Below are 131,698 nucleotides of genomic sequence, written 5' to 3'. Positions count from 1 at the left end.
AGGGAGCTGAGCCCTGGCATCTCTTTCATGTCTACTGTGTTCAATCTCTATTGTTTCACCCTATGCAATCCTGACCATAACCCTGAATGGGCATTACCAGCCTTTTCTCTGGAGAGGAAACAGGAGCTCAGAGGAGTTCAAAGACATACTCAGGGTCACATGGTGAATGTTCTGCAAAGGGGAAATGGCCTCTGCCGGCTGCTGCCACACCCTGCCCACACACTCCAGCTCCCAGTCTCCAAGCCCCCTGCTTCCAGCTTCCAGTGCTGTATTTCTAGCTCTTTGTTTCATACTTAGCCCCTCATCCCACCTCCTCCCCTGACCACCCATGTGAGGGAAACCTTGGCATGGACAAGGCCAGCTGCTCCCCAAGTCCACCTCCCTAGGGGCAGGTGGTTACTTGAGCCCCTTCCCCACAGACTCACCTCCTCCAATCACAACTGTAGCAATCCTGGCTGGAAACCAGAAGAACATTCTGTGAGTAGATCCACACTGGCTTCCCCTCCACTTTCTAAGCCGATTGCCCATCTAAAGGGAGGCAGGGGGCTGCCCCAGGTTGGGAGCCACAAGAAGGGATGACTCCTGTCTACCGCTCTTTGCTTCATTTTGGGAAGTGGAAATTCTGGAGGAGGGTGAGGATCACTGGGGAGTTTGACCCCAGTGCTTATCCTGAATGAATTTACGTGGCCCTGACCTAGTTGATTGGTTGGTTGATCGGGGGAATCAGACGTTATCTTTTCTTTTCTGCCTCCTAAGGCAGGTTTAGTTCAAACAAAAAGCAGAATGAAAATGAACAAAACCTCATAGATGTGGCTAGGAAGGCATGCTACTGTGATGTCCATTCCCAGTAAATACAGGATACTTGGCAATGCAATCTAGGGCTTGGTGGTTTGACCGGGGCAGGGAGAAGTGAACAGGATGGGTGTCATGCTTTCTGAGCAGGGCTGTTAGCTCATCCGAAGCAGGGTCAGTGTTTATTAGTGAGGGAGACCATGACTTTCTCCTATAGTCCAGAAAAAGCTCTTCAGACACTAATAAGTCCTCATGGCAGAGAAAGATGTGCTTCCTTTTGCACTGTGCGCCTGAGTCACGGCAAGCACTATAGAATGCTTGAATGCCACATGAGAGCAATGCTTGAATGGAATGAATTGAAAGCTTCTGACTCTTCAAGGTCCATGCCATTGTTCCCTCCTCCAGGAAGCCTTCCCAGATTCTTCCAGGCAGAACTCATCCTTGCTCCTCCATGACTGGAGCCACTCACAGCACTGGATATACATGGTTTGCTCCCCCACACGGTGAGCCCCTGGGGAGCAGGCAGAGGTTATGTTCCCCAGCAGCCAGAGGGGCCAGAACTGCAATTTGGGACCAGGAGTTCTAAAGATAGCCAAATGTGCAGGAGTGAGCTCAGCCAGCTCCCAGGGAGAGGCCTTAGAGTGATGGTGGGAGGAAGTAAAGAGACGCAGGTATGAAGGCCCACCCCTGAGTGACCAGAAAGGCCACCTAGAAGGGTTATGAGCCCAGGGACTCAGGAATGTATAACCTCGTTAGAAGGTTCAGTTTTATTGGCAGGCAAGAGAGGTGATGTCAAGTTGGCTGGCAGCCCAGCAGACCTGCACCCTGACACACAAAAGCCCTCAGGAACTGGCTGCTGTGTGTCTGGAGGCCTGCCTGTTAAGCTCAGCTGATGGGCATTCATAGGGCAGAGTAGCCTGGCCATTATTTCGTGCCATTCAGAACCTGCCCTACCCTGAGACCTCCCTCCAACCTTTTCCTACTTCTATTAATATTTCTTTCTTTTTTTTTTTTTTTTTAAATTTTTTGAGACAGAATCTTGCTCTGTCACCCAGCCTGGAGTGCAGTGGCACAATCTCGGCTCACTGCAACCTCTGCCTCCTGGATTCAAGTGATTCTTCTGACTCAGCTTCCCAAGTAGCTGGGATTACAGGCATGCACCACCATGCCTAGCTAATATTTGTATTTTTGGTAGAGACAGGGTTTTACCATGGTGGCCAGGCTGGTCTCAAACTCCTGACCTCGAGTGATCCGCCCTTCTTGGCCTCCCAAAGTGCCGGGATTGCAGGTGTGAGCCACCGTGCCTGGCCTATTAATACTTTCTATCATTGTTCATTGTTCTACCTCCTGTTCCAAGCCTGGAAGCAGCACACCCACACCCTTCTGTCCTGCCCAGAGCACTTGGACAACAGTAAATTGTCCCGGTTGGTAAATAAGGGACGATATTGTCTTCTTATCTTCCTCTGGGGTTGTTATGAGAATTAAATTGACAAACCTCAAGTGCTAGGGTAAGTGACTAGAACATAAAAGCGCTTGCTTAAGTTGAGCTGTTATTATTTTAATTTTATGAATTGCTTGATCTTAAACTGAGAAGTCATCTGCATTTCTGACAAACAGAAAGGACTGTTGGGCGTGGCCCAGGCCCTCGCTTGCTCATCACACTTCTCTGTACTGAGTTGGGAGCCCAGAGTGGTGTGTGTTGCTAAGGGCCAATTACCTCCAAGTTGCAAAACAGGGTGCCAGTGAGGGACCCCAGCATGAAGGAGCTAGCCTCCAGTGCCCCCAGCAAGGGTCTGAGGAGAGAGATGTTGGGGCTCAGGGCAGCTGAGGATGACAGGGTCAGCAAAGGGTGCGTGCAGGCTCAAACAGAGGTTAGAGGTTGGGGCAGGGGTCAGAAGTCAGGGTCGGAGTCAGGGGCCCTGTGCCCCCATTCAAGCCTGTGCCATTTGTGCTGGCGGAGTTGGGGGAACCCCTGGATGTCTACCCACAGAGACAGAAAGGTAAAGGGCAGGGGATACACACAGAGGAGCACTTGTCAGCAGGTAGAAGCCAGGATTAGATGCTCATCGAATGACACTGATGGATCTCAAGAATATGGTTCTCAGTGTGGAAAAAAGCAATAGAATGGGGTCTACAGCACACCATCCTGCATGTCAGTTAAAATGCCCGCAAACAAAACACAATACCCATTCTGCAAAAATACATATGAAAAACAGACACACATTAAATATATTAGAAAGGTTGACTTTGAGGGAGGGGAATCAAGGGTGAAAAGGAAGAAAATGAGAATAAATAAAACCAGAAAGAGATCTCCCAGAAACTAATGAAAAAAGTGAGCTGAAGAATTTTGTTAAAATCGATACTCTGGATGTGAGATCCCACAGGACACGGGGCCCTATTGACAAGGTAAACTCCTAAAGGAGATGAATTCTGATGGTGAATCTGGGGGAAGGGAGAGCTGAAGAGAGTGGGACTCAGTGGTAGATAGACCCTTTCCGGCTAGGCAGGAGGAGGCCCGGGCCCAGAGGGGAGGGGACCTGTGGAACACCCAGGGCTGGGCATCTGGCCAGAGTCTGTCTGCCTGCCCCGGGCCCCCTCCCAGATGGAAAGTTAGGGTGGACGCCTGCTGTGAGAAGACAGGACAGGGCAGCAAGGCTGCGGGTGTCCCCCATTTTCTCTCCCACGGGTCCCTGGACAGGACCCCCGCCCTTCCCAGCCGCCTCCTCGCCCCCAGCACCAGCCCCTCCCAGGAACACTCACCCAGGGGCAAAACTACGGCAGAGCCAGAGGCCACCCTGACCACTTTGGCCACACTGGTCACTGCTGATGAGGTGAGAGCAGAGGCCTCCATGCCTGCTCGGGTTAATTCCGTGGCCTAGAGAGTAAGAGATCCTCAACTTCAGCCAGACCTGCCGAAGGGATGGAGCTCTGAGGACGGGATGGGCACACAACCTGACTTGCTTCCCACTGTCCTGAAAAATGTGACGGGCTCCAGGGGGCTAGGGAGGCTGCTCTGAGCTTGTGGGGCAGCAGGCCTTGAAAGGATCCTGGGGTGAGGGAGGGAGGGAGGGATGTTGGGGAGTTGGGGCTACCAAAGGACCTGTGTTAGGTCAGGGCCCTGAGGGACTTTATTTCCCCAGGGGGGCTGCTTTCTTTCTCCTGAAAGTGCCAGCGCCAATGTCTTAGACACTTCCGGGACTCCCTTATCTCTCCACGGAGCAATTGAAAAAGCACCAAAATTAAGAAATCAGAACCAATCGCATTTTTAAGGCATATACAGCAGGCGAGGTGCCTGCTCTTATGTAATCTCCTCACTAACGTGAAAAAGATGGGACCCTCCTCCTCCGCATGTTACAGATGAGGGAGCGCGATCTGGCTCAGTGATTTGCTCCAGGTCAGAAGCTTTCCATAGGGAAGCAACACCCCGCCCAGGCATGGACTTGCAATGGCTTCGACTTGGTTCCTCCTAACACTTGTCTCTTCCCCTTGCCCACTTTACCCCAAGCCGCCCTCAAGGCCTGAGGAAAACCTGGGCAAGGACAAAGCTAATTGTCCTTAAATTCCAGAGTCCAGGGACAGGTGGGGCTCGAGTCCCTTCCCATCCGAGGCTCCCTGATGAGAACCAAAACACCGGGCAGAGAGTGGATGCTCAAGGCCTCCCCTCCGCTCCCTGAGCCCACAGCCCACCCAAGGTCCGGGGCCACAGGAAGGGTAGCTCCTGCCCACCCTCCCAGTCTTACCCAGAGAAGGAGAGTTCCTGAGAATGTGAAGCTGACCGCACCGTCTTAAGCTTGGATGTGTTCCCAAAGGGTGTGATCCCAGGCCTTTTAAGCAGCTCCACCCCGACTGAAGCACTGCCCCTTGACACAGGCAACAAATGAGACAGGTTTCATTTTCCAGGAAACCGAAACTGCAGACCTCTTTCTCCCCTCATGCGCAGTCCAGAGGAAAATTCAGTTATTTACAAAAATAGGATTTGCCCATGGCATCAGTCATTGTCAGTTAATATAAAATGCTCTGTCATTTAATTCAAGGATGGGAGTGTGCTCTATGCAGAATGAAGTCACAAGAAGTAAGATCAAAGTTCTATAATAAAATGATAAATAGTACTTTCTAATGAAGAAGGTGATTTTCAGAATAATATTAGTCCTTGCGATAGGCAGATGTTCCGTTTTTCAAAAAAAGTCTCAACTGAAGGCCCACTGTGCTTGATACTGACTAGGCACTGGGACAGGACTGTAAACAAAACAGACCAAAATATCCATCCTCACAGAGTTTACCGCAATGGGGGCAAATTAAACATAATAAATAACTAAATGTATAGAATGTTATTTGATGAAGCGCTAAAGCAAAAGGAGGTGAGGCAGCGACCTAGGCAGAATTATGTGGGGGCAGTCATTCCAGGTGGAGGCCACAGCAGTGGCAGAGCCCGTGTGGCAGGAGCAGCAAGGGGGCCAGTGTGGCCTCAGCAGGTGGGCAGGGGAGAGAGGCAGGAGGTGAACTCAGAGTTTAACAGGGATCCAGGCCCTGTGAGGCCACAAAAGCACTGCAAGGACTTGATCTTGTGTCCTGAAGCCATTGCAGGGGATTATCATCTATACCTTTTTGGGGAAAGGGAGATGAAGCTGAGAAATGACACAGTCAGGCTCACTCTGCAGCTGCTCTGAGAACAGGCGGAAGAGAAAGCACCAGGTCCTGGAATGTACATTTAAATCTTCCACATGAGTAGTGTGCGAGTTGTAAGATTCAAAATGGAGTCACTTGGGTAAAACCTCAGCAGACAGAGCCAGCAAGGCTTTAATGGGAGGGCTCTCATGCAAGATGAGGCTCTCCCGTTTGCCTGCTAACAGGAACTATCACAAGAAATGTTTCCAAACTGCAGCTTATCACATGGGCCACACAAGGACAGCTAGAAGCACAGGGAGAGTGAGCCAGTTATGCAAAAACACTTGCCTGGCACAGTGTCTCACAAACCCAATCCAAAACTGCAGGAACCTGACCATAACTCCAAGATTCCCAGTCCTACCTAGCAACTACTGACACTTGCCAGTCAGAACTCGCCAGGTCTTGTAAGATGCTGCCACCACCAATAAACTTTTTTTCTTCCTTTCCTTTCCTTTCCCTTGCCCTTGCCTTTGCCCTTGCCCTTGCCCTTCCCTGCCCTTCTCTGCCCTTCCCTGCCCTTCCCTGCCCTTCCCTTCCTTCCCCTCCCCTCCCCTCCCTTTCCTTTCTTTTTTTTATGGAGTTTTGCTCTTGTTGCCCAGGCTGGAGGGCAATGGCGCAATCTCGGCTCACTGCAACCTCCACCTCCCGGTGGAGTGATTCAAGTGATTCTCCTGCCTCAGCCTCCCAAGTAGCTGGGATTAAAGGCAACTGCCACCATGCCCAGCTAATTTTTTGTATTTTTAGTAGAGATGGGGTTTCACCATTTTGGCCTGGCTGGTCTCAAACTCCTGATGTCAGGTGATCCTCCTGCCTCAGCCTCCCAAATTGCTGGGATTACAGGTGTGAGCTTTCGGCTGTGGGATCACAGCCATTAAACTTTCTTTCAAAACAACTTGCATAACTTTCATAAAACAAATTGCATTGAACTTTCCTTCAGAACAACTTGCATAACAGCCTCTTTCTCTAAAAATCCCCAGCTTTTTCCTTTGTTCTCCAAAACAAAAAGGCCACCCTGGTCCATATTTATGTTGTGGGATTGCAATCCTACTTCTTTTGTATTATTCCCAAGTAAAACTATTTTACTTAAAGATTTGTCTCCCTCTCTCTCTCTTTTTTTTTTATGTTGACACAAGTGTGACATCAATATGTTGGTTCAACTAGTTTAAGCCACACTGATGGCGATCTATACACCTATTCAGGGGTCCAGCAGGTGTCCACTCTGGCTTTCTCTCTGGGAAGAGCCCCCGGGGAGGCAGTATATTCAGAAATCCACACGCCCCTGTGCAGCTACTACATCAGTACCAGAGACTGTGCAAATTAGCACAATGAATGTATGAATGTATGTATGTGACATCATCAGGCTCCATGTCCTAACCAAAGGCTGGGTTGGGGTCACCCTAATGCTGAGGCTCAAATCACTTCTGGATGGAACAATACACGGCCAGCATATGGACACAGTTTTTGTCCAGCAGTTCTACACAATTTCAATAGTAAATAGTAATGCAAATCAAGACCACAATGAGATACCATCTCACGCCTGTTAGAATGGCTACTATAAAGACACGTGCACACGTATGTTTATTGCGGCACTATTCACAATAGCAAAGACTTGGAACCAACCCAAATGTCCATCAATAATAGACTGGATAAAGAAAATGTGGCACATATATACCATGGAATACTATGCAGCCATAAAAAAAGATGAGTTCATGTCCTTTGGAGGGACATGGATGAAGCTGGAAACCATCATTCTCAGCAAAATATCACAAGTACAGAAAATCAAACACCACATGTTCTTACTCATAAGTGGGAGTTGAACAATGAGAACACATGGACACAGGGAGGGGAACATCACACACTTGGCCTGTTGGGGGAAGGGGGCTGGGTGAGGGAGAGCATTAGGAGAAATACCTAATGTAAATGACGAGTTGATGGGTGCAGCAAACCAACGTAGCACATGTATATCTATGTAACAAACCTGCACGTTGTGCACATGTACCCTAGAACTTAAAAGTATAATTAAAAAAAAGAAATTCCTCCAAAGTAGGAAATGTTCCTTTAACAACCAGTGACACAAGTACCTTTAAAAGGGAAAAGACAAAATAAAATGTGGTGGATCATTACCGTAGAATACTAAGCAGCAATTAAAAATAATGAAAAAGACTTATAAAATGTAAAAAAAAGCCAGCATCAGAATAGTATGTATTAGGTTAAACAAAACCATAGCAATAAAAATGCATATAACAGAACTATATACAAATATTTTCTATGGAGATACCTATATATCTCTTCTATCATCTATCCACAGAAATAACTTTAAAAGGGCCTGGAGAACTAATTGCCCAAATGTGAGCCACAAAACTATGAAACTCCTAGAAGAAAACATAGGGGAAATTATTCATGACATCAAACTTGGCAATGAAGAGTAAACATTCAGAGTATACCAAAAAATGCTACAACTCAACAACAAAAAATCAAATAACCCAATTTTAAAATGAACAAAAGTGGGAGTGGTGGCTCACGCCTGTAATCCCACTACTTTGGGAAGCTGAGGCAGGCAGATCACCTGAGGTCAGGAGTTCAAGACCAGCCTGACCGACATGGTGAAACCCTGTCTCTATTAAAACTACAAAAGATTAGCAAGGCGTGGTGGTGTGTGCCTGTAATCCCAGCTACTTGGGAGGCTGAAGCAGGAGAAGGCAGAGGTTGAAGTGAACCGAGATTGTGCCATTGCACTCCAGCCTGGGCAACAGGAGTGAAACTCCATCTGAAATAATAATAATAATAAATAATATATAAATAAAATGGGCAAAAGACTTAAATGGACGTTTCACCAAAGATGATATATGCTATAGTTTAAATATTTGCCCCCTCCAAATCTCGTGCTAAAATGTAACCTCCAATGTTGGAGATGAGGCCTAGTCGGGGGTGTTTGGGTCATGGGGGTGCTTGGCACTGTCCTCACAGTAATGAGTTAGCTCTCACTCTATTAGTTCCTGCAAGATCTGACTGCAGAAAAGACCCTGGCACCTCCTGCCTTCCTCTTGCTCTTGCACCGCGTGATGTCAGTTCCTCTTGCCTTCCATTGTGAGTACAAGTTTCTTGAGGCCTCACCAGAAGCCGAGCAGATACCAGTGCCATGCTCCCTGCAGAACCATGAGCCAAATACACCTCTTTTCTTTATAAAGTACTCAGTCTCCAGTCTCAGGTATGCCTTTATAGCAGTGCAAGATGAACTAATATGATATACAAATGGCCAAAAAGCACACGAAAAGATGTTTAAGATCGCCAATCATTAGGGAAATGCAGATCAAAGCCACAATGAGATACTACCTCACAACCATTAGGATGGCTGCTATCAAAAAAACAGAAAATAAAAAGTGTTGGCCCTTATATAATTGGAACCATTGCACACTGTTGGTGGGATCGTAAGATGGAGTAGTTGCTATGGAAAACAGTATGGAAGTTCCTTAAAAAATTAAAAGAACTACTATATGATCCGGAAACCCCACCTCTGGGTATATATCCCAAAGAATTGAAAGCAGGGTGCTATGGTCTGAATGCCACGGCCCCGCCAAATTCGTTAAAATCATAACCCCAAAGGTGATGGTATTGGGAGATGGAACTTTTTGGGAGGTGACTAAATCAGGAGAGCAGAGCCCTAATGAATGGGATTAGTGCCTTTATAAAAGAGGCCCCCCAGAGAGCTGCCTTATCCCACTACCATGTGAGGACACAGAAAGCACTATTTACAAACCAGGAAAGGCACCCTGACCAGACACCAAGGGGGCTGACACCTCTTAATCTTGGACTTCCCAGCTTCTAGAACTGTGGGAAATAAATTTGTGTTTTTTAAGCTACCTAGTCTATGGTATTTTGTTACAGCAGTGCAAACGGCCTAAGACACCGGATCTTAAAGAGATATTTGCATACCCACGTACATAGCAGCACTATGCACAATAGCCGAGAGGTGGAAGCAGCCCAAGTGTCCACTGATGGGTGAACGGATCAACCAAATGTGATCTATACCTCCAGTGGAATGTCATTCAGCCTTATCGAGGAAGGAGATTCTGTCACATGCTGCATCATGGATGAGGACATTATACTAAATGAAATAAGCCAGTCACAAAAAGGCAAATACTATATAATTTTGGCCAGGCACGGCAGCTCACACCTGTAATCCCAGCACTCTGAGAGGCCAAGGTGGGTGGATCAGCTGAGCCCAGGAATTTGAGATCAGTTTGGGCAACATGGAGAAAAAAGCCCATCTCTACACACATATACACACACACATGACAAATACTATATAATTCTACCATTAAGTGGTACCTAGAGTAGTCAAATTCACAAAGACAGAAAGTAGAATGGTGGTTACCAGGGGCAGGGGGAGGGGCAGAGCGGAGCTGTTTAATGGGAACAGAGTTTCAGTTTTGCAAGATGAAAAAATTCTGGAGATGTTTCACAACAACATGAATATATACCTAACATTGCTGAACTGTACTTAAGAAATGGTCAAGATGGTAAATTTTATGAATTTTTATCACACTATAAAAGGGGGGTCCTTGGAAAGGAACGCATGAAATTGCAGCAGTGCTTTACTTCTGAGGGTGGGAGTAGGGGCTGTAATGAGGGGCAAGGATGCTTATCAGAGCCAAAGGGGCTTTAGACTTACCTATACGAATTTAGATTTTTAAGAGTAGAAGCTACTTCAAGATTTCTTAAGTAATTTAAATGCAATAAAATGTTGGTTTTCATTAGAAAATAATATAATCCCATACTGTAAAGTTAAAAACAAAAAGACAGTAACCTACTGTCCACTTACCTTCGGGTCCGGTGTGCTCTTCCTTAATGGCTGGAGCGGTGAGAATAACGAGACAGAGACAGAAGCAGCGAACCTGGCTGGGAGCCCACTTTGGTTTCCTCCAAGGATCTTCGAGGCGCAGTCTTCCCTAAGAACAACGCCCACGCTGTCTGTACAGGACGCTGTGTTTGGGCACTCACTGTCTCTTACCCCCCTCTCTTCTTTGAAACAGAAACCTTCTCTTTCAGGTATAGGAGCCCCTGCCTTGACCTGAGTGTATCAGAGGCATGGGCTCTCCTCGCACTTTCTAAAGGTGAGTCCAGGTGGACTTAAACCAGTCATCACATCCCACCCATCCTTTGGGCCTAATAAAGGGTTTTAGGAATGAGTAAATGACCCCATTTAAGATAGTAGCATGAACATTTACTAGAGGTATTTGGGAAAGATGTTTCTTTGCTTTTCAGGAGAAAGTACATGAAAAAATGTTCTTTCTGGGAGACATGAATAAAGAAGGTAGCTTCCAGAGCTTGCTAACAGCTGTCTTGTAACCACGAGAGCTGGCAGCCACAAGATGAAGCTGATGCCTCAGAAACAAAGAATAGAAAAGACAGGTCTTTGGCATCCCTGCTGTGTTGCTGAATCAAACCCTGTCCGAAGCATACTTTACCTTTGGAGCTTTCCATTTAGTAAAGCAATGAAGTCCGTTGAACTCTGAGCAAGTTGCGATCAAGTTTCTAGTACTTACAATTCCATAATCCTTAAGTAAAACAGCACTTACTCCAGGGAAGTCTTCCCAGGTTGCTGCAATTAGAATCTATCGCTTCCTTTTCTGTCCTACGAGCCATATAGCCTGATCCTCTTCAGTGATTTTACACATTGTCTTATGTTGTCAGTTACCCATGGCTGGATAAAAAGTGACCACACAATTTAGTGGCTTAAAAAAGTTATGTAGCTCATGATTCTGTGGGTCAGCAATCTAGGCAGGTGGTTCTTCTGGTCTCAGCTGGGCCCCTCATCCATCTGCAGTCAGCTGCAGGTCAGCTTTGCAGAACTTGGCTGGGCTAGCTGCCATGTCTGGGGTCTTGTCTGGAATGAATGGACTTTGTGTGCTTGCCCAGCCTGGCTTGTTCTCATGGCAGTGATGGGGTCCGGGAGATACAGCAGAAGGCTGCAAGGTTTCTTAGGGACTAGGCTCAAGATTAGCACGCCATCACTTCCACTGTGTTCTATCGGCCAGGCCAGAGCAACTCCCCAGGCCAGAGGAGATTCAAAGGGAGGGGAAAGAAATTCCTACCTCTTGATGGGAGGAGCTGTACAGCCATGCTGAAAGGGCGGAGAATATGGTCATTTCTGTAATTTACCCCAAGTCCCTTCACATCATTGGTTAAGGGCTGGCTTCCCCAACATTGTGCACCCTGGGCAGAGATGGACCTCTGTGATCCTCTGTAGCCAGGGCAATCCTGTGGGATGGAGCCTTGGGGCCCCTTTGGGAGCTGTGGGAGTCAGCTCAGCCAGCATCCCAGGGAGAGCCCTGCAGGAGTGCAGCTGTAAAGGAAAAATAAGTGTGAAGGTCAAGCAGCCCAGAGTGGGACTAACGTTGAGGTCAGAGGCCACATCTAAACAGGCCTTGCAGAAGTCAAGTGTGGTTTACTTATCCTCAAGGCCAGGCAGGTGCCGTGTGGCAGATGCCAGGTCAGTGTGCATAGGACAGCTGGCACCTGATCTGGGGCCAGGCACACAGGAGGTCTCTGGAAATGGGTATTCTGCATTGGCCTACTTCTCAGGAGCCCCAGCCCCTTGCCCATCCTCACAGGCTCTGCTCAGTCCACCTGGGGCCTGAGGAGCCTGGGCTCTGTGCTGAGAGGGACAGAGCTCCCTGGAGGAATGAAACTTCTCGACCTGTATGGAGAAGGCCCATAGGCCAGGCAAATGTAGTGTTGCTAAACTTCTAGAGTAATCAGTAGAGTAAACTTCTAGAGTAAACTTCTAGAGTAATCAGTCACACCCTGAGTCCTGGGTGGGAAAGGAAGGGATCAGTCACGCATGAGGACAAAGGGCTTCGTAATTGAGGGTCAATGGCTCAAGCAATGACCCAAGAGCCACGCCATCCTATAACGCTTACTCTGGCTGACTCTCCCATCTGAAGAGCAGCAAACTGAGGCTCAAAGGGCAGACATGACCTGCTCAGGACCACAGAATGAGTGGAAAGCCTGGGGCCAGACCTGGCTCCAGCCACAGACATCCCATGCTGCTTCCTCTTGAGTCCCTCCCTGTCCAGCAGTCCTGCAGTAGCGCTGTACCCTATCCTGACCACAAGAACAGAGAACCGACACTAGGAGAAGATAACCAGCATCTTTATTTTTCATGCTTCCTTAAATAGTTTTGGGAGTAGGAGACTTGTCCTTTGGAAGATTGTCATCCAGAGGCCCAGGAAAGTCATCTCCACCAAGAGAGCCAACTCCCTGCCTCAGTGTGGTGTTCAGCTGGAAGGGGGTGAACCCAGCCAGGCCCCAAGAGCTGTCCCAGCAAAGCCCAGGATAACTTTAGATGTCACAGAGAGTCCAGCTGCCCCTGGGGTAGAAGAGAGGGTGAGCACAGGGCACAGGGAGGGGTAGCAGCTCCTAACAGGGGGTTGAAGGCCAGAGACCCTGGGTCCCTCCAGAGACCTGAGGCCCAGGCAGTCCAACCCGGTTCCCCACCTCTGCTTCCTAAAACCCTAGGATTTCTGCTCTGGGAGGGGCTGCTGCAGGCCACTGCCCAAAGAGGAGGCAAGAACTCTGGTGAGGAATCCCAGCAACAGGGCAGACCCTCTGAGAAATGGCAGGTTCCTTATCTTCCAAAGGCCCAGAGAGGGGAGGAGACCTGCCTGGGTTTTGTAGGGTTCACCAGGAATGCAGATCTCTTAGGCTGCACCCCTGGTCCCACCTCCAACCAGAAGAGGGGACAGTGACAGAAAGACAAAGGGCCCAAGAGGCAGAGGCTCACGGACCTGCAGGGAGAGGAGAGGCCTCCCTGGTTCAGCCTCAGGGCTGGATCATCTCCTGGCTCTGGTCATCCTGTCCAGAACACTCACCCACTGACTGCAGAATAGCCACCAGACTGCCAGCAGCAACTCCCCCCCGTTGGCAATGGCTGCTGTAGACATCATCTTGGCTGCTATGGAGGATGCGGCGATTCCTACTGAGGTGAAGCCCATGGCACTGAGCGCCACGGGCACAGTCCCCACAGCCACAACTGCGGGAAGTGGAGATTTGGGGTTGGCCCCATGGGACGGAGTCCCCCAGACTTCCCTGACATCCTCCTGGGGCGATGAGGAGGAGGGGTCTGCTGTGCTCTCAGGAAAGACTGAGCAGGGATGGGATCCCAAAACAAGGGCAGTCAACGTGTAAAGCAGCCAGTGGACCGGCTCCCAGGATAATCTGAATCCCAGGCTTGTTTACGCCTGTTTCACAGACACCATTGAGGGCTCACTGGCCCTCCCTGGGCCTCTGTTCCCCTAATGTAAAATAAATACATTGAAGCAAACAGCAGTCTTCAAACTTTCCCTTTTGGCAAGGAAAACATGATCTCTCCATGCAAAAGGTTGACAGAAGACAATATCAGAGCTGCTTTTCTGGAGAGGTGAGGGGATGGAGGCCCTGAAGGCCCTGCAGCAGCATGCGGGGGTCCTCTGGGGCTCCCCAAAATCTCCAGAGCAGTGCAGTCAGAGAGCCATCTGCAATCACGGCCACATTTGTTTTCTGTACTGTCTACTAGGGTAGCCACGTTTAGCACTTGAAATGTGGTGCAGGTGACAGAGAAACATTATGATTTTCTTTAGTTTTGGCCACTGCATTGGAGGACACTGCTTTATAGCAGGTCAAAAGCTTCTGACTCAGTGGATGGGCTACCAGCATTTGTCAAATACTTTTGAGGAATGAGACACAGCTCAGCTGACATACTCCCTTCAAAAGTCCCCAAGGATACCATGGGCCCTGCTTTAGACAGGGAGGAATCCCGGGCTGTGACTGCTCCAATGACTCATCCGGGGTTGCATGGTTTGTACTTGGTGGAAGCTGAGAGTAGCCCCAGCTCTGGCTGCCTCCAAAGCCCTGTGCCTTTAATGGCTTTGCTTTGCTTCCTGCTGCTCTAAGGTCCCCATCACTCTGCCCACTCCACCGCTACCCAGCTATGTCTTGGAGAATCCTGGGTTTGGTCAAAGCCAGTTTCTCCCAGAGGCTCAGGGCTGGGGGGAGGCGGGGGATGGGGGCTTGAGTTCCTTCCCATAGAGACTCACCTCCTCCGACCACAGCTGCTACAGCAGCCCTGCCTGGAGACAAAAACAACAACAACAACAACAAACAAACAAACACAAACCTATGAGAGTGGGTACTCTCTGATACCCCCATCTCAAATTCAACTTTGCTATTCTTTCCCTCTTCTGAAGCCCCCTACTCATCCTAGGCCATAGGTCAGAGGTGAAGGCCCCATCCTCAGGGCTCTGCACATGGCACCTTCTGCAGGAAGCCTCCCCAGGTCCCCACATCAGAAGTCACCTGTCTCCTCTGCCCAGCCTTGTGGCTGGGCCCCCTGCAGCACTGGGCAGAGCATGCCTGGGCCTCCTGAGTTGTGTTGAGCTCTCAGGGCTGGCAGGAACATCTGACAATGGCTGCCACAGGGGCAGGGACTGGGGTGCTTAGGCAGCTGGGACCAAAGTTCTGGAGATTTCAGGGCCTGCTGGAAAGAGCTCAGCCACCTCCCCAGGAAGAGGCGCCTTGGTCTCAGCCAAGTAACAGAAGGGGCAAAAATCAGCCTCAATCCTCCCATCACTCCCTGCCATTTCTTGAAGCTTTTAGCTCATGGCTCAGGACCTCCCTTTCTCTCTGTCACGACTCCTGACCTGTATTGATGATATCAATCCCTACTCAGATGACATTTCCCAAAAACGTGTCTTTCAGTTCTTATTTCCTTGCTTCCAAAGATCTTGGACTCTATGCCCCATATTCCCTCAGTCAAACCCTAGGCCTGTGCTGCCCACTTGTAACCACTAGCTATGTGTGGCTATTTAAAGTTTAGTGAATTAAAAATGAAATAAAACTTAGAACTCAGTGCCTCAGTTGCACTAGTCACATCTCAAGAGCTCAAGAGCCATGTGTAGCCTGTGACTGTCACAATGGACAGCTCAGAGAACAGAAGGTTCTATTAGTTCTATTAGCATTCTGTCCTAGACCTTGTTAATAACAAAATGGTACCCTCCCTACAGCGAGCAGCCCCCTAGAGGCCCCTAACTCCTCCCTTTCCAGTTTTCTGACTCTAACACAAGCTTTGGGAGTTCTTCAGTCACCCTGGGATTTCTGAGCTCTGTCTTAGTTTCCTAGGCTGCTGTAACCAAGGACCCCAACCTGGGTGGCTTCAAACAACAGAAATCAATTCTCTCAGTTCTGGAGGCTGGAAGTCCACAATCCAGGAGTCAGCAAGGCCACGCTCTCTCTGAAGCCTCTCAGGGAGGGTCCTCCTGTGCCTCCTTCTAGCTTCTGGTGGCTGCCAACAATCCTTGGTGCTCCGGGCCTGTGGCTGCATCACTCCAATCTCTGTGTCTTTCTGTTCCTTTCACTCCCCGCTCTCTGAGATTATGCAAATTTCACAACTTCTCCCTGGATCTTCAAATCTGCACCACCTCCTCTCTTGCCTCTGTCAGGGTCCTAATTCACCAAGAAAATGAAGGCAACCAGAAGAGAGCGTCCCCCTGCTCTCACCAGCAAGTCTACCCCTGCCACTCACCACCCCTGCCCCCACATTCCCTTGCCCTCCCACTTCTGTGATGAGCAGTGCCTGCACCTGCCACCTGTGTGCCTCCCCACTTGTGCGCCTGCCGCCCTGTGCGCTGGGCCCACCTGCTATTCCTACTCCAAGTCATGCTCCAGCAGTGCCTCCCTCGCTTCTGCATCATCAAAGTCTCCCTCTCTCTGGGATTGTTCCCAATACCAGTAAAACAAGGACAGCCCCTCCCTTCACACCACATCTTCCTCCAGCTGCCACCTCACTTTGCTTTGCTCCTTAGAGCAAAGCTCCTTGTGGTAGTTCTGTCCATTTAGGGAAAGGCAGAATGGCACCGTGGTTAGGCACCCAGACTCAGAGCTGCATGACCTTGAGCAGTTACCTAGCTTTCCTGTCCCCTCTATAAAATATGTAAGATAATGAGAGCAGCCACCTCACAGGGTTAGTGGGAGGGTCTAATGCAAAGCATGAGAACATGAGTGAATCGTCAAGATGTGTGTATAGGCATGACACACCACCACTCCTCTCATGCACTCTCAAACCCATACCCATAAGCCTTCTCCCCAACCCAGTCCCCAAGAAACTGGACTTACAACGTCCCCACTGACCTCCTTGGTGCCCATCCAGAGCCCTCCCTCTCGGGCCTCAACGTTCCCAGCTCTCAGCAGTGTCTGACAGGGGTGATTACTCTCTCTTCCTCAAAACGTCTTTGTTGCGGGTTGAATTGCATCACCCAAAAAGATATGTTCGAGTCCTAACATCTGGTACTTGTGAATGTGACCTTAATTGGAAACAGGGTTTTTGCAAATGTAATGAAGATGTGGTCATACTGGAGTAGGGTGGGCCCTTAATCCAATATGACTGAGGTCCTTGTAAGGGAAAAAGAAGAGACACAGATACTTGGAGTCACACAGGGAGAAGCCCATGTGAAGACAGAGATGGAGATGGGAGTGATGCAGCCACAAGGCAAGGACGTCGAAGACTGACAGCAGCCACCAGAAACTAGGCAGTGGCATGGAACATTCTCCTGAAGGGCCTTCAGAGACAGCATGGCCCTGGGACACTCTGATTTCAGACTTCTAGCCTCCAGAACTGTGAGAAAGTAAATTTCTGTTGTTTTAAGCCATTCAATCCATGGACCTTTGTGACAGCAGCCCTAGAAGCCGACACATCTTCCTCACCTGGCCTCATCCTCCATGTTTCCCCCTGCCATACTAGCCTCTCCTTCTCAGTCTCATTCAGCCCCTCTCCCTGAACTCAGTGCAGTGTGGGTGTGTCCAGGGTCAGTCCTCAGACTCCCCTGCTTTAGCCCCACACCCGGGGGCACTTCACCCAGTCCCACTGTGTTAAGTACTCTGGTGACTTGCAGATTGATGTGCTCAGCCTAGACCTACTTAACATGTCCCTTGGGTATCTGAGAAGCACCTCAAACATAAAGTGACCCAAGTGCACTCCCACTTTCCAGCCTCTGTAAAGGGCAGCCCCGTTCTCTCAGTAGCTCAGGTTAAGTGGCCTGGAGTCCTCCTTGACTCCACATGGTTTCTCTCCTTCACAGCAATCTATCCGCGAATGCTTATTCACCTTCAGAAATATCCAGTCTGACCATTCCTCATACTTCTGCAGCTCCAGTCCTGGACCAAGCCACCCGCGTCTCTCAGTGGGATGACTGGAGGAGCTTCCTAACTTGTCTCCCTGCCTCTGCTCTGGCCCAAGTCACTGCTGAACCCGGAATCCATTCTCTCAGCAGCTCAGGCCAAAAGCCTTCCTGCTATGAAAGTTGTCAGAATTAAAATGGAGTCGCTTATGCCAAATCCTAACAAAATGGAGGCAGGCCACCAAGGAGGGGCTCTCAGGCACACATGCCTATGAAAAGAGCTATTACAAAGATGCTCTGAAAACCACAACCTTGCAGAAAGGCCACTGCAGCCTTCCATAAAGAATACTTCTGAATGGATGACTGCCCAGCAACTGCCCGTTCAATCTTGGGCTGATGCCACACTTGTAGCCAAGGATCATTGTTTCAAAACCACTTAGTAACTTTCCTTGTTTTGCTTTTAAAAACCTTTGTCTTCCTTTGCCTTCCTGGGTACATCTGTGGCCCCGCCATGGTCCACTATGGCATGTGTATTCTGGGATTTAAAAATCCCGTCATTCATTCCTGAATAATCTCTTTTCCATGGAGAGCCTCCCTCTCTGTTATTTGGGGTTGACATAATCTGGTGTCAGAAGAGTGGGACACAAAGCGCATTCACCTCGGAAGGACCAGCAGCCCTCAGAATCATGTGCAGTACCCACCTGAGTCCCATCCACTCTCCTTTCCCATGGTTGGCCCCTTCGCCTCGGTGAGCCTCCACTCGGATTCTTGGACTTCCACCTGTTGGTTGAGTTTTGACTTTATTCAGGATCTGGTTTGGATAAAGCTGCATTAATAAAGAACTCTGCATCCCTCCTGGGACTATAAAAACATTAAAAATAGAATTATCATATAAAACATATAATCCCGTAAACCCACTTTTGAGTAACTACCCTAAGTATTTAAAGCGTAGCCTTTTTTTTTTTTTTTTTTTCTGAGACAGAGTCTCGCTCTGTCACCCAGGCTGGAGTGCAGTGGCACAATCTCTGTTCACTGCAACCTCTGCCTCCCAGGTTCAAGCGATTCTCCTGCCTCAGCCTCCTGAGTAGCTGGGATTACAGGTGCGTGCGACCACGCCTGGCTAATTTTTGTATTTTTAGTAGAGACAGGGTTTCACCATGTTGGTCAGGCTGGTCTCGAATCCCTGACCTTGTGATCCGCCCACCTTGGCCTCCCAAAGTGCTGGGATTACAGATGTGAGCCACTGCACCCGGCTGAAAGCATAGTCTTGAATAGATATTTATACACCCATGTTCGTAGCAGCATTATTCACAATAGCTAAGAGATGGAAGCAACCCAAGCATCAGGGATATAAAACACTGAATGGGGACGTATCTACTGGCTGCTGTGGTACAGGGAAAAGTCGTGGTGTTTATCTATCCATCTGCCTAAAACCCCTCAACAGCCTTGTATGGCCCATGGGATAAGCAAGTCCTCCATGAACTGGCTTCTGCCTCGCCCTAAACTTATTGTTGCCAATATCCAGCTATGCTTCTGTCCTGGGGGACAAATAGAAATCATTCCCTGCTCTTTTAGGCCTCTGATCCTTTGCATGCTAGACTCAGGAAAATTTTCAGGACCTCATGATCTTACATATTCTCCAGGAAGACTTCCCTGGCCACACATTCCCAATCTCGCTTGAGCAACTATACCCCCACTTATGCTCTCAAACGTGAGTCCACTATATTCTTTCTGCCACAGAATTTCCCACAATGCAACGTTGTTCTCTATCTCCTCTGCTGGATTCAGAGCTCTTTAAAATCAAGGACTGCTATGGTTTGGATGTTTGTCCCCTCCAAATCTCATATTGAAATGTGATCTTCAATGTTGGTGGTGGAGCTTGGTGGGAGGTGCTCAGGTCATGGGGGAAAATCCCTCATGGTGGCTTGGTGCCCTCCCCATGGTAATGAACGAATTCGCACTCTGTTTGTTCATGCAAGAACTGGTTGTTTAAAGGAGGCTGGTACCTCCTCCTCTCACTCCTGCTCCCTCTCTTGCCATATGACACACCTGCTCCCCCTTCAACTTCTGCATTAGTAAAAGCTTCCTGAGGCCTCACCAGAAGCTGAGCAGACGTTGGTGCCATGCTTGTATAACCTACAGAACCATGCCAAATAAACCTCTTTTCTTTATAAATTACCCAGCTTCAGGTATTCCTTTATAGAAATGTAAAACTGACTAACACGAGTCAGGAGTCATTCATTGCTGCCTCCCTTAATGCTAGGCCCAGACCGGAGATCAAGTAGACATTGAGTATTTCATAAAAAGAAATATGGATAAAGAGTGTGCCTAAGGCTTGGAACGGTGGCTGGCACCTATAATCCCAGTTACTTGGGAGGCTAAGACAAGACGATCACTTGAGGCCAGGAGTTCCAGACCAGCCTGGGCAATATAGCAAGACCCTCATCTCTAAAAAAGTCTCTAAAAATTAGCCAAGTGCTGTCATGTATACCTGCAGTCCCAGCTACTTGTGAGGCTGAAACTGGAGAATTGCTTGTACCTAGGAAGTCGAGGCTGCAGTGAGCTGTGATCATGCCACTGCACTCCAGCCCGGGCAACACAGTGAGATCCTGTCTCTAAATTTTTTTTAAGTGTGCCTTTGTGCATCCTTGCCTTTTATTAAGAGGGGCCTTTAACTCACTCTATCTTAGGAGAGACTCTAATTCCCCTAAGTTGGACTTCTAACCCATTCTCATCCTTTACCCAGGTAAAATGTACCCCACCACTTACCCAAAGTCAGCCAATTGGTGTTGCGGTCTATTTCCTTTAGTTCAGGGGTCTCCTCAATATCGTCCTTTCATGGTTCACCAGGAGTATATTACTGGAAAGGGGTCCCAATCCAGACTCCAAGAGAGGGTGCTTGGACCTCACACAGGAAGACTTCAAGCCAAATCCAGAGTTAAGTGAGAGCAAAGCAGCAGCTTGGGCCGATCGACTGATAATACTTACAGTATTATATTGATTATATGCTAAACAAGGGATGGCTCATTCACGAGTTTTCTGGGAAAGGGGTGGACAATTCCTAGAGTGATGGAGGTCACTTCCGTCACCATCTAGGTTTTGGTGGATTTGGGCTGACTTCTTTACATCATGCTGCTTTATCAGCAAAGTCTTTTGCTGAATTATTTGGGAGTGTTGTTCCAAAACTAAACAGGACTGTGCAAGGAAACGGCAGGGTGGAGAAGGTGAAGAGCTCAGGGAGGCCAGAGAAAGACCCACCCGTTGCAGCAACACTGACTCAAAACTTCAGGCGGCCACTTGTCATCCTGAAGGGATCAGCTCTCAAGTTTCCGCCTTTAGAGAGAAAAAAGCTCCCAATGTCCCATGATCCTGTACATGCTCAATCCTGCCACCCACAGCCATCAGCAAAGAGTGCGAGGCAGATTAACCCAAAGAGAATAGCAGTTAATACCTCGTAGTGCCAAATCCATTTTTAACCAAGAGAGACTTTACTGAGAGGGACCTCTAACCCCCTGAATCTTTGGAAGGACTCTAACATTCCTAAATTGGGCCTCAAACCCAAGTTTGGTCAAGCATCCTTGCAGGACTGGGGTTGGGGTGCAGGGCTCATTTTCCCTCCTTTCCTTGTCTTGCAAAAGGGACACAGCCTCATTTCCAGGACATTAGAGGATATCCCAAGCAGAGGGCCTTTCCCACCCCGATTCTGTCACTTCTTTAATTTTCTGTATTCCTCTCTCCGCAGACTTCACACTGAGACTCTCACTTTCCTTTTTTTCTCTTCATTCATTCTTTCATTCAAAACATATTTACCAAGCTCCTGAGCACGGACTCAAGAGAAAAAGATAGACACATCCTTATTTCATGAAATTTATTCCAGTAGGGGAAAAGGACAGAAACAAGCAAATGCAAAAAACAATAGTACATATCTACTAACTCCCTATTTGTCACCAAACTAAGGCACATCAAGGTTAATTAACTTGCCTCAAGGCCACAGCTCTAAGGATTTCAACCAGGGCCCCTGGTCAGAGATCATGCTGTTAACCACCAATCCATGCTGACTTCCTGCTTATCACAAATATGGGAGTAGGGCTCCATGCCATTTGTCACCTAGTGTAGAATGTTTCATACTATAAATCTTCTATGTGGGATGGAGGGATGTTCTCCATACAAAATGAAGTTCATAAGAAATGCAGTCAGGGCCGGGCGTTGCGGCTCAAGCCTGTAATCCCAACAATTTGGAAGGCTGAGGCGGGCGGATCACGAGGTCAGGAGATCGAGACCATCCTGGCTAACACAGTGAAACCCCGTCTCTACTAAAAATAAAAAAAAAAATTAGCCAGGCGTGGTGGCGGGTGTCTGTAGTCCCAGCTACTCGGGAGGCTGAGGCAGGAGAATGGCGTGAACCCAGGAGGCAGAGCTTGCAATGAGCTGAGATGATGCCACTGCACTCCAGCCTGGGTGACAGAGCAAGACTCCATCTCAAAAAAAAAAAAAAAAGAAAAGAAATGCAGTCAAAAATTTTGATGAAAAGGAGGATTTTGAATTCCTCACATCTCCAAGAAGGGCATTTTGAGGGGAAAAGTAATGCTCCTGGTATTGGGATGTGTTGGAATTAGATTTTCCTGGCCAACATGGTGAAACCCCATCTCTACTAAAAATACAAAAGTTAGCTGGGCGTGGTGGTGTGCGCCTGTGGTCCCAGCTACTTGGGAGGCAGGGGCAGGAGAATCGCTTGAACCCAGGAGGGTGGCTGGCAAAGAGCAAATGAAAAGCGAAGCATAAAGGGAAACCCCTTATAAAATCATCAGATCTCATGAGACTTACTACCACGAGAACAGCATGGGGGAAATCATCCCGGTGATTCAATTATCTCCCACTGGGTCCCTTCCACAACACATCAGAATTATGGGAGCTACAATTCAAGATGAGATTTGGGTGGGGACACAGCTAAACCATATCAGATATTCTTCAGTTTTTCTGTAAATTGAACATTGGAATAAAAGCACAACAGAGTTTTTCTTAGAGCACTGATCTTCTCTTTAACAAGAATTTGTAAAGGGTTATAAAAGGTTTATGAGAATCTTGCCTCATAGACAAACTGATTAAGATTGATTTGTCTGTAAGGTTTTTTTTGTTTTGTTTTGTTTTGTTTTTGAGATGGAGTCTCTCTCTGTTGCCCAGACTGGAGTGCAGTGGTGCAATCTTGGCTCACTGCATCCTCCGCCTCCCGGGTTCAAGCAATTCTCCTGCCTCAGCCTCCTGAGTAGCTGGGATTACAAAAGCGCACCACCCAGCTGGCTAATTTTTGTATTTTTAGTAGATACAGGGTTTCACCATGTTGGTCAGGCTGGTCTCGAATCCCTGACCTTGTGATCCGCCCACCTCAGCCTCCCAAAGTGCTGGGATTGCAGACGTGAGCCAGAGCGCACGGCCAGGTTTTATTAAGAATTGAGTTTGATATCAATAGTACACTAACGCAAAGGGTGAAATCTGGCTCTCTCTTAAACAAGATTTTCTTTCTTTTTTTTATTTTTTTGAGACACAGTCTCACTCTGTCACCCAGGCTAGAGTGCAGTGGTGCAATCTCGGCTCACTGCCACCTCCACTGCCCAGGTTCAAGCGATTCTCCTGACTCAGCCTCCCGAGTAGCTGGGATTACAGGCACCCGCCACCATGCGTGGCTAATTTTTTTGTATTTTTAGTAGAGACAGGGTTTCACCATGTTGCTCAGGCTGGTCTCGAACTCCTAACCTCAGGTGATCCACCTGCCTTGGCCTCCCAAACTGCTGGGATTACAGGTGTGAGCCACCGCACCCAGCTGATTTTCATGTTATATTAAAAAAAAAAAAGATTTTTGTTTGCCTTTTGAATAAGCTATAGACAGAAGAAGGGAAAGGAAAGAGACAGATTGTTTGGAAAGCTAAATCTTCCCTCTATTAATGAGTAAAGGTTTTGCCTTTTAAAAAATTCTGAGTTATTGTTTCAGCTAAGTAAATGACTTATGGTGACCTGGGATTTGATTTTATAATATCAAGTGTTTAAAACCTCTGATGTTTGACAAAATTTCCAAAATCAAATTATAAATCATGTCTTCTTCTGACCTCCTAATTAATCTTTTAGATATTAGGTCTCCTCAAGTCTAAAAATGACATATTTGCCTTATTTGGTATAAAAATCATATAGGAAGCATGGTTAAATATGAAATGGTTGGGTGTTTGGCTTTCTTGGCTGTATTTGTATAACTAAGTTATTGGTATGTGTTCTAAAATTATGGGAAACTCCTATAATCATGATACGACTTAGTGTATGCTACTAATAGTTATAATTGTTATGTAAAATTGTTGTATGCCATAGAAGTAACCACAGTTTCTAGCCAACTGTGGCTATAATAGCGGCTGTCCTAAAACTTTTTGTCATCCACAGGCAACTGTTACCTTGTTTTGATCCTCTTTAAAAGGTGACCCTTAATCAGCTATAGGACTTTGACAGATGCTCTTGGATGCAGGTTTCTGATAACTTTGGACATTGTGATATTAGAAAAAATCTTTCAGGACTTTCATGGAGAGCTGAAATGTTCATGAGCATCAGACAGAACAGGAATTAAGTGCATGAACTAAACTAACAGAAGTCTGAACCAATCTTTTTGACTTTTTCCTGATCTTTTACAGAGCCAAAAAAATTTTTATTTTGAGCTATTTACAACTGTTGATAATTGAGTAAAGTATACTACTGTGAACAAAATTTGGAGTATATTTGCTTCTCTCTACCTGATTTCTCCAGAATTTGGAAACTGCATATTCTTAATTTATGGCAATATAGTTATCTGCATAAGTACAATAAGAATCCATTTCATTTTGCAATTGGATGCAATTGGAGACATCGGTTATTTTACCAAGGCTTTGACTGTAATGATGTGCTTTCCCTTAAGGAATCAAACTTGACTTATAGAGCCAATAAAAGCCCCTTGGGAAAACTAGCCTCATATCTTGCCTACACAGTCACTGTACAGGGTTCCTGACCAAAGAATGTCACTTTCTGACAGGCCCAAGAGCCCCAAGTTATCTTGAAACCTCTTAAGGAGAGGAATTTACCCAAACTCGTAGGTATCTGCTACCAACCCATGGCTGGCCTCAGCTTTAAAAATGTCTTATCTGAGATTCCTTTCACGGAACAAAGTTCCACCACAGTCAATTTAAAAAGCCTATGTGAAAAATAATCATTCTTGCTGCACTTTATACAAATAATCAGGCCAGGTATAATAAACCAAATCTGTCAAATTATGATTTGTTTTATACTAAAATGAGGACTGGAGAGAGAAAAATTAGGTTTCAAAAACTGTGGTACACCAGTTATTAAATTCTAGTCTCATCAGTTGTTTTTGAGTTTTTTTCTGCAATTTAGACTGACCCTGCTTGTTCCTGTGAACCAATCGGTGATCTCTGGCTGCAGCTCAGAAGAAACAAGAGGGATGGGTAATGTAAAAATCTGGATCAATATTCTAATTTGGGCACATATTGGAATCAGCTAGAGACCCCCATATCAGCTTGGTTCCAACAATTGCCCAGTTCCTGGAAAGCCTTCTTATTCAGTTTACTTGGGATAATTTTGCTTATTTTACTTTACTGTTGTGGAATATGTTGCTGTTGTACTCTTTGTATAGAAATGTAGGATGAGCTTACTCAATGTTTTCTTAAATTGAACACTTACTAATCTTCCAGATATCACCTTTTGTCGGAACTCAAGAGTTATGAATGGTCCTTGTCATACCGACACTTTCTGACTGAGCTCCACTCTACCCTGAATACAAGAGACCCTAATAGTTAGGCAGGAATATCATTGCCCCTATTCAGTCTGAAGAAGTTACAGAAGATGGATCTACATACTTCTACAACCCTTAGGCTTAAGGGTTTCCTTGTAAAAGGGAGGGGGTAAATATGTCAGAAGCATTTGAACCAGAGTGACTCCATCTTGAATAAGAGCTGGGTAAAATAAGGCTGAGACCTACTAGGCTGCATTCCCAGGAGGTTACGCATTCTTAGTCACAGGATGAGATAGGAGATAGGCACACGATACAGTTCACAAAGACCATGCTGATAAAATAGCATGCAGTAAAGAAGACAGCCCAAACCCACCAAAACCAAGACGGTGATGAGAGTGACCTCTGGTCATCCTCATTGCTCATTATATACTAATTATAATGCATTAGCATGCTACAAGACACTCCCAGCAGCACCATGACCATTTATAAACGCCATGGCAACATCAAGAAGTTACCCTATATGGTCTGAAAGGGGGAGGAACCCTCAGTTCCAGGAATTGCCCACCTCAAAAACTCATGAATAATCCACCACTTGTTTAGCATATAATCAAGAAATAACTATAAGTATTATCATTCAAGCAGCTCAAGCTGCTATTTTGACTATGGAATGGCCATTCTTTTATTCCCTTACTTTGTTAATAAACTTGCTCTCACTTTATGGATTCACCTGAAATTCTTTCTTGCATGATATCCAAGAACCTTCTCTTAGGATATGCATCGGGACCTCTATCCAGTAACAGCTGCAGTGAGCCATGACCCAACCACTGCACTCCAGCCTAGCCAACAGAGCAAAACACTCTAAAAATAAAAATAACAAAATAACAAAACAAACAAAAAAACACCATGAACAAAGTCCCTCGTGGTGAAAAATGGATTTATCATGAAGGTTAAGAGACAAGTGACATACTGAGGGGAAAACAAACCAAACAAAATAATACTTTTGCATGATTAGTATCCCCAACTCAAAGAGAGTTTTCCTTATGAATCAATTTTTAAAAGGAACTGCCTTTAACAAGGAACTCCGAAGACTAGGAGACAGCTCCCCAAGACAGAATTACGCATGACTAATAGACACTTAAAAAGATGGTCAATCTTACTAATAGTAAAAGATTTAAAGGAGGTAACATTTTGTATGTGTGTCACATGCATCTATTAGTCAGAGTTCAGCTGCAGATAACAGAAGTCACTCCAGCCAACTTAAGCAGAGTGGGTTTTGACACAGGGAATTAGGTGACTATAAGATTGTTCCAGGGGGTGGAGCTTGCAGTGAGCTGAGATCGTGTCACTACACTCCAACCTGGGCGACAGAGCAAGACTCTGTCTCCAAAAAAAAAAAAAAAAAAAAAAGATTGTTCCAGGATTGGAGGAGGAGGGTCTAAGCTGATGTTCCAGGAATGCCCCAACCCCAGAATGTGGCTCCACCCTAGAAGTGGGCCACCAAGAATGCTTCAGCCAGTGCCATGATCACGAAACTGGGATATCGGGAAGCCACTGCCACACCTGTTGGCTCTGGGGCATCTATGCCAGTAAAATGAAAACTTACCTTCTGCATCTCGCATAGTAACGTAAGAAATGGATCCTGGGACTCTGCTTCTGCTACTGCAAAAAAACAAGTCTCTACTACAATGCTTGGCAGTAGAAGCAGCCGAAGCACAGCCCCTGTGTCCCTTCCACCTTCACATCCTTGCACAGGGGAGTCAGCTTGGCACAATTCAGGTCATTTGCAGAACTGGCATATGGGGAAGCCAGGGGAATACAGTCATTAACTTTCCATCCTTGAGGGTTCACAGCAGAGCGTGAAACAGAGCTGAGTGACTACATCCTTATAATCTGCCTCAGGAAGCAAATAACTGGAACATGCAGTGTTTGCATGAGGAAAGGAATAGTGATCCTCATTCACTGCTGGGTATGGCGTGTTCTAACCCATACTTTATTTGACAGCATGTAGTGAAAGCTTATTTGGTTTAGAAATTTTACTTCTTGGAATTCATCACAAGAAAATAATCAGAGATGTGCACAAATATCTGCACATGAATGATGATCACAGTGTTTTTGATGACAACTATAAAAGCAGTCAGAGTCAAAATGGAGTTGCTTGTGTTAAAAAAAAAAAAAAACGACAATCGGCTGGGCGCGGTGGCTCATGCCTGTAATCCCAGCACTTTGGGAGGCCGAGGCGGGCAGATCACGAGGTCAGGAGATCGAGACCATCCTGGCTAACACGGTGAAACACCGTCTCTACTAAAAATAGAAAAAATTAGCTGGGTGTGGTGGTGAGTGCCTGTAATCCCAGCTACTCGGGAGGCTGAGGCAGGAGAATGGCGTGAAGCCTGGGAGGTGGAGCTTGCAGTGAGCCGAGATGCGCCACTGCACTCCAGCCTGCATGACAGAGTGAGACTCCGTCTCAAAACAAAACAAAAATAAAAATAAAAATAACAAAAAACACACCCAAACTCTGACAAATAGAGCTAGGGAAAACCCATGAAGAGAGGGTTTTCACGCTTTTGTATGCCTGAGAACAAAACTATCATCTGCAAAAATTGCAATCTTGCACAAAGGCCATCACAACCTTACACAAAAAACACTTCCGTGAGCACATCTGCCCAGAAACTACCTGCCCAACCTCAGACTGGTGTCACCCTTGCTGTTAATCCTTATAGCCAAACATGTTGTTATTATTATTATTTGTAAAAGTAAGTTATTCTAAGAGTAATTGATTAAGGCTGTTGTCTTTTAATTGCTTTCTAATCTGGCTTCAAAACAATTACGTAATTGTCTTCATTTTTCCTTTAAAAACCTTTGTCTTCCTTTACATCCTTGAATATGTACATAGTTTACTATGGCATGAATTTTCCCACTGCAATGCTGTATTCTCAAATGTCATTTTCTTTTAGAGGGCTTCTCTCTGTTTGTTATTTAGGTTGACACAGCAAAAGTGGGAAGTAACAAAAATTGAATAAATAAAATTTTATACTCCTATATAAATAATTATATGTAGCTACTGATGATAGAAGCAGAAATGGGTTTACCTCGAAGCAAAAGAAGCCTGAGTTCAGGGACCCTCACTTGCACTGGCTCCTTCCAAGACCCTAAGAGCAGCTCTAGCCATTGCTCACTTTGTTGTTGTTGTTGTTATTATTATTATTTGCAAAAGCTCTTCTAAGAGTAATTGATTAGGGCTGTTGTCTTGTAATTGCTTTCCAATCTGGCTTCCCTCTGCCATACTTCCCCTGGTTTGGGGTGACATTGTAGTGTTACTGGTATTTTGTATTATAACTCTCTTTTTTTAAGCTCTCTGCCCCACCAATTATGTAAGCTTCAGGTCCCTAAATAGACTGGATCCGTCCCTGGTTATAGATTAATATTTATTGGCAATGGGGAATGGTTCATTAGATATTGTTGAGTGAAAGAGGCAACTTACAAAACAGTGGTAAAGGAAGACCTCATTATATTAGGCAATTCTTGTATGGCTATAAAGAAATATCTGAGACTGGGTAATTTATTTAAAAAAGAGGTTTAACTGGCACACCGTTCCACAGGCTTTACAAGAAGCATGCTGCTGACATCTGCTCAGCTTCTAGGTAGGCCTCAGGAAGCTTACGATCATGGCAGAAGGTGGAAGGGGGGCAGGCACATGAGATGGTGAAAACAAGAGTCAGAGAGAATTGAGGGGAGGCACCACACACTTTTAAACTACCAGATCTCACATGAACTCAGAGTGAGACTCACTTATTATGAAGCAGATGGCCCAAGCCATTCATGAGGCATCTGCCCCCATGATCCAAACACCTCCCACCAGACCCCAACTCCAGCATTGGGGATTACAATTCAACTATGAGGTTTGGGTGGGGACAAATATCCAAACTATATCACCCATGTAGAATGCTTATACATACGTATGTTTTTTGGTGCTAGATGAATTACAATGCCTCAGGCATAAGTCACTTTTACAATAAATGAAAATACCAAAATGGTTCCCATTTAAGAAATAGTTGCCAATTAATTTTTAAATTAAAATATATTTGTGTTCTGGGTAGAGATAAAAACTAACTGGAAATGGGGATGAATGAATTTTCTGGGGTGGTGGAAATGTTCTTTATGTTGTTTTGTGCAATACTTATATGATGATATGGAAATGTTACAATTCATTGAACTGAAAAGCTGCACTCTGCATTTTATTGTACACTAATTATACCTCCATATAATATATATAATTAAAATAATCACATTAAAATTGAAATATTGAAAAGAAAAAATTACACTCAGTTCCATCACCTTAAAACAACTACTTAACACTGTGGGATGTTTCGCCGAAATGTGTTTTCCCCCAACTTATCACCTTTTCATATTTATACTATATGAAAGGTATGTGTATGCTTATAAAGAAATGTGTGATGACAAAAGGAATTGCTAAGGTCAATAGAGCTCACCATGTGCCAGGCACTGCAGCAAGAACTTTACATGCATTTATGTTTAATCTTCTCAACAATATTATTCTCATTTTACAGATGAGGAAACATGCAGGAAGAGTAAGTAATCTGCCAGAGTCACACAGCTAATGTTACAGAGCTCAGACCTGACTCCAGGCAATCTGATTCCCCCACCCTTCTACATGCCCTACCTGGCTAGATGAGCCATTTTCTTGCTGGGAAATTTATGAGCTCAACTGTTCCAACTTCTCCATATGCATTCTTGGTTCCCCTCAGCCCACATCTACCCTTCAGTCTTTTTGGAAAGTCAATTAACACATTCATAAGTACTCCCACTTCAGCCACTGGCAATGGAGGCTTCTGCATGGGTCCCTTGGAAACTGGGACACATTCCTTATAGGGTTTCTTGATCTTGATTACTTTTTTTTTTCCCCCACACAGGGTCTTGCTTTGTCACTCAGGCTGAGTATAGTGGCATTGGAACAGGAATTAAAAGAAATTAAAAACTGTGTAAGCAAAAACTCGGTTGTATGTAAAAAAACCCAATTTCCCTTGAGGAAGAGAAAGGGCTGGAGTCCTTTAAAATTAACTGCCTGTTTTTCTTTCTGAGGCTAGTGAGCCTTATGTCTCCCTTTCCCAGGCATTGTGAAGACTCTGTTTCTCTAGCTGTGCAGCTGCAAGGTCACTAGACAGATACTCTCAAGTCATAAAACATGTTGTTCCTTGAAAAGTAAGATATAATGTAATGCCATGTCTCAATTGAATAACTGTCTTTGTTTCTTGCTTCTGTAATATGCTTCCCACTGCACAAATCTCCCCCTGCCCCACGAAATGCTTAAAAGGTAGCTTGACTCTTTGTTCAGGGCTCAGTCCTTTGGATGTTAATCTGACTGGGTTTGTGCACCTAAATAATTAAATAATTCCTCCTCAACCCCTCGGTCTCTTTGGTTTCTTATTTATCCCACGGCAGCATGAACATGGCTCACTGCAGCCTTGACCTCTTGGGCTCAAGCAATCCTCCCACTTCAGCCCCCTAAGTAGCTGGGACTAAGGGCGCATGCCACCAAGCCTGGTTAATTTTTGTATTTTTTGTAGAGACGGGGTTTCACCATGTCGCCTGGGCTGATCTTGAACTCCTGAGCTCAAGCGATCCACCCGCCTGGGCCTCCCAAAGTGCTGGAATTACAGGTGTGAGCCACTGCACCCAGTTAAAGTCACAGATCTCCAAGTCAGGTCTGAGCTCTGTAACATTAGCTGTATGACTCTGGCAAATTAATCTTCCTGCATCTGTTTTTTCACCTTTGAAATAAGAATAACATTAAAATAGTTTATTCTTACTATTTTTTAAAATTAGAATATTGAGAAGAAGGAAAAAAAATACCTATGTTTCCACTACTATAATGGAAACTTTGCCATCATTTTGCTTTTGGTTGACATCTCCCCCTCCCCCATTTTTAAAAATTAAAATTGACTCTCTTTCTTTCCTTCTTTCTTTTTCTTTTTTTAAAGATGATGTCTTGCTATGTTGTCCATGCTGGACTCACACTCCAGAGCCCAAGCAATCCTCCCTCTTCAGCCTCCTGGATAGCTGGGACTACAGGGATGTGCCACCACACCTGGCTTAAGCCAATTTCTTTTTAATTCATAATTTTTAAATCAAAACAATTTACTCAACTCTTTATTTTGAAAAGTTTTAAACCTCAAAAAAGTTGAAAGAATAGTACAATGAACACTCACGTACCCTTACTCTAGCACCAATAATTCACCAATTATTAACATTTTGACTGTGTCCCCCTCTGCCATAATATACTTTTCTTTTTTTCTGAAACCAGCTGATTGATTAGGGTGGTGGTTGCTGAAAGGTGAGGTGCTGTGGCAATTTCTTAAAATAACACAACAATGAAGTTTGCTGCATGGATTGACTCTTCCTTTCATGAAAGATTTCTCAGTAGCATGTGATGCTAATTGGTAGCATTTTATCCACAGTAGAATGTTCAAAATTGTAGTCAATCCTCTCAAACCCTGCCACTGCTTTATCAACTAAGTTTACGAAATATTCTAAATCCTTTATTGTCATTTCAACAGTGTTCCCAGCATCTTCACCAGGAGTAGATTGTATCCCAAGAAACCACTTTCTTTGGTCATACATTAGAAGGAACTGTTCATCCATTCAAGTTTCTCATGAGATTGCCACAATTCAGTCATATCTTCAGGCTCCGCTTGTAATTTTAGTTTTCTTGCTATTTCCAACCACATCTGCAGTTACCTTCTTCACTGAAGTCTTGAACCTCTCAAAGTCATCAATGAGAACTGGAGTCAACTTCTTCCGAACTCTTGTTAATTTTGATATTTTGACCTCTTCCCATGAATCACAAATGTTCTTAATGATATCTAAAATAGTGAACCCTTTCCAGAAGGTTTTCAATATACTTTGCCCAGATCCATCAGAGGAATAACTCTCTATGGCAGCCATAGCCTTATGAAATGTATCTTAAGTAATAAAACTTGAAATGCAAAATTACTTCTTGATCCATGGGCTGAAGAATGGATCTTGTGTTCACAGACATGAAAACAACATTCATCTCCTTATACATCTCCATTAGAGCTCTCGTGTGACTATGCACATTTTCAATGAGCAATAATACTTTGAGAGAAATCCTTTTTTCTGAGCAGTAGGCCTCAACAGTGGGCTTAAAATATTCAGTAAACCATGCTATGAACAGATGTGCTGTCATCCAGGCTTTGTTGTTCCACTTACAGAGCACAGGCAGATTACATTTAGCGTAATTCTTAAGAGACCTAAGATTTTTATAATAGAATGGTAAACAAGCAGTGGGTTCAATTCAAAGTCACTAGCTGCATTAGCCTCTAACAAAAGAGTTAGCTTGGCCTTTGAAGCCAGACATTGACCTCTCTAGCTATGAAAGTCTTTGATGGCGTCGTCTTCCAATAGAAGGCTGTTTTGTCTACATTGACTACTTGTTGTTCAGTGGCCACCTTCATCAATGATCTTACCTAGATCTTGGGGATAACTTGCTGCAGCTTCTCCATCAGCATTTGCTGCCTCATCTTACACTTTTATGTTCTGGAGACGGCTTCTTTCCTTAAACCTCATGAAATAATCTCTTCTAGCTTCAAACTTCTATAGCTTCCTCACCTCTCTCAGTCATCATAGAATAGAAGAGAATCAGGGCCTTGCTTTGGATTCGGTTTTGGGTTTAGGGGATGCTGTAGCCGGTTTTATTTTCTATCCAAACCACTAAAATTTTCTCCAAATCGGCAATAAACTGTTCCGCTTTCATATCATTCATGTGTTCATTAGAGTAAAATGTTTAATTTCCTTCAGTAACTTTTCCTTTGCATTCACAAACTGGCTAACTTTTTGGTGCAAACTTTCAGCCTAGCTTTCAGCCTATCTTGCCTTTTGACATCCCTTCCTCACTAAGCTTAACCATTTCTAGCTTTTGAGTTAAAGTGAGAGATGTGCGACTCTTTCTTTCACTTGAACACTTAGAGGCCCATTGTAGGGTTATTAATTGACCTAATTTCAATACTGTTGTGTCTCAGGGAATAGAGACCCAAGGAAAGGGAGAGAGAAGGAAGAACGGCCTGTCAGTGGATTAGTCTGAACACACACAACATTTATCAATTACGTTTGTATCTTATATGGGCACAGTTCATGGCGCCCCAAAACAATTACAATACAAGGAACACTCATCACACGTCACCCTTGTAGCAGAGCACATCTCCCTATGATCTAGGTACGAGCATTGTACCTAGGATGGACGCGTTCGTCCTCTTACTTTCGGGAACGCCCTACTCTGTCTACGGAGTAAAGTACTTAATAAACTTGCTTTTGCTTTGCTATGAGGACTCACCCTGAATTCTTTCCTATGCAAGATCCAAGAACCTTCTCTTGGGGTCTGGATCGAGACCCCTTTCCGGTAACAAAACTACACTAAGAATACAAGAAAACTTACGTTACTGTGCGGGAGCTGACAAAGTCTCTCGCCGGAGGGAGCACACAGAATTTCACCTTCTCCGGCCTTTTCCCAAGCTGGCAGGAGTAAAGCTGTAAGAAGAGGCGCCAGCGCCCCAAGCCAGCTCTCCCGCCGGCACTGCTGCGGTCCGCGAGGCAGCCAATCAGGTAGCTGCGTTTGCCATAGGGGCGGGACTTCCTCCCCAGCGCGCACGAGTATGTGCGTGGAGGTCCCGCCCCGGAACTGCAGTTGCTGCTGCAGCTGAGGTACAGCGGCGGTTTCTGAGGTTCCTCACCGGCGACTGACGGAGCTGCGGTGGCGTCTCCACACGGTGAGTACCAAAACGAGCGGGGTTGGAGCCGACTCTGGAGAGGGGCTGAGGCCAGGAACCCGGGTTTCTATCGCGGGTCGCTCTGGGCCGGTGGGTTCCCGGGTCCAGAGAGGGCGGCCGCCGGCCCAAGCCGTCCAACCGAGCTGCGTGCCACGGTCCCCGCGCCTTGGGCTCCTTGTCCGGTCATCAGAGCCTGACGGCCTTGGCTTCTCGGCTTCTCGGTTTCTCGGTTTCGTGCGCGCGTTCGTCCCTGAGACAAAGCGAGAGCGCCGCGCGGGACCGGCGTCACGAGGAGACAGAGGCCCTTCTGCTCTGCCTGGCGCTGTCCGTGTCTTCGCCCGGTTCGCGTGGCACCCCTCGCCCTCTCCTTGTTGAACCCCGCGTGTTTTTGTTTTTGTTTTTGTTTTGTTTTGTTTTTGCCGTGGCGCAGCGGGTCCGGCGGGCGCTGTGTGCGAACGCGCTCTCCTCGCCGGGCGCCATGCTCAGCGGTTTTTTTGACGTGCGTCACTTTTTCGTAGTGGCGTATAAGGATTCTGTGGGACAGATGTCCTCGTTTTTCCCATTGTGCAGACTGGGAAATAAGAGACTCAGAGATTAATACGTCCACCGCAGAGCCACAGCTGACAAGTGGTGGATCTGGATTTGAACCAAAGTTTACCTTGGTCTTTTTCACGGAATCTGTTATCTTTCTTGGCCTTTCTGAAAAGGAAAAACCTGGATCGAATTCCACCCAAACGAGTTGGGCCTAAATGGCCATTAAGCCACTTAAAATATGATGAAAAAACTGGATGGGTTTTAAGACGCTTGGCAAAGGAAAGGATGGTGGAGCAGGCATTTGCTCTCTCAGGCAAGGCTTGAGAAGGAAGCAAACGCAGTACGCTTTTAATAAAGCTCACCCCTCCTGCCCCCACAAGAAAAACCCCTGAGATTCTTATCTGCCTTCAGAACGACTTAGGTGTGGCAGGTTTCATCCTCCGTGCTTTACATAATTTCCTTTATTTACATAAAATACACAACTTAGATATTGTTAGGTACCCTCCCCCCTTTTTATAGATGAGAGCACTGAAGTTCAGAGAGGAGTGGGTGGCACTATCCAAGGTCACACAGGCAGTAAGTGTTGGATTTGGAATTCAAACCAGGTCTAGCTCATATGTCTTTGTTCCATCACATGTGTACCCTGTGTTCCAGGCAAAGCTGTCTGTTCTGTGGTATTCTTTGTTCTTCTCTAGGTGGGAGCAACTGTGTGATAGCCATCTTTGTATCCTCAGTTCTTTGTAGGGCCTAGTTGCTTAGAAAATACTTGTTACATCAGAACCCTCTGCTTCTCAGACACCAACCTAATAGAACATGTATCTCCTTTTCAGCAGCCATGAAGTTGAAGGACACAAAATCAAGGCCAAAGCAGTCAAGCTGTGGCAAATTTCAGACAAAGGGAATCAAAGTTGTGGGAAAATGGAAGGAAGTGAAGATTGACCCAAATATGTTTGCAGATGGACAGATGGATGACTTGGTGTGCTTTGAGGAATTGACAGATTACCAGTTGGTCTCCCCTGCCAAGAATCCCTCCAGTCTCTTCTCAAAGGAAGCACCCAAGAGAAAGGCACAAGCTGTTTCAGAAGAAGAGGAGGAGGAGGAGGGAGAGTCTAGCTCACCAAAGAAAAAGATCAAGTTGAAGAAAAGTAAAAATGTAGCAACTGAAGGAACCAGTACCCAGAAAGAATTTGAAGTGAAAGATCCTGAGCTGGAGGCCCAGGGAGATGACATGGTTTGTGATGATCCGGAGGCTGGGGAGATGACATCAGAAAACCTGGTCCAAACTGCTCCAAAAAAGAAGAAAAATAAAGGGAAAAAAGGGTTGGAGCCTTCTCAGAGCACTGCTGCCAAGGTGCCCAAAAAAGCGAAGACATGGATTCCTGAAGTTCATGATCAGAAAGCAGATGTGTCAGCTTGGAAGGACCTGTTTGTTCCCAGGCCGGTTCTCCGAGCACTCAGCTTTCTAGGCTTCTCTGCACCCACACCAATCCAAGCCCTGACCTTGGTACCTGCCATCCGTGACAAACTGGACATCCTTGGGGCTGCTGAGACAGGTAAGGGCAACTCCGGCCAAAGCAGGATTGCTTCTGGATTGAGCCCATAGCTGCTAATAGGCCAGATAATTGGGAGAGAGAAGAATGTTGAGAACATAACCACAAAAGCAACGCTGAATAAAGGTGTTTAGAAGTCAGCCCCTCTGGTTTGAAATATGCTCTTCTTGAATGGTATCCTAGCCAGATCACTTTTATCTCTCTCAGCTCTGTAGACCCCATTATCAACCAAATGGAGATAACAGTTTCTACCTCTTGCATTGCTGTGAGGGTTAAATGCCCCAGTAAACTAAAGCTTACACTGTACATTGGAAGTGGTCTGCAAATCGTAGTTTCTGCTGTTCTTGAGCCTTTTCTAAATAGCTCAAAGGGGTAAGGCAAGGCTAAGATCAGCCCTCTGGAGAGGTAGATCTTCATGAGTATAGGGAAGAACTGTCTAATTCTCAGGAGTTGTGCAAAGGTGAAAAGGGTTGCTGCTTTGGGAGTTGATGAGTTTCTTGTCATTGGAAGGATTTGAGTGTGGTGGATAGTCATTGGGTGGATTTTGTAAACAGATTCAGCTATGAAGTGTTAGGACTATGCTGTGTTTGAGGTTCCTGCAAGACTTTTGGAAGCAATGACAGGTTGACTTTGCCGGATAGACTAGACTGCTGACTTGGGGGAGGAACTAGTACTGCCTGGAACTATTGGTCTGTTTAGACCAGCAGTGTCCATTAGAAATACATACAGTCATCTCTTGATATCCATGGAGGATTGGTTCCAGGACCTCCCTTGGATACCAAAATCCATGGATGCTCAAGTCTCTGATATAAAATGGTGTAGTGCTTACATATAACCTATATAGGCACATCCTCCTGTATATTTTAAATCATCGCTCGATTACTTATAATATACAGCGTAGGTCTTATGTAAATTGTTACACCGTATTGTTTAGGGAATAATGACAAGAAAAGTCTGTACAGTGTTTAGTACAGATACAGTTTTTTTTTTTACCCCCCCGAATATTGTCGATCCACAGATGCAGAACCCACGGTTACAGAAGGGTGACTGTATAATGTGAAACACATAAGTAATTTAAAATTTACTAGGAGCCTCATTTTTTAAAAGTTAAAAACTAGTGAGATATTTTACATTCTTTTTTTTTTTTTTACTAAATTTTCAAAATCTGGTGTGTTTTAAACTTGCAGCACATGTCATTTTAGAGTAACTACATTTTAAGTGTTCAGTAGACACGTGCTTTGGGTTTCTGGAACAGTGGTCAGGAAACTCAGGATGACGTTCTGTGGCAGTCATATAGATGGAAGAGTGAGGAACTACAGGAAAGGGGAATGGAGATAATAACTTAGAACATTTACTGAGCATTTAAGATGTGTCATGCACTGTGTTAAGTGCTTTATGTTGATGAAATCGGTTGTCACAACCACCCTGGGGTAAGTACCATTATTCCCATGTTACAGATGAGAAAACTCAGCCTCACAGAGCATAGACAGCTTCCCTAAAATTACACAACTGAAATGGTAGTGTATGGGTTCCAGGCTAGTTCTGTGTGTTGTTAAGCATTCTGCTACACTGCTTTGGTATGTGCAGCAGAGTCCTGGAAGTAAGTCCCTGGAAGGCAGAAACAAGGTTTATATGAGCCGTTGTGGCCAGAGATTGACATTTGGATGTATACCACAGTTCCTGTCAGGTTGTGAATCTACAAGTCCGGAATTCAAAACGACTTGGATAAGTCATCCATCTGGGGCTGTGAACAGATCACTGCCCATGCAAGAATACATAGACCCTTAATGTGGGGATTAGGGGCATTGGTCCCCTGTGCAGTCGAAAATCCATGTAAAATTTTGAACTCCCCCCAGACTTAAACGCTAATAGCCTATTATTGGCTGGATGCCTTACAGATAACATAAGCAGTCTATTAGCACATATTTTGTATTATATACTTTATTCTTACAGTAACATAAGCTAGAGAAAAAATGTTATTAAGAAAATTGTAAGGAACAGAAAATATATTTACTATTCATTAAATGGAAGTGGATCATCATAAATGTGTTTATCTTCACTTTCAGTAGGCTGAGTAGAAAGAGGAGGGGTTGGTCTTGCTGTCTCAGGGTGGCTGAGGTGGAAGAAATTCTGTGTATAAGTGGACCCCCACCTTCAAATTTGTGTTAAAGGGTCAACTGTATATCCATTACCCCCAAAAAGATACCCTGGGTTTTTTTGTTGTCCCTCCCTCCCTCCCTCAGTTCTTGTTCCTCCTCAGGCAACCACTGATAGGCTTTCTATCACTATAGATTAATTTGCATTTTCTTTTTTTCTTTTTTTTTTTGAGACGGAGTCTCGCTCTGTCACCCAGGCTGGAGTGCAGTGGCCCAATCTCGGCTCACTGCAACCTCCGCCTCCTGGGTTCAAGTGATTCTCCTGCCTCAGCTTCCCGAATAGCTGGGATTACAGGCACTTGCCACCACATCTGGCTAATTTTTGTATTTTTAGCAGAGACGGGGTTTCACTATGTTGGTCAGGCTGGTCGCAAACTCCTGCCCTCATGACCTGCCTGCTTCGGCCTCCCAAAGTGCTGGATTACAGGTGTGAGCCACTGTGCCCGGCCTAATTTGCGTTTTCTAGAATTTTATATAATGAAATCATATAATATGTACTGGAGGGGGTGGTATCTGAGTCTTTGACTCAGCATAATTTGAGATTAAGCCATGTTATTACAATTACTAGTAGTTCATTCCTTTTTAGTGATGAATAGTATTCCAATGTGTGGGTAGAGCAGTTTGTTCATCTATTGATGGACATTTGTGCTTTTTCTTGTTTTTGGCTATTACAAATATAGTTATTGTAAATACTGTTGTACCAGTCTTTGTATGGATATGTGCTTTAATTTCTATTGGGTAAATACCTAGGTGTGGAATGGCTAGGTCTTGTGGTAAATGTAACTTTTAAAGAGTTTTCCAAAGTGATTATACCATTTTACGTTGTCACTAAGTGGTATGAGTTCAAGTTGGTCCATATTCTTGTCAATAACTAGGTATGCTCAGTCTTTAATTTTATTTTAGACTTTTAAAATTTTACTATTATTTCCTTGTCATTTGAATTTGCATTTCCCTAGTGACTAGCAATGTTGAGCATTTTAGCATATGCTTATTTGTCTGTTTGATTATTTTGCCCATTTTTAAAATAGGGATGTTCTGTTGTAGAGTTTTGGGAGTTCATTGTGTATTCTAGATACATGTCCTTTATCAGATGTGAGATTTGCAAATTTTTCTCCCAGTTCGTGGCTTACCTTTTCATTCTCTTAACAGTGTTTTTCAAAGAGCAGAAAGTCTTTATTTTGATGAAATCCAAATTAGCCTTGTCTTTTATGAATTTATGCTTTTGGTGCCGTTGGTGTTTTATCTAAGAACCTTTTGCCTAATTCAAGATCACAAAGATTTCTCCTGTGTTTTGTTCTAGAAGTGTTAATAGTCTTAGGTTTTATGTTTTGGTCTCTGATCCTTATTGAGTTAACTTTTATTTAGAGTGAGAAGTATGGATCAAAGTTTGTGGGTTTTTCTGCATATGGCTAATTATTTCAGCACCATTTGTAGAAAAACTATTCTTTCTCCACTGAGTTGACTTTGCATCTTTGTTCAAAGTCTGTGACCATATAGGTGTGGGTCTTTCTCTAGAGTCTTTTTGTTTTCTGTTGATCTGTTTGTCTAGTCTTTATGTCAGTTTCTTATTCTCTTGGTTATAATAGCTTTATAATAAGTCTTAAAATCAGGTAGTATGAGTCCTCTAACTTTGTTCTTTTTAAAAGTTATTTTGACTGTTGTAGGCCTTTGCCCTTCCATATGGATTTTAGAATCCGTTATATCAGTTTCTACAAAAAAAGTAACCCGATATCTGGATTGGGATTCTGTTGATTACAGAGCAAATTGAGGATAGATGACGTCTTAACAATATTTAATTTTCCAGTCTATGAATATGGTATCTTTCCATTTCTTTAGATCTTTAACTTTTCTTAGCAATGTTTTAAAATTTTCAGTATATAGATTTTTCACATCTTATGTTAGATTTATCCTTAAGCATTTTATATTTTTGATTCTATTGTAAATGGTAATTTAAAATTTTTTATTTCCCATTGTTTGTCGCCAATAAGTAGAAATATGATGGATTTTTGTATACTGATCTTGTGTCCTGCAACTTAGTTCCACCAAGTAGTTTTCTGAGGATTCCATGGTATTTTCTGCAAAGATGATCATTATCCAGTCTTGGATGCCTTTTGTTTTTCTTGTTGTATTGCAGTGGCTAACACCTTTAGCAGAATTTTGAATTGTAGTGGTAAAGTGAGCATTATTGCTTTGTGTTTGATCTTCTGGGGAAAACATTTAGTCTTTCACCATTAAGTCTGATCTTAGCTGTAGGTTTTTTGTAGATGCTTTTTATCACGTTGTGGAAGTTCTCTTTGATTTCTCATTTGCTGAGAGGTTTTATCAGAGATGGATGTTGGATATTTTTCAAATGCTTTTTTACTGCATATATTGAAATAGGTGGTTTTTCATTTTTAATCTGCCAATGTGGTGAATGACATTGATTTTCAATTATGAAATTAGACTTACATTCCTGGGATAAACTGAACTTGGTCACAATATACTATTCTAATTATATTTTGTTGGATTTGATTTGCGAAAATTTTGTTGAGAATTTTTGAACTTATGTTCATGGGATATTTGTAGTTTTCTTGTAATGTTTTGGTGTTGGAATCAGTAATGTAGCTTCAGAATGATTTCTGAAGTATTCTGTTCAGTTTTCTGAAAGAATTTATACAGGATTGACATTTTATACCCAACTTAAATTTTTGGTAGAATTCATCTGAGCCTGTACTTGTCTTTGTAGGAAGATTTTTGACTACAAATTTACTTTGTTTAATAGATTAGAGATATTTGTGTTACTTATTTTTTTCTCTTTTTTTTTTTTGAGACGGAGTCTCGGTCTGTTGCCCAGGCTGGAGTGCAGTGGTGCGATCTCGGCTCACTGCAAGCTCTGCCTCCTGGGTTCACACAATTCTCCTGCCCCAGCGTCCCAGGTAGCTGGGACTACAGGTGCCCACCACCATGCCCGGCTAATTTTTTGTATTTTTAGTAGAGACAGCGTTTCACCGTGTTAACCAGGATGGTCTCAATTTCCTGACCTCGTGATCTGCTCGCCTCGGCCTCCCAAAGTTCTGGGATTACAAGCATGAGCCGCCACACCCGGCCACTTATTTTTTTCTTGAGTGACTGTTTTCTACTTGCAGTTCTATTAGTTTTTGTTTCATGTATTCTGACAATCAGTTTATGTGAATACATGTTTTATGGATTAAAACATTAGATTATTATTATATCCTCTAAATGAATTGGCTTGTTATCGTTATGAAATGGCCCCCTTTATCCTTAGTAATTTTTTTGTGTTCTAAAATGTCCTTTGGTATTGATGCAGCCAGTCCAGCTTTATTGATTAATGTTAGCATGGTGTGTGTTTTTCAATACTATTACTTTCCCTTATTTATATTTAATGTGAATTTCTTATAGGCAGCATATAAATGGGTCTTGCTGTTTAATCAGACAATTCGTGTCTTTGAGTTGAATTATTGAAGCCAGGCATGGTGGCTCACATCTGTAATCCCAGCACTTTGGGAGGCCAAGGCATGTGGATCACTTGAGGCCAGGAGTTCAAAACCAGCCTGGCCAACATGGTGAAACTGTCTCTACTAAAAATACAAAAAAATAGCCAGGCGTGGTGGCATGTGCCTGTAGTCCCAGCTGCTTGGGGGGCTGAGCCACAAGAATTGCTTGAACCCAGGGGGCGGAGGTTGCAGTGAGCTGAGATTGTGCCACTGCACTCCATCCTGGGTGACAGAGTGAGACTCTATCTCAAAAAAAAAAAAAAAAGAAAAAATTAATTGAGTTACTGAGATTATTTACGTTTAATGATTATTGATAATGGTTGGGTTTACTTATTTATTTTTTGACTGATAGCATACCTGATTTATTTATTTTTTTCACATTTCTGTTTTTTATTTTTAAATTTTTTTTCCTTTTCTATGTTTAGATGTTTATTTTTAATTTTTTAAAATTTTTCCATAAGTTATTGGTGTACAAGTGGTATTTGGTTACATGAGCAAGTGTTTTTGTTTGTTTGTTTTTTGAGACGGAGTCTTGCTCTGTCACCCTGGCTGGAGTGCAGTAGTGCTATCTCAGCTCACTGCAATCTCCACCTTCTGGGATCAAGCCATCCTCCTGCCTCAGCCTCCCAAGTAGCTGAACTACAGGCATGTGCCACCATGCCCGGCTACTTTTTGTATTTTTAGTAGAGACAGGGTTTCACCACATTGGCCAGGTTGGTCTTGAACTCCTGAACTCAAGTAATCTGCCCGCCTCGGCCTCCCAAAGTGTTGGGATTACAGGCATGAGCCACTGTGCCAGTTTAGTGGTGATTTGTGAGATTTTGGTGCACCTATCACCCGAGCAATATACGCTACACCATATTTGTAGTATTTCATCCCTCGCCCCTCTTTCATTCTTCCCCCCAAGTACCCGGAGTCCATTGTATCATTCTTATGCTTTGGCATCCTCATAACTTAGTCCTGCATATCAGTGATAACATACGATGTTTGGTTTTCCATTCCTGAGTTACCTCACTTAGAATAATAGTCTCCAGTCTCATCCAGATCACTGCAAATGCTGTTAATCCATTCCTTTTTATGGCTGCATAGTATTCCATCCTGTATATACCACAGTTTCTTTATCTACTCGTTGATTGATGGGCATTTGGGTTGGTTCCATGATTTTGCAATTGTGAATTGTGCTGCTATAAAATTATGTGTGAAAGTATCTTTTTTGTATAATGACTTCTTTTCCTCTGGGTAGATACCCAGTAGTGGGATTGCTGGATCAAATGGTAGTTCTACTTTTAGTTCTTTAAGGAATCTCCACGCTGTTTTCCATAGTGGCTATACTAGTTTGCTTTCCCACCAGGACGTAGAAGTGTTCCTTGTTCACCACATCCATGCCAGCATTGTTTTTTTTTTGAGATGGAGTTTCGCTCTTGTTGCCCAGGCTGGAGTGCAATGGCGCAATCTCGGCTCACTGCAACCTCTGCCTCCCGGGTTCAAGTGATTCTCCTGCCTCAGCCTCCCGAGTAGCTGGGATTACAGGCATGCGCCACCATACCCAACTAATTTTGTATTTTTAGTAGAGACGTGGTTTCTCCATGTTAGTCAGGCTGGTCTCAAACTCCCGACCTCAGGTGATCCGCCCATCTTGGCCTCCCAAAGTTCTGCGATTACAGGTGTGAGCCACTGTGCCCGGCTTTTTTTCTTTTTTTAAGTCAAAGGCTCACTCTGTTGCCCAGGCTGGAGTGCAGTGGCACAATCTTGGCTCACTGCAACCTCCGCTTCCCAGGTTCAAGTGATTCTCCTGCTTCAGCCTCCTTAAGTAGCTGGGATTACAGGTGCCTGCCACCATGCCCGACTAATTTTTGTATTTTTAGTAGACATGGGGTTTCACCATGTTGGCCAGGCTGGTCTCGAACTCCTGACCTCAGGTGATCTGCCCACCTCAACCTCCAGAAGTGCTGGGATTACAGGCATGAGCAACCGTGCCTGGCTGCCAACATCTACTGTGTTTTGATTTTTTGATTATGGCCATTCTTGCAGGAGTAAGGTGGTATCACATTGTGGTTTTGCTTTGCATTTCCCTGATCATTAGTGATGTTGAGCATTTTTTCATGTTTGTTGGCCATTTGTGTATCTTCTTTTGATAATTGTCTATTTATGTCCTTAACCCACTTTTTGATGGGATTTTTTTTTCTTACTGATTTGTTTGAGTTTGCTGTAGATTCTGGATATTAGTCCTTTGTCAGATGTATAGATTGTGAAGATTTTCTTCCACTGTGTGGGTTGTCTATTTAGTTTGCTGACTGTTCCTTTTGCTGTACAGAAGCTCTTTAGTTTAATTAGGTCCCAGGTATTTATCTTTGTTTTTATTGCATTTGCTTTTGGGTTCTTGGTCATGAAATCCTTGCCTAAGCCAATGTCCAGAAGGGTTTGTCCAATGTTAATTTTATGGAATTTATATAGTTTCAGGTCTTAGGTTTAAGTCCTTAATCCATCTTGAGCGGATTTTTGTATAAGGTGAGAGATGAGGATCCAGTTTCATTCTCCTACAGGTGGCTAGCCAGTTATCCCAGCACCATTTGTTGAAAACGATGTCCTTTCCCCACTTTATGTTTTTGTTTGCTTTGTTGAAGATCAGTTGGCTGTAAGTATTTGGGTTTATTTCTGGGTTCTCTATTCTGTTCCATTGGTCTTTGTGCCGATTTTTATACCAGTATCACTGTTTTGGTGACTATGGGCTTATAGTATAGTTTGAAATCAGGTAGTGTGATGCCTCCAGATTTGTTCTTTTTGCTTAGTCTTGTTTTGGCTATGCAGGCTCTTTTTTGGTTCCATATGAATTTTAGAATTGTTTTTTCTAATTCTGTGAAGAATGATGGTGGTATTTTGATGAGATTGCATTGAATTTGTAGATTGCTTTTGGCAACAGTCATTTTCACAATATTGATTTTACCCATCCATGAGCGTGGGATGTGATGTGTTTCCATTTGTTTCTGTTGTCTGTGATTTCTTTCAGCAGTGTTTTGTAGTTTTCCTTGTGGACGTCTTTTGACTCCTTTGTTAGGCATATTCCTAAGTATTTTTTTTTTTTTGCAACCATTTTAAAAGGGATCGAGTTCTTGATTTGATTCTCCACTTGGTCGCTGTTGGTGTATAAAAGAGCTACTGATTTGTGTACATTAATCTTGTATCCGGAAAGTTTGCTGAATTGTTTATCAGTTTTAGGAGCTTTCTGGAGGAGTCCTTAGGATTTTCAAGGTAAATGATCATATCATCAGCAAACAGTGCCAGTTTGACTTCCTCTTTACTGATTTGGATGCCCTTTATTTTTTTTCTCTTGTCTTATTGCTCTGGCTAGGACTTCCAGGACGATGTTGAAGAGGAGTGGTAAGAGTAGGTGGGCATCCTTGTCTTGTTCCAGTTCTCAGAGGGAATGCTTTCACCTTTTCCCCATTCAGTATTATGTTGACTGTGGGTTTGTCATAGAAGGCTTTTATTACATTAAGGTGTGTCCCTTGTATGCCAATTTTGCTGAGAATTTTAATTGTAAAGGGATGCTGGATTTTGTCTAATGCTTTTTCTCCATCTATTGAGATCATGTGATTTTGGTTTTTAACTCTGCTTATGTGGTATACCACATTTATTGACTTGCATATGTTAAACCATCCCTGCATCCCTGGCATGAAACCCACTTGATCATGGTGGGTTATCTTTTTGATATGTTGTTGGATTTGGTTAGCTAGTATTTTGTTAAGGATTTTAGGATCTATGTTCATCAGGGATATCAGTCTGTAGTTTTCTTTTTTGGTCGTGTCCTTTCCTGGTTTTGGTATTAGGGTGATGCTGGCTTCATAGAATGAATTAGGGAGGGTTCCTTCTTTCTCCGTCTCGTAGAATAGTGTCAAAAGGATTGGGACCGGTTCTTTGAATGTCTGGTAGAATTCTGTTGCAAATCCGTCTGGTTCTGGACTTTTTTTTGTTGGTAATTTTTTAATTACCATTTCAATCTTGCTGCTTGTTATTGGTCTGTTCAGGGTATCTCATTCTTCCTGACTTAAGCTAGGAGGGTTTTTTTTTCCAGGAATTTATCCATCTTTTCTAGGTTTTCTAGTTTATCTGTGTAAAGGTGTTCATAGTAGCCTTGAATGATCTTTCTTATTTCAGTGGTTTCAGTTGTAATATCTCCTGTTTTGTTTTATAGTGAGGTTATTTTGATTTTCTCTCTTCTTTTCTTGGTTAATCTTGCTAATGGTCTGTCAATTTTATTTATCTTTTCAAAGAACCAGCTTTTTGTTTTGTTTATCTTTTGTTTTTTTGTTTGTTTGTTTCAATTTCATTTAGTTCTGCTCTGATCTTGGTTATTTCCTTTCTTCTGCTGGGTTTGGGTTTGGTTTGTTCTTGTTTCTCTAGCTCCTTGAGATGTGACCTTAGATTGTCTGTTTGTGCTCTTTCAGACTTTTCGATGTAGCCATTTAGGGCTATGAACTTTCCTCTTAGTGCTGCCTTTGCTGTATCCTAGAGGTTTTGATATGTTGTGTCATTATTGTCATTCAGTTTGAAGAATTTTTAAATTTACAAACTGATTTTGTTTTTGACCCAATGCTCATTCAGGAGCAGGTTATTTAATTTTCATGTATTTGCATGGTTTTGAAGGCTCCTTTTAGAGTTGATTTCCAGTTTTACTCCACTGTGGTATGAGAGAGTGCTTGATATAATTTCAATTTTCTTAAATTTATTGAGGCTCATTTTATGGCCTATCATATGGTCTATCTTGGAGAAGGTTCCATGTGCTGTTGAATAGAAGTATATTCTGCAGTTGTTGGATGAAATGTTCTGTATATATCTGTTAAGTCCATTTGTTCCAAGGTATAGTTTAAATCGATTGTTTCCTTGTTGACTTTCTGTCTTGATGATCTGTCTAGTGCTGTCAGTGGAGTATTGAAGTCCCCCACTATTATTGTGTTGCTGTCTGTCTCATTTCTTAGGTCTGTTAGTAATTGTTTTGTAAATTGGTGAGCTCCAGTGTTAGGTGCATATATGTTTAGGATTTTGATATTTTCCTGTTGGACAAGGCCTTTTACCATTATATAATGTCCCTCTTTGTCTGTTTTAACCATTGTTGCTTTAAAGTTTGTTTTGTCTGATATAAGAATAGCTACCCCTGCTTGCTTTTGGTGTCCATTTGCATCAAATGCCTTTTTCCACCCCTTTACTTTAAGTTTATGTGAGTCCTTATGTCTTAGATGAGTCTCCTGAAGGCAGCAGATAGTTGGTTGATGAGTTCTGCATCCATTCTGCAGTTCTTTATCTTTTAAGTGGAGCATTTAGACCATTTCCATTCAATGTTAGTATTGAAATGTGAGGTACCCTTGCGTTCCTCATGCTCTTTGTTGCCTGTGTACTTTAGTTTTGTTTTTTTGTTTTTGCTTTTTAACTTGTATTTCTGCATCCTGTGTGATTTTTACTTTATACTTTAAAGAGGTTGTTCTGTTTTGATACGTCTCCAGGGTTTGTTTCAAGATTTAGAGCTCCTTTTAGCAGTTCTTGTAGTGGTGGCTTGGTAATGGCAAATTGTCTCTACATTTGTTTATCTGAAAACAATTGTATCTTTCCTTCATATATGATGCTTAGTTTTGCTGGATACAAAATTCTTGGCTGAAGATTGTTTTGTTTGAGGAGGTTGAAGATAGGGCCCCAGTCCCTTCTAGCTTGTAGGGTTTCTCCTGAGATGTCTGCTGTTAATCTGATAGGTTTTCCTTTATAGATTATCTGGTGCTTCTGTCTCACAGCTCTTAAAATTCTTTCCTTCGTCTTAACTTTGTATAACCTGATGACAGTGTGCCTAGGTGAAGATCTTTTTGCAGTGAATTTCCCAGGTGTTCTTTGTGCTGCTTGTATTTGGATATCTAGGTCTCTAGCAAGGCTGGAGAAGTTTTCCTCAATTATTCCTCCAAATATGTTTTCCAAGCTTTTAGCATTCTCTTCTTCCTCAGGTACACCAATTATTAGGTTTGGTCATTTAACATAATCCCAGACTTCTTAGAGCCTTTGTTCATTTTTTCTTATTCTTTTTTCTTTGTCTTTCTTGGATTGGGTTAATTTGAAGATCTTGTCTTTGAGCTCTGAATTTCTTTCTTCTGCTTGTTCAGTTCTATTGCTGAGACTTTCCACAGCATTTCACATTTCTAAAAGTATGTCTAGAGTTTCCTGAATTTTTTATTGTTTTCTCTTTATGTATTTCCTTTAATATTTCTCCCTCCACTTCTTGTATCATTTTTTGGATTTCCTTGCATTGAGGCTTTATCTTTCTCTGGTCCCTCCCTGATTAGCTTAATAACTAACCTCCTGAATTGTCTTTCAGGTAAATCAGGGATTTCTTCTTGGTTTGGATCCATTGCTGGTGAACTAGTATGATTTTTTGTTGGGGGCTTGTTTTGTCATATTACCAGGGTTGGTTTTCTGGTTCCTTCTCATTTGGGTAGGCTTTTTCAGAGGGAAGGTCTAGGGCTGAAGGCTGTTGTTCAGATTCTTTTGTCTCATGGGGTGTTCCCTTGATGTAGTACTCCCCCTTTTCCTATGGATGTGGCTTCCTGTGAGCCAAACTGCAGTGATTGTTGTCTGTCTTCTGGGTCTAGCCACCCAGCAAATCTACCCGACTCTGGGCTGGTACTGGGAGTTGTCTGCACAGAGTCCTGTGATGTTAACTGTCTATGGGGCTCTCAGCCATGGATACCAGCGCCTGTTCCGGTGGAGATGGCTGAGGGTGTGTTGGACTCTGTGAGGGTGCTTAGCTTTGGTAGTTTAATGCTCTGTTTTTGTGTTAGTTGGCCTCCTGCCAGGAGGTGGCACTTTCCAGAAAGCATCAGCTATAGTATGGAGAGGGACCAGCGGTGGGTAGGGCCCTAGAACTCCCAAGATTATATGCCCTTTGTCTTCTGCTACCAGGGTGGATAGGGAAGGACCATCATGTGGGGGCAGGTCTACGCCTGCTCTGACTCTTCTTGGGTGGGTCTTGCTGTGGCTGTTGTGGGGGATGGGGGTAAGATTCCCAGGTCACTGGAGTTGTGTACCTAGGAGGATTATGGCTGCCTCTGGTGAGTCATGCAGGTTGTCAGGGAAGTGGGGGAAAGCCAGCAGTCATGGGCCTCACCCAGCTCCCTCACAAACCGAAGGGCAGTCTTACTCCCACCGTGTCCTCCCCAACAGCCCCAGTCTGTTTCCAGGAGGAGGGCTTGAAAACTTGCCCAAGGTTATCTGCTTCCCAGCTCTGAAAGAAAAGGAGCTTTAGTTCTTCCCCTGCCTGTGAAGTCTGGATTCATGCCCTCCCCCGAGTTCTGGCCAGGAGGCTTCTGGTCCTGTTCAGATTGTTAAATCAAATTGTTACAGAATTTGGCTAGAGAATGCCTTCTTTCTGTGGAGTGTTGCCCCCCTGCTCCTCTGGCCACCCTCCCAGTGGATCCCTGTGGTGCCAGGCAGGAATGGGCTGCTTGGGGACCCAACGAGCTCCCAGGGCCTTTCTGCTGCTTCCTCTACCCCTGTATTTCGCTCAGCTCTCTAACTTGACTCAGCTCCAGGTAAAGTCAGAAACCTCCTGCAAACGGACCTTCACCTTCTCCAGTGGGGGTGTGTGTTTGGGAGAGGAGAGTCTCCCTCCTCTCCACAGTTGGGGCACTCACAGTATTTGGGGGTCTCCTGGGTCCTGCTGGAGCAGTCCACTTCCTTCAGAGGGTCTGTGGTTCCTCTCAGGATTACTGGTTTGTTCTTGCAGTCAATCTGGAGCTAAAACTCACAATGCAAGCCTCCCCTTGCTGCTCTTTCAGGAGTTGCAATCTAGTCCTGCCTCCCGTCTGCAGTGATCCCGGGAGCAGCATCAGTGGTTAGGTTTAAATCTGTTACTTTTCTATTAGTCCCAGCTCTTCTTTGTTTCCTTCTTTGGCACTGAATTTGTGTGTGGGTGTGTGTGTGTGGGTGTGTGTGTGTGTGTCAGAGAGAGAGATACTATTAAGATCTACCCATAGGCCGGGTGCAGTGACTCACACCTGTAATCCCAGCACTTTGGGAGGCCAGGGCAGGCAGATCACGAGGTGAAGAGATAGAGACCATCCTGGCCAACATGGTGAAACTCCATCTCTACTAAAAAAAAAAAATCAAAAGTTACTTGGGTGTGGTGGCAGATGCCTGTAGTCCCAGCTACTTGGGAGGCTGAGGCAGGAGAATCGCTTGAACCTGGAGGTGGAGGTTGCAGTGAGCTGAGATTGTGCCACTGTACTCCAGCCTGGCGACAGAGCAAGACTGTGTCTCAAAAAAAAAAAAAAAAAAAAAAAAAAAGATTTTCTACCCACAGAACACTCTTGGCATCAAATGTGTGGGTTTTTCCCACACTCACAACCAGCTCTGCAACTCTGTGGACACCAACTGGTTATCCTACAATTCTGTTCAATTCAGACACTATCTACCTGGAGCTAGTGTCATTCCTTGCAGGTTTAGGGCTCAGTCCCACAAGGTTGCCCCCATTAATGATGCTAATCACAAATAATGGTACTTCTGATCAGCTTGGCTACAAATTGGGTATTCCCACAACACCTTCCTCAGGTTCAGCACTTTGCTATGCCTGACAGAATTCAGGGAAACACTTTACTTGTATTTAACAATTTATTATAAAAGATGTAACTGAGAAACAGCCAGATGGATGAGATGACTAGGGCAAGGTATGGGGTGGGGTTGGAAGTCAGGAGAGGTAGGGCATGGAGTTTTCATGGTCCCTGGGTACACCACCCTGGAATCTATCCGAACTCCATCGTTTAGAGATTTTGTGGAGGTTCCATTGCATAGGCATGATTGATAATTGATTAAATCATTGGTTGTTAGTGACTGAGCTCAGTCTCCAGTCCCTCTTCCCTCCCTGGAGGTTGGTGGGGAGAGGCAGCTGAAAGTTCCATCCCCCATCCTGAAGCTGTCTAGGGACTCCAGCCACTAGTCATCTTATTAACATGCAAAAAGATGCTCTTACTACTACAAATATTTTTAAGGTATCACAAGGTTTTATATCAGCAACAGAGGACTAAGACCAAATATTTCAACAAAAGATGCCCCTATCACTGAGAAAGTTAAAAGGCTCTTAGAAGCTCTGTGTCAAGAATTAGGGACAGGGACTATAATACATATATATGCATAGATACCATTTTATCTTTTTTGTTGTCTTATTAGCTATAATTCTTAACGTCTTTTTAGTGATTGCTTTGGGGTTTATAGTATATATCTTTTATTATAGTTTACCCTCAAGTAATTTACTACTTCGCATACAATGTAAGAACCTTACAAGAGTATTTTCCATTTCTCCCCTCCTTTGTGCTTTTTGTTGTATACTTCATACGTGTTAGAGATTCTAGAATACATTTTTATTATCTTTGCTTTAAACAGTTATTTTTAAAGATGTTTAAATAAGAAAAATAAGGGGTTTTGTTTTTTTGTTTGTTTTTAGAGACAGTGTCTCCCTCTGTCACCCATGCTGGAGTGCAGTGGCACGATCATGGCTCACTGCAGCCTCAAACTCCCATGCTCAAGCAATCCTCCTGCCTCAGCCTCCCAAGTTTCGAAGACTACAGGAGTGTGCCACCATGCCTGGCAAATTTTTTTAAAGATGGGAGTCTCACTATGTTGCCCAGGCTGGTCTTGATCCTCCCGCCTAGACCTCCCCAAGTGTTGGGATTACAGGCATGAGCCACCATGCCTGGCCATAAAAAGAAGTTTTTAAATATTTACCTACGTAGTTACTGTTTCGGTTGCTCTTTATTTCTTTGGGTACATCCAGATTTTCATTTTATGTTATCTTTGCTATTGCATGAAAGACTAATATTTCTGATAGCTCACATTTGCTGCTGGTGAATTATTTCAGCTTTTATATGCCTAAAGTCTTTATTTCACATTTTGTTTTGAGAGAGAGTTTTGCTGGGTATAGGGTTTGTCAGGGTTTTATTTTTAGGCATTCAAATAAAAAATATTGCTACACTGTCTTCCGGCTTTTCATTGTTTCTGATAAGTCTGCTGTTCTTCTTATCGAAAGTTTCATGTGTCTGTTTTTGCTCTCTTTTTTCCTTATAGTATCTTATTTGTGTGTGTGTGGTTATTTTTTACTGAGAGCTGCTTATTTCCTTTGAAAATTGTGAAAATTTTTGGAGATGTATGATAATGGTTTCTCCCTCGAGAAAGCATTTATTGGCTTCTGCCTAGGGCATTATCACTTTGGAACTTCTTTAAATTCTCAGCCTGAGATGTTTTGTTTTGACCACCCAGATGATTTGGACTCTGTGTACATTCAAAGGCCAGTTTGAAAATGTTCAGGCATAGACAAAAGTTTTATATTTACATTTTCTGAAAACTTAAGAAAATTTTCTTTTACTCCTTTCTCACCAAAGAAAAGTCTTGGGAAAGTGTTGTATGGATTACTGTTTCCTGCTCCTCACAGAAACAACACATACACCCAAAACTTGCCCTTTCTCTCTTTATTGTTTCATTTCTTGGACATTTGTAATTCGTTACTGGTGACCTAAGACCTCAGTGCTAGCCTGCCATACTTTTCCTCGGGTTCTAATTTACATGTGCCTTCTGGTTCCTTCTGGGGAAATCTGTGTAGAGTGGAGGAGCTTTGGGTCGGTCAGGGTGGCACTTGGCTACCTTATTCTGTGCAAAAGAATGAATTCCAGACTAAAGTATGTTCATCTGTTGATTCACACTGTTTTTATTTTGTTTTGTTTTTTTACTTTTAAGGAAGTGGGAAAACTCTTGCCTTTGCCATCCCAATGATTCATGTGGTGTTGCAGTGGCAGAAGAGGAATGCTGCCCCTCCTCCAAGTAACACCGAAGCACCACCTGGAGAGACCAGAACTGAGGCCGGAGCTGAGACTAGATCACCAGGCAAGGCTGAAGCTGAGTCTGATGCATTGCCTGACGATACTGTAATTGAGAGTGAAGCACTGCCCAGTGATATTGCAGCCGAGGCCAGAGCCAAGACTGGAGGCACTGTCTCAGACCAGGCGTTGCTCTTTGGTGACGATGATGCTGGTGAAGGGCCTTCTTCCCTGATCAGGGAGAAACCTGTTCCCAAACAGAATGAGAGTGAGGAGGAAAATCTTGTTAAAGAGCAGACTGGAAATCTAAAACAAGAGTTGGATGACAAAAGCGCCACCTGTAAGGCATATCCAAAGCGTCCTCTGCTTGGACTGGTTCTGACTCCCACTCGAGAGCTGGCTGTCCAGGTCAAACAGCACATTGATGCTGTGGCCAGGTTTACAGGTGAGGTTTAGTTCCATTTAATAAATATTTTCTAGGCAAATCCCAAATGCTCGTTGGTAAAGATGAATGAGCTGTGGCTCCTGCCCTCTAGGGTAAGCCACTCTCATCTATAAGCCAGACAATTAAGCCCTACAGAAAATTGATTGAGTGACATTTTTTCAGTTCCCTCAAGGATAATACATAGTTGGTGCCATTGTGGATGCATAGGAAATTTATTGGATACAGTAGATGCTCAGGGCAGGGATTAGCAAACTGTCTGGTTTTATAAATAAAGTTTTACCGGAACACACCCACACCCATTTGGTTTTATATTGTCTGTGGTTGGTTTTGTACTACAAAGGTGAAGTTGAGTAGAGTTAATAGTTGTGACAGAGACCATCTGGCCTATGAGGTCAGTAATGTTCACTAGTGACCCTTTCAGAAAAAGTTGGCTGATCCCTGCTCTAAGCAATTAGGATTTAATTCTCTCAGGGAATTCACTCTGGGAAGGGCTTCACTCTGGGAATCTTAATTTTATAATAAAAGCAGCAATTAATTACCAAGTTGTTACTATTGCTAAGCCCTTTACCCGCATGATACTATGAGAACTTCTGCACCAGAGATGAAAACAACAGGGCATTAGTGGATCTTTCAGAATAATTCTAATTGAGGGAATGGAAGGGCTTCCTAGGAGAGGTGTAGCACAGCTGCAGGTCATATTCCTCCCAGCATTATGGTGCCCCAGTGCTCTGTTTTCCCAGAGCTTTGGAGGTAAGCATACCTGGGTTCAAATTCAGCCCCTTTGGTGTGGTTGGAGGGGAGGGAGTAGAAAAGAAATGAGGCTGAAGAAGTAGAGCCCAGATCACAGAAGACTTGGTAAGCCCTCTAGGAGTGGCGTCAACAGTCTGGCCAGGCCTGCTCTTTTAGCTCTAGAGCATTACACTGTGCTGATGTCTGTCTCTGCTAATCTGGGGTGCCTGTGTCAGCCATGTAAGAAAATGATCACCCAGATTGAATAAGTGTCCCTTATGTTTTCTGTCCCATAGGAATTAAAACTGCTATTTTGGTTGGTGGAATGTCCACGCAGAAACAGCAGAGGATGCTGAACCGTCGTCCTGAGATTGTGGTTGCTACTCCAGGCCGGCTGTGGGAATTAATTAAAGAAAAGCATTATCATTTGAGGAACCTTCGGCAGCTCAGGTAATAGATGGCACTTCTCTTTTCCCCCTCACTGCCTTTTCTGAAATGAGCCTTAGGTGACATGGTGTGGGCAATGCCTTCTTCCCATCGCAGAATACTATGGTGTGGTATCATCCAGACCCTGGCCTTTAGAAAGCCAAGAGTGCATGAGGGAGATTAGTTGAGGGCCTGATGGTGGTGGTGGTAGTAGGGTGTGTACGTGTGTGTGTGTGTGTTTAGGATGAGTGTAGGGTGTGCTATAGATGATTCCTCTTAACCCGCTGCTGACCAATGATATGGGTCTCTCTGGATCTGCAGGTGCCTGGTAGTGGATGAGGCTGACCGGATGGTTGAGAAAGGCCATTTTGCTGAGCTCTCACAGCTGCTAGAGATGCTCAATGACTCCCAATACAACCCAAAGAGACAAACGCTTGTTTTTTCTGCCACACTCACCCTGGTGCATCAGGCTCCTGCTCGAATCCTTCATAAGAAGCACACCAAGAAAATGGATAAAACAGCCAAACTTGACCTCCTTATGCAGAAAATTGGCATGAGGGGCAAGCCCAAGGTCATTGACCTCACAAGGAATGAGGCCACGGTGGAGACGCTAACAGAGACCAAGATCCATTGTGAGACTGATGAGAAAGACTTCTACTTGTACTACTTCCTGATGCAGTATCCAGGCCGCAGCTTAGTGTTTGCCAACAGCATTTCCTGCATCAAACGCCTCTCTGGGCTCCTCAAAGTCCTTGATATCATGCCCTTGACCCTGCATGCCTGTATGCACCAGAAGCAGAGGCTCAGAAACCTGGAGCAGTTTGCCCGTCTGGAAGAGTAAGTTAGGACTGTCCCCAGAGGCTTAACCTCTAGTTAGTTACTGGGGTAAAAGGGGTCAGGATGGTGGGGAAATGGTAGAAAAGCCACCTTCTGTCATAGGGGCCTTGTCTCAGTAGTAGGTAGCCTTTTTTTTTTGCACAGCATTTGGCAAGGTTACTGTCATTTAGTGAATTTGGTTGCTGTTAAATGCCATACAGAAACTTCAATACTAATGAATATGGGTGACAATACATAATATTGAATGTATAGACAATAGATTAGGTCCTATGCTGGCACTTTAGATTCAGAATCACATTCAGTTACTCTCCTAACATCCTTAAGAGGAAGCAGAATAGATTCATGGTTAAGAGCACAGATCCTGGAACCAGAATGCCTGAAATCAAATCCTAGTTCTGTCACTCCTTAGGTGGTCAAGTTATTTAATTTCTCTGTACTTTAATTTTCTCATTATTGGGATAATAATAGAACCCATTCTAGGGTTGTTATGAAGATTGATTGTAAATTCATGCGTGTAAAGTGTTTAGAACAGTTTCTAGCACATAGTATGTATATATTGCTAAATGTTAGCTTTAATAATTTCTAGTCCCTTTACTACTTATTACCATTATCACTATTCTCATTTATAGATGGAAAAATGAGGTCTAGAAAAGCTGATCAGTGTGCCCAAGGTTTCTCTGCCTGGAAGTGGTAGAGCTGGGCCTCAGACAAGCCTGTCGGACCTCAGAGCCCATGTTATTTCTTATTCCTGATGTCTTTGTCCATCTGCCTTTGGACCAGACTGATGCTCAGGGAATGGGTTGCAGATTGTCAAGATGAGGGCCTGGAAAGTTGAGGCAGACTACAAAGTGTCTTTTGCCAGTGTTTTGTCAGGTCATGGGGTAATTAGTTTCTAGAACAAGTGTTTGATTTACTGGTTTTTAAAAATTGGTTAAGTAGTATCAGTGGTTTACTGAGATTAGCTTAGAACAAGGCTTGGCAAACTATAGGCCTCGTGCCAAATCTTGCTTGCTGCCCTTTTTTTTTTCTAAGATGGGGTCTTGCTATGTTGCCCAGGTTAGACTTGAACTCACGGGCTCAAGCAATCCCACCTTAGCCTCCTAAGTAGCTAGGACTACCAATGCATGCCATCACACCTGGCTGCTGCCTGTTTTTTTAGTAGACGTTTTACTGGAACACAGCAAGACCCATTTATGTATTGTCAGTATCCTCTTTTGCGGCAGAGTTGAATAGTTGCCATAGAGACTGTGTTGTTCACAAAGCTGGAAATGCTGTCTGGCTCTTTACAGAAAAAGTTTGCTGACCTTGATCCAGAGCAGTAGTTTAATGTTTTACAAACTAGGATTTGCATTGCATTTCCCGGCCTCAGCTCAGACATGCAGGGAGTGAGGACCCTGAAGGGCCAGAGTCTTATGTTTTGAAGCACCTCAAGTACTTTTGACTTTCCATGAACCACACATTGAGAAACATCATCCAACACATTTATCAAGTGCTTACCATGAACCAGATGTTGTTCTATGTGGTGGTGATAACAGCAGTGAGTAATGCAAAGTCCTTGCTCTCATGAAGCTTACATTCTAGTAGAGGGAGATAATAAATTGCAAAGTAAGCCCACAGTCTGCCAAGTGATCCTAAGAAGTAAGTCGAGCAGGGGTTGGAGAAAAGAGATTGGGTATGTGTGGTCAGGGAGGCTTCTCTGATGAAGTGAGAATTGAGCAGAGAGCTGAAGAAAGTAATGAAGTGAGTCATATGGACATCTGAGGCAAGACCCTTTAAGGCCTTAAGGAGTAGCAAGTGCAAAGGCTTGGAGGTGAGAGCATGCTTGGTTTGTTTGGGGAAGAGCAAGGAAGTCTGTGTGCCACTGGGAGGAAGTAAATGAGAGGGTGCTAGGAGAGGAGTCACTGACCCAGAATATGTATGGCCTCATTTAACTCACTGGAGGGAGTCTTTATCATTGCAGAGTATGGCATGTTGGTTGGGATCAATGAGTCCCAAATTTGGATCCAGACTCCACAACTGAATAGCCATGTAGATAGCTTGGGAAGTTAATCTCTCCGAGCCTCAGTTTTTCTGTAAAAGGGTATACAAGTGATATCTTACAGAGTATTGGTAAGGACTGTAATGTTTAGGATGCTCAGCAGTTGGTAAGAATTTGATTAAAGATAGCTGTTAGTTATTATTAATAAGCTTTCTCTCTCTACCCCAGCTGTGTTCTCTTGGCAACAGATGTGGCAGCTCGGGGTCTGGATATTCCTAAAGTCCAGCATGTCATCCATTACCAGGTAGGGGCATCTGAAAATTTATAGGCATCTGCCTGCACTGAGTGGGGAATTTTTAAGGCAAAGGTTGGGGGAGGGAGGAGGAATTTTTGGTTCCAAGGCTCTTGGCATCAGAGAATACCACTGGCATCGAGTGCCCACTACTCCCACTTTTGCAACACTGCTGAGATTTGGTCTCCAGAAAACCTTGCTTTGTCTCATGTCAAGTAGCCCTTCTCTCCAAGCTACTTGATATTGTCAGGTTAGAGTCTTAGTTTTTTCTGTGAAATGGGCATAAGTTAAGCATGTAATTGGTTACCCTGATGTAGAGAAGTATTAATAGAAGAGTGTGGTAGTTTAGATCTCTCTGGGCTCAAATCCCAGCTGTGTAACCTTGAACAAGTCATGTAATCTCTCTGTATCTCAGTTTTCTCATGTATTAAATGGCAGTGAGTACCTGCTTCTTAGGGTTCTTATTGAGGTAAAATAAGTTACTAAGTATAAAGAGCTTAAGAAGCCACCTGGCACATTGCAAGCACTTACTCATGTTAACTGCCATTGATAGTAGCAGTAATATTAGTGTGTGCATCTAGTGAATATCAGCATAAAATTTTGGTTAGGAGTATGGGCACCGGAGCCAGACTGCCAGGCTTTGAATCCCCAGTCTGCTGCTTCGTAGTTGGTTAGCTTTAGGCAAGTTATTTAGTACCTCTGGTTTCAGTGTCATTGTTTGTAAACTGGAAGTAACAACTAGCTACCCCATAGGGTTATCCTGAGAATTAAATTGAGCTGATGCTGATGAAGCCGGTAGCACAGTGTAAGTACTCAATAAATGGTAGCTGGTATGGCATTATTATTTTTCCTCTTTAATTCCTCTTTGTGCTTTTAAAAATCTTTTAGGCTGCTGTTTCAGAGAAACAACAAACTCACAGTGCTTTTTCCCATTCTCTCACTTCACAACAACAATCAACACAGAAGACTTCTGTAACCAAATGTGTGGGCGTTTTTCACCACATATCAAGCAGTAGCCACCAGCTGGGTATCCTCTAATTTAGTTTCATTTTCTGATGCTGTCTTCCTGGAGATAGCCTCAGATCCCTCAAGATGTCCCTCTTCCCCGCAACCAGTCGATAAGTCAGGGCCTCTGGAACTTCTGACCAACCAGCTTCAAGTTGGGGTTCTCATGACCCCCCGCTTTGGGTTCAATTAATTTGCTACAGCAGCTCTCAGAACTAAAAGAAACACATTTACCAGTTTATTATAGAGGATATTACAAAGAATATAGATGGGGAGATGTATAGGCTGAGGTACAGGGGAAGGAGCATGGAGTTGCCATGCCCCTCCTGGGTACACCACCCTCCAGGAATGTCCACATATTCAGCTTATTCAAAAGTTCTCCAAACTCTGTCCTTTAGGAATATTTATGGAGACTTCATTGGGTAAGATGATTAATTAAGCCATTGGCCTTTAGGAAGTAGTGCTGCAAGTCTCAACCTTCTAATCCTGCCTTGGCCTTTCTGGTGACCAGCCCCCATCCTGAAACTTCCTGGGGGGCTATCAGCCATCAGTCAATAGTTTGTCATTAGCATACAAAAAGACATTACTTTTGAGATTCCTTTGCCAGGAAACAGGATGAAGAGCAAATACATATTTCACTGTATCACAGGTGCTAATTTTGGTTTAGCAAATCTCTATAGTCTTCCCTTTTTTGGGGAAGGAGCTGGGTCAGCCTTTGTGGAGTCAAGATGAATCAAATACAGTCCCAGCCCCTAAGAAGTATTGGATCCAGCAAAGGAGGTGAGATGACCACAGCCATAATTTAAGGCAGAAGGTATTAGAAAATTACAAAATACAATGGAAGAGAGAGGTAACTTCTAGTTTGGGAGGTTGGAAAGTACTTTCTAAAAACATGCCTGGCATTTAAGGGTGAAGAGGATTTGGACATGTAGAGGTATTAAAGGAAGGAGCAAAGAAATGGGCAGTGTTCAGGGGCACTTGGCTCACAGTGAGAAGAGGGGATGTGTTGGGAAAGGAATAGTTGCTGAGGCTGGAGGGGTAAGTTGAGGGCAAGTCACTAAAGGCGCTGAGTGTCAGGTTGTAGAGTTGGGCCTTTATCCTGTAAGTAAAGAAAGGCAAATCTCATTTCTAGAACTCTTATGAACAGTTCATAGTGGCTACTTAAAGTACTGTATTGAAAAGGATACCTAGATGTTATCTGGGCCCAGTGGAGAAGACTGTTGTGCTTGATTAATGGTGTGTGCCAGGGGCTCCGTGGGTGTGTTAGCAACCATGCCACATTATCTATGGATAAAATATATATAGGAGTAGAGACCGTATAACCCAGGGATTAACATGGTCTGTGGAGCTGGGCTGCTTAAATCCTGGATAAGAAGTAACTGCTGTGGTCTGGCTGCATGGTCCTGAGGACCTGAACCAGGGTCAGGGGCATGGGAGGGAAGAGCCTGCGCAGTGAATGGGCTAAACCTGGGAACATTTTGAATGTGGGACTAAGAGAGGAGGGCTAGATTGCTCTACAATGCTGCAGAAGTTTCTACCTGCCTGGCTGGGAGGTAGGAGGGTCTGGTTTGGGGATGTGGCCCTGAGGAGAGGACCAGTGTTTGGCAGTGGCCATGTATTGATCTCCCAGTTCTTCCTGTGGCAGGTCCCACGTACCTCGGAGATTTATGTCCACCGAAGTGGTCGAACTGCTCGAGCTACCAATGAAGGCCTCAGTCTGATGCTCATTGGGCCTGAGGATGTGATCAACTTTAAGAAGATTTACAAAACGCTCAAGAAAGATGAGGACATCCCACTGTTCCCCGTGCAGACAAAATACATGGATGTGGTCAAGGTAGAAAGCAGTTAAAACCCCAGTGCTAATGAAGGGATTGTGCTGCTCCCTTGCAGAACACCTTGCTGTGGGACTCTGGCAGCATAACCCTTGAAAACTAAGGAATGGTTCTGCCAACAGCTGAACAAGGAGACTTGTAGATAGGACTGAGAGCAACATACCTGGGAAAAGGGAGAAAAGGGGAGTGACCGAAGGTGGGAGGCATTTTCTCCCTGAACCATTTCTTCCTTCTCTGGCCCTGAAGTCCCCCCTCCTCACCAGACAGTGCAGTGGTCATGGCTGTCTGGATATCCTGTCAGAGGGTTGTAGACAGTGTGGTTAGTGTTTCTTGCTGAGGCAGATGCTACAGGTTTGGCACATCCCTGGAGCAGGTGCCAGTAAATTCTGTCTTTTGGGTTTTAACTCAGCAGGCATTCCCCAGGTAGGTGCCACTTACCGTGGGACACTGTATTAGTGACCAAAGTGGGGTGGGTTCTCCTTCCCAGAGGTTTGCCAGCTGTGAATAAAGTTCAGGTACAGTGGAGCAGTATGGAATTACTGGGCATATGGTTACATTGGGAGGAGAAGAGGTTCTATCCCAGCCTCCTGCTGGCAAAGATGTGGAAGGGTACAGAGGAGGTGGAATTCCAGGAATTGAGGGAGCAAAAGCATGGCACAGTTCAAGGAATGTTGGCTTCTCTGGCTCAAAAGGAATATTAGCTGTGTGGGGAAATAGGGTGGAGATAAGGATGGAAAAGTGGAAATCATAGAGAATTCCCATTAGTAAGGAGGATTAGGAGCCACCCAGGCTTCCCGTGGTTTCTTTCCCCACATCACAAGATCCTTCTCATTTTGCCACTGCAATGTAACCCCAAAACCCTCTAGAGATGTTTTATCTTAGCTCAGCTGTGGAAGCAAGCTGTGGCATCTGCGTAAAGACTTCACTTTGGTTACCTATAGGTTGGCAGTCAAACCAGTAAGGGTTTTCAAAGGATGTGGCTGTTCAGGTTGATTTTTGGGAAAGCTGGCAGTTGTGTTTAGATGTGTACACACAGACGGGTAATGGTTGCCCACTGGGCTTTTATCAGGAAACAAAATAAATGCATTTCAATAGGAACTGAACTGCATCTCACCACTGATCTCAAGAGCTTTTTATTTATTTATTTTTTATTTTTTATTTTATTTTTTTTTTGAGATGGAGCTTTGCTCATGTTGCCCAGGCTGGAGTGCAGTGGCACAATCTTGGCTCACCACAACCTTCGCCTCCCGGGTTCAAGTGATTCTCCTGCCTCAGCCTCCCAAGTAGCTGGGATTACAGGCATGCACCACCATGCCCAGCTAATTTTGTATTTTTAGTAGAGACGGGGTTTCTCCATGTTGGTCAGGCTGGTCTTGAACTCCTGACCTCAGGTGATCCGCCCGCCTTGGCCTCCCAGAGTGCTAGGATTACAGGTGTGAGCCACCATGCCCGGCTCAAGAGCTTTTTAAAAACACTACTTGCTGGGCACGGTGGCTCACGCTTGTATTCCCAACACTTTAGGAGGCTGAAGTGGAAAGATTGCTTGAACCCAGGAGTTCAAGACCAGCCTAGACAACACAGTTGAGACCCTGTCTTTACGAAAAAAAAAAAAAAAAGAAATTACCTAGGCATGGTGGTGCCTCCCAGCTGCTTGGGAGGCTGAGGTGGGAGGATTGCTTGATCCAAGGAGGTTGAGGCTGCAGTGAGCCATGATCATGCCACTGCTCTTCAGCCTGGGCAGCAGAGTGATACCTGCCTTAAACACACAAACACAACTCAAGTGAGACTTTGCTTCCCAGAGGCCTGAACTCTATTTCAGATGAATATTTTCTTTTACTTCCCCCCAGGAGCGAATCCGTTTAGCTCGACAGATTGAGAAATCTGAGTATCGGAACTTCCAGGCTTGCCTGCACAACTCTTGGATTGAGCAGGCAGCGGCTGCCCTGGAGATTGAGCTGGAAGAAGACATGTATAAGGGTAAGCCCTTGGGCGGGATGGGAATTGAGGAAGTTGAAATCTCTCTTTAACTTTTGCTTTGTTGGAACCATCTCTACTACTGTGGGTCTTGTCAAAATCAGCAAGGCGTCCTTCCCCCTCTTTGCTAACAGGCCCTGGTCCCAGATGAGCCTACTGCCCTCGGTCAGTCTTTGTTTCCTCTGTCTCTGTCTTGTGCCCTCAGCTGCCTCCTCTTACATGGACAGGCAGTGGAGTACAGTGAGGAAGGGAGCAGGCTCTCTGGCCAGGCTGCCTGTGTTAGAATGCCGGCTCATTGCCTTAACTATGTGACTGAGTCAAGTTATTTAACCCCTGTTGTGTTTTCAGCTTTCTCCTCCATAAAATGGAAGTAGTCAACTACCTACTTCATGGGATTGTTGTGAAGACTGATTGAGTTAAAAAATGTTAAGCGCTTATAGCATTGCCTGGCAAATAGAAAGTATTACATTTTAAGTTATTTGTCATTATGGTTCCTACTACACCTGCCTTCCAAGTTGACAAAGCACTTCCATGCCATTATCTCATTTGATCTTCTCCACTTTCATGACATGAACACAGCAGGAAGTACTCTTCTTTTACATATGGAAACTAGATACCACAGCAGAGGCAGTTTGTGCAGGGAAACAGCTCTGTCACAAGGCATTTCCAGAGCTGCTACTCTATATGTGACCACAGGCTGAGGCTTCAGGGATGAATCTGCCCGGTCCCTGCTTGAGAAAACTCCTGGTCTAAAAAGTGGTAGAACCAAATCTAGAACTCCATGCTCCTTCCACACCACCAAGAATGCAGCTCAGCAGAGATGTTGACACCTTGGTGCCCAAGTCAGCAAATTCAGAGGCAGACTTACTGCTGTCTGCTCAGCATGGAAGCCAGGAGCCAAACCAGTGGGCTTGATGACAGTGAGCTATTCCTGGTGGCTCAGGGTTGGGGCTTGGGCCGAAGATGTGGAGGCCCTGGCTTCCCTTCCTGAGGACAGGCTGAGGTGGAACCTTTTGGCTCTGCCAGCCTCTCCATGTGCAGTCACAGCACTGGTGGCAAGGCATAGGAGAGCTGGGCTACAAAGAAGCATTCAGTGTCTCCTGGGGCGACGGGGAGTGGGGGGGTTGTAGTTGTGAAGTCACCAAACCCCAGGTGGGCAGTAAGTGGGTGGGTCATAGGAAGAAAAGTGATCTTCAGTCAGGAGACTTGGGTTCTGGGCTCTGTCTGATGACTGGCTCTGTGATGTGAGCCAGGTGACTTCTCTAAGCCTGAGTTGCCTCATCTGTAAAGATAATTCCAGTCTTGGAGGATTTTTATGGAGTAAAAAAGGCCAGAGCGGTCCTGCGTATCCCCCGCAAATGGTTAGACATTATCCATTTACAGCCCCTGCCAAGCCACCACTAGCTTCTTCAGAGAACTTTTGAACCCTGCCTCCCTAAAGTAGTTCTAAAACATTTTTCACTGTGTTACCCATCAAGGGAAACAAAATGTTTCTACAAACCATAGTAAATAGGATCTTTTTTGTATTGTGTTTCAAGGAGGAAAAGCTGACCAGCAAGAAGAACGTCGGAGACAAAAGCAGATGAAGGTTCTGAAGAAGGAGCTGCGCCACCTGCTGTCCCAGCCACTGTTTACGGAGAGCCAGAAAACCAAGTATCCCACTCAGTCTGGCAAGCCACCCCTGCTTGTGTCTGCCCCAAGTAAGAGCGAGTCTGCTTTGAGCTGTCTCTCCAAGCAGAAGAAGAAGAAGACAAAGAAGCCGAAGGAGCCGCAGCCGAAACAGCCACAGCCAAGTACAAGTGCAAATTAACTGCCCTGGTCAAGTGTGTCAGTGACTGCACATTGGTTTCTGTTCTCTGGCTATTTGCAAAACCTCTCCCACCTTTGTGTTTCACTCCACCACCAACCCCAGGTAAAAAAGTCTCCCTCTCTTCCACTCACACCCATAGCGGGAGAGACCTCATGCAGATTTGCATTGTTTTGGAGTAAGAATTCAATGCAGCAGCTTAATTTTTCTGTATTGCAGTGTTTATAGGCTTCTTGTGTGTTCAACTTGATTTCATAAATTAAAAACAATGGTCAGAGCCATTGTGTCATCCTGGTTTTTTTTTTTTTTTAAGATAGAAGATGGTGGTGGTGTAGTTTGTTTCATTATTAACTTAGTGATTCTCCTGGGCCAGCACAATGCTAAGCCCTTGAAAGGACAGGAATAGTGTCAGGCCTCTGGCTGCAGGCCAAGATTGGACAGTGTGGATGGAGCAAGAGGCTGGAATGTTCAAGAGGTGCATGTTCCTGCTTTACCCAGAGCAGCACCCTAATAGCTCCTTAGCTGTCTCCACTCTCCTGGGTATTGTCCGAGCCACCGTGTGAGGTGGGCAGGGATGAGGTTGCTGTCTTCAGGCTTCCCTCACATCACAGAGCCAACAGTAACAGTCGCTAGGTCTGGCGTGTGAAGCCCTCAGGATCTAGCCCCAGCCTTGTCTCCACTCCCTCCTCTGTGACAGAGCAGGCTTCTGCCCACAGTTCCATGCACCCCTTCTCTTGTCCTGAGCCTTTGTGCAGAATAGGCTTTTCCATCGGTCTGGATTGCCTTTTGGCCTTCTCCATCCTGGAGCACTGCCATGGGTCCTCTAGTCCTGAGCCTCTAAGGGGAAGCAGTGCTTCTCCTGGGGCTCCCTTAGTGTCCCGTGCTTACCCTCTTCATAGCACTTGCCATGCTGTGTTCCCTTAGCTGAGCTCCTTGGGAGAAGAGGAACTCAAGGCTTGGTCAGCCTGGTATAAATATGTGCTCAGGGAACTAGGGACTTCCCGATGCTGCCCCAGCTTTGTCTGGATCAGTGTAGGTGAGTATCCACAACTCCCACAACCATGGGAGAAGCATAGATTTCTGCACAGCTGTCTGGCTTCCAAACAGATATTCGTCGGGGCACAATACAATACAGCTGTTTAGTTCAAGGGGTGCTAGGGAATTGAAGAGGATACACAAAGGGACCAAGATACCCCAAGATCTAAGTAGCTAGCCTCTCTCAGCCTCATGGTTGGCACTTTTATCTAATTAGCATTTAGTCTTGAAGGTCCTGAGAAATAATTTTTTTTTTTTTTTGAGACAGGGTCTTGCTCCGTTGCCCAGGTTGGAGTGCAGTGACACAATCACAGCTCACTGCAACCTCACACTCCTGGGCCCAGGCAGTCCTCCCGCCTCAGCCTCCCAAGTAGCTGGGACTACAGGCACACACCACCACATCTGGCTGAATTTTTTTTTTTTTTAGTAGAGATGGGGTCTCACTATGTTGCTTAGGCTGGTCTCAAAACTCCTGCCCTCAAGTGATCCTCTTGCCTCAGCCTCCCAAAGTGCTGAGATTACAGGTGTGAGCCACTGTGCCCATCTATAAGTCTTAATAGTGTTTTTTGTACCTGAGCATGTAGACACCCAGTGATTGAGACTTGCCCAGGGCCACGCAGCAGCCAAGTAGCAGAGGTGGGATTAGTATCTTCCTTCTGGGCCCAGGACAAGTTCAGAAAACTACTTCAGTCTCAGAAGTGTTGCCAAGGAATGGCCTCCCATCCCCCAGTGTCACCAGTGACCTGAATAGGAGGGGAAATTGCCCTTGTCTGTGAGGTCAGCTCCTGACTGACAGCTATCAGAGAATGGCAGGGAGACTCTCCATTTTCCAAATGATGCAGTGGTGGTCAGTGGGGTTAGTAAGCGGGCTCAATATCCCCTAATAGCACCTGAGCCGTGGGAGTGAAGCCACTTGTCATAAGCCAAACATTGATCCCCTGATGACTGTCCGTGTCCTGTCCTAGCCATCTAACAGCAAATTCTTTTCCTTGGTGGAGGAGCTAATACATAGACAGGCTTTAAAAGACAGGAGCAGCCTTCCAAGCAGTGCTACTCTCGCCTGGTAAGGTGAAGTTGGTGGGCAGAGCTTCCGGAGTGTCCTGGATCTGCCATTAAACAAGGAATATCCCTCCCCAGCTAATCTACTTAATACATAAGCACCACGGAAAAGCAGAGTTCTTGGCTGCATGCCAGGTACCCAGTATTAAGAAGCCAGGACAAAAGTAGTTATGGAAACCATTTTAATGCTAGGAGAATGTTTTTACTTACTGCCCAGGGAAGCTGTAGGGCTTGGCCCACATCCCGCAGGGCCTGGGGCCCCTGGAAGCCACTCACTGAGTTACAGCCCCCTCCCCACTCCTGTATCTGCTCAGGGTGGCGATGTGTTTGGCTCCTAGACTCTCTCTCATGGTTCCCCTGACAATCTTGCTTGGGAAGCCACCGAGTCACTGCCAAGGTGACATGCTTCCCCATCTGCAGTGCCCTATGTTTCCTGTCGGGAAGGACAGGTTGGGGAATATCCCTTTGTAGAGCCCATACGATGAGTGTGTCAGGTATAATAGCTATTTTCACACAAGGAATCTCATTCCGTTTTAACCAATAATCCAGTGACACATAGGTATTGTTGCCATTTCACAAACTTGGGAATTGGGGCTCAGGGAGGTGAAGTGACTTGGCCAAGATCATACAGCTAGTAAGTGAATGCTGAAGTTTGAACCCTGGCATTCTGGCTCCAGAGCTCTCATTTGTGCTTAAAATAGGAACCCAGTCAAAAGCAGGGACTGTGCTCTTTCTGTTGCTAATTGTTCCTATTGATTTAAAAGTTTCCTTTGGAGAGAAAGTATCATAATAAACATGCAGTTGTAAAAACAAGCTCTCAAAGCAACTCTCCTTCCAGCTTTTGGTCTGGAGAGAGATGGCTCTGGGGTGAGGGTAGAGAATTATCCAGGAAGTGGGACTGGCCAGGGTGACTGGCTGCTGTGGACAAGCAAGGTAACATCCACAGATGACTAGATTTTAACAAGCTGCCAAAGCCTGCCACACCTTTTCATCCACTATGTTTTCCCTTCGAGACAAAGATCTGAGAGAGAACGTGGGGGAAACAAGGGCAATGGTTCGGATTTGGCCAGTGGTTTTTTGCAAAAAGGGGAAAAGCAGAGGGTAAGACCATGAAAGTAACTTGGCCTTGCTCTGCCAGAGCTTGAGTGTCCTGATTCTGAAGTGATAGAATAGATTCTTTTCTGGGAAGAGGGCCCCTGTGAGTTTCCGGGGGGCTCTGTGACCTGGAAGCACAGCACAGGAAGTCTCCTAGAGGGAATTTCTCCAGCCAGTCTGCCAAACAGCTCTGCTTCTGAGGCTACCACACAAGCCACAAATACAGAGACATAGCAGCCCAGTGAGGCTTCTGCTGTGCTTGAGAGCCTAGCTGGAAGGCCCAGAGCCCACCTTACAGCCCCTTAGAACAGCCAAGGCGTCATCCAGGCCGTGTGTGTGTCCGTTCACACCTTTCAGTTGGGAAACAGGGATCCCCTGGAGACTTGTCTGGCAAAGATGATGCTATTCACAAATCATGTCATGTGTTCCCCCCACGCTTCCAGTGTACTTCTCATAGACCATGGTGGGACACTGAACAAATTCAGAGGTGACGGTCAAATTTACATTCCTGTGAAAAAGTGACATAATGACTTAGCCAGAGCCTTTGGATCCAAACTCCAGCTGAGGGCAGTATGGAAACCAGGGTCCCTGCTTGGAACTAAAATCCCCTGATATCTGAGAGTGCTATTGGCTTTTCATGAAGGCAGAAGAGTGACACAAATCTGACATTTGTGTCAAGAGGACTCTGAGGAGTCTGCTACCCAGTCCTTGTGCAGTCAGGTTGTCAGCAGACTCACGCAGCAGCACCAATAGATTCCAGTAAATCCCTGCAGAATGAAACCTGTGAGAAGGTGGCCTTCAATTAAGGAAGGACCCCAAAGGGCAATTCCACACCCTGCATTTTCCATTTCCTCTTATAGAGGAAGAGAGGTTGCTAGCAGCACCTCCGCCCAGCCAGGGTGTGGGTCCCCACTGGTGCCATCTTGCCGGCCAGCCCACAGATGGAATCTTGAAGGTCCTGAGGCAGCAAGGTGAGGGGCTTATTTAAGGGGTATGGCCAGGTGGCTGAAGGAGGAAGCTGCTGGCCAGAATTCCCAGGCGGTTTCCACAGTGGAAATCTCCCCACTGCCAACTTCCATGGCTTGTCTGTTCTTTCCCACCTACCCTCTGACCAGTCCATAAAGAGAGCAGAAGCGGGAAAGGGAGGAAGCAGCCAGGGGCAGCCTGCAAAGCGTCTGCTCTGCTCAGCTGGGTCCATGGCTGTGCGTGCCAACACCTCTATCCTTGAAGTATCCAGACTCCACTTCTAGGATTCGCTGGGGATGATGGGACAGCTGCAGCTTCCTGGTCCCAGACAGAAATACACAGATTCTGGTCCAGACCCTAGTCTTGTAAGCCTCTGTCCAGGTGGGGCTGACAACAGAACCCTGAAGGGCTCGTCCACCAAGAGTCAGGCAGTTCTAGCCCTGAGAGAGGTAGAGGGGCCCCAACAATTTGAGCTCCTACTAAAGGCTAAAGGCCCCTTTCTGGACTTTGGCAACAAAAGGAAGTCTTTTTTTTTTTTCTCCTTAAGTTAGGGGTAGGAAAATACATCCATCATGAATGTTTGAAACCACACCGCAGCCCTCACATTCAAGTTGACCTCAACAGGCCATCTGTCAGAGCCCAGTCCAACAAGTGACTGGACTGGACTCTTCTGTAGGCCTGGTAAGTCACTTGGGTTAAGACAGCTAACCTTGAGCTTTTCCTCCCCCGCAGAGAGGCACTGCCCCTGGTAAAGAGACACCAGAGGCCCCATTTTTCTACAATGGAATGTCAGCATAGGCAGGGACCTCCTCCAGTTGAAGAAACAAGTCCAGAGAGGGCAGGTGACCCACCCAGGCCTCACTGCGAACTGGGGTGCGGAGTCGGGGGCCCAGTTAGAAAGCATTTGTCCCTCCATTAAAATACTAAAAATCCTACCAAGTTACCACAGTCCATAATGGGTAGGCCTCGTTCCCAGGGGCTTTGCCCAAAAGGCTGCACATTTTCTTGCTACAGTCTAAATTGCTTAAAAAATTGAAGAGCCGGAATGTTCCATTCAGAATGCAGTCCCATTAGGTGACAGGTTCCACTGCATGGCCTAAAATTAATCAATGTTTATCGGCTGCATAAAGGATGTTGTAGTGGGATGTTTTATAGAGCAGGTAAACGGAAGGGGTGGCGGCCTCAGGGAACACGTGGTGGTTCAGGGCGGTATCCATCTCGTCCACGTACTCCACTTGCAGGGCAATGCTCAGGGCCTGCGACAACGCCATGATCTGGATGTGGTCACACTCCGTGGCCATGGGCTCTACTTCCTGCAGGGGCCAAAATGAAAACAAGCCAGCTTAGGAGGGAGGCCTGGCAGAGGACAAGTGAGTTCAGCTCTGGCTCTCAGGGTCATGGTCACAGCCTCTGTGCTGGGACGTCATCTTCACAACATCCCATGAGTTGGGTATGGACGTTCTCATGCCACACAGGAAACAGCCTCATTGAGAGGCAGCATAGCTAGAAATCGCTACAATTGCAAGAATCGAACCTGAATCTTTTCCATTCTAGACCTTGTAGTTACACCTGAGAGCAGGCTACTACTTTAGAGGGATCTGGAAACAGGGGGCAGACATTTTTCAGGTTGGGCATCAAAGAATCTTAGAGATAAAAGGCACCCTGTCATCCAGGGGTGCCTTTCAAGCTTAAGTGTTTACAGAGGCTAGGCTGGTGAGTGAGGGTGCGAGTCCGGGTGCCGCAGAGATGATGGAAGAAGCAGAGGCGGTGGCAAGCAGGCGTATGTCCTACATAGAGAGGGCAGCTGCTGCTTAGTGCCTGCTGAGACTGCCCTGCAAGAGCAAGGACCTGAATTAGGCAATATTCATATGAAAAGTGCCTAATTTTTAAATATCGGCAACTCTTTCTGGTAAATACCATGCATCATAAACACGTCAAGCAAATGTGACTCTTGGACTATGACTGTGGTTTTGTAAGCAGGCCAGTCCAAATCCCTTATTTTTCAGATGGGAAATCTCCAGAGAGGGGAAGTGACTTGCCTCAGGCCACACAGCTCAGGCAGCTCAGGTGGGACCTGTCTGCAGCTTGCTGACCTAGCTCTGTTTGAATTACAAGGGCAGTCGTGACACCCGAGTCCCTTGGCTACGGATGGGTGCTGAAGTCTGCAGGACAGGGCCACAGGAGCAGAGCCCAGGGCTGGGGCTGAGACCCCAAGCACCTACATGAGTGCAGAAGTCTTTGATGTCCATCTCCTCATCAATGAAGTGCCGGAAGAAGTCTGCTCGGTTCCTGATGAAGGCCGACGTGAGCAGGCGCAGGAACTGCACGATGTGGTCCGAGGCACTCTGGTCGTTGAACACCTTCAGCAGGCTGGACACTGAGCCATCCTTCTCTACCAGTTCCACCACACTGTAAAACTGCGCCCGCCCGGCCCTCAGCTAGGGAGGCCAAGCAAGCCCCAACCCTCCCTCTGCATTCTCCCTCCGCTCCCTCCCTTCGCGTGAAGCCCTCACGTGCATTTTCATTTGTAGATTCTCAGGTTGAGTTAGAAAATCAGTCTGAGATTCTGCCTAAGCTAAGTAACCCAGGGTTAGCAAGACTTTGCCGTTTGTACACTAGTCCAGAGGCATGTTTGGGAGCGGCAGTTGGGTCTCCCCACCATGACTGCCTGGGTTTGGATTCTCACGTGCACACTCAGAGTGGCAAGCGTCTGAGAGTCCTCGATCCCGCCCCTTCACTAATTGGATAGGGAGGCACGAGGTGGAGATGGAATAGGGTGAGGGAATAGGGTGAGGGCTCCCTGTGCCCACACACCCCCACAAGCAGGAAGGAACCCTCTGTCCTTCCCCAGCCAGGAGGAGCAGAGCTGTGGGCTGTGTAGGGGCTCCAGCCAGTGCCCACTCCTGTCTGCTCTGCCAGTGTGGAAGGAGGGACCAGGTGAACTCACAGCATTGAAGAAGTTTCTGAACTTGTGCTCCTCAAAGCCAGCAGCCAGAAGGTCATTTGGGGTCTGCAGTACGCGTTCTTTGAACCTACAGAGGGGGTAGACTGAGTGTTTACAGGGAAACACAGCAAGAGTGCTGTGATTGGCAACTGTGCGTCCCCCTCTCAACCCACTGCGCCCACCAACCTCATCTCTAGTCCAGCCGCAGAATCTCCCGCCCCTGCCCCCAATACACAGCCACATGCACCGTGCACATCTCCACCCTGGCCCTGCCGGGCCCTGGTGGCTGAGCTGCATTGTGTGTGTGTGCATGGTGGAAAGACGATATGACATCTTTTTGCATCTTTTCCAACTCCCTACTCAGTGACCTCATGAGGGCAGCTTGACTCAGTCATGATAATATTGAATACTGACACCACAGCAATCGGCTGACAACGCACATCAGGCCTCCCGCACGCCCACAGCCGGCTGTTAAGCATCTGCCAGCACCAAGTTACCCTTGGGGACCCACTCCACAGGCCCTTGCTCTGCGCATGCTGGGTTGTTACTCTCTGCACCTACTGCAAGCCCCCTCATGGCGCAGCCCCTTTCTGGGACCTGTCCTGGTGCCCTCAGGGGGTATGGCAAGAAACCCAGGCCTGGGCCTGGCCCTGGCTCCAGGACACTCCCAAGTTTGGTGGCAGCAACGAGGTATGGAGGAAGGGCTGCCTCCCACAAAGACCAGGTGAGCGGCCCTGGGTGACCAGCTGGCAGGCGCAGAACACTAAGGCCACACCTAGTTCTCCAGCCCCTCACTTTGCCTGGGAACGGAGATGAGGCTCTGACAGCACGCAGGAGGCAGAAGGTTCACAAGGGAATACAGAGGCCTGGGCCACCTCAGAAGTTGCTGTGCTCCAGAAAAGCCTGGTGCCTTGTAGGAGGACAGGGGGCAGTGAGGAGGGAGAAGGTGGTGGGTGTGGACGGGAAGCTGGTCTCCTAACTCAGAAGGAGGAGTATTTGCCTAGATGCCGCTTGCGCCTGGCTGGTCCTGGCATATCTAACAGTCCTGCCTGGGCCAGGACTAGTTTGTCCTGATTGCAGGGTGAGGTGCCTGGATTGGAGGGATGGAGCCTGTGCTGGCTTCTAGCCGCAGTCCCCTCCAGCCCTGTCAAGTCCCCCTGTGGCTTTTGGCCATAGGCTCCAATTTTGGCGCAAGTGTGGATGGTGATGACGCCTTGACTGCAGGGGTGCTGAGGGCGAATGGAGAGCTGCCTGGGAGGACGAGGCCTCCACTCCAGTGGTACCTGCTGCCTAGGTTTCCCCTCCTGGCCAGGGCAAGGATCTGATGGTCAGTGCTGGCTAACACCTCTCACTCAGGAGCCACCCTCATCAGCACCCCCTGTTCTGTCTTCAGCTGCGGCTAGGTGGCCCATGGCCAGAGTACTAGAAGCAGCTCCAGGAAGCAGCTGCAGTCCTCCAGGGCTGCTCCAAGGGCCCGCACCCTCTTCTAGCCACTCTGTCCCTGCATGGCCATGAAGTGCACTGCTCTGCTCCCAGCTCTCCTGCCCCCCCTCCCACCCCCAAACCTCTGCCTCATTCCACATTCATTCCTCGCCAGTGACTTGTGGGCCCCTCTGTGCCAGGCACTGGGGCACGGAGATAAGCAGCATGCAGTCGTAGGCCCTGTCAGAAGGGGGCAAGCCCCCAGGCCAGGACATGCACCCCCGAGAGGCAAGCCAGGGATAGGGAGAAGGATAACACTGGGGCTCGGAGGGGGTGCAAGTTCAGACCGCTGGGGCTGCACACAAGCCTGTGTGGGACCTCTGGCAAGTCATTTGACCCCTATGAGGCTCTGTTTGCTCATCAGATGGGGTAGTAACAGTGGCTGCCCTCAAAGGCGGAGCGTGTTCTCCAAGCCTCTGGCACACAGAAGTACTTCGCATACTTCTAGAGCAAGTATACCAGATCCAGGGCTGGAACAAGCATACTGCTGCAACACGCTTGCTCCAGCCCTGCAGCAGCACTGAGCAGAGAACAAGTGTCTGCCTGGGTGGCTCTGGACTCACTGCACACAGGGAGACAGTGGCTTGTGGAGGATGCATGACGCTGACACTAAGAGCTAGCACGGAACACCCCAGTCAGTGTTCCAAGTGCTCACGAGTCAATCACTTAATGTCCGTGACAGGGCTATGGCCACTGTTCAACTGGGGAAAGGAGCTACAGAGGAGTGAGTGAAGCAGCCTGCCTGGGGCCCAAGGAACCCACAGCCAGGTCAGAAGCAGGGCTACCTAGGCCCAGGCAGCGTCAGGCGGCATGTCATGCCTGCAAGCTCTGGTGTGTGTAGGATAAGTGAGTCCCTGTGCCTAGAACTCAGGGTGGGCAGGCAACGGGGCAGGAGAGGCAGGGGCCTGGTGTGGAGGGCGTTGGTGTCAGGGGTTTCCACTGCTCCTAGAGGTCAGGGGCATATTTCAAGCTTGGGAGTGACATGGTCTCGGTTTTTGTGTTAAGAAGATGCAGGCTGAGGAGGGAGGACCGCCTGAGCCCAAGAGTTCGAGGCCAGCCTAGGCAACATAGGAAGACCCATCTCTTAAGAAAAAATAAAGAGAGAAAGAAAATATTTTAAAAAAAGAAAGAAAAAATGCTGGTGGTCTCATGCAGCCTTTTGGTTTGACTTATCACCTGTGTGCCCCGGCCTGCCTGCTGAACGCCAGCCTCATACCTCCACTGCCCACCAGACACCCCTACTCTATGGCTCCCGGACATTTCAGACAGCATCGCAAAACACAGCTCCTGATCTTCCTCAGCCCTCCTTTGCAGCAAACGGCTTCTCCATCCTGCTAACTCTCAGGCCAAACCTCTGGGAGCCATTCTTGACTCTGCCATGTCCAACATGTGAGTCAGGCACGAATCCTGTCTTCGCCACCTTCACAGGTGTCTAGACCTGCCCACTTCTTGCCATGCCCACTGCATCCACCTGCTCATGCCACAGCCATCTCCCCTCTGGATCTCTCCCCGACCACATCTCCCTGGCTGTGTCTCCGCCCCCGTCTGTCCTGCACACAGCAGCCAGCAGGGCAGGTCCCCCATGCTGCGCAATCCCTCGGTGGCTCCCGTGTCCTTCAGGCTGAAAGCCAAGGTCCTTAGAAAGGCCCGAGGCCCTATGTGCCCTGCCGCCCTTACCTCTCCAACCCTGCTTGACACTGCCAACCCCAGACCTTGCACTCCTCGGCCTCCTTCCTGCCTGATTTTTCCCACAATACTTATCACCATCCGACACCTCAAACGTGATACTCATGTACTGTCCATCTTCTACCATTAGGACGCAAGCCCCACAAGGCAGGGATTTTGTCTCTCTTGTTCACTGCAGTATCCCCACAGCCTAGAGCAGGGTCTGAGCATGGCACCCGTGTGTGCTGACTGGAGTGGGGAGACAGGACGGAGTGAAGGTAAACAGAGCACGTGGGCTGGTGCAGAGAGAAATGCAGGCGCTGGGCTTAGCCAGCATCACCCACTGAGTCCTCACAATAGCCCCCTGAAGTGTGTTATAATGTCCACCTTCCACAGGCATGAAAACAGGATCAGAGAGATCAGGTCACTTGTCCAAGGTCGCACAGCAAGTAAGCAAGAGAGTGAGGTCTGACCTCAGAGCCCAGGGCTGCTGCATGGCACAACTCCAGGGGACATGGGTTGTGGGGAAATGAAGTTGGGGTCATAATCCCTGCACTGTGCTGTGTTGGTCCCCACAGGGCTGTGAGAAAGTTGGGGAGGGGAATGGCTTGAGATAGCTGACTCTCCATCAAAAGGGGCTCTGCCAGTCTGTCACTGGCGAAACAATCTGAATGGTTCAGCCAAGGAACAGATGGCTCAACTTCTACCCTCTTTGAGATCATCTATATTTTGAACAGGAGATGATGGCCTTAACCTAGTAGTTCTCAACCAGATAGGGTCGACTTTTTTCCGCCGAAAGAGATTTTTGGCAGTGTCTGCAGGCAGTTTTGATTGTCATGACTTGGGGAGGGGGTTACTACTAGTATGTCATGGGTGGGGGGCCAGGGATGCTGCTAATAGGCCTACAATGCGTAGGACAGCCCCCACCATGAGCATGATCTGGCCCAAAACATCAGTCATGCCGCCGTTGAGAAACCTGCCTTAGCCAAAGAAGTGCTCTGTGACCCATTGCCCCCCGTACTGTTTCCAGAGAGCATGTGGGTGCGGGTCTCAGATGAGGAGGGCCCATGGCCCTCACCAAAGCCTCTAAGGGCTCTGAGACCCCCAAAGGTTAAGAGCCAGGTGGGTCTCTTAGCTCCTTGCTCCTCAAAGCGTGGTTTGAGGCCCAGCAGCATCAGCATCTCCTGGGAGCCAGTGACAAAAGCAGTCCCTGCTCTGCCCTGCTCCCACTGGACAGGAATTTGGGTCCAAGCCAGGTCTCAGGGGTTTGTTTGTCTTTGCTTTTTTTTTTCTTGCTATGGACTAGAGAACCAGGCGCCTTGTACAAACTTCAGATATGAGAAGCCCTGAACTAGCCGAGATGACAGGGGCAGCTCTGGACACAGACCTTCTCCAGCATGAACCTCAGGGACAGGCCCAGCCAACTGAATGCCTGGGTCACACACACTCCACACCAAGGTCAACAGGAATTATGCAGAACACTGGGGCAAAGCGTCTTTTTGTTTGTCTTTTCTTTTCAGAGTGGGTCACAAAGTACCTGCTCCCTGCGACTCACCTGGGCTGACCCAGGCCTGTGGTGGAAGCAGAGGCTGGAAAGCATCTGGGAGGTCACAGATTCCATCCTCCACCCCTTGGCTGCCCCCAACTTCACCACAGCAGGCAGCTGGGCACCCCCAACATCAAACGCCTCTGCCAGGCAGCCCTTCAGCTCATTCTCTGGGTTAACCAGCCTGAGTGTAACGAAAACCTCCGAGAGACTTGGGGCTGACCTAGCACAGAGAACACAGCCCTGACAGGCCAAGGGGCCCCAGCACTCACTTGAAGATCTCCCTGCTCTTCCCCAGCAGGGACTCCAGGTAGGAATAGCCCAAGGCCCTGTAGAAGCAGTTCCCATCCCCTTTGGTCTTGCGGATGGCGGTGAACCTTTTGCTGAGTTCCTGAGGGGGACAGAAAGAAATGTGGGCATTTGCACCAACAACGGCTCTGTGTGGTTTGGGCACTGGGACTGGCCAGGTGCCCCCCATCTCTCCCAGGAAATGTCTGCTCCCTCCCTTCAGGCTGCTATCCCCTCAGCCTCCCACCCTCGTTCATTCCCCTGATATAAAAATACACTGCATTGCCCTGTGTGTCCGTCCCTGCCCCCAGGCAGCCTACGGTCCGGGAGGGAAGATGAATAATTAGACAGTGGCATTGTGAGGGGACAGGAGTGCCTGGCTGGGTGCCACGGGGCACTGGCATTGCACTGGATTTTGGAAGTTGGGGAAGCCTTCCTGGGGGAGCAGCACTGAGAATCGGGAGCTGGCAGAAGTAGGGGGTGGGGGTTTGCATGTGTGAGCAGGGGCGGGAGGGGTGGGCTCCAGCTCCACCCCTAGCAGTAAGTAGGTGTCCCTCTGAACTGGCCTGGAATCCCCTTTCCTGCCTCATGGGACTATAAGCAGCATTTTGACAGCAGAGGATGGTTTTCAAGGGGTCTTGGAGTTCCTGTTCCCCCCATAGCCATGAGAAGGCTCAGAGCCGACTTGGGCGCACCTGAGGCCAGCTGGCAGTGGGGAGGCAGGCACTCTCTGGAGCCCCTGGCTCATCTCCCAGGAGGGCTCTGGGGGACACAAAAGTCAGTGGGCTGCAGAGCCCAGCTCCTGCCCTGGAAGTGCCCCGCAGCGGCGTTCGGATCACATGATGCCCACACCACTACCCCTGGCTGCTGATGGACATCTGACCCAAGCTGGACCTATCCGAGTCTCTGAGGATAAGTAATGGGGCCCAGCAACGGTGCTGCGTGTCTGAGAGGAACTTGAAGGGAAGGGCCTGTGGGGCCAGTGCCAGAGCAAGCCTGTCCTGCAGCGAGAGGAAGACCTGCAGAGTGCAGAGAGCGGCCGGGGCCTGCTACCAGAGGGACAGAGTGGGCACCCAGCTCCTCCGCCATCCACGGGTGAGTGCTCCATGAGCGATCCCTGCAGCCTTCCCATACATCCCTTTAGCCTCACTGGCATAAACTTTCCCTCCAAGAGGTCTCCCAGCACAGCAGTTATGAATGTGGCTTGAGACTCAGCTGCCTGGGTTTAAATCCTAGCTTGGCCACTCATGAACTAAATGGCCACCACTTAATTTCTGTGCCTCAGTTTCCTCAGCTGTAAAATGGGGGTAATAAAAGTACTTACCTCACAGAGTTGTAATGAAGTATTGGTGAGTAAATAAAACATTAGGATAGTGCTAAACTTTTCAACAAAAAAAAATCCTTTTTTTTTTTTTGGAATGAAAGGATTTATTGCTAAGGCAAATGTCCAACATCAAAATATCCTAGGAATCCTTTCATTTGCCCAGGAACCTGGCCCAAACTATCGGCCTTCAAAGAGGCATCACCATTACACTCCCAACTCCAGCCTGTTTAGTTTCGGATGCTCTTCTCCCTGCCCTCTGCCTCACCTCGATTTTCCTCCGGTAAATCCTGTTTTCAGGATGGTCCCGAAGAATGGATAGAATGTCACATTTTTCTGATATTAGGTTGAAAGATGTTTCACTCTGAAAGATAGGGAAGGAAGAAATGCTGTGACAATTTCAAAAGCAACGGACAGGACTCCCCGAGCTGGTGGCCTCTGAACTGCCGGTTACAGACAACAATGAATGAGACCTTCCCACCTTCTCATGCTGGGAGTATGTTACCAGCATCCTAGATGCCCGTTGGGATCACCGCATTTCCAGGACAGGGATAGTGAGGGCCGGGGCCATCGTGAAGAGATAGCCCTGGTTATAAGGAAACTCATCTTTTTACTGGAAGCCTGATTCATTTCACAGAATGTGTACCTCGAACTTAACGAACCTTCATGCTGGAGGATAAGGCCCTTTGTCTCCTTCCATCCCTCTTCTCTCATTCATGCATTCATTCATTCGTTCATTCATTCTTTTATTCATCCAACAATTCCTGAACATCCACATGCCCAGCACTGTGTCACATGCTGGAAATACAGAAGGAAGGACGTCTAGCGCTCCCTCACCCACAAGGCTCACAGTCTACAGGGAAAAACAATCAAGATAGGGGGTGATAAGGTCACCAGAAGAGGCCGCAGTGTGTGGCACTGGTACATGGAGATGACAGAGAAGGTGTCAGAGATCTGAGCTCAGGGAGCACAGGGCAGGAGGGCATCTTCATGCACCACCTACCGGCGAAAGTTTATACTACAGCCCAGCTCTAGGTCTAGGTCAATTCCAACCCAGAAAGACAAGCCTCCTACAGGCAGGGTCTCTCCAGACCCGAGAAGAAATTGGCGGACAGAGAGGAGGCAACTGCAAAAGGAAGCTTCAGGGTGAAGGAAACTGCAGGAGACACGTTCTAGCAGCCAGCTCCCTGTGGGCCTGTTCTTCGCCTTGTGCTATCTTGTCAGCAGGGCTCAAACAAGCAGGAGATGCATCTCTAGCCTCCAACCCACCCAGAGTCGCTTTGATTGCAGCATGAACATACTGTGAGAGACATGGTGTTAAAGCCACTTATAGTTTACAGCTTAAAATAAATGAGGCTGGCTCCTGCACACAACCCAGGGAGACCATTTTTATGCAATAGAGCACTGTGGATGGTCACTGTTAATTAGGATTTTTGTAAATAGTAATCTAGTTTTCCATTCATTTATCACCATCATTGTTGGCATACAGTTGTAACTTGCCTTTTTCATGTCACACCGGCCACAGTGGCCTTCCCTGGTAGCCTCTCAGCCTCATCACTGACTAGATAATGATCTCAACCCAACACCATCCTGCTCAGAGAGGAGCCCTCTGATGCTACAAACCCCTTTCTCCACCTGAAGAAATATATCCGGATTTTTGATGATTAGCTTTTTCCAAAGCTCAGCCCACAGAAGCAGAAAGCTGGGCCATGAGATTAGATAATGAGGCCTAAATGACTTTTGTTGCTCCTGTCTCCACATGGGACAGATGGCAAACTTCCATCTGGCCCTGATCCTGTGTCCAGTATCAGGTCAGGGGAGAAGCTGGGACTGGGCAGGGGTGTTTTTAGGGGGCCTGGGATGACAGCTTGTCATACTGTCTGCCATCTTCCATTCACCCAGGGCCTGGCACGGAGAAGGGGGTGAGATATTTTTCATACAAATGAATAAAAGCTACCTCCTCCATGAAGCCTCCCTGATCTCCCCACCTCATCTGAGTCAGGCTTGTGCTCTCCCTTGAACTTACACTTTATTCTGTTTCACCCTTTCTGGTGGCACCAAACATGATCTCCCCCCGACATGGGGGATTCAGGGCAACTTCCCAGAAGATAGCTTAAGAATAGAGGATGAATTCATTGTCCTAAAGAACTGGATGGGCCAGGCACAGTGGCTCATGCTTGTAATACCAGCACTTTGGGAGGCCAAGGCAGGTGGATCACGAGGTTGGGAGTTCAAGACTAGCCTGTCCAAGATGGCGAAACCTCGTCTCTACTAAAAATACAAAAAAATTAGCTGGGCATGGTGGCACATGCCCGTAATCCCAGCTACTCAGGAGGCTGAGGTAGAGAATTTCTTAAACCGGGGAGGCAGAGGTTATAGTGAGCCAAGATTGCACCACTGCACTCCAGCCTGGGTGACAGAGCGAGACTCTGTCTCAAAAAAAAAAAAAAAGAAAAGAAAAGAAAAAAAAAAGAACTGGATGAAGAATGTTTCCAAAAGAGGAAAGAGGAAACAGGGCATGCAAACACTTGGGGGGTGGGAAGAAGGGATTCTGGATTTTGCTTCCAGAAGCTTCCACTCTGTACCGACCCTTCTTTGCGAAATTAATCCAGCCCCAGGCTCCTTCCTTCCTTCTGCCCTGACATCATAGTGTGGGCTGGCAAAGCAACAGGAAAGCCATCAGGAGGAATCAGACAACACTTGGGGGCAGGTGCCGAGGGCTTCTGTCTCATCAGCTGTGACCCGTTTCCTCCCCACTAATGGAATCCCACAGCATGATGAAAAATGACTGGGTAAGTCACAACAATCCTACCTCTTTCCCATTTTCCTAGCCTCCCTTGCAGCTATGGGCAGCCAGGTAGCTGGGGTTGGCCAGCTGGACCCATGAAAAGTCTGCTGGGGACTTCTGGGGAAGCTTTTGGTTTTGGATAAAAGGAACAGAGATGGAACGTTCTACTCCTTCCCACCGTCAATGCAGATGCAATGTCTACAGCAGCCATCCTGCGAGCGTGAGGCTGAAAGTCAACACATGGAAGATGATCTGGCAATCTGCTACCCTAGGCCCAAGAGGTATGAAGTGATAACAGGTGCCATTATTGTGCAAATACTATGTGCTAGGCTCAGGGAGAGAGGCTGACACGTCCCCATTATCTCACTTAATCCTCACGACCACCTCCCGAGATGGGTATTATACCCATTCTACTGACAAGCACAGGTGCCCTGTGCTAAGAAGTAATTTTAGGAAGATCTATCTGACTCTGAAGCCCATGGAAATTCTACCATGCCAAACTGCTAGGCAGGCAGAGCGCAGAGGTCTTGAGGGACCAAGGCTGCTGAACACAAAGGAACATTCCACGCAGGGCAGCCTAGGGCCTTCTTATCAACAGGCCAGGTCCCCACCTCCTGCCTCTGAGGCCTCACCCAGGAAAGTTCTCCATCCAGCTCCTGATCCTGGGGGCTCAGTGTCCACAACAGCATTTTCTAGCCCAAGACATGCTCATCACAGGTGGAACAGGACACGATTTACAGGCAATATCCAGACACGGTGGTAAAATACATCAGTGATATCTGGAAGGAAAGTGATTTGCCTTTCCACTTCCTTCAAGCCTTCTGATCGCATCAAGGAGAAAGACAATCTCTAGCATACCTTGAACTCCTTTCTACTTTGCTAGTCTCTCTTCTCAAGAGTGGGCAGGCCTCTGACTTGGAGCTTAAAATCATTCCATTTTCATTTGTGTTTTTTCTTTTAACTTAAACCAAGCCAGATTTATTGACTTCAAAGGCAAATTTATAAAAAGTTAACATGTTTTGGTCTATTCTAAATCATGAAAGATTGACATTACTAGCATAATAACAATTGCTAGTTGTACAATTAATTTGGCACTCATACTGCGTGCTAATACAGCAAATATTCATAGGATTCTATACATTTCAGAATGAAAGCTCTCCCTCTGCTGCCTTGTGTGGATGGTAAGAGGACAAACAGGTAATACTGAAAAACAAGCACACCTGCTCTGCCCAATTCGTTCCCACTCACGCACCCTCTGACTTCATTCCAAAGTCCCGTTATTTATCTAACAATTTGTTTATACTGTATTAAAGCCTTGTTGTTTATACAGACAGCTGACTTAAAATGATGGCTTGGGTCTTTTTAAATCATAGATCAAAAAGTAGAACAACTATAGTTAATACTGCTTGTGCTTGGACTGCCCGAAACCAAAACCAAAATGGCAGAAGGAGGACACAAAATCAGCTACATTTCCTCTGCAGGGTGTCTGAGGAGGTAATCAATGGAGGAGGGGAATGGATTTAAGGAATTAATCTTCAACATGCAGAAATAAGTACTTCAATGCAGAAAACTGCCATCAACAGTTAAAATGAGGAATATTTAAAGGTGGATTAGGAACGGGGGTGGCACCTATGCCAGGAAAGTCAAGTTAGGTTTCCACTTGCTCTATTAACATAAAATTTGCATTTTTGACAAATCTACTTAAGCTCTTTAAAAGAGCCAAGTTAAGGAAAAATATTACATAGGGCCGGGCTCGGTGGCTCACCTCTGTAATCCCAGCACTTTGGGAGGCTGAGGCGGGCAGATCACGAGGTCAGGAGTTCAAGACCATCCTGGCCAACATGGCGAAACTCCGTCTCTACTAAAAATACAAAAATGAGCCGGGTGTGGTGGTGGGCACCTGTAGTCCCAGCTACTTGGGAGGCCAAGGCAGGAGACTCACTTGAACCCAGGCAGCAGAGGTTGCAGTGAGCCGTGACCGCACCACTGCACTCCAGCCTGGGCAACAGACTTCATTTCCAAAAAGAAGAAAATACTACATAGCAGTTCGGAGCCCTCCCATCTGCTAAGAGCTGAGCTCACCACACCTTCAGGACACACTGTGGGCATCAGCCTCAGGAAGGAATTTTTTCAGGTTTTGTTCTCCTTTGTCCCTGATCCCTATTTCCATTCCTCCATGCCCCCATGCCCCTATAGGTAGTCTCTATGGCATGTCTTTCTAGATATATTTGTTTTTTATTACAATTATGGTAAAACATACATAGCCTAAAATTTATTATTTTAACCATTTTTAAGTACACAGTTCAGTGGCCTTAAGTACATTCACACAACAGTGCAACCCTCGCCCCCACCCATCCCAAAGCTTTTAATCGTCCCAAACTGAAACTCCCATACCCATTTTTTTTCTTCCGTGTACTTATGATGAATCTCTACTCATTAAACACTAACTCCCCATCCCCTTGCCCCCAGTCTCTGGCGACCACCTTTCTACTTTTCTGTCTCTAATGAATTTGACTACTCTAGGTACCTCTTATAAATGAAATGCATTTGTCTTTTTAAAAAATACAGACTTGTAAGTATGCATGCATTTTAAGTTTGCATAATACTATTCTATAGATATTCTGGATATTTTTTTCCCTTTACTCCACACTATTTAAGAGCTACCCCTGCTTACAAATGTCTCACAGGTGGGCTACCTCCATCTGCAGGTGATGGAACCTTGGGCTAGCTCCAGCGCACCAGTGGTCCCAGATGTAATTATTGGGGGACCTGGGGACAAGGGGATTCTCGCTTTGGCCCTTCAAGTCCCCACCTGGCACCTCCAGAATGACCCAAGTCTGCCGAAGTTGGTCCCCTGCCACTCCCCACTAGCAGGGCTCTGGCCACACCCCTGGCAAGACCAGAGACTCAAGCTCCCGGAAGAACCCCAGGCACACCCTCAATTTACTAGCCCATAAATCAGGCATGATGCTTGACCTGGCTGACTCTCATTCGTAATTGCTTTTAAAACCATGGCTGAAAATTTCTAGGATGTTATGGAGAAAGGACAGGCCACATCTGACAATGTCCTGTCAGACCTAATTAGGCCACCTAAAAGGACTTTAGCCCTTTAATTGCTGGTTTGCAAATAGATGCTAATTAATTAAGTCAGATAGCACTGTGGCTTGGAAACAGATTTAGCAGCTTGCGTGGAGGAATATATTTCAAAGTGAGAAAAGGATGTTCTTTAATCACTGCTTTTCCCCAGTAACCCTGGGAACTAGCAGAAAGCGCTAGGACGTGGGCTTGGTGTTCAGACTGGCTTTGAGTCTTTGGTGGGAGCCAGCACTACATCTGTCTGCTGGTCCTTCCTCCTACATCCCTGGAACGCCAGCTGAGATTAAAGAGCCAGGGTATAAAACTCCCACCATGACGCTGGAGAGGTTGCCCCGATACCCCATCCCTAATCCATGTACCGAGCCCCACCTCCAAATTTAGGGAAAGTATGAGTCCCCACTGTCTTCTGGTTTTCCCTCCCAAGCCTCTGTATGTACCTGAAACCTGCCCACATTACCTAAGGACTCCTCAAGCAGCCCGCAGCCATGGGCCCAGCACTATGGACTGCTCCAGGGGCTGGAAGGAAATATCCCTTCAGATGTGTACTCAGGGGTATGATATGTGACATATGTATGCATGCAGTGCTCAACATTGTTTTCTTTTTCTTTTTTTTTTTTTTCTGAGATGGGATCTCACTGTGTTGCCCAGGCTGGTCTCAAACTCCTGGGCTCAAGCAATCCTCCCACCTTGGCCTCCCAAAATGCTGGGATTACAGGTATGAGTGCCTGGCCTCAGAGTTTTTGTATTGATGAGGTGAGCGATGATAATTGTTTGGAAGCCATGGATTTGGGGGTAGCCGAGTGCCCTGAGTTTCCTGTGGCTGCTGTAACAAAGGAGCACAAACTTAGTGTCTCAAAACAACACAAATGTACGATCTGACAGTGCTGGAGGCCACAAGTCCGAAAGGAGTGTTGCTGGCCTAAAGCAAGATGGCGACAGAGTGGTGTTCCTTCTGTGGGCTCTAGAGGAAAATCTATTTTCTTGTCTTCCGTTTCTAGAGGCTCCCGGGTTTCCCGGCTTACACACCGGCCCCCACCCCCCCATCACTCTGCCTTGCTCTCATAAGGACACTTGTGATTACATCATCGCTCCTACCTGGATAACTCAGTATCCTTAACGGAATCCCATCTGCCAAGTCCCTCTCGCCACGGTAACATAGTCACAGGTTGTGGGGATTAGGACGTGGACATCACTGGGGCCATTGTTCAGCCTGCTACATGTCCCTTCTCTGCTGCTCCACTAAGAAAAGTGACAAGACCCTGCACTGAGGCTTCCCCCCCGGGTCAGTTATTGGCTGGCTTTGCAGAGACCCTGACCTGGGCCCGGGCCTTCCCTCTTATCTTATGCCTAGACTCACACAGCATCCTCCCAACAGGCCCTCAGATCTTCCTCTCCGGGCCTGACCTCTCCCTAGAGCTCTGACTCCACAGCCACTCCTGCTCAGAAGTCTGAGAACATTACTGAATTAGCGTGTTCCTGACTGCTCTCCTGCCCACCTCGCCCCCAACCCCCGACAGACTTCTCCACCTCCCCATCCAAGCAAAGCTGATGCCAAGACCCAGAAGTGCTTCTCCACTCCTCTCTCCCCGACCTCCCCATTGGTCCAAGCTGCCATCATCTCCCCCCAGGGAGGCTGCACCAACATCTGCCCAAGGACCTCCTGGTTTCCACTCCTGCCCCCATCCCAGCTCATTCTCCACAAGCAGCCAATACAAGCTGCTTAACCAGCAAGGGCACACCCTTCCCCCATGCCCTCCACTGGACTCCCTCACTTAGGCCAAGACTCAATCTTTTGACAACGACCTCCCATGTCTGACCCCATGTGGCCCTCTCTGTGTTCCTTCACAAGACACACTCTCACCCCAGGGCCTTTGCACGGCTGCTCCTTTGACCTGGATTCTTCCTCTGCCTTTCCCAAGATGCAGGTGGCATCACCTCCTCAGAGAGGCCTTCCCATGCCCCACCCCATCCCTCTCACCTTTATTTCTTCATGGCATGATCTCATAGGCTCGCCTGTTTACCCGCATGCTGCCCGGCTCCCTCCACTGGAATGCCAATTCCATGAGGGCAGGGACTTTGTCTGCCTGTCAGTGCTGGCTCCTCAGTGCCTGGCACACAGCCATGCTCCAGAAATGTATACTGAGTGTTATGGGTTGAACTGTGTCCCCCCCACCAAAATTCATATGTTGAATTCCTAATCCTTGGTACCTTAGAATGGGATCTTATTTGGAAATAGGGTCATTGCAGATGTAATTAGCTGAGATGAGGTCATAGTGGAGTAGGGTGGGCCTCTAATTCAATACGACTGGTGTCCTTATAAAAAGAGGAAATTAGGACACAGACCGGCATACAGGAAGAACACCACGTGAAGATCAGAGTTCTGCAACCACAAGCCAAGGAGCTACCAGAAGCTTGGAGGGAGGCCTGGAACAGAACCTTCCCTAGCGCCTTCAGAGGGAGCATGGCCCTGCTGACACCTTGATCTTGAGCTTCCAGCCTCCAGCACTGTAAGAATCCATTTCTGTTGCTCTACACCAGTTTGTGGTACCTTGTTATGGCAGCCTGGGAAGCTCACACACTGCATGAATGAATAGACAGATGCATGCATGGGACTAGCCAGGCTCTGACTCCAGCCTGGCTACCTCCAACCCTGTGTCCACTTCATCGTCAGAGAGGTCGTCCAAGTCAACCATCTCTTACTTGTCAAAATTATGTTATGGTTTCCCCCTCATTGGTGGAATAAAACCCAAACCCCACAGCACAGCAAGTGAGGCCCTGCACAGAACATCCTGACCCCACCGAATTTTCTAGACTCAATTTCCCTGCCTCCCTCAATCTCCTTGCATCTTCAGAGGCTGTTCACCTTTGCCAAAATCCCCCATTCTTGACCGTGCTTCAAGGCCTGATAGCCCACTGTCCCCCCGCACCCGCCAAAAGGAATGTGCCCTTCCCAAATCCTTCTTGAACACTCATATACATCCTTCAACTCAGCTCAAAAGACCTCCTCTGCAGAACCTTCCAACACCCCCACTCCCTCAGAGCATATTGACCTCTCACTGTGTTCCCAATGTCCTTAGGCCTCTTAGGCCATGACCTGTAGCTCAGACACTGCTTGTGTCCAGCTGTCTTGGCCAGCAGGCAGTGAGCTCCTACAGCGGGCAGGCACCTTGTCTTTCTCATCAGTGTCACAGTGCCCAGCACAGGCCTGACAAAGGCGCCCACTGGGGGCCTGTTTGACAAATAACAGAACAAAGCACAATAGGACCCTGTGGTTTTCCTGCTTATGTCTGACTCATTCATTCGTCAAACATGAAATGCACCTTGAGTGCACGAGACCCCTAGCTATTTGCAGTCCCTGCCAGAGGTCTGGTCCTTGTCTCACCCCTACCTTCCCAAGTGTCTTTGTGTCTTCCACGGGGCGCCCTTCCTCAAGCTTAGCCCAGTGATGTAGAAACAGGAAAGCAAAGAAGATGCTGTATTTTCCAAGGATATTCCTTCTGTCACCACCATCCACACAATGCAAGTTCAACATAAAAACCCACCATGCAGCACAGGGCCCAGTATGGTCCCCGCATGCAGTAGGTGCTCAATAAATGCCATGTGAAGGGAAGGGAAAAGACCCTGCATGGCCTCCACCCCTGTGATTACCAGACAGACGTCATATTTTAGTGGGTTAACCACTTCATCCTTCTCCAAGGCACCCAAGCCCCCGGTGAGGGGTGAGGGCTTTGGACCCCATCTGCCATCTAACTTCCAGTCTCCTGAGTCAGGGCAGATAGGGAGCAGAGTGAGCGGCCTCACTGCATGGCACAAAGAGCAGCTACTGCCTCTGCTGTGCTCTCAGCTGCCGAGTGGTGGCCAGAGGGCATGCCAGCCTCCAGCTCCCGGGTGGCTAAGCCCATCATTACCCCAGCTCCACCACTCCCTGGTGGGTGATGCAGAAACACCTGGGCTGCCTTCCAGGAGCAGCTCAACCAGGTAAACCCTTGGGCACCAAGTGGAAGCAGGAAGCTGGTGCTTCCAGATGCTCCAGAGGCCCCCAGCTACGCCCCAAGCAGCAGGCTGGCTTGGCAAGGACAGTCCCAGCTCGAGTGCCCTGGCTGCCTATGCCACACCCAGATCATGCCAGGCCATGACCAGGCTTTGACCCATGCCCCAGCCCGGCAGCATGCTGCCGTGGTGACCCATTTTCCTGCCCAGTCATAGGAGAGAGGAGGCTAAGCTTGAAGAACCAGGCATCTGTGCACACCCATTTCCAGGACTCTGTTGTCACAGGAAAAGCTCCAGCTAATCATCTCACATGCTTCCCATGACACAGATGTGCAAAACGGTGCTGAGGGGGAGAGCGGACCAACCAAAGCCTCTTCGCTTTCCAACAGGTGGAAGTGAGACTTGAACCTGGGGCTGTGTGGCCCCGACTCAAGCCACCCAGCCCTCACTCCACAGGCTCCCCCTGCTCAGGGTTGAAGGGTCTTAGGCAGCCGTGCCACCCAGTCCCCTGCAGGATGCCTGACCCCACGGCAACCTGGAAGGTGAGCCGATGTAACACAAAGAGCACTGAACTGAGAGTCCAGAGCCTGGGTTCAAGCCCCAGGTCCACCACAATCAGTACCAGCCCTGCCCTGTCTGGCCTCAGTTTCCCCACCTGCCCAAGCCCAGGGTTAGCCTGGCTCAGAGGGTCTCTGGGCCTCGTTCTGCGCAGACAAGGCTCTCCATCAGGGATTCCTGAGTATTTTCTTTTCCCCGACCCCTAACTCATGCGCCTCACAACTTGAGGCATCCTCTCTACGTGGGTCCTGACTCCAAAGATGGAGACGGTCTAGTCGCCCACGGAGCAGACGACCTGGTCCCCCGTGCAACCCCTAGATCCTCCCTTGGGGTTGGGGCAGGGGCCAGGAGGTCTTTGACGGCCGAGCCGTCGGGTGGGTGGGGCCGTGGACTGCTGACTGGGGGGCTACTTAACAAAGAGGAGGCGACCCGTAGTGCTGCAGCCTCCCTGTCCCTGCTTCCGTCGAGGGCGCCCACCCAGCGCCGTCGAGGCGGCGCCCCGGGCCACCTGGGGCGGACACACTGGGGGCGGGGGCTCGGGGCCGAGCTGCACCTCCTTAGCTGCACATCCACGGGGTACAGGGGGGCGCGACTTGGCCCTCAGTATCCGTCCGGACTCCGTATTTCAGGGGGTCGGAAAGCGGCGGGGGCGAGCTGGGGGCTGAGCCTCGCGTCCGACCCCCGTCCCGCGGGTGCACCCGCTCCGGCAGCGACCCCGCCCACCGCGCCCCCTGCCCGCTCCCCCTTCGCGATCCCCCACGATCACTGACCATAGTGACCAGAGCCGCCAGGCCAGGTCCCGCCCCAGCGAGGAGCGATCCGGTGCGGGAATGCCGCGGGAGGCGCGGGCGGGCTCCGCCGCTGGTTCGGTGGCGGGGACCTCGAGGGCGTGGGGGCGGCGGAGAATACACCCGACCGCTCCGCAAACCAAAGGTTAGACCTCCACTGTGTCCCAGCAAGACACACGCCCTGCGATTGACGTCTCAAGCGAGCAATCAGAAGCCGGGACGCAGGACGTCATAGAAAGTGGGTGGGACTTCACGTGCCTTCAGCCTATGCGTTAGGGCCCATTTGATAGGATGCCTCCCCCTTTTAAAGACACAGAAAGCTTTTAACTAGCAGAGGAGTTAGCTCAACCCAGAAAGACAGGTCCTCGTTTGTAAAGGCTGAAGGGCTTTTGCGCAAACCTAAAATTGGAGTCTTCTGAAGGATTAGCTGGCCGTCATTAATTCATAAACAAGGTCACATAAGTATAGTTTGCACAAGATCAGAGGATAGGCGCTTAGGGAACACGTGTCCAATAACATTAAGTATGGCTTCTATATAATATTTTACCCTCTTCCAACTCATGAATCAGTAGGTTGCCACGCACCCAGTTAATGTTTGTTGAATGAATGAATGTCCAGGATCGTTGACTCTGTGGCTCTGGAATTGTAGGGATATCCGTGAACCAGGTCTAGATGACTTATCTTGCCTACAAGCTCATTATTAATGGACATCAAAATAGGAATATTTATCATTCAAAGATTCATTCACCAGCCCTTGAGTCCTGGAGGAGCTGCTTGGGTGTGGGAGGGAGGGTTTGTAGGGGAGGGGGGCTCAGTGCATTGCATGCATCCACTTCAAAAAATTAATATTTCCAGGAGCGTGTATTGAGCAATTCCCCTTCCTGCTGCTGCCCCCCGCCCCTGCCCCCCGCACCCCACTCTTACTACGTAAGTCCCAGGTACAGGGCTAGGCTCTGGGCATACAGAAATCTGAGTCTTCCAAGCATGTATCATGTCCTGGGTAGGGAGTGTGAGGTCAATGGAGGCTCAAGGAGCACTAACAATAGCAGGTAATTTTTTACAGTTATTTACACAGTTATGCAGAACACCTACTATGTATCAGGCGCTATCCTGAACTCTCCACATATACAGAATTATCTTACTTAATTTCCTCACAACTGGTTTATGGGGGTAGGTCCTGTTATTATTATCCCTATTTCACAGGTGAGGAAACATGTACAGAGAGTTTAAGTTCCTTGCCTTAGTCACATAGCACTGAAGTGGGATTCAGTCCCAGGCAGTGTGACTCCAGAGCTGGTTTCGAATTCACTCTGCATGTGACTACAGGGGCTGTGTTACCTGCCCCCGCCCCTGACCCCCATTTGTTTTTGGGGGGTTTCTCTTTTTTTTTTTTTTTTTTTACTGTCAAGGAAGCCAGAGAGGTGACAGGAGCAGCCCAGTGCTGCTGAGCTAAGAAGTGGCCTGGCTGGGCTGGATGCCCGGACTCCTGACTCCCCAACCAGTGCTCATTCCAAGGCGTGTTAGCTTCCCTCTGTGGAGGAATGACTGAGCCAGGTTCCATGGTGTCTGAGTGAGGGGTATGGGTGAAGAGTCTTTTCAGCCAAGGCTTTGATGAGCCCTCAAGTTTGGCTGCACTAAGCCCCGAGTCCTGGGCTCACTCTCTGCCCTTCCTCAGGCCCCAGCAGTTCCAAACCAAGCCAGCATGGGAGTGTGGAAGGAGCACTGGGCTGGAGTCCATGAGGAATTCTGGGCCCTTGGGCTCTGCCACTCACTGCTGTGTGACCCCAGGCAATGCCCGGGCCCTTTCTGGTCTTCTGGTTCCTCACTCAGTGAGAGGGTTGGACAATCTGGGTGGTTAAAAATGTTTTGTTTTGTTTTAATATTTGTAGTAATGAAGGCTTTAAACACACACACACACACACACACAATCTTACAAGAATCTCAGTGTATGCATAACAGAATATTTCCTCAAATTTAGCTCAATTAGCAGGGAAAATGTAATTTCCTTAGTCTAACTAATCAAGATTCCTCGTAAGCTCTCTAAAGCCTGGTTAGAAGGAAAAAAGTTGCAGAAGGGTTCAGTGGGTTTTCAAGCTGGGTCTGCATCGAAAATGCGGACAGCATCGTTAGGGGCTGCCCATGGCAGGGGATCCATGTGTTATGTCTGGAATGAATTTGCTCCAACTTTCCTGCACCCCTTCTCCCTGTTGTCCAGGTGTCTGGGTGGAGGGGTCAGGGAATGGCAGCTGGGGCTTCACAAGTCCAGAGAAGCAGGAGGCTTTGGGTGTCCTGTCTTCCAGCAAAGGACCTGTGTACCTGGGTACTAGATGCCCCAGATTTGAGGGCTGGGTTCTGCTGCCCATGCCACTCACGGTCTGGCCCTTCTCAGCCTGGTCAGACCCAGAGAGCTCTCCCAGGTTGACGTCATCCCACTCTCTGCAATGGAGCCCCAGCCCACCTTTCTCACCTTCTCTCCCTGACTTCCCCACTTGTCCAGTAATACATGAGCTTACAGGGATGGCTTTGAGGGCCTGGAAACTTCCTTGTGCTTTCACACCTCTCTGTACCTTTGCTCCTCCTGGAATGCCCACTTGTCAGATACCACCTGTCCTTCAAATCCTGGGTCATTGTCCATGAGGCCTTCCCGGATTGCCCAGATGGTCATGAATCCCTTTGAATTTCCCCACCATGTCTGTCCTCCTTTGGTGCTGATCCCTTGCTATTGGGATTTGGAGGGAGCAGGAGGCCATGGTAATTGAGTGTGGGCAGCGGAGTCAAGTATGTTCATGTCACCCTTCCCATGGCATTACTCCTTGAGCAAGTCATACCTCTCTGGGCCTCGGTTTCCTCACCTGTAAAGTGGGAGTGTTCATTCCTATCTCAGAGATTACATGAGATGATCGTGAAAAGCACTAACATTGTACTTGGCATTCAGTAAGTGCCTAACAAATGTGGGCTTTGCTTGGTGGCTATTCGGGACCTGAGTCTCCTTCCTCCTGATGTGACTAAGCCTAAAGGGGACAAGGTCACCATGAGGCCTGAGACTCACAGCTTCTGTTAGCTGGTATAGATTTGCATGTGACAGGGAGGAGCCCCAACAAGGATGGTGTTTGGGTGCCTGAAAAGGGGGTTGTCTGCCATTTCCCTAGATCAATGGAATGAAGCTATGATGGAGGCATTTCAGGCAGCCACACCCATGCTGGCAAGAGCGGCCATTTTCCCGATGCTGGTTACACTGTGCTATTTTATTCACTTGACAACGCCTTCCCCACCCCGCCAGCTGCGGGAAGGGTGCTTGGTAGGAAGACCAGGCCCCCAGGAAGTAAAGCACTTCACCTCCATGCAGAGTGCAGGCTCGACTCAGACTTTGAGTTTCCTCTGCTGGGTGTCAGCACTCTCCTCCTGCAACCTTGAGCTGGAAAACTTGTTGAGATACAAATTCAGGTGTTGTTTCACTGCTGGGAAAGATCAAAAAGAAGAGCTAGAATTAGCCCTCCCCTCACTCCTCCCTTGCCCCAGTCCCAGGGAGCAGAGCTGGGGGCTGGCCCTGGAGCCAATGGCTGTCCTGGCTCCCACCCCCAAGGGCAAAGGTGAGAAAGAGGCTTTTGTTTTTGAGAAAAGAGGATCTTTCTAGGAAGAACAGTGGGACTGGGGGGATTAGGGAATGGGGAGGTGGATCTGGCTGAGTAGGGATAAGTTTCTGGAATCCAGGAAGGGTAGAAGCAGGTGTCCTAGGACAGAAGAGACTCGTAGTGCAGTACAGTGACTCCTCACTCACAAGTCACATGTTGGATCCTGAGAGGACAAGCCTGTATTGCCTAAGGGAACTCGGGCCCCTAGCCTGGCGGAGACTCCTTTGTCCTTCCCTTAGGAGCATGTTTTGGGTGAGGGGTGTAGCAACAAGGCAAAAGGCATTCATTCAACATTCCGCAAAGAGTTACTGGACATCAACTATGTGCCAGGCACCCACTGCACATCACTGCATGAAACTGACGAAAGTCGCTGCTGTCACTCAGCTTACATTCTCCTGGGGAAATAACCTTCAATTATTCTGCACTAAGTTGCCCCAGACTATGCCACCCCAATGGGGTTGGGGGTGAAGATGGGGAGGGAGTTCCCCCAAATAACTGAGAGTTAATTTTCCACCAGCCCAGGGATACAGGATATATAGTGCATTCGTTTTTGAGAGGAGAAACAAAAGAACTGTGGGATTTCTTGAACCCCCAGAGAGGGCCCCAGAGGAGGCATGAATGGCTTTTCAAGTGTAAGGCAAGAAAATCGGGAGGAGAAGTCATTTTGTAAGGCTGGGTTAGGACCATGGCATAACCCCCTCTTCAGTTTACACACAGCCCCAGGAGGGTAACAGATGGGCCCGTTTTCCAGCCATTCACCCCTTTGTGGGTTCCGCAGGGCCTGGGTTTTGAAAGCTAGCGTTTTTCAGCTCACATGGCAAATGCTTGTAACCCATTCAGCCTCCTGGGCTGGGCAGGAAACCATCTCTAGTTTCTATGGGAGCAGGTGCATTTGCTGTGGTTTTCAGAAAGGCCAAGACCAGTAGCAGGAGGCCCCCAGGCTTGGAGAAAGCTGCCTGTTCCTGCCCTGTCCTCGCTCCCTGTGGTGGGCACAGAGAGCCCAGCTCCCAAAGGCAGCTGGAACACATTCTAGCGACGAGACCTTGGGAAGATTATGTGACCTCTGTGATCAGTAGCCTCTAAATGGTTCCCAGTGACTACCCGCCCCCTCTATCTCCTGTGTTCAAGCCCTTGGGTAATCTTTTCCTTTGAGTGTGGGCTGGACCTTGCTTCTAACCAATACAGCACAGCAAAGTGATGGGCTGTCATTTCTGAGATTAGGATTCCCAAAGCCTGTGGCTTCCAGCTTGCTGGCTCACCCTCACTCCCTCAATTGCTATGTTAGGAACTGCTCTATGGAAAGATCCACAGGGCCAGGAGCTGAGGGAGATACCCCCACCAACAGCTGGCAAAGAACTGAGGCCTTCAGTCAAACAGCCAGGGAGGAACCTCATCTGCCAATGGCTGTGTGAGTGAAATTGGGAGCTGATTCTCCCTGGTCGATCCTTCAGGTGAGACTGCAGCCCTGGCTAACAGTTTGATCAAAGCCTCTGGAAAGACCCAGAGCCAAAGGACCCTTCTCAGCCATGACCAGATCCCTGGCCCATAGGAATAAGATAATAAATGGTGATTGTTTTGCTAAGCTTTGGGATAATTTGTTAGGCAGCATTAGATGACTCACACCGCCTCTCTTGTTCCCAGCCTCAGTCAGTTCCTCTATGGCATGGGTTAATGATACATCTCTAGATGATTGTGTGGATGAACACAGGCTTGGGGATGGGGACACCTCCCCAAGCTCCCACTGGAGGCAGAGTAGGTATTCTACAGCACATTCCTCCCCACTGCTCTAGTTGCACAAATCAATGTCTAATTGCAAATTATGGCAAGTGCTGGGGAAGAAGAGAACAGGGAACTGTAGAGCAGATGAGCAAGGGCCTGGCCTGTCTAGCGGGGAGGGGAGGCGTCTCAGAGGAGGTGAGTTTTGAGCTGAGGTCTAAGGATGAGCTGGAAGAGGCTTCATTTGTCCTCTTCCCTGTCCCCACCCTGATAGTCTCTTCCATTGCACTTTGCTATTTCCCATCCTAGCATTTCTCACAGTTCGTGATTATTCCCGTGTATCTCTCCACCTGTTAGATAATAAGCTCCAAGAGGGCAAGAACTAGGTCACCACAGTACACTGAGTACCTAGCACAGTGCGAGGCACGTAGCAGGCACTCAGGAAAAATGCCCTGAATAAATGAGTGGGAGTAGGCAAGGGCTAAAGGCACAACAATACAGTTAGCTAGGACAGTATCAGTGAACCTCCTGAAAAGGAGCCTGGTGAATTCTAGCAACTGGGAGGGGCCAGTCTGGCTGGAGCACAGGAATAAAGGGGAAAAGTGAGTGCTTCATATCAGGCTGGAAAGGTGGCCAAGGCCATGCAGGCTTTGTAGGCATTGGAAAATGGGTTGACATGTGGGCAATAGGGAGCCATGGAAGGGGCAAGAGGGAGGGTGGGCACGACTGAATTTGTTTATTTGAGGAATTGCTGGGGCTGCTGTGAGGAGAATGGGTTTGAGAGGGCAAGAGTGGAAGCAGAAAACCAGGAAGGAGGCTGCTGTAGTGGTCCAGGCCAGAGATGGGCGTAGTCAAGTCCAGGTGGGGCACAGAGATGGGGAAAAGTGGAAAAAGGTCCAAGAGCAGGAGGGGACATGGACAGGGCTTGGTGGTGGGCTGGATGTGGAGCTGCAGGAGAGTGGGGGCCCACCTGGCTGGCTGGATGGGGCAACCGGACACCAGCGCAGCTCAGCCTCCATTAGACGGAGCAGAGCGCAGTGCCTGAGGGAATTCCCCAAATAACATCTCCTAGAACATAAAAAATGGAAAAGTTCGAGGCTTTGTGATTTCGAGAAATGCTCCAGGCCCCTGGAGAGCAAAGCTCAGAAAAACTTGGGCTTGGAGTGGTTGGTAAAAACTTCTTGAAACAGGAGCCTGTGTTTACAGATAGTGGAGGCTTGTGTGGGGTGAGGGCAGCTACTCCCTAGAGGTCCCGGGTCTCCGAGCTCTGCCAGGTGGGACTTGAAGTGCAGCTTCCTGGATAATTTCTTTTACTGTGAGATTGTTACAAGGACAAAACATAATTTTTGTACTAGAGCAACGCATTATGAAATAGAATGCAAATTCACTTATATAAAATTTTCTGATGAAACTGCAAAGAAATCCTGTGCTTCCCCTCCGGCCTCCGCGCCAGTGCCCTGCAGGTCCGAGTTCACTCTCCTTTGCCGTTAGGGATGTTGGGGGAAAGTCTGAGAAGCTTTGATCAGGAAAAGCATCCCAGCCTTAAGGTCAGCCAGACTTGGGTTCTGCTGCCTGTTTGCTGTGTGACCTTGAGCTAATTACTATCTCCCTCTGAGCCCAGGCATCAGTGTTGGTTGCCCTTGAAAGCACCTGCCTTTCCCAGGCTGACCACTTGTTCCTGTCAAACTGGCTTTTCGACTCTCGCAATTCTCACCTTTATAGTATTTGCTGGAAGAAAATTAAAGTTTGTTCATCTTCTAGATAGCAGCATCTTGCCTAACATAATTTCTTATGGGTGCTCATAGGAAATAGAAAAATTGAAATCAATCATGCGGAAACAAATAATGATGGAGGACCCCTCACACCATATCCAGTGCAGGATGTGACAGTAACATTTAAATTGTTAGAGGTCTTATATCAACTTTTTGAAATTTAAAAAAAAATTTTTTTTATATTTTTGAGACGGAGTCTCGCTCTGTCTCCCAGGCTGGAGTGCAGTGGCGCGAGCTCAGCTCACTGCAAGCTCCGCCTCCCGGGTTCACGCCATTCTCCTGCCTCGGCCTCCCCAGTAGCTGGGACTACAGGCACCCGCCACCACACCCGGCTAATTTTTTGTATTTTTTTTTAGTAGAGATGGGGTTTCACTGTGTTAGCCAGGATGGTCTCGATCTCCTGACCTCGTGACCCGCCCGCCTCAGCCTCCCAAAGTGCTGGGATTACAGGCGTGAGCCACCGCGCCCAGCCTTGAAATCCTTTCAATGATGTGCTACACTGCTCTATGTGAAAGAAAAGAAAGTTAGAGAGCTCTCGACCTCACCCCCTCATCAGCCAATTTTATAGCTATCATGAGATCTTATTTTTAGTCAAATCTTCCCAAATCCATTCTCTAGAATTGGTGATAATCTATCCAGCCACCGTGAATAATCTAGGAACAGACAGTAATTTAAATACACGCACACACACACAAACACACCGCCCTAGGGTGCCCATCCTGTTTTTCTAGCCCTTCCCATCCCAATTCCATGTTAAAGGTCAGTAGGGCCAGGGAGTCTGAGGGACTTGAAAGGGCCCCATGGGCCTGTTTGGCTGCACTCAGCCCAGGATAAGTCCTGCTGGCTCCCAGGAGACAGATGCCATCCTCGCCTTGGCTCATGAGTCTTCTCCCTCCATATTCCTTGGCAGCAGCCTAGGGTGACAGGTGACAGAATTCCTGTGATTTATGATGCTGTGGAGGCTGGGCAAGGGAACTCTTCCCCCAGTAATTCCCCTGGAAAACTCATGGGCACTTGGCCGGCTGCGCAGGGCTCCTCCAATGGGTGCTAGAGAGGCAGCTCATCCCGGGAGGTGGTGTGGTGCCCTGTGCACAGGACACAGTTGATCCCAAAGACCAAGTTGTAGCTAATATTCTTCTGCCCTCCCTTAAATATCCCTCACTTTTGACTTCTACACCTTTCTTAAAATGTTCACTTAGAGATTTACTCCTATTCTTGAGAATTTCATTCATTCATCATGTGTTCTGAGGACATGAGGATGTACAACACAGATTTACCGAGGGCTTGTTCTGGACTGGGCTTCACACTGGGCTCTGGGTATGTGGTTAAGACAAAGCTTTTCCTCTTGAGAACTTCTCCTTCCAGCGGGGAAGAGAAGAGTGTAAACAACTAAGTGATGACTGTAACAAGGCAGGTGCTCTCAGGAGCCTGTGGGAGAGGCTGGAAGCCCAGGGAGAGCTCTGCTGTCTCTGCCTAGGGCAGGGACAACTGGCAAGGCTTCATGGAGGAGGTGAGACAGGAAGTGGCCAGGGAAGAGAGGGATGGGAAAAACAGCCATCAGGGCAGAAGGAAACTCCCCAAAAGCACACTCAGGACTGGGGCTTATCCCGCCCTGTGTCCTGCAGCTTGAGTGTGTGTCCACACCAGTGCAAGCTGGGGGTCGAAGGTTGGCTGGCCAGGGTCCTCATGTCTCTTGGGTCACAGCCCCTGCAGCAGAAGCCTTGGATGATGCCAGCTGTCCACAAGAGTCACTTTCTCACTGGAAGGCAATGCTAGACTCAGACCCACCTCAGAGCAAATCCGACCAGCACTTGCAACCCTTACCGCGCACACGGATCGCCTGGGGACCTCACTTGAATGCGGATTCGGCCTTTCTCACAAGCTCTCAGGGGATGCCCATGATGTGGTCCTCAGACCACACCTGGGCAGGGATACACAATAACACACTCATCCCTTGATTCTGTCTGTGGGCTGTCTTCCATTTGCGCTTGAGCCATCCAATCTGCCTCTAGATCATGATTCACTATCATGCTCCCTTCAGCCTATAGTGGCTGAGAGCTCTAACTCTGAAAGGAGGCAGACATGATGGCTGTGTGACCTTGGGAAAGCTTTTAACCTGTCTGAGCCTCATCTGTACAATGGGATAAACACTCCTGCAGGGAAAGCTGCCTAAGCTGTAATGAGCTTAGCATCCAGCAAGCATCCCACACGTGAGCTCTTGTTCTTACAGTTCCTTTACTACTGAACTGTCCTGTGACAGTGACAGTGGTTCAATTTGGAGCCCAATGCACTTGCATTCATGTCCAGGCTCAACCACTGACTGTCTGTATAACCTCAGACAAGGCACATTTTCACACTGAGCTGCAGTTTCCTCCTATAAAAGGGGATTAGGAAAAACTTTCTGGCTCACAGGTTGCGGGGACAACTCAGGGACGCACGGTAGCCAGTTAAGCAGCATTCTGGTACCCCGTGAGGAACCTAACTCCCTTGTTCATGCACACACGCACCTGTTCCTTCAACACCGAGCACCACCTGCTTTGTGCCAGCCCCCCAGGTAGGCACAGGGAGTTGGAGACAAAGGACACAGGGCTCCTGCCCTCAGCATGTGCACTGTTCATGGTGCTGGAGAGCAGGTGGGGATGAGGCTCCCTCTCTTGGATCTGTGAATGCAGCATCCCATGCATGACTGAGTCCTACAGAAAGTCCAGCAGCCGCCAGCGAGGGCTGAGCAAGTTTTGGCAGCAAAGGGCACGGCAACAGTGCCAGCACCTTCTGGAGACTCCAGTCAAGGGAAATGGAGGAACCCCCAGGTTTGGAGACGTTTGAGACATTCCCATGGAGTGGCTTTGGCCAGACTGGCACTTACAGCCTGGGAGCACAGGCCTCCCAAGTGGCCTGGCTGCTCCTGAGCCAAGAGCAGGGCTGGGCCGGGCATCTGGCCCCCAGTGAAGGGGGTGGGAGTGGAGCTGGAATGCCCAGCACCTTTTCAGCTGAGGCCATGGCAGGGAAGCCTCTCCAACATATTTCCTGTAATCCCTGTCTGGCCAGCCTCCTTACCTGGAGAATAGGACTCAGGTTGGGACGCCAAGATTTAAAGTTAGAGACCAAAGGGGACTCCTTCAGAGAGCAGGAGCCAGTGGTGGTGGTGTCAGGGCAGGTGCTCATACAAGAACTAGAGTTAATGAACTTTGAGAAAACCCAATATGTGGAGCGCCAAGTACCTTTCTCCAGAGACTTGAAGACAGTTACATGGGTGAAGGATTTGACAATTCCTCTTGTTCTTGGGGACACCAAGGGTGAGGATTGGTGAGGTGCCAAGAAGAGTTGGTTTCTAATTTTTTAATACAGTATTTCTTTCTGGTTATAAAAAAACGTGTTAATCACAGAAACTTTGGAAAATACACAAAAGTATAAAGAAGAAAATAAAAAAATCCTACAATCTGGAGATAACCACTGTTAACACGGCAGAGCTCTTCTCCACTTTTATGCATCCCAGCATTCCTGAGACACAGGATCCATGCCCTTGGATGGCCTGGTTTCCCACAAGGGGTGATGCTTAGGTTGGAGAAAACACGGAATTTGAACAAGTGTGCAGGTGTCTCAGGCAGCTATTGCTATCATGCTGTGTAACAAGCTACCTCAAACTTGCCCTGGCTTGCAGGTAGAAGAAGCATTTGTCTCTCACTCATGAGTCTGTGGGTTGGCTGAGGATTGACTGATTTAGGTGCATGCCAGCTGCAGGTTGGGTCCATCTCTGCACCACATGACTCTCATCCTCCTGGAAAGAGGGGGGGCTCCCTGAGGCAGGTTCTCTTCATGGGCGAGTTCACGGGTGGTAAGTGCACTGCACAATTATGTTTTAAGCCTCCGTGTCATAATCCACTGATATTTTATGGGCCAAAGCACACAGCCAACCCAAGTCAAGAGATGGGGATGACTGTTCTGTCCACCAGGAGGCCTGGCAAGAGTGTGGATGTACACTACTGGGGCTGATCACTTCGTCTACTACACTAGGTGGGTCTAATATATGCTGCTCTCCCCAAGGGTCTTGATCCTCCTGCTTAGAGCATTGTTTTAGTAGATTTCCTTCTACTCATATATGTATAATTTTTACTAAATTGAGTTTCTATTCTACCTTTTTAAAACTCCTTCTTGGTTTCTGTTTTCACTTAGCTTTATACCTTGTACATTTTTCTAACATTAAATATTTTTGAAAATATGTTAATGGCTGCAGAATCTTAACATGTTTTGGCATAATTCGTTAATCTCTTCTTCTAGGATTCTTAGGGTTTTCCAGTTGGGGCTACTATAACAATGTGATGAACATCTTTGTGCAGAAACTTTGTTGGCATCTGTCATGGGCATTTCTTGCTTCTGTTTGCCCAGTACCAAGTCCAACCTCCCTCTGAATTCAGTGAGTCAGTGCCCTGATTTCCTTTTGGGGGAACCGCCCCTCACCTAGTTTGATTCCGTGTAGTTCATGTGGCATCCATCACTGGCTCCCGGGGAATGGCCTCTAGCCACGAAAGGTATTCCATCTCACTAAATCTCAAAAATTGGGCCCAGGCCTGGCCATCCAGAGTATGGAATCCCCCTCATTACAGAGATTAGTTCAGGAATGACACAGTGCCTAGTCCCGGCTAATTAATGGTTGTCTAAAAAGAGGTGCATGACCCAAGGTGATCTAATCAGAGTGAATCCTGAGACTGGCCAAGGAGTAGCTAGGGAGAGGCATTCTCTCTTCTCTGACTTCTGCTTCAGAGGGTGCTGGCAATCCTGAGGTTGCTGGAAGCGTCTTGTTTACACTGAGCCTGAGAATAAAGCCAAGACCTGGGCGATCAAACTCAGAAACGAAGAGACTGGATTCTGCTGACATTGTACTCCTGATTAACTGTGCCTTCAGCAAGAATCCCTGCTCTTTTCAGTTTCAGAGGCCAATGCGTTTCATTTGTCTCCTAAACTGAGTTGTGCTTTCTATCACTTTCAACCAAATAATAGCTCGGTGCTATTGACAGAAGTTCCTGAGCTGGAATTTCAGTTGTCCCTCAGTGTCTGTGGGGGATTGGTTTCAGGACTCCCCCAACACATATCAAAATCCTCAGATACTCAAGTCCCTGATATAAAACGGTGTAGAATTTTATGCACATCCCCTCATATACTTTAAATCATCTCTAGATTACTTTTAATACCTAATACTGTGATGCTGTATAGTTGTTGTACTGTATTTTTAAAATTTTGTGTTATTTTTAATTGTTGTAATTTTAATTTTTAATGTTTTTCTTTTTTTCCTGAATTTTTCTTTTTTTTTTTTTGAGACAAAGTCTTGCTCTGTTGTCCAGGCTGGAGTGCAGTGGCGCCATCTTGGCTCATCGCAACCTCCGCCTCCTGGGTTCAAGCAATTCTCCTGCCTCAGCCTCCTGAGTAGCTAAGATAACAGGTGCGCACCGCCATGCCCAGCTAATTTTTGTACTTTTAGTAGAGACGGGGCTTTGCCATGTTGGACTGGCTGGTCTCGAACTCCTGACCTCAGGTGATTCACCCTCCTAGGCCTCCCAAAGTGCTGGGATTACAGGCGTGAGCCATCACGCCCGGCTTTTTTTTTTTCTTTGAGATGGAGTTTCACTCTTGTTGCCCACTATCTCGGCTCACTGCAACCTCTTCCTCCCTCATGAGCGATTCTCCTGCCTCAGCCTCCCAAGTAGCTGGGATTACAGGCGCACACCACCATGCTCAGATAAAGTTTTGTATATTTTTAGTAGAGATGGGATTTTTTTCTGAATATTTTTGATCTGCGGTTGGTTGAATCCAAAGGTGTGGAATCCGTGTATACAGAGGGCTGACCATACTGAGCTGAAGGACATAAACATTTTTTAAGCCTCTCAAGACCTCTTAGCAAATTGCTTTCCAGAGAGTTTATACAAACAATTCTACAGTGAGCCTATCTTAAAAGCATTTGTCTGTTGCTTTATTTTGATAGGCAATAATTGTATGGTTGAAATATTTTTATGTTTATAGGCCATTTTATTTCGTGGTTTGCTGAATATGAGCAACTGGTGTCAATTTTTTTTCTTTTTTTACTTCATAAGTATCAAAAACATTGATATAAATATCAAAAACATTGATCCTTTCCCAGATTCCTCACCATTTCCCCCCAGCTTATTGTCTTTTGATATTTTGATGTACTCTGAAGTAGATGTATTTGTAACTTTTTTTTTTTTTTTTTTTTTTTTTTGAGACAGAGTCTCACTCTGTCACCCAGGCTGGAGTGCAGTGGTGCAATCTCAGCTCACTGCAACCTCCACCTCCTGGGTTCAAGTGATTCTCCTGCCTCAGCCTTCTGAGTAGCTGGGATTACAGGCGCCTGCCACCACGCCTGACGAAGTTTTTGTATTTTTAGTAGAGACAGGGTTTCGCCATGTAGGCCAGGCTGGTCTCGATCTCCTGACCTCAGGTGATCCACCTGTCTCGGCCTCCCAAAGTGCTGGGATTACAGGTGTGAGCCACTGCACCGGGCATATTTGTAACTTTTATGTTGTCAGATTGTTTTTGGGTGTTACTCCTGTCGTTTCCATGCTTTCAAAGTCCTTCCCTATTGAAGGCCAGGTGAATATGGACCAAGTTTTCTTCTTTTTGACATTCAGGACTGGGCACAGTGGCTCACACCTATAATAGCAGCACTTTGGGAGGCCGAGGCGGGCAGATCACTTGAGGTCAGGAGTTCAAGACCAGCCTGACCAACATGGTGAAACCCTGTCTCTACTAAAAACACAACAATTAGCCAGGCATGGTAGTAGGTGCTTATAATCCCAGCTACTCAGGAGGCTGAGGCAAGAGACTGGCTGGAACCCAGGAAGAGGAGGTTGCAGTGAGCTGAGATTACACCACTGCACTACAGCCTGGGCTACAGAGTGAGGCTCTGTTGAAAGAAAGAAAAAGAGAGAAAGAAAGAGAGGACGGGAAGGGAAAGGGAGGGGAGGGGAGAGGAAGGGGAGAGGAAGGGGAGGGGAGGGGAGAGGAAGGGGAGGGGAGAGGAAGGTAAAGGAAGGGGAGGGGAGAGGAAGGTAAGGGAAGGGGAGGGGAGAGGAAGGTAAGAGAAGGGGAGGGGAGGGGAGGGGAGGAAAGGGGAGGGGAGTAAAGGGGAGGAAAGGGGAGGGGAGTAAAGGGGAGGGGAGGGGAGGGGAGGAAAGGGGAGGGGAGGAAAGGGGAGGGGAAGGGAAGGGAAGGGAAAGGAAGGGAAGGGGAGGGGAGTAAAGGGGAGGGGAGGGGAGGAAAGGGGAGGGGAGGAAAGGGGAGGGGAAGGGAAGGGAAGGGAAAGGAAGGGAAGGGAAGGGAAGGGAAGGGAAGGGAGGGGAGAGGAAGAGGAAAAGGAAGGAAAAGGAAGAGACATTCAGATGCCCAGTGTTTCTCTGCCTATGATTTGGGAGCTGTCTGTGTTGGAATCACCTGGGGAGAATGCTAAAAATCCAGATTTCTGGGGCCTCACCCTAGAAACAGAGTCTCTAAGAGGAAGCCACAGTTCTCTCCATTTTTAGCAAGTCTCACGTGTGGTTCCAGTGAACACTAAAGTTTGAAAACCACTGCTCAAAAGAATGATAGGACACAATTTGAAAAAGAACACAATCCAATTCCCCCCTCCCAAGAGCCAACTTCCCCAGCACCAGCCATTTGGCAATAATCCAATTCTTCCAGGATAGTCTGTGGGAAGAATTTCCTCATGCTTGAAGTTGCTTAAAGCTGGGATTCACTGGCAGGTAATGAGCTCTTGGTCTCAAAATGTCCAAGCCTGGGACTGTTGGTGTCTTGGGATCCCATGGTCCAGTTGGAAGGTCAAATGAAATGACATTTCATAAGTTACCTGAACTAGTGCTTTTTATTTTTTCTCCAAATGCCCTTGAAGGTTTTTCTCCAGCTAATATAGAACCTATGAGAAAAGTGCTTTGAAGGTGCAGGGTCATGGGGGAGTGAGCTTTCTGTAAGACAAAAAGCCAAGAAAGGAGAAACAGCATTCTGGTACTTACCAGCAGCCTGAGGTAGCCGCGCTGTTAAGCGCAATGCCGTGTCCAATTCATGGCCCCAGCCCTGCCCAGGGGAGGCTGGGAGCTCCCAAGGTACCCAGATGCTGGCTGCAAATGTCGACTGGTGGCCAGGCCATTGCCACGCCAAGCAACTGTACCAATCCCGCTCCTCCCCAAGGAGTGTGACAAAATATCTGAGCTAGATCAAGCACGACAGGTGCACAGCAGGCAGGTGACAGGGGACAGAATGACATAGAGCCCTCGAAGGCACAGTCAACAAGCCAGAGAACTGCACCCTGGGCGTAGAAGGCGGTGCTCTCTCCAGCACCTCCCGGGAGGTCAGACAGGATTAGGGCAGCCCTCCTGGAATGCCCGGTCCAGCCCCATCGTGCAGAGGGAATTCCGAAGTCCAGGCAGGGGTAGTTGGTGGTCACAGTGGAGCAGTGCCTGGCTTCAGCATGTAGGATTTGCCATTACTCTAAAGCAGTGGTTTTCAAAATGTAACCCCAGGACCAGCAGCATCTGCCACATCTGGGGATTTGTTAGAAATGCGGATTCTAGGGCCTGGAAGTTCTGGAGGTGGGTCCACACTCTGCATTGATACAGGCCCTCCTGATGCGTGTTCAAACCTGAGAACCACCAGCTTAATCCTCTGCACTGGGGAAGATTAATGGGATACTTTAGCTTGCTTTGGAAAGAGTGGGAAAGACAGAGAACAGAGAGGCATGAGTGTGTGAGGCTCCCCTTGCACTGCCCTTGATGGAGTCTAAACCTCAGCCTGGTGTTTGGGGCTCCACGTGGTCCCCCAGCCCACCTTCTCAGACTGCTCAGGGGGTTCCGCATGCTCCAGCCAAAATGCAAGTCCCTACTCTGGCGTTTCTGTCCCTTTTCTTTAGTGCAGCCTCTTCCTTCTGAAATCCCACTCAAGCCCTACCTGAGGTGCCCTCTTTCCTCTGAAGGTCTATGAGACAAGAAACTCGGAACAGCGGCTCCCTCCTGGCTCTCCTTTTAAAAACTACACTACTCACCGGGCACGGTGTTTCACGCCTGTAATCCCAGCACTTTGGGAGGCCAAGGCGGGTGGATCACCTGAGGTCAGGAGTTCGAGACCAGCCTGGCCAACATGGTGAAACCCCATCTCTATTAAAAATATAAAAATTAGCCAGGCATGGTGACACGTGCCTGTAGTCCCACTTACTTGGGAGGCTGAGGCAGGAGAATCGTTTAAACCCGGGAGGTGGAGGTTGCAGTGAGCAGAGATTGTGCCACTACACTCTAGCCTGGGTCACAGAGCAAGGCTCAGTCTCAAAAACAATGACAACAAACAAACAAACAAACACCCCAAAATATAACTATACTACTCTTAAAACCTGGCCACAATCAGCCTTCCTTCTTCCGTGTATCTTTCCTATTTAACTCCCTGGCCAAGCCTGACTTATCCCCCACCCTCTCCCAGCAGCACCTGGAGTCAAGCGGGCTTTCGAGGTTCTTGGCTGACAGTCAGCATCTTTTCTTTTCTAAAACTCCCCTTTGAAAGTTCATGTGCTGACTCACCACTGTTCACAGCTCAGCAGCTGCTCTTAACTTTCTGCCTTTACCTAGATAAATTAACAGCAGCTGACCTCGAGAGTTGAATTATTTTTGGGGCTGTGGTGGTTGCTGGAATGATTTTACCCCAGTGGCACAACGAAAGCAAGCAAGTGCCTTCTATGCAGACCTGGCTTTTCCAAACTTGACCTAGAATGTCAGACTGGCGTGGGGGGCTTAAACATCCTCTCACCACCACCCCCGTTTTTTTTAAAGACAGGGTCTCGCTCTGTCACCCACACTGGAGTGCAGTGGCACAATCACGGCTCACTGCAGCCTTGACCTCCCAGGCTCAAGTGATCCTCCCACCTCAGCCTCCTAAGTAGCTGGAATCACAGGTGTGTGCCACCATGCCTGGCTAATTGTTTCATTTTTTATAGAGACAGGCTCTCCCTATGTTGCCCAAGCTGGTCTTGAACTCCTGGGCTCAAGTGATCCTCCTGCCTCTGCCTCCCAAGGTGCTTGGGATTATAGGTGTGAGCCACTGTGTCCGACACTGTCTCCCAATTTTACAGGTAGAAAAACCAGCCCAGAGAGGGACCTTGCCTTGCCAAGGTCTCCCTGAGAGTACCAACCATTTCAGGCAGCTCAGACACCTGCAGGATGGGCAGAAGGTACCAACCTGGTACTCAACTTCTGGAAGAAAGTGATGAGATGCCCCCTACACATTCAGCACCCCCATTAGCTCTGCAGACTGCTGTGGGCAAGGTGAACTCCCACGGATCCCACGGCCCTGGTGGCTCTTTACAGTGTCCTGTGACTGGGACATTCCCAAGAGCCAAGCATCCGTCCAAAGCTCCTCAGTCTCAGGAACCCACCATGAAAGTGAGAGACGCAGCCCCGGCTCCCAGGAGGGAGTCTTCAGCCCAGGATCTTCCAGCCTGGCTGCTGCCCCCAACTCGGGAACCTGCCTCTCTCTCTCCGATCCCAGGCAGGCCTTACCTGGATCCCTGCCAATCCCCCAGGATGGGGAGCAGCACCCCCAACCCTAGCTGAGCCCAGGACCCTGACCACCCCCTCAATGCCCCCAGACTCTCTCCCACTGGCTTAGAGATGTTGGTGGTGAGAAAAGGAGGCAGGCAGGTAAGGAGAGGTCGTGATGCCGCGGGGCCTGCAAGGCGCAGGCTGGTCAGTACAGGCCGGAGCACTCTGAAGCATGGGGGCTGGGAAAGGGGGTCCTGGGGGTGGAAACCCGCCACCTTGGACATTTCCTGAAGGGTTTGGGATGTCTTCTGAGCCACTGGTCCCTGAAGCTGTCCCATGACCAGCACACTTTGGGTTCCGTGAGCAGTGCGATCAGTCTTACAGTCTCCATTTTGTTCAACATGAACTCCTGGGAGGGAAAATAAATCTCTCACCTGACAGTGTTTTGGCCTCTGGATGCTGCTTTCTAGGTACCAAAGCATCATCAAAGGCTGACCTACTTCTTTAACTCTCACAAGCGCCCTGCAAAGGATGTGGTATCAATGCCACTGGGCAAATGAGCAAACAGAGGCTCAGAGAGGTTAGGTGACTTGTCTGATGTGGCACAGCCAGGAGTGACAGAGCTGGATGAATAGGAGTCCAGATCCTGGTGTGACTTCCTGAAAATGGTTGCCTGCCTCTTCTCACTGCCTCTTCCAAGAAGCCCACCCTGACTGTCCCCAGCCTCCCTCTCTGAAGGGCATTCGTTTCTTAAGGACCAGATGGGCCTCCATCTCCTGTTGCCTAGCAGAATGCTGAGCATATTCAGGTGGCTCAATTCATGTTGGCTGAGTGACTGACAGTTGTCAATCCAGAGGCCCAATCTGATTGTTGCTTGGGACCCTGTGACATCACCACATAATTTCTTCCCTTTTCTTGGGAAGAAGATGAAATTAATACACTGTGACTATTTGGACAAACGTGTCCTTACTCAGAAATCTCATTTCTTTGCAATATGAATAAGTTCCAAGCTGTATATAACTAGGGATGCCAATTACACAGACTTCAACTGAATGGTGCCCACTGAGTTGTGCCATGCAGCAGCCTCGGTACTGCCTGTGAGGCTCCTGGAGAAGTCCTTCTGAACTGAGCCACAGGCTTGCTCACTGCTGACTGTTGCACTGGACACTAGGGAAGAGACCTGCCCCTCAGTGTTCCTGGGGAGCTAAGTATCCCGTGTTTGGATATCTGCACGGAACCTGCCTCAAATGAGGTAAGCAAGTTCTGACTTAGGATGAAGTCAGTGCTAAAGGTAGAAGACAGGAGAGCACGGAAAGGATGGGTCTTTGATGATGCCACTCAGCCTAGGATCACACCATGCCTGAAACCCACCCAGGCACCAAACTTCCACTCATGACACAAGATGTGCCCTGGTAGAGGAGCCAAATGACCTCAGAAAAGAACAAAGTTGGAAGACTCACACTTCTCAATTTTAATATTTATTACAAAGCCACAGTAATCAAGACAGTATGGTACTGGCATAAAAACAGGCGTAGCGATGAATGGAATAGAATCAAGAATCCAGAAATAAACTTTTCATATTACGGTCAATTGATTTTTGACAAGGGTCCTGAGAAAACTCAAAGGGGAAAAATAGAACTTTTTAAACAAATGGTATCAGGACAACTGAATATCCTCATGCGAAATAATGAAATTGGACCCCTACCTTGCATTATATTAAAAAATCAACTGAAAATGAATCACAGACCTAAACAGTAGAACAAAAACTATAAACTTCTCACAAGAAACAGGTGTAAATCTTCATGACCCTGGATTACGTAATGGCTTTTTAGATATGACTCCTAAAGGACAAATACATACACATACCCAAAGTAAAACTGTTGGATTCTCGGCCGGATGCAGTGGCTCACATCTGTAATCTTAGCAATTTGGGAGGCCGAGGCAGGTGGATCACTTGAGGTCAGGAGTTGAAGACCAGCCTGGCCAACTTGGTGAAACCCTGTCTCTACCAAAAAATACAAAAATTAGCCAGGTGTGGTGGCGCATGCCTGTAGTCCCAGCTACTGGGGAGGCTGAGTCAGGAGACTCGCTTGAACCCAGGAGGCGGAGGTTGCAGTGAGCCAAGATGGCGCCACTGCACTCCAGCCTGGGTGATAGACTGAGACCCTGTCTCAAACAAACAAGCAAAAATACAAACAAACAAATTGGATTCCATAAAAATTCAAAACTTCTGTGCTTCATCAAGATAGTAAAAAGATAACATGCAAGATAGAAAATATTTGCAATCATATATTTGATAAGGGACCTGTATCCAGAACGCAAAAAGAATTCTTACAACTCAACTAAAAAAAGACAAATAGGCCGGGAACAGTGGCTCATGCCTATAATCTCAGCACTTTGGGAGGCCGAGGCGGGTGGATCACTTGAGGTCAGGAGTTCGAGACCAGCCTGGCCAACATGGTGAAACCCTATCTCTAATAGAAATACAAAACTTAGCCAGGTATGGTGGTGCATGCCTTGTAGTCCCAGCTACTTGGGAGGCTGAGGCAAGACAATTGCTTGAACCCGGGAGGCGGAGGTTGCAGTGAGCCGAGCGAGAAGCGCCATTGCACTCCAGCCTGGGCAAGAGAGTGAGACTCTGTCTCAAAAAAAAAAAATACAAATAATCAAATTTTTTAATGGGCAAAGAATTTGAATAGACATTTCTCCAAAGGAGAGATACACATGGCCAATAAGCACATGAAAAGATACTCAACATCATTAGTCATCAGAGAAGTGCAAATCAAAACCACAATGAGATGCCACTTCACACCCATTAGGAGGGCTAAATTAGAAAAAGTTGACAATAGCAAATGTTGGCAAGGATGTGGAGAAACTGGAACCCTCGTACATTGATCATGGGGATGGTAAATGGTGCAGCCACTTTGGAAAAGAGTTTGGCAGTTCTTCGAATGTTAAACATAGAGTTAAGAGATGACCCAGCAATTGCACTCCTAGGTATGTACCAAAGAGAAGTGAAAACATATCTCTGCATAAAAATTTGTACACAAATGTTCTTAGCAGTAATATTCATAATACCTAAGGAATGTAACAATCCAGATGTCCGTCAACTGATGAATGGATAAACAAAAGTTCTATCCATATAAATACGCCCATACCATGGAATATTCAGCTATAAAAATAAAGCGCTGATTCGTGCTGGGACATGGATGAACCTTGAAAACATTATGCTAAATGAAAGCAGCCAGACGCTAAATGAAAGCAGCCAGATGCAAAATGTATCTTCTTGGGGGTGATGAAATGTTCTGGAATTAGAGAGGGGTAATGGCTGTGCAATTTTGACTATACTGAAAACACGGACGTGCATAATTGTAAGGGCTAAATGTTATGGTATGTAAATTATATCTCAATAAAGTTATTATTTTAAAAAGACATGCTGTGTTGTCAATCAAAGCCAATCTGATCACGTTTTCTGTTACTGCAGTAACAGCATCCTGACTGATGGGGGCGATGAGGAAAGAAGCCCAGTGGACTGACAGTGTGAAGTTTAAGGTGAGGACCCTGTGCAAGAGGCTCCCTCAGTCACTGAAATGCCCGCTGCCAGCGTTCTCATATGTGTAAGAGTGTGATCATACCTGTTTGCATCTTCGTGCGTGCAAGTCGATGTTTGTGTGCTTATTTGCAGGTGTGTCTGTGTATGTCTCATGTGTGGGTGTGCAGAAAGCACACATGGATGTTGATGGGTGTATACTTTGTGTGTGCGTGTGCCTGTGTGTGATGTGTCAGTGTGGAGCTACATATGAAGACCAGGTGGGAAGTTCCTCTATGCACCCTCTACACCAACCCTTCACCTAGTGGGTGCTCAAGTTTGTAGACTAATAGAGACCTTAGGACCTTACTGCACCAGGCACCAATGTAGCTATGGAAAGAAGAGCTGATGGGGGGCTAAACACAAATGCAGCCTGGGCTAAGGAGCAGGACTAGCTCAAGTTGGAGTCTTGCCTGGGGCAGTCAGGAGCCCCGCAGCCATCTGTCTATCCTTACCTTAATCAGATCGAGCTTGGAGAAGAGATCCATGCTCTTGGGCACGCCGTGGGCAGAGGGGCAGCACTGCCGGGCCATGTTGGTGATGGTCATTTGCATGTAGCCGAGCAGCTGATCCTGCAGCGAAGAGAAGGAGGAGATGGTGGCTCAGGCTCTCTCCCAGCATCCCCTGCCCCTGCCCTGGCTCACTCCAGCCAGCGAAGTGTCGTGGACAGAGCTGGGACACTGGGAGTGTCCTTCTCATCATGGTCTATATTCCTCTCCTGCGGGGCTCGGTTGAGTTCCTCCCTACGTCAGAGCCTGAGCAGCCTCCTCTGCAAAGAGGCAGGTTGGACTAACTCCTTTCAGAAGGGCTTCCTGGCTGGAGGCATCGGGGTCCACACCTCGTTAGAAGCAGAGGACTGGGAAGGGGCATGGAGTGGGGCCCTGGACTTCAGACCTCCAGGATCCTGGTCTGCTGCAGCAGCTTAGAGAGAAAGACCTCAAAGGGGCTCTGTAGACTGTGACCCACCCAGCTCCCTCCCTAAGCCCCTTGCCTTGGCTGGAGGTCAGCAGCCAATAGCCCCCAAGCCTCATCTTCCAAACTCAGATCCCTCGAGGCCCAGTCAGTCTGGACCTGAGCAGGTCTCACACTCACTCCATGACCTCATCCTGTGCAGGGAGGGTGTGCCCAGCGCAGCCCTGTGCCCAAGCCATGGTCCTAACTGTCCTCCCGCAGTCCTGGAGGCCAGAAGAACATAGACTGTTGCCTCCGTTTATGGCGAAGAACCAGGGTCCAGGGGTGACCAGACCACACTCCCAAGGCCAGTAAGGGGCAGTGCAAGAGCTGAATTCTGGAATCCCTGGAATTCATGGCCATGGACTTTGGCCATGACTTGTTCTTTCTGAGCCTCATTTTTCTCATTTGTAAAATGAGTGTGGGTAAAATTCACCAATATTTAAGAACACCTACTCCAGGTCAGACTCTCTGATCAGAGAGACACCAGGGTTACTGAAGACAGTACATAACAACCACTCACTTAAACACTGTTATCTTATTATTAACCACAAACATTATACAAGGACTAAGAGCTCGGCACAACACCAAACCCTGGGACTGGGCCGGTGGATCCCGGCTCTGGTTCTTGGCAGAGCTCTGTCCTGAAATATCTGTGGCCTCAGTTTTCCCATCTGTGAAGTAACATCGGACCCCTCAAAGAGAGGCCCTTTGAAAGCAAACTGTCACCAAGGAGAAGAAAGTGGTGTGGGTCTGTCTGTGTGTGTGTCTGTCTCTATGTATGTCTCTGCATGTGTCTTTGTGTGTGTATGTGTCTGTGTGTCTGTGTGTGTGTTTGCATGTCTGTGTGTGTGTCTGGCTGTGTCTGTGCATTTGTGTGTATGTGTCTGGCTGGGTCTGTCTATATGTCTGGTTGTGTCTGTGTGTCTATGTGTCTGGCTGTGACTATGTCTGTGGGTGTGTGTGTCTGGCCGTGTGTGTGCCTGTGTGTCTATGTGTCTGGCTCTGTGTGTGTGTGTCTGCGTGCGTATGTGTCTGTGTGTTTTGGGATTGATGATGGAGACATCAGCTTCCCCTTCCCCACCCCTAACCCCACCCCCAGGCTGAAAGACTGGACTCACATTATAGCTGCTGCTGGTGTGTGTGTCAAAGTCAATGTCCTTCTGGTAAGTGATGCTGTGCTTCAGCTGCCACCACTGCTCCTGCTTGCGGTAGCACTTCTTCTGCAGCTGACACAGCCGGATCTTGAGGCTCTGGGGCAGAGGGAATGGGCCATCTTGGTACAACAAACCCTCCAGGGCATGCGCCCTGGTTTGAGTCCCCAGGGTGGTCTGTGCAATGACAGGATAGGAGGAAGGAATACTTCTGGGTGGCTGGGGCCATTCAAGGCACCAGAGATGCAGAAAAGGGCGTGTCCAGGCTGATGGAGCTTACCTGAGCCCCAGTTCCTGACAATTTTATAAACGGCAGTTCCCCTACACAAATTCTCTTGCCTGCCACGAGGTAAGACGTGCCTTTGCTCCTCCTTCACCTTCCACCATGATCGTCAGGTCACCCGAGCCATGTAGAACTGCGAGTCCATTAAACCTCTTTTTCTTTATAATTTTGTGTTTTTTTTGAGACAGTCTCACTCTTTTTGCCCAGGCTGGAGTGCAGCGGAACAATCTTGGCTCACTGCGACCTCCGCCTCCTGGGTTCAAGTGATTCTCCTGCTTCAACCTCCTAATTAGCTGGGATTATAGGCGCACACCACCATGCCTGGCTAATTTTTGTATTTTTAGTAGAGATGGGGTTTCACCATGTTGGCCAGGCTGGTCTTGAACTCCTGACTTCAAATGATCTGCCCGCTTCGGCCTCCCAAAGTGCTGAGATTACAGGCGTGAGCCACCATGCCTGGCCCCCTTTTTCTTTATAAATTACCCAGTCTCAGGTGTTTCTTTATTAGCAGCATGAGAAGGAACTAATACATGCCCCCAGCCAGGCCCTGTGGGTTAGGAATTTGAAAGATACAGAACAGGCCAGGTGTGGTGGCACACGCCTGTAATCCCAGCTACTCAGGAGGCAGAGGCAGGAGAATCGCTTGAGCCTGGGAGGCGGAGGCTGCAGTAAGCCGAGATCACTCCACTGTACTCCAGCCTGGGCGACAGAGTGAAACCCTGTCTCCCAAAAAAATGAAAGAAGGAAAGAAAGAAAGAGAGAGAGGGAGCGAGAGAGAGAGGGAAAGAAAGAAAGAGAGAAAGACGCAGGACATACCCCCGTGGCCCCGCTTCTCTGAGGCTTACTTTCCTCCCCTCGAAAATGGGAAGAATAGCCTGGCTGGACTTGCCTTTCCCTAGTCCCAGCCCTTGGAATAGTAGCACGTACTTGGAGGTGCTGGCGTGAGATTTAAGTGAGATAAAGCATGTAAAGTGCTTCACGCAGTGCCCAGCCCATCCATGAATTTCATTCTCCAAAGAAATGGTACAACGTGGTGCAGGCTTGCAGCGCTGCCACTAGGGGGCAGATGCTCTCTCCAAAACTACGCAGCAACCCTCTGCAGTGAACCAACCGGCTGGTCATCCTTCCTCTGGGATCCCGAAGTCCCCGGTCCCAGTGGCAGCATGAATCTTCATGATGCCACCACGCCTTTGTCAGGGCAGGCTCTTCCACCTGGAGTGCCCATCCCTCCCAGCGGAAGTCCTATTTATTATGCGATAACTACAAAGGAAGGGAAGGGAAATGATGTCTCTGGCACTTACTTTGAGGCAGTTTGTGTTTGGCGCCTCGCAAGGACCCTAGCAACTAGGGTGTGTTGCCCCCACTTGACAGATGCAGAAACTGAGGCTCAGAGAGGCTACAAACTAGTCACACAGCTAGTCAGTGGCTGAGCTGGGAGCCGAGCTCCAGTCCCTCTGCATCCAGGACACCTGGCTTTTCTACCACGCAGAACAACGTTAGGCACGAGCTGAGCCTCAGGCAGCAGAGGGGAGAGGAAGGGGATATGGAAGGCGGCTCAGGAGCGACAGCCCCACCGAGGGCCCCCCAGCATTACACCGCTGCTCCCTCTAGGCCTTCCCCAGGGCTATGCAGGAAAGGGGGCCCCACGCCCCCAGCTCCCTGGGCCACGGGGAATGGAGCAGACTTCAGGCAGCTGTTACCAACATGAGAGCCCTGTGATCCTCCTCTAGAGACTGCAGGCTCCGGTGGACAGCCTGGCTCATCTGGGAGAAGGCCTCGAGGCGCTTCTGCGTGTCCTGGCTAGCTGTGAAGAGCTTCCCGTAGTGCTTCACCATGGCCTCCACCGGCACCTCCTCCGGCTCCTCCCATCCCGTGCAGCCTACGGAGACAGCGCCATGGCGGGATGGGTGGGTGCCCCTGCAGTGGGCCATGCCAACAGGGTGGCCAGGAATTCCAGCTGGGGCCACAAAATTGAGAGGTGCCAGACAGTCCATGACAGCAGGATGACCCCAGAGAGTAGGATGGTCCCGGAGTTCTCCGGGCTTGCCATCCACACCCGTCCCCCGCCCTCCCGCCCCCTCCACTTCAAGGGAATCCTCAATCTTGGAAAGTTCAGCCAGAGACTGAGACAGGGATTCTGGATCAAGACCACCGAGCGAGGCAGGAGATTGCCCTCAAGGAGACGTTGCTGCTTGGAGCAGCCTGAGAGGGGGATAGGAATTGTTCCTGTCCTGAGCGAGCAAGTGCCAAGTCCTGGTGGTTATGCATTTTGGATGGGTTGAACAGGGCAGAATTGCTGAATTAGGAAGGTCCCAAACCACAAGCAGCACTGGGTGCTGGGTCTGCCGCAAGCCCCATGCTTGACCTGCGGCCCTGACTCCTCCTTGGCTCAGTACTCAGTATATATCCCCAGCCTCCCAGCCACATCACCCAGCAGCCCGGAGCTCACCACCTCCAAACCCACCTCGCAGCCCTATGGCTCCTGCCTACATTTGTGTCCCTCCCTCTGCCTGAGGGTCATTCTCCTTTGCTGCACCTATTTGAGCCCCATGAGAGGTCACCTCCTCCATGAAGGCTTCCCTGATCTCCAAGGCAGAGTTTTTGGAGTTTCCATAGCTCCTCTCATTCTAGCACTTAGTACAGTGGCTATGAAGTCAGACGGACCAGAGTCTGAGCCCAGTGCCACCACTTCCTGACTGGGTGACCCTGGGCAAGTTCGTTACCCTCTCTGAGCCTGAGTGACACAGTAGTGCAAAGCTCATAGGAGGGGTAAAAAAGATTTGCTAAAGAGCTTAGCACAGGGTACATATTTAATAAATGGTAATAATTATTATTGATGGTGTTGAAATAATAATGATAACAATAAATATGTGACTCCCCTTCCCTTTTCTAATGAGTTTCCAGTACTCAAAAAACAACACACAAAACCTCATCTCAGATGTCCTTATACTCTTAGTTAATAATAGCAAAACAAAAACACAAAACCAAAGACAAACAGAATAATAATAATAATGGCCAACGTTTACCAGGTACTAGCTAAATGTGGGGCCCTGTGCTGTGCTTATAAAGGATGACTTCATCTAGTCCACAAAATTATTGCTGTTCCCATTGTACAGATAAGAAAATCAAGGCCTTGAGAACTTGCCAGAGGCCACACTGTTAGCGACAGTGGAGCTGGAGTTGGGACCAAGCAGTCAGACTCGGCTGCCTGAGCCCTTCCCCACCACTGTGGGGTTGGCCTTTGTGGATTCCCATTCTGTAGATGAGCAGCTCGTGGCTCCATCAGGCCACACACCATGTCGCAGTCCTGCAGCCAGTAGGCGGCTGTGGAGAGAAAGGGCTTTCCGAGGAAGCTGTGTACATACCCTCGGGGATTTTCTCAAGGACCTTAATCAGATAGTCTTCAAAAAGCTTGTGCTTCTCGACTTCTCTCTTGAGCTTCTTCTGCCTGTAAAGCCAGATGCAGGAACATGGCCTGGAGGCTCCCAGGTCACACAGGACCCCCTGTGAATGAACCTGGACCACCATCTGTGATCTCCTGCTTGGACGTGCACTGGGCCGGCCACGTACCACTTTATCAGTTGGCCATAGACTTAGGAGTCTCTGCATCTTCATTTCACTGCTGAGCAAACTGAGCCACAAGCAGATCAAATAAATGCCCATAGCAGGATCTCCCAGGCAGCAAAGAAGGCATCTGGGGGAGAATGAAGGCTGAGCCTTTCTGGCCAGAGTCTACAGTGCCTCCCCTGGAGGCTGTGCAAGTGGCTGCCATCTCAGGAGACAGGCCGGCCCCTATTAGCTGGTGATGTGGGGCCAGCTGCTTCACCTCTCTGTGCCCGGGTTGCCCATCTACAGCAGGGATGATGTGAGCTGCTGGCCAGGGTCATGCGTGGGGCTCCCAGTGCCTTGGGAGCACTCCATCAGAGGTGGGGGCCCCACCAGCCCCCAGACGGGAGACGGCCACGTGCTATTGCCTGACCATACTTGACTCTTTGGGGAATCCCTAAGCAAGTCACCAACAGGTCACCTGCTCTGGACCCAGCCAAGGTCAGCAGTCAAGGGCAGAGACCAGAGTGGGGCTTGGCCTGGCCAGCTGGCCAAGCTCCCAAGCCACTCTGACTGTCCAACAGGGGCTGTGCTGGGGGTTTCTGAGTGGCCCAGGGCAAGCCACTCTGCTTCTCTGGGCCCTCCCTCTCTCATCAGTATGGTTCTGAAAAGTGCAGGACAACATCATCCTTCCCACAGATACCACGTGGGGCCCTGTGAGCCGTGACAGTGCTAAACCGTATTGGGATCAGGAAGGCCTCTGCATCTGTTGGGTCAGCCCTTTTATTCATAAAACTTTGCATAGACACATCCTTTTGCATCGAATTCAGGCTTTTGTGGGTAGCCTGAAATGTCTTATCTCCCCAACCTCCCATCCCCATGGGGTGAGGACCCAGGGTCACCACTAAGAGTCAAGGCGGCAACCTCGTAGACTGGCCTTAGAGGGGCCGAGTGGACAGGTGCAGACGGATGGTCACCCACAGTCCTCCTTCCTGATGTAGAGGCTCAGCCTGCAGAGGGCCCGGGACTGGCCCAAGATCTCAGGCCAAAGGGCAATAGCCACACCTCTTCTCTCTCCCGTCACAGCTGTTGCTCAGCCCCACCCCGCCCATTTGCTTCCAAGCCACACTGCCCTCCTCATCCACCCCCTGTCCTGGCCTCCTCAGGGACATGTTTGCTAAGTCCAGCCACTTAGCCCACGGGGGAAGCACTGGGGCTGGGGCTGGGGCAGGGCTGGGACAACACATACTTAGCCTGGAGCTGGTAGAGTTCCTGCCACAGCCCTTGAAGGTCCCCTTCCTTGTCACCAGGATTGCTTGGGTCAGCTCTCTGGCCTGTGTCCATGGCTGCCATCACCTCACCACCGCAAGCTATGCAGGAGGACAGGAACCCCGTGAGCCAGGCAGGATGAAGACAGACCGAAAAGGGACAGTCACAGCCGCAGCTTCCTCTTCAGATCCTTGGAAGCCAGGGTTAGCATCCCCACCTCACAGAAAAGGAGACAGAGGTTCAGAAAGGGGCTGTGACCAGCTTAAGGTCATCTGGCAGGACTGGATGAGGACCCAGGGCTCATTAAATCCCAAGTCCAAGGTCTTCGGGCTGCATCCCCAGCTCTGGAGAGGTTGAGGGTGCCATTCTGCAGGGGCCTTGTTTCCCTTGCAGCCCTATAACTGGTACAGCCCCATCACCCCCAAGTCTTCAGTTCCTGGCCACCAAGATGCCTGGGAACTTTCAACAAGTGCTGGCTTCAAATAAATGATGGAAGAAGTCATAGGGTCAGAGCCGGAGTTGGTTCAGAAAACAGCCTGCTTAAGGAGGAGGCAGCTTCATCATCATCTCTGCCCACCCACCCCCCATCCATGCATTTATTCACTTAACCAATATTACATGCTCTGAGCTCATACAGGTCTTACAGAGCTACAGTGGAGACTGAGCAGAGATGCTTTGAAGAAGCTCATGGTCAAGCTGGGAAACTGGTCTAGTTACAAGTAGCTTCAACACAGTCATGCAAACCATTCCTGAGCCACTCGCCCAAGGCCAGTATGCAAGCATGACCCTCATTGGTCAACTGCTGAACCAGCCCAGTGCGTTGGGGAGAGAAGGTGAGGGGCTACAAGGTCAGTCTTTCTAGCCCCAAGCATCAAACATAGGTAGACAGGCACTGGAGGAGGAAGGGGCCTAGCTGACTCACCTACAGCTCCAGGAGCACAAAGCCACAGCCAGGCTGTGACATCACAATGCTGGCTTCTGTCCTTATGATGTGTCCATTGCAGGATCCACCTGTGGGTGGAGGGCCAGATTCTCCATGGTCCTAAAACCTCCCACCCCCAACTCCCAGTCCCGTTCCCAAGAAGATGGGGAGAAAGGGCACTGGCAACCCCGTGTGAGACTTGGGCTATTTTTGTCCTTTCTGTCAAGGCTGGTCTGCTTTATGTGCTGCCCAGTTCCCATTGACCTGTCCCGGGACTCTCCCTTGACCCCATCCCACCTGATTTTGGTGGCTGCAGCTCAGGCATTTCTCCGTCAGCCCCCACAAGGCTCAGCCCCACCCATGACTCAGGACCAGGCCTGGTTCCGTGCAGGGGGTGGGAGCAAGCTGAAGGACCCATGTCTGGGAACTGCCCCTGCCTACGGCTTGGCGGTGAACCTCCTGTTGGAACCACTGGACCTGTCCCACCGGGGAAGGTGGGGTGGGGAGGGCTGGGCCTCTTGCCCACCCTGACACCCCACCCCCACCACACGCACCACCCTGCTGGCTGGCCTGGCCTTCCCCCTCAAAGGCTTCCATTGGCTCAGAGCTGGGCAACCTCAGATGGCTCCTGGGAAGCCACAGCTCAGTGTGGGCTCCACTGGGAGGAACGTTGTGGGTGGGGAAGGTCCCCAGAGAGGGTGAAGGAGGCAGGAGCCAGGGCAGGGCCTGAGCCAGAGCGGGGGCCAGGAATGAGGGAGGGGCTGGGGTCTCTTCGGGGGCAGATCAAGGGCCGGGGGTTCAGGTCTGTGGCTGGAGTTGGGGCACGGCTGGAGCAAGATCTGGATCAAAGGCTTGGGCTGGGGCCAGGGTCGGGGCTGGGCTCGGGGGCAGGAGCAGGGGTTTGGACTCATCCCCCTCACGACCCCTTACCAGCAGGCAGTGAGATCAGCCCCAGCCAGCCCAGGAGTCCCTGACAGGTGCCCAGGGCTGCCTCTCCATGGTCCTAGAGCTCCTCGCTTGTGTGCTGAGCACCGACTGAGAATGAAGGTGAAGGGTCCTGGCTCTGGCCTTGGGTTCAGACTCAGGAGGGAGGTGGATGCAGGTGTGGGGGACGTGGATGCAGAGGGAGAGGAGCTCAGGGGCTGGGGTTGCCCAGAGAAGGAGTCAGCCCAGTTCGAGGAGGGGTGGGGGAGTCCCCCAGAGTCAGCAGTGTCCGAGGTGTTTCACGAGGATAAGAATGAAAGGAGAAGGTGGGAAGGGCATTCTGGCAGAAGGGATGGCAGGGACAAAGGTTCGGAGGCACGGAACAGCTTGCACATCCTGCGCAAACCGTAGGCAGAGCCTTCAAAGCAGAAGGGGGAGATCAGGGTGGGAGTGGTTTGGACCGTGGCTGGTGAAGCTGTTGGCAGGAGTCAAAGGGTATCAGCCAGCAGCAGAGACTGTCCGGGCTACTCTGGGCAAGGAGGGATGCATGGGAGGCTGTAGGGAGGTGCAGAATCAGAAGAAAAGCTGAAAATCCAGAGAGGACAGGGGCTCAGGGCAGCCCTGGAGATCCATGCGGCAGGAACTCAGGGAGGCGCCCCCAGAATGAATCCTTCCCAACCCCTTTTCATCATCCTCTCCATTCTCAAGAATCAAGAGAGGGTGCCCAATTGGCTGAGCCTGGGCCATGTGCCCACCCCTTGGCTTGACTGACAGTCATATCCTAAGAGCCCGCATTGGGGCCCGGAAGTTTCCCAGTGCAAACCCTGGCGCTGTTCCCAGGGAATCAGGACAGCTGAGCAACAGAACCCACAGGTGCTCCTCCATGGAGGCTCAGGGACAACAGGCTGAGGAGGCTCAGGGACAACTGGGCTGCATCCCCAGCTCCGGATAGGTTCAGGGTACCATTCTGTAGGGGCCTTGTTTCCCTTGCAGCCCTATAACTGGTACAACCCCATCACCCCCAAGTCTTCAGTTCCTGGCCACCGTGATGCCTGGGAACTTTCAATAAGTGCTGGCTTCCAACAAGTTCTGGAAGGAGTCACAGGGTGAGAGCCGAAGCTGGTTCAGAAAGCAGCCTGCTTAGGGAGGAGGCAGCTTCATCATCATCTCTGCCCACTCAGAAATGGTCAGAGCATTTCTGAGCATGCTGTCTGGCTCAGAGTGGCGGTGAGGCTGGCAGCGTGGCAGCGGGAGTGACTCATGTCTGTGTGGCTCAGGTCTAAGCACTTCCATGCAGGGGTTCATTCATCTTCATGACACACCGACGTCAAAGCTGTTATTTCACAGAGGGCAAAACTGAGGCCCAGAGAGGCTAAGTAACTATAGTTCCGATATTAATCCAGAAAGTCAAGATCCAGAACCATCTGGGAGGTTGAGTTGTTAGGACCTTGAAAGTGATGGATAGGGGGTCCCACAGCGGGAGGCTGTTCTTGGGGAAGACTCCATTAGCACCTCTGGGTATGGGACCTTCACTGGGGACAGTCAGACCACTGACCCTCCTCTGGCCGGAAGCAGATGCTGGAGAAGGCTCGCCAGACCCTCGTCCCTTCCCACGCTCAAAAATTCCAGGACTTTTCTTCCTAGAAGTTCAAGGCTGTAAACCACTTGACCCCATAGGTGGGGGTGGGCAGGTAGGTTTGGAGTGGGGATGGTGGCACTATTTGTTTTCCAGTGACAATTTCATTTTTGGCCTGAAGTGTCCCATAGGCGCTGAGAGAACACACAGATAAGGCTGGGAGAGGCTGCAGCTCCTCGGGAGCCATTTCTCCCACCCAGGCCCCTAAAGAGTGACTGTCACAAGCACCAGGGATTGAGTCCTATCACGGATTTGCCACTGCCTGACTCTTTACCGGGAGTCTCTCGTTTCATTCTCAGAACGGTCCCCTAGGGTGGTGGTAGCACTGCTCCATTTTGCAGATGAGAAAACTGAGTCTATGAGGCGAAGTAACTTGCCCAAGGGTACACAGTTAACACAAGGTAACAGGGCTGGCTACACAGTTTGTGGGGCTCAGTACAAAATGAAAACGCTGGGCTCCTTGCACAAAAATTATTAAGAATTTCAAGATGCAATAGCAGAAGATAAAGCCAAATGTGGACTCTTGCGAGTACAGATCCTGCATAACTGCATACGACCCACGCTGGGATTTGGACCCAGGTCCAGGGATTCCAGATGTAGTTATTCTCCATCCTGCTCCTTAAAACCCACAGGCCTGCCTCAGACCCCTCTTCACCGCCCTGGCTCTTCCTCTTCTTCCTCCCCCTTCCCCAGCCTCACTCAACCAGCAGACCCCACCCTTCCCTAATTAGGGGAAGACTCAAGCACTTACATGGAGGGTGAAAGGAACTTAAGAAGAAAAGAAATGATCAAGGCAGAGAGACAGGAGCTGCCAAGGTTCCACAGCGGTGAGGGGCGCAGGTCTCTCACCTCCCAGACTAGCCTCTACCCCCTGGGCCTTGGGCAAGAGAAATCCAAGGCAAGTCTGTCTGTTACAGGCAGCTGGGAATCTTGGGAGCTGGGAACCTGCTACAAGGACAGAGCTGCAATTAAATGGCAATAGGACCCCTTTTCAAAAACCTTAACAAGGACTCCTGGGGCTGGAATCTGCCCCCAGGCTTGGGTCACCAGGCACAGCAGAAGGAAGGGCCTGATCAGGCCTTCTGCAGAATTCACCCCATCTGCTCTACGGCCCCAAATGCCCCTAAACAGGGCCAAGGCCGGCCCTTCCTCAGCCATTGACGCTCAGGATGCAGAGTGGGGCTGCGGGTTGAGGCAGGGCTACCAGCTGTGTGGCCTCAGGAAAAGCACTGACCTCTCTGAGTTTCAATTTCCTGAAAGGCAAAGTGTGGGTAATAGCACCCAGGGATTAAACGAGATAATCCAAGTACAACACTTAGCATCTTCTCGTTTTTGTAGAATTAACCCATGTGTGCATAGGAGAAAGTCTAGAAAGATATGAATGAGCATTTTATGTCTTAGGGGCAGGGAAAAGGGGAAACTTTTAAACTGGTACAACTCTTTAAGAGAGTATCTGTTCTGACCCTTTAGGAAAGCAAGCAGCCCAGAGCTGACCCGTCGTAGGTATTCGATGGGCGTTAGTTTTGTTTCCTGCCCACCTCTTCTCTCCCCCTCCAGAGGATCACAATGGGCTGATCCCCTAATACAAGAGCACAGGAGCTTCAGCAGAGGTTGCTGGGGTTGGCTGGCAAAGGTGGCTCTGGTGGGAAGAGGTGAGAGGGTGCAAGGGAGACAAACTTGGCCTGTTGATTCGGCCAGAATTGTACTAAGACCTGGCACGACGTAGCTCCTTCCCCGTTGAGACAGAATCTCAGCAGTCTACCTCTGTCCCCTCCTTCCATTTCTAGCACAAGAGGCAAACCCAGGGCATCCTGGGCCCAGGAAGCTGTGCTGGGGCCCCACCTCCTCTGAGGCCCTCAGCCTGGCCCAGCACCCACTTCCCTGTGCCCCTACCCTCATCCTTGCTCTGCACCAGGAAAAGCTCCAGGTCCCAGAGCTGGGGAATCACCCAAGCAGGTCCTAGGACACTGTAAGGCTGTCTCCAGCTCAGTTCTCCCAAGACAGGGCCTTCCCGTGGTGGAGGATGGAGGCTCTGGTCATGGTCCGAGGGGCCACAGTGGAGTTCTGGGCCTTCCGGTGTCTATGACACTGACATCCTGCCACCCCTCACCTCCTTGGAATAGCTCAGAGGAGATGCCCTCCCAAGAGGCGGTGTGGGAAGGGGCTGCTCTGACCAGAGGGAACCAGGGCTGAGGGGCAGCCAGGGCATCATCAACTGTTTTCTTCTGTCCCAGAACCATCACCTTCCTAGGAAGAATCACTGAGGTGTGGGGCACAGAATGAATTTAGGGACCCTGCAGGCCTGGGTTCAAGTCATGCCCCTCCATGCCACCTTGTCACCTCCTGCTATGAACCTCTTGGTGGGGGTTGGCCCGGCAAGGCTGTGAGCTCTGCCTCCAAAGTCTCTGGAATCTCTTCACTTCTCTTCGCTGGCCCATGCTGGTCCCACCTGGAGCAAGCACTGGCCTTCCCTGCTGTTCCTTCTGCTCCTGTCCCCTGCGGGCCACTCTCCACCTGGCAGCCAGAGAGAGCTCGTCTTAAAGCGAAAACCAGATCTCCCCATTTCCCTGCCAAAACCAGTGATGTTCAGGTCAACAGTGAATGGGAGAAAAGCCAAGATGTATGGCATTCATCAGTTTCTGTGGTGTCAATCCGCCCGCCATGGCTGATTTCAAGCTACTAACAATTTAACAACCTGTTTGCAAAATGCCTGAAGACTTAACACTGGCTCTTATGAGCTGGTCTGAGCTGGCTACAGCACACCACCACTTTAAAACATGACAGATGAAGTTCACATTCTGGCTGATGAGGCTCCAAATGCCCTGGCTCCCCCTTGCCTATTCCTCTCACAGTGGTTTTCTGTTCTCCTTCCCGGCTGCAGGGCCTTTGCACCTGTGGTTCCCTCGGCCTGGAGCACAAGTCTCCAAGCTCTTCATAGTACTCTTTCCCTCTGGTCTTCCAGATCCCAGCTCAGAACTCACCTCCTCAGGGTGGCCTTCCCTGACCATCTCAGGTACCCCAACCCCAGCTTACCCTTGATGACCTCACCCCTGTGTGGCCCTATTTTAGCACTCCTTCCTGTGGAGTTTCTCCCTCCCCACTGGAATGTGATCTGCATGAGGTCAAGGACTGGGACCGAATTGTCCCTGCTGGAGTCTCCGTGTCTAGAAGAATAGTGCTGGACCCACAGCAGGCGCTCGATAGATGTATGCATACAGACAGAGCTTCGGAGATGCACGGCTTTGGGTTTGAGCCACGATTCTCGCACCAACCACCTGTGTAGCCATCATGAATCGCTCAATCTCTTTGAGCCTCTGTGTCCTCGTCTGTAAGTGGGGGACAACAACAGTGCCTATGTGATGGAGCTGTGAGGGCCTAATGATGGCATAGGTAAGGCACTCAGCACAGTGTCTGTCATACTAGGATCTCAGTAAATGAGAATGGCCTCTTCACTTCATATATTCAGTGATGGGCAGCTCATCCCCTCCCACGGTAGCCTCCTCATCCACCTCTGGGTCACTGTGACCACTAGAACATCTGCCCTTTCTTGTATTGAATCCAAATAAGTTTCTTCCGGTGTCCCCTGCCTCAGTCCTAGTTTAACAACTTCCCACACGGAAAGTCTCTTGCTATTAAAACCACTTTCTTAATGTTGGCATGAAGGTTGATAGAGTCATGCTTCAGCATGAAAAGAACACTAATGGCAGGTCAGGCACCCCTTGGCAGCTCTCATCAGTCATGAGCTGCCTGGCCTTGGGCAAGTCCCTCACCCTCACCTAGCCTCAGTTTCTTCCTCCATGAAATGAGATTAGCAATATTACCTACCTCCTGGGGTTGCTGTGGAGATGAAATTAGCTGGTATACGTAAAGCATTCGGCATCTAGCCCAAAGAAAGTGCTCAAAAGACATCACTATTGTCACTATTATCATGCCTGGTGCAGGACCACTCCCAGATCTAGCATCTGTGGCCTTTTTCTGCCCCAAAGGCCAGGCCTCTCCTGAATGCTTTCCAGCCAAGCTGGAGAAAGGGCCAGTTCTGGCTCACCCACCCCAATGTGCACCCCAATCTGTCAGAGCTGCCCCCTCACAGTCCACTAGAGGGTGATTCGGAGCTTCCCAAAATCTCCCATGGGACTACCTGACCCTGGGCAGTCATTCCATCTACTGGGCTTGGAAGGAGATGTCCCCAGCTCCTGGAAAATAGGCTGGCCTGGAGCAGGAACTGAGAGTGGCTCAGTCCACTCCAGGCTGGGGTGGCTTCTGCCAGATCCCTGGGTGGCCTGGACCAGCCCTCTTTCTTATCATTTTTTATGGATTCCTGATGTTCTTAATGGTGGTAGGAGAACACGGCTAACGAGGTCAAGTAGGAGGTGAAGTGAAGAAGGAGGAAGACCAGGAGAGTGGTACGCTGAAAGCCGAGAAGGAAACAGACTCGAGATGGTCTAGGAAAGAAACAGATCTAAGAAGCCCCCAGGATTCCCCTTAGTCCCTGGGGCTGTGAATGTGGTGAGCAGTCACATCTATGATCATGTCACCTTTCATGACAATGGGGATTTTGCAGATGTTGTTTACCAATCAATTGACCTTGAACTAGGAAGATTACCCATGGGTCTAACTGATTACACAAGCCCTTTAAAGCAGAGCGTTTTCTCTGTGGCGGGTAGAAGAGGAAGTCAGAGATTGAATGGGTGAGAGGGATTCAATGGGAACAGAGAACAGAGGATCTCATTGCTGAGATGGCAGGGGTCATAGGGCAAAGACCAGAGAAGCCACTAGGAGCTAAGAACAGGCCCGACCAGCAGTCAGAAAGGAAACAGGGACCTCAGGCCTGCGGCTGCAAGGAACTGAACGCTGCCAACTACCTGAGTAAGTTTGAATGTAGATTCTTCCCCAGGGCCTCCAGATAAGAGGCCCGACCTTGACTTCAGCCTAATGGGACCCAAAGAAAAGAACCCAGTGGAGCCCTCCCAGGCTTCTAACCTACAGCACATCGGGGCTGGTTCAGCAAAGACCCTCTAAGACCTACAAGACTCACTAAGAATGAGTCTTGATCTTGGGTTTTGATCTTGGGGGCCCTGGGGACCCAGGTGGGCATGAGGAACAAGGTCAACGTGAGTTTGAAGGCTATTATTTGACCTCTTTCAATTCTAAGTATCCCAAAGCCAGGAGAATCATTGCATCTGGATGAAATCCTGATGGCTTCCTAGGAAGGGTGCGGAGGAGAAAGGCCATCCATGTGCCCCACTGAGCATGCCAGGGCCACTGATGGCTCCTGCATGTATAGGAGCACCACACTCTGAGCAGCATCTGCTCTAGGGAGAGGCATGGGACTGGACAACTGAGGCAAGTGGTGTGTTCTGACATCCAACCCAGTGCTGGATGTCACTGCATCACAGAGCAGCCTGCAATTTTCATACAGTCTGTGCTTCTTATCCTGGGTCTTGGGCTGCAATGCCTCTGACCTGGGAGCCAGGTGTCTGGGACAGCGTTAAAGGGATGGCTGGCCATTTTGAGGATAGCCAATCTGACTCCCTAGGGTCTGCGGCAGCTGTCAAGCATCTCAGTAACTCTGGCTGGAGGATGAGGCCTGATTTTACATAAGGTGGGTGCTATTTACCCATGTGTTCATTGAGACTCCCCTGCCCTCTCTCACCATCTCTCGCATGGACCCCAAACATTGCAGTTTACACAATCTCTTTGTATCAGGATCTCATGGATCTGCAGGCACACAGCGTCCCGCACTCAGAAGTGTTTGGTTTAAGGCTCTGCTGTTGCTGTCTCCCATCCCCTCCTCCCATTCCCTCCTCCAATCCCTGCTCCCATCCCGTCTCCCATCCCCTCATCCCATCTCCTCCTTCCATCCCCTCCTCCCATCCCCTCCTCCCATGCCCTCTCCCATCCCTTCCTCCCATCCCTTCTCCCATGCTCTCCTCCCATCCCCTTCTCCCATTCCCTCTCCCAACCCCTCCTTCCACCCCTCTCCCAACCCCTCTCCTATCCCCTCTCCCATCCCCTCCTTCCACCCCTCTCCCAACCCCTCCTCCTATCCCCTCGTCCTATCCCCTCCACCCATCCCCTCCTCCCATCTCCTCTCTCAACCCCTCCTCCGACCCCCTCTCCCATCCTCTCCTATCCCCTCCTCCCACCCCCTCTCCCATCCCCTCCTCTCATCCCCTCTCCCACCCCCTCTCCCATCCCCTCCTCCCATCCCCTATCCAATCCCCTCCTCCCATCTTCTCTCCCATCCCCTCCTCCCATCTCCTCCTCCCATCTCCTCCTCCCATCTGCTCCTCCCATCTACTCTTCCCATCCCCTCTCTCATCCCCTCTCTTGTCCTCTCTCCCATGCCCTCCTCTCCCTCCTCCCGTCTGCTCCTCCCTTCCCCTCCTTCCATCCTTCCTCCCATTTCCTCCTCCCATCCCCTCCTCCATCCTTTCCTCCCATCCTCTCCTTCCATCCCCTCTCTCATCCCCTCTCCTATCCCCTCTCTCATCCCCTCTCCCATACCCTCCTCCCATTCCCTCCTCTCTGGCCCCACCCCTCCTCCAACTCCTCCTTCTAGACTCCCCTACCACTCACTTTTCCTCCCTGACCTTCACCCCTCCTTCCACCCCCTTCCTCCCATCCCCTCCTTTCATCCCCTCCTCTTCTCTCCGGCCCCACCCCTCTTCTCCTCTCTGGCCTCACCCCTCCTCTCACTCCTCCTTCCAGATGCCCCCACCTCCCTACTGTTTCTCCCTGGCCCCTCCCCTCCCCCACTCCCTCCTTCCCACCTCCCTCCCGCGCTGTCCTCCCTGAGGCTGTACCTCCTGTGGGTAGGAAGTCTATATTCCAGGAGCTGACACTGCTTCTGGCACTTAGCAGGGCTCATGGCATTTAATTTGTGCCTTGAGGATAAAAATAATAATAGTTCCACTTACTGGGCACTCGCCTCCTGCAGCCCCTGTCACGGACTTGCTGGAGTGTTACCTCTTTGAAGCCTCACTCCTGCCCGTTAGGAAGCTGCTGCAGTCCTGACTCCTGCGTCACAGGTGAGGACCTGGGGCTGCCCGCCTCCAGAGAGTGGAGGGAAGAGGAAGGGAGCCAGGCTGCTGGCCCAGCGCCCACACCAACCCCACGCCAGCCACTCCCAGGGCCCAGACGGCCCAAGGGAGAGGGCATTCCAAGCCCAAAAGGGTTCAACAGGCCAGACACAGATGGACAGACGGTGGGGCAGAGGCAGAGCCATGAGGAAGAGGAGGCTGCGCAAGTCGTCTGGGGCTGACCACACAGGCCGCAGAGGCCCTACCAAGAAGATCTGGCAAAATGCAGTCACCTGCTTTGATTCTCTCCAGGCCAGCCTTTCCCAAAAGGCAATGCACAGCAGCCCTCGGGTTGGACAGGCACCTGGGTCAGAAACCAGACCTCTGGGTACTGCAGTGTGGAGATCATCTGAAGGCCTCTGCAGTCCTTTCCTGGGACGTGTGGCACGGCAGACATTTGATCCCACTGGGCCAGGCAGTGCTGTTAAATATAAAGCCAGAGGCCCTGAGGGCAGGGCAAAGACAGAGAGGCCAGCTGGAACGCCAGGAGGGCCACGGGCAGGCCCTGCACTAGCATCCAGTCAGCACTCGTCCCACGAGCCCGGGGCTGGCAGTGCCCTGTGGGCTGCAGTGTATCCACCCTCAGGGCACAGCCCTGGCTGTCGATGTGACTGCCCAGGTCACACGCTCTTCAGGGGCCAGGCCAGGAGCTATGACAGTGCAGTTTGGAGGGGATGTGGCTGGCTTCAGTGGCACCAGGAAAATTGGGAAGTAAGGGAGAAAGGGCAAGGAAAGACAGAAAGAAATCTGGACCCTGCATTAACGGACTGAACCTAGAAACATATTTTCAAGTCTCTGTGCTTCCATCTCCTTAGCTGTGAAGCGGAGATGGCCTCTTTGGACCATGAGAAATAGCAGTATCAAATGCCCTTTCTTTTCACGCCCTCACCTTCCTCACCCAGTGTCAGCTCATATCAGGGGGCCCTGAGCTTCCTGGAAGGTCACCTTACCAGGTGCGTACAAGACCATGCATGTGCACGAGTGTGTATGAGAGTACCTGTGTGCACAAAGGTTGGCAGCAAACATGTTTGTTAAATGAATTCTTTTTTTTTTTTTTTGAGACAGGGTATCGCTTTGGCACCCAGGCTGGGGTGCAGTGGCACAATTTCAGCTCACTGCAACCTCTGCCTCCTGGGTTCAAGTGATCCTCCCACTTCAGCCTCCTGAGTAGCTGGGACTACAGGTGCATGCCACCATGCCTGGCTAATTTTTGTATGTTTTTTGTAGAGATGGAGTTTCACCAGGTTGCTCAGGCTGGTTTCAAACTCCTCCTGCCTCGGCCTCCCAAAGTGCTGGGATTAGGCGTGAGCCACCATGCCCAGAGGCTGAATTTTATCCAACAACCAATTATTTTGAAATGATGTGGAACAAGAGGTTGCATCCCAGGATTCACAAACTCTTCCAAAATAATTATCCCATCTTTTATTTCTGTTTTTGAAAATATTTAGGTACGCTTGATTTAAATTCCAACTGACTTATGATTAGAATTTTTATTCTCAGAGAAAAAAGATTGGTGGATGCAGCAACTTTCAGTTGCTCATCTGGTTTCAGAGGCACTCAGAGTGTGGAAGGGCCTGTATTCCTAAGAGCTCCACAGTCCACTCCCTTCCTCAATTTCTCAGGTCTCTGGAGAGGGGAAAGGTTTGCATAGGGTCAGAACTTTCCAGAAGGGTGAAGAGCAGCACACTGGTGGTTAGGCTCAAGTCCTTTCCAACATGTGAGGTGCCTCACATGCCTGTAGAGTTGTTAGTTTACACATCTCACATGTGCTCATACGTGTGTGGGGCAACCACACACACACCTGCACACATGTGCGCCAAGAAAGAGATGGAGTGTTGTATTTGTAGAAAACAGGAGACTTCAACGGGTAGGTACTCACTATTTTTAGAAGACTAGTTCGGCTGGGTGCGGTGGCTCATGCCTGTAATCTCACGACTTTGGGGGAGGCTAAGGCAGGCAGATTACCTGAGGTCAGGTGTTTGAGACCAGCCTGGCCAAGATGGTGAAATCCCGTCTCTACTAAAAATACAAAAATTAGCTGGGTGTGGTGGCAGATGCCTGTAATCCCAGATACTCAGGAGGCTGAGGCAGGAGAATCGCTTGAACCGGGGAGGCAGAGGTTGCATTGAGCCAAGATCGCACCACTGCACTCCAGCTTGGGCAACAGAGCAAGAGTCTGTCTCAAAAAAAGACTAGTCCATTTGCCCACTGTCATACTAACTGGTGGGTTAAATCCACCTCTTCACTTAAAGAATGTAAACTATGTGTGTGTGGTGTGCTGTCAGCTAAGCACCATCTGTGTGTGTGTGTGTGTGTGTGTGTGTGTGTGTGTGTGTGTGTGTGTGTGTCTGAATGCACCAGCTACAAGCAGGGCCGAGACCTGCCTAGGGCTCCCCTTTCCTGCTTAAAGGAGGACCCCAACCTGCACATGGTCACTATGGCTGTTCTTTCCGTGCTGCTCAAACCACAGCCACGTGTCCCCCTGCTGGTGGCCTTCAGAGCAGGTTTACGAGCCCCATTCAGTGAATCATCCCATTATATAACAGTCACAAGGCGTTGGAAATCCACTCAGTTCTCCTGGTGGCAGCTATTCCCAAAATCCAAACCTACCCCTTTGTCAGCTTGGCCCAGGCCCCATTCTACTCCCTGAGAGCCACTTTCCACTGCCCCTGCTCTTCAGCCAGGCCTCCTCCCCATGGCACTGTGGACATTTGGGCCCTAATTCTATGGGGCGGGGGGCGGGCAGGCATGGGTCCTGCCTGGTGCATTGTAGGATGTTTAGCAGCATCCCTGGCCTCTGCCCACTGGATACCAAGAGCATCCTCCCCTTTCCCCCAAGTTGTGGCAACCCAAAATGTCTTCAGGAATTGTCCCCAATTAAGAACCACTGTCTCCAGCCAACCACCATCCCCTCTGTCTCTGTCAGGAAGTTTAAGCTAATAACAACCTCTAACATTTATAAGTCTTTATTCTAAGGGATATATACATATATGAATATGAACATACATATATAAATATATGAATACTATATATAAATTATATATGATAACATATATTATGTATATATTGTATTAATATATACACAATTATATATATATGAGAGTATACATATATATACACACACATATATATACACAGAATGCTTGGGGTACTATGTCATATAATTTAATCTTTGCAAACTTCCTGTGAGCTATGGATAATATTATTCTCCTCCTCCCTGCAATGTATATCAGGAAGCCAAGGCAGAGAGTTAAATAGACTTTCCACGGTCACACAGCTAGCAAGTGGTTGAGCTGGCAGATGACTTCAGAGTCTAGGCTCTTAGCCACTGGGTTCTGAAGAGGGATCTGGGGCAGTCACATTACCAGCAAGTCTGTGCTGGGAGTGGCCCCCAGCCTGACCTCCTGTGGTTGGGAACAATGAGGCACAATGACACTGACACCCGAGATGCCTGGGCTTGAAGCCCCTGGATCCTTGCTGGGGCTTGTGATCCATTGCAAACCACAACCTCCTCACCCCTAGGCACTTCTGGGAGTCTCCGGGGGGTAGCAGGCATCTTGAATGTGCCCATGAGAAAGTCCAGCCTGCTGTCTGGGCTCATCCTTCTCCAGTGTGGTGAGGTTCCTGCCAATGTGCCCCACAACCTGGGTTTAAGGTCTATGGCATGATGAGATTATCATGGGAGGAAGCTCTGGAAAAGCACTCCATGGGTTTCTGGAAGTCATGGCTCCTACAAAGGCCTGACAAGCCCCTCTTATTCTCCAGACTCGCTTCCCCTTTCCTCAGGAAAAGGATGTTGGAACATGAACTGCAAGGAGCTCCCAGGTGTGACATTCCCGGCTGTTCTGATCTTTCAGTCCTCTGCAGGACGGAGGCTGTGTGGACGGAGATCCCACCATCACCGAGTTCAGGCAAGACCCATGAGGGTCTCAGCTCCTCATCCGTAACATCAGGATGATAAAACCTCCCTCGCAGGATGGCCGTGCGAGTGCCCAGATCCCAGGAGAAG

General features: G+C 48.2%; 5 protein-coding genes across 10 annotated transcripts in view; 1 reads left to right on the top strand and 4 right to left on the bottom strand.

Annotated features, from left to right (window-relative positions):
• Window positions 1–4,652, bottom strand: part of IFI27 (interferon alpha inducible protein 27) — a 6,045-nt gene extending 1,393 nt beyond the window's left edge. Inside the window, exons 1-3 of one of the 3 annotated variants that reach the window (XM_003832812.3) lie at window positions 4,533–4,652; window positions 3,553–3,667; window positions 426–455 (exon numbers count right to left, since the gene is read on the bottom strand). In XM_003832812.3, coding sequence (XP_003832860.2) covers window positions 426–455; window positions 3,553–3,643 — 121 coding nt within the window. In that variant the 5' untranslated portion in view covers window positions 3,644–3,667; window positions 4,533–4,652. The remainder of the gene's footprint in view (window positions 1–425; window positions 456–3,552; window positions 3,668–4,532) is intronic. The other 2 variants (XM_034938057.1, XM_034938058.3) reach the window with 2 other exon arrangements.
• Window positions 4,653–12,591: 7,939 nt separating this feature from the next.
• Window positions 12,592–33,969, bottom strand: IFI27L1 (interferon alpha inducible protein 27 like 1). The gene is given in 6 exon segments (XM_034938059.3): window positions 12,592–12,829; window positions 13,332–13,379; window positions 13,382–13,492; window positions 14,535–14,567; window positions 18,311–18,389; window positions 33,839–33,969. Coding segments are annotated over 5 exon segments (312 nt in total). The 5' UTR covers window positions 18,339–18,389; window positions 33,839–33,969; the 3' UTR covers window positions 12,592–12,737.
• Window positions 31,339–64,343, top strand: DDX24 (DEAD-box helicase 24). 2 transcript variants are annotated; one of them, XM_003832808.6, is made up of 9 exons: window positions 31,339–34,169; window positions 35,534–36,256; window positions 52,662–53,186; window positions 54,212–54,365; window positions 54,663–55,178; window positions 57,385–57,460; window positions 60,099–60,287; window positions 62,133–62,262; window positions 63,798–64,343. In XM_003832808.6, exons 2-9 carry the CDS (start codon window positions 35,539–35,541, stop codon window positions 64,067–64,069), a joined length of 2,580 nt encoding a protein of 859 aa, XP_003832856.1. In that variant the 5' UTR covers window positions 31,339–34,169; window positions 35,534–35,538; the 3' UTR covers window positions 64,070–64,343. The 2 variants fall into 2 exon arrangements, with proteins under 2 accessions (XP_003832856.1, XP_008956488.1); XM_008958240.3 differs by having other exon boundaries at window positions 34,000–34,169; window positions 35,537–36,256.
• A 1,985-nt stretch (window positions 64,344–66,328) lies between these two features.
• Window positions 66,329–88,882, bottom strand: OTUB2 (OTU deubiquitinase, ubiquitin aldehyde binding 2). The gene is made up of 6 exons (XM_003832809.6): window positions 88,670–88,882; window positions 77,736–77,831; window positions 76,131–76,249; window positions 71,169–71,253; window positions 70,444–70,638; window positions 66,329–69,534 (listed from the first exon to the last, which is right to left on the bottom strand). The coding sequence occupies exons 1-6, from the start codon at window positions 88,670–88,672 to the stop codon at window positions 69,328–69,330; spliced, it is 705 nt and encodes a 234-aa protein (XP_003832857.1). The 5' UTR covers window positions 88,673–88,882; the 3' UTR covers window positions 66,329–69,327.
• Window positions 88,883–106,538: 17,656 nt separating this feature from the next.
• Window positions 106,539–118,065, bottom strand: CCDC197 (coiled-coil domain containing 197). Of its 3 annotated transcripts, XM_055097979.2 has the most exons (7): window positions 118,048–118,065; window positions 117,106–117,342; window positions 115,676–115,758; window positions 114,011–114,189; window positions 111,995–112,126; window positions 110,378–110,494; window positions 107,934–109,638 (listed from the first exon to the last, which is right to left on the bottom strand). In XM_055097979.2, the coding sequence occupies exons 2-7, from the start codon at window positions 117,207–117,209 to the stop codon at window positions 109,585–109,587; spliced, it is 669 nt and encodes a 222-aa protein (XP_054953954.1). In that variant the 5' UTR covers window positions 117,210–117,342; window positions 118,048–118,065; the 3' UTR covers window positions 107,934–109,584. The 3 variants fall into 3 exon arrangements, 2 of the variants coding, with proteins under 2 accessions (XP_057155764.1, XP_054953954.1); XM_057299781.2 differs by lacking the exons at window positions 107,934–109,638; window positions 118,048–118,065 and adding an exon at window positions 106,539–106,742 and having other exon boundaries at window positions 117,106–117,336; XR_010109778.1 differs by lacking the exons at window positions 107,934–109,638; window positions 110,378–110,494; window positions 111,995–112,126; ... (1 more) ...; window positions 117,106–117,342; window positions 118,048–118,065 and adding an exon at window positions 115,881–116,004 and having other exon boundaries at window positions 115,656–115,758.
• Between the last annotated feature and the right edge of the window lie 13,633 nt (window positions 118,066–131,698).

This window comes from Pan paniscus, chromosome 15, assembly GCF_029289425.2.
Source record: "Pan paniscus chromosome 15, NHGRI_mPanPan1-v2.0_pri, whole genome shotgun sequence".
NCBI lineage: Eukaryota > Metazoa > Chordata > Mammalia > Primates > Hominidae > Pan > Pan paniscus.
This window is presented reverse-complemented; position numbering and strand designations above follow the sequence as displayed.

Excerpts from the sequence above, each read along its gene's own strand:
- DDX24 (XM_003832808.6), top strand. The coding sequence starts at position 35,539 with ATGAAGTTGAAGGACACAAAATCAAGGCCAAAGCAGTCAAGCTGTGGC. Across the intron at positions 55,179-57,384 it reads CAGTTTGCCCGTCTGGAAGA|CTGTGTTCTCTTGGCAACAG; the intron begins GTAAGTTAGGAC and ends TCTCTACCCCAG. Across the intron at positions 57,461-60,098 it reads AGCATGTCATCCATTACCAG|GTCCCACGTACCTCGGAGAT; the intron begins GTAGGGGCATCT and ends TTCCTGTGGCAG.
- OTUB2 (XM_003832809.6), bottom strand. Across the intron at positions 71,254-76,130 it reads AAGAGCAGGGAGATCTTCAA|GTTCAAAGAACGCGTACTGC; the intron begins GTGAGTGCTGGG and ends CCCCCTCTGTAG. Across the intron at positions 70,639-71,168 it reads TCAGAAACTTCTTCAATGCT|TTTTACAGTGTGGTGGAACT; the intron begins GTGAGTTCACCT and ends GGGCGGGCGCAG.
- CCDC197 (XM_057299781.2), bottom strand. The coding sequence starts at position 117,209 with ATGGCAGCCATGGACACAGGCCAGAGAGCTGACCCAAGCAATCCTGGT. Across the intron at positions 114,190-115,675 it reads CCTTGAGAAAATCCCCGAGG|GCTGCACGGGATGGGAGGAG; the intron begins GTATGTACACAG and ends CTGTCTCCGTAG. Across the intron at positions 112,127-114,010 it reads ATCACAGGGCTCTCATGTTG|AGCCTCAAGATCCGGCTGTG; the intron begins GTAACAGCTGCC and ends CCTCTGCCCCAG.